Here is a 120,704-nt window from a genome sequence, read left to right on the forward strand (position 1 = left end):
AAATGTTCTCCAAAATAAAGATTTTAATCACCACTCAATGTCTTCGTTCTCAGCCTCGGTTATCCTTGTTTTTATGAAATTACTTTTTCCAATTATCAGCTTCCACCAATTTAAAATATTTTTCTTCTTAGCAGCATTTATATTTATTCTTCTTTTCAATATACCAATATCCAATCACCAAATATATTATATAATTTTAATTTTCAATTAATACTTCCTTCCATTATCCAATCACCATTTATACATAACATAATTTTTAATCTACAATAATATATCTTTATTCTGTTTCTTAATCTTCATTAAACTCACTATATTGAACATTTCACCAACTGATTGACTGTATTCTGTCTTGAACTATCTTGAAAATAGGACCGACTGACTTTATACTGATTTCATAACTGTAACTAACTTTCTTACTAACTGACTGGCCATTTTGAATCCAAATCACCGAGTATTTATACCTTTTCAATCTTCCAGAAACATCTGGCAAGAAATCCTATTCAATTTGTTCCATTTCCTACATATCTGAATTTTCTGGAATAATCTATTTCGCAAACAGGTTATCTTCGGTGATCTAGAGAATTCCTTACTTTTCATTTAGGCTTTTCAGATCAGAATATAAACTTAAATCAGTAACTATATATGTAAACTAAACATTTTAAACTAACATATTATTATAACCCCACTTTATATTCGTAATTATTATTTAAAATGTCCCTTTCAGAGTATGTATATCTGGTTGCCTATGCACATGGCTCACTTAACTATATTTACAATATTATAATTATTAAGAAAAAACTTTTTACACTTATTATATGCTAATTTCTTAAGAATACCCTCATATAAATAATTTTTTTAAAATTCTCTAGTATATAACTTATTAATTATTTTTAATCACTATTTTTCTTTCTCCTATATTCTATATCATTTCAATATATATATATATATATATATATATATATATATATATATATATATATATATATAAATTGATTTAATAAATTAAGCTTGGCCTTAGACACAATACTATTGAACGTATCTTTCCAAAATTTCAAACTGTAGATAGGTACACATTGACAAGTTGTGTACTTAACCAAATGTTAAACAGTTGGTTTTGAAGGTAACTCATCCGTATAAACTTTTGACATACAACATAAACTTCACATTCTCCGGTGCACTGATCCAAAAGGGTGTTAATACCACAATCCATTGTAAACTTTACAAAAGCATAATGATTCCGAATTAACATAGGCGTCGGTGTTGAGGGGAATTTTAACACAAATTAAAGTATCGTTTTTTGAAATATCATGAATTTGTTTTGATCTGTTATTTATCGCCAGCAGGCAATTTCAGAAGTCACGCAAATGACAAATATCGTCTACTATAACTGATAGGGAATGGTAAGGTCTAGTATGAAATAGGTGCAGGTTTTCTACTAACAACCATTTAGGTAGTTTCAACCAAGCCCTTCACATTTGCTGTAACATTAAATCATTTATCGTATTACTTAACCCTGTTTAACGTTAAAATATTAAGCACTTGGGATTAAATTGTTCTACTTTTACAAGTATTGGAAAACGGTTCACAATTATGAAACCGTTGGATAGCCTCGACGTTATAACCAATATAATGTTTTTTACGCCTTGAGGTTATAACCAATACGATGTTTTTTACCCCTTTGATTGAATATTCTTAATAATTGTAACATTTTTGTTTCTTGGTCCCGATAGAGATATGTATTCCATGTACACTTCCCGTCATATAAAACTGGTACACTTTTTTTTCCCAATGTAAACCTGTGTTCAGACTGGACACAATGGTCCGTGAATAAATTCGTTGTTGCCATCACAGATAACGGAATTGCACAAAATCTAATTATATAAAAAATAACGTTCAAAAATGTATAAATTTTTTAGATAGGTATTATTTTTATCAATAACAACAAAAAACCGTATCTAATAAATTTAATAACCAGAGATAGGGTTGAGCTAATATCCAAAATGTTTGAAGGAGCTTTAAACCTAGGGTATTGGCACAGGGAACATTGGAATGCATATACTGTAACTTTATACTTCAATTACCTACCGAACACGAATTGTGTTTTGTGTCAATAAGTTTAGTAACTGGCAAACTACCAAAATTAAATTATTATTTATTACAACAACAATAAATGTGAAAAACTAACATTATACTTTATCCTACGTATTATAAACTATAAAATATTCGGGACGAAAAAACGCTTTTCAAAACGTGACAGTTACAATCCAATATCTCACTGTAATGTTATATTATAATAATTTAAAGTTATGTCTAGATTGATTATCTATCATTATTTTTGAATTGAAATATTTTCATAAATTATAATAAAACACAAATCAATGTGTGGTTACTTAATTGAGATTATGGAAAATTACAATAGTAATAGGATAATTTTTTAGGATGCATGTTTAAATAAATGTGACTGACTGATAGAGAATGTTCGATAATGTTTTAGTTTTTAGTATACCCAAAACTGGCGGTCTTCACACAGCCCTACTTTTAGCTGGTTTCATATAATATTTTCGTTGAACTGGCAACAGTGCCCTAGCAGTTAGAATGACAAATGTGACAAGACCAACGTACACAACTTAAAAAACACGGTTTTTGGTTATAAGAGTTGTACCAGTTTTTTATGACGCGAACGGTACATTTATCAAGGGTCATTCACAATGTCATTTATCAGGTTATTTTCAAAAAGTTTATTGATATCTCTGTTACTGTGTTTAATATATATAAATTCCTGTTTTTTAAACGTACTTACTTTTTCTGTAGGAATCTATGGAAGTGGAACACCAAGATGCAAGTCCTCATCTTCTAACGTACTGCTCATCCGTATGTCGATCCGACACACTATAGAGTATTTTAGTCTAAGTATCAGATCCATTTCAAATTTAAACTACCACGTTAGCTTATTCTTTTCTGACCAGGATCTGAACCATCGAGTGCTAGATCATGTTACATTAAAAATGTCTCTTCTTTTCTAGCAATCATCATAGCTATTCAGACTTTTCAGACTGCTGCTCTGAAAAGTTTATTTGATGTACATCCGTGTCGCTCTCTCAGGTTGCGCAGCCATGACATTCTACGCCTCCCTATGCTTCTCTTTCCTTGGATCTTTCCCTGCATAATCAGTTGGAGCAAGGTGTATTTCTCTCCACGTGTAATATGTCCGAGATATTCCAACTTTCTTGTTTTAATTGTATTTAATGTCGATAATGTATAAAAAGTTGCCTAAATAAAAAGCCTATTACTAAATTTCACTAAGCAAATAATTTCTTTTGAGTTAGTCAAGGTCTCTATGGATCTCTAGGAGAAAACTCTAAGGTTTTCAACCGAAGTAATTAATTTTAATCGTCTTTATCTCAGATTTTTTTTTAAATTATATTATTGGATTAGTTGGAGAATTATATTAAGTTATGGAATAAATTATGTGATTAAGATAAGGAATATTAGATAAAGCCTTGGTTAGTTATAGCTGCTTTTTTTAGTCAGAAGCAATTAAGAAACGTGTCTCTTTTACAGAAATATTTAGGAGGTTATAGAGTAACTGGATATAGCCGTAAACTTTTAAAAATATATAAAGATGGATCTCCAGGTTAGCGACTTTTGTATTAAAGTTGGACTTTTTAATGACTAGGATTATTCCTATGTATCTAATTACTTTGTTTGAATGTGGGGTAAAAATTGTATCCTTTATTTAAGTAACTTTAAAGTGAAAAATGTTTTAGAAATATAAAGCTAAAAGATTATATGTAAATAAGTCTACCATTGGGAAGAAAGTATGTGAACGTCACTGAACACTGCACTACACATACACACTACCGTTGTGAAGAGGGCGCGTGTCAACCAGGCGTGACGACGACGCCAGATGTACACCTTGCAGTAAACACTGATCAGCATCCATATTACAATTAATTACTGTATTTTTGACTCTCTAACCTAGTGATTTATAACACCCTAACACAGTCCACCCGTTTTCGGGGCAGCGTAATTTATAGTGTTACTGGACTTAATCTTAGTGAAAGGTGTTTAATTTTGACAGATTGCGAAAATTATTAGCAACATCATATCGGTTCAACGAATTTTATTGTAAAAGTTTTTTGTGTCTTAAACTCATCGTTAGTCAGCTACTCGTAGCATGACTATCATAATCACAACATAAACCTAAATCGATAAAGTCCATAGAATATCAACAAGGAAAAGTTATGTTATATGTTTAAAGTATTAAACATTAAAGGTCGCGGCATATTATCGTGCACGTATAGTTTCCAGCAAGTAGCATTTCCAGTCCAGCAATCGGACTGCGCGTTCACATTTTCATACATAGAACGTTTCAGTTTGGTGCAGTAAAGATGTGTTCTGGTTTTTCCAAATATTTTCTTTTTTATATAAAAATTTATAAAATTTATATAAAATTTCTTCACCGCGTACGAGTTTAATTAATTTTTTTTTCGAAATTCATTTTAACTTGTACTATCAAACTGTAATTATCAAACCAAAGAATATTTAAAAAAAAAAAGGAGAGGTATAACTTCCATGCAAAAGTCCTAATTGTTTATCACTTCCGTGTTTAATTGTAACAAAGCAATGAAAACACATGCATAAATGACAAAATAGCCTCAAAAACTATTTTTTTTAATTACTCTGTCTCAAAATTAAACAAATACCTAAATACAACGAGGGGAAAACGACGGACTCCTAATTCACATTATCCGTACTAAAAGGTTTCGACTCGTTAAGTAGCGACTGCGTCCGTAAAATATTGTTTTCGAATATACTGAACCGAAACGTAAGGTGTCTGATAGGATACGTTCCTGACATTATGAATTGTTCATATTTAAAACCATATAAATTATATTTTTCGGTAACTAAACGCTACGGGCTGGAAACACAACGTGCATGATAATATCAAACTAAAGCTTATTTTCAATATTTGACAAACAACATTGATCCACGGTAAGAAGGTTACAATACATAATATATAGTTAGAATACCAAGGTAACAAAATAAATAATCTTCTCAATATCATCATCTTTGGCTTGACGTCCTGTGTATATCCTGATCTGCTCTAAGATTCTTCGTCATTTTGTTTGGTTTCTGTCGACCTGTTGCCATCTTCTGATTTTTAATATCTCAAGTCGGTCTCAACTCTATCTAAACACCGAATCGCGATTAACCTCTGCTTCGTCTTCCTACAGGTGTTCCTATGGTTAGCTTTTTAGCAATCGTGTTGTCTGGCATTTGCATTATGTGTCCAGCCCATCTAAGTCGCTGTGTTTTAATTGAGGTTACGACGTCTTATAGATTAAAGAGATGGTATAAGTCAAAGTTATATCTTTTAGGCCACTGGCCTTGGTCAAGTATAGCATCAAATATTTTGCGAAGTATTTTAAGCTTGAATATTCATCCTCTTTCACCCTTTTGCATCAGGGTTTATGCTTCTGTTTTATATATGAGGACCGACCTCAACAGTGTTTTGAATATAATAATTTTAGTTTTTCTTTTGACGTTTCTTGAGTGAAACTGTTTTTGGAGTCCATTGTATGGCCCATTTTGTAAGGTTTATTCGTTTTTTAATTTCTTTACTTGTTTTGTTTTTAGTAGTCACAGATATTTTACGTTGCAAAAGATAGGGAACCGTTTCAAGAAGTAATCGCCAACCTTCGCTAGAAGACGGTACAATAAGAAGTCGCCAAAGAGCCAATGTATGTGAATCTGTTAACACGTTCAAAGATATGAATTCCAAAGATCTTCTTCCATTCCTCATTTGGTATAGGATTCATAGCAACCATCATGTACTTGGTTTGGTCTTTGTTAATACCTACACCGACCTATTTGACCGCCGTTTTCAACGCTAGAAAATATTTCTCGCTTGTTAAGCCCTATTATGGCAATGTCACCAGCGTTCGATTTGTATCGATCCAATGTAAGTAGTACTAAACGGTCTCTAATCCATCTCTAATTCCTGTGTCTCGGACTGAGTTTTCCAAGTCACTATTAAATAGCCAGGCCCAAAAATCCAAGGCAAGCCTTCTTGTCTGAGTTCATCCTTTATCTTAAAAGTTATACAATTCTCTCTATATCTTAACAATTGCTTTTAAGTTAGATATTGTTAATCAGTTAAGTTTTTCTGCTATACCAAACTCCTGCATTAATTAGTATAATGCTGTTCTCTTGACACTATTGTACGCGGCCTTGAAATCGATGAATAGGTAATGGAATTCAATGTTAAATGCTAATGTTTTCTATTACTCTCTAAGCAGTTGTTAACATTAACAGGATTATACCTCTATCATTTTTTCACTGGAACTGGACCCATTTTGCCAGACAAGAAATAAAATTTATGCAATGTCTCTAACAGGGCGTCGTTGCCATTTTTGTAGATATTATTGCAAATTTGATCAGTTCCTGGTGATTTATAAGCTTTTTAATAGGTTGTGCAACCTCCTGTATAGTAAGTGTTTTTTCTTTTAGGTTTAATAAATTCCAATTATTTCGATCTGTTAGGGGGTTATCTGCTTTTTCAATATGATAGATATTAAATTGTGCGTCGAAAAATTTAACTCATCTATTCAAGACTGGGGCCATATCATTTAGGATATTTCTTCTTTATCCTTACAACTCCATATTATACTTCGCATAAATTGTTTTTTCATTTCCATTTGCATTTCGATTCGCATTTTCCTTAAATTGCATCTTTTTTCTTTTATGTAATCCTTCCTCTTCTCTTCTTAGAGTCCGGTATTCTTCCTTTGCTTTTCTTGTGCATCCTGCTTGATTTGTCCTTCAGAGCAAAGCTCTGTTTATGTTATGTGTTGCTTCTTGCACTCATTGTCAAACTATTCGTTACATTCATTTTGTCCACAATTCCATCATATTTTCATCCACCTCCAGGCTCTCCATTTCCTCATTTATTTGTCTCTTATTTAATGGTTTTAATGTGAAGATTATCCACGTTAATTTGGCTTTCTTTCAAATATTTATCCTTCTTTAGGTTTGATATTCCTTCTTCCTCTGATTTTTTCCAATACCAGAAAGTAATCACTATCTATGTTTAAACTTCGCTAGCTTTTCATAAGATCGAAAAAATGCCTTAAATCTCTTAGGATGTGATATTTCTGGTTAAGGGTTTGGTTGTTAGAGGATTTCCATGTTTTTTTTTTGTGTATAATTTTATGTGAAAATCTTGTTCCTCATGTTTTTGGTGCTGGCAAAATTTATCAGTCTCAACTCGTTTTCAGTTGACCCTATATGTAAGCTCTCACATTATATACCTAGTACCTAGTTAGATAAAAAAAATTTCTTTTACCAATTTTTGCATTAATATCTCAAGCAATTATTTTAAGGTCATGACGTGGGCATCGATTATATTCTTTATCTAGGGTATCGTAGAATTCATCTACATTTTTCGTCTTCTTCCTTTTATTCTGTAGGTGTGTATACTATATAACTACATATAATTATTATTAAAGAATTTTTCTGTAAGACTTAAATAACATATTTTGTTGTGTATTACTTTAAAGTTAAGGACTAATTTCTGTGCTCTTTCGTTGACTAGAAAACCACCGCCACAAAATTCGAGTTGGATGATACGTCTGCTATAATATATATTAAAGTCTCGTCTCTCGATAATTCCTGAATCAGTCCATGTCATCTATTAAGTCGCTATTAATATTTTTCTGCTGATTTTTCCCTTTATTGTGTCAAAGCAGTTATTGTGTCAGCAAGCATAGTTGGTATTTGTTACATGTCACAATGTGTTTAAGGGTATGAAGTTCTCTATTTTTATTAATTATTACAACTTCGTAATTCGTAATTTTCTTCGATACAACCAGAACTCAAAAGCTTTAATTTTCCAGATAATATCGTTCTTCTCTGGTGTCCTCGATTCCATGCCGTAGTACAGCAATAATAGTACTTAACATCTCATAAGTTGTATCTTTAATTCTAGACTTAGATCTTTACTACAGAATACTTGTTTCTGTTTCATAATTGTGCTCCGAGCTTTTTTAATTCTCGCCTTTATTTTTTAAAAGGAAGTTGTCAACATTTCTTTATGAGGGAAGGATATTTAAATAATTATATTTTGTCACTCTTTCAATCGGCTGTATTTTCTCAATTTGTTAATTTTAATGCCACAATTCTGAACATACAAGGCTTTATTCAAACTGCCATCCGAGTACCTATATGTTAAGTCTTATTGGAGTTGGTATTAACACAAACAAATGTCCGGTACTTATGTATATTTATTATCATGGCATCTACACTCCTAGGAAAGTGATTGCCACCCTTTTGGCTCTGTCGATTCGTTTGTTGCGGGGAATCAGTCCGCATTAACACTATGGTTTTACAACTGGTTGTGTGACCTGGCGTTTTCTTTAATATTTCTCTATTTTTTCCTGTTTTTGCTTATGGTTTTGTATTCTCTAACTCCCATCTTCGTAAGATCCGCAATTATCTGGTTCTCCGATCTTGTTTTCAGTCTTGCTCGTGATCTGCCTAATACTAATCTCCATTTGATGATTGTTTTGCTGATAACAGCTGATAACAGCTTCTAGATTTATCGTTTCTAGATATCACATCCATCTAAGTCTCTTTTTCTTGATAAATCTGACGATGTCTTCTCCTTTCAAAAGTTCTCTCACTTCGTAGTTCATCAGTTTTTTAAATTCATTATTACTTAAATTTAGCAGGCTTGCTATTCTCCGAATGATTTGTTTCTCTGCGATCCTCAATATTTCTTTATCTTTCTGTGTCAGGCAGATTACTTCAGCACCATAGGTGATTACTGATCTAATTGCTGCGCGGTAAATTTTCACTTTAGTATTCTGAGTAAGCTTCTCATCTTTGATGAAGTTGTTGTATTTCTTGTAAGTTTTGTTTCATTCCAGAATTCTTTTATTGGTTATTATGCTTCTATTATTTGTTCCATGAACTGAGACCCCAAGATATTTTAGTGTTCTATCTTTTCAAACTCACATTCACCAATATTTAAGCTTGTCACATTAACTGTATTTTTTTGAGCATATTAGGTATTTCGTTTTATTTTGATTTATTTATTTATTTATTGATAACCCCTTTTGCAAGCTTCCTTGCACAACTTCGCAAATTTTTTCTATAAACTGTTTAGGTTTCTGCTAATCAATCTTATGCCATCAGAGAACACCACAAGTTGCGGCGTCGATGTTACAATTGTATTTCCTATTTTATTATTCTTCCTCCATTTATTGTTCCTTCTTAGCGATGTTAAATAGTGACATTGATAGAGAGTCGCCCTGTCATACTCCAGTAGCTATTGAAGATTAGTAAATTCTAACAATACTGTCACTCCTTGATAAAAATGGAACTCTACAAGCGACCTAACGATTACTATAAAGATAAAAAATATGTTAGGTGAAACGTGGAGTTACAAAAATTTATTCTAAAATTAAGCCTTTTCTAAAATATACTTGTTTGAGCAATCAAGGTGTACAATTTACTTTTTATTATTTACTTTATACGGATCGTAGGGGTAAACGCCCCTTTATACATTAGAATTACCAAAACTTACAAGCTGAACTTCTGTCACAAAATCGCCCTCTACCGAATCAACCTGCCACTTCTGGAGACGACCACCGGCCACTGTACCCTGCACCACGAAACAAATTTATCAGATCCACCCTCTGACAGTCCGAAGTGTTCGCTAAGGGGTGTTCTACCCCGTCGCTTTCTTGTTTGGCATACTCTTTTTATCCATCCATTATCATTCTAATTATTTAAGCAGGGGTGCAGGGTGCTGCGCGGTATATCGAATAACCAAACTAACTAAGTGGCGAGCCCTCTCTATCAATCTCGAAAGTTTGCTACACGAAGAAATTAAATTTAGTTACAAGAATTTCAACAAAAAATACCGTTCCTTAGAACTACCAATCACAACAATCACAATAAATTTTGTGGCGGCGACAGTGTGGTAGACTACATTACTACATATACTATGTGGTGGGACATACAGTGCGTTAAGTTTTAACTTAGATATAGGTATGCACTATAAATGGCAACACTGCACGCTGCACTTTCCATGAACCTCCGTTTCCCCGTCGCAAATAATTTGTGATTACACAGTGGTTGTTTAAAGCAATAAGAACCTAGATTTTTAATTTACTTTCATAAACAACATGTCTCTTTATACGCCTGCAGAAAAGGTTTCAATAATAAAATGGTTTTATGGTGGTAATTCGGGACAACAGTGTGTAGATTTGTTTTCTGTGTTTTTTGAGGGGAGACCAATTCCTTGCGTACAGTCAGTTCATAATATTGGTAAAAATTTTGAGAGTTGTTATTGCCTCAAAAATTGCAGACAATGTCACGCTCAAGAAGTGTCACCAGAAAAAGGAAAGAGAATACCGGAATACACAAATTTGTGCAACAATCGAGGTAGATTCAACACGTTAAAGTAGAAGTGTTGCTAGAGAGTTAGATGTTAGCAATGTTACTGTAACGAAAGTATGGAAAAAGTATGGTTACAAGAATTTTAAATATTCGAAAACGCAGCAGCTTTATCCAGATGACTACTTTCGAAGATATGAGTTTTGTGAAACTCTAATAACGAAGGCTAATGATGAACTCAATTTTAATAAAACATTTTATTTACTGATGAATCTTCCGTTTCTTTAATAGGGAGACAAAGTCCTTCCATTACGAGCTATTGGGCGCGGGAAAATTAACACAGAAGTGTTGCTTACCGAACTCACCGTCCTCAAAAAGTTAACGTCAGGACTTGCGTTTTAGGAGACCACATGATAGGTCCATCTTTATTGAGGGCAACTTGAATAGTAAAGTATACCTCGATTTGATACAGAATAATGTTCTTCCCGCTATGCTCAATCTTTCTGAGGAGAAGGTTTGTTTCCATCAAGACGGCTGCTCAGTTCAGAACGCTCGACTAATTAGAAAGTACTTAAACAATACTTTCCCGAATAGAGTTATCAGTGGGACAGGCGATATTAAGTGGCCTGCGCGATCTCGAGATCTTACACCCATGGACTTCTTTTTTTGGGAACATTTAAAAAGCAACATCTACGATCATCCTGAGGCTAGAGCCCAAAATTTGGATGAATTAGAAAACCGAATAAGAGAAGTCTCCAAATATCCTCCAATTATGTTACAGCAGAAACTCTCAGATCTGTCCGCAGAAGTTTTTATGACAGATTGGGATACTGTTCAGCCGTAGAAGGTCAAATATTTAAATCTTTTTTGTAGGGCATAAAGAATAATTTCTTATTTTGTTAGGAATTATTTTTTATTTCCAATAAGAGTATATTTTTTGTTTTATCTTTTTAAAAAAATTCGCTATTATTTTTAATTCAACCACAAAAAATTATTCACGATATTAAAAACCGATACAAATGCACCGCCTTATAATGGTCAGAGTATTTTTATTGAGTTTATGTTATAAGAAATGAACCGGGTATACGTTAGCCAAACAAAAATTGACGGATGGAGATGCATATCCTTTGCGTTGTTATGTGTTACTAAATAGTTTTCGTTCTCTCTTTTTCTCTCTAGAAGTATAATGCTAAGGTGACAGAAGAAATCTGAGAATTACAATTACCTCGTACGAGGTAATGTTGCCGATTTTACCGCATAATTGTATCCCAAAATAAAAAATATTTTTCTGTGCTAAAATTGTTTAGTGAAAGATTGGCAAAATGACAGATAAGGAAATTCGAGTTTAAAGGGGTCGTGTCAATTTATACCCAGATTCAAGGAAGGAACTCTAATGTTATCTCGTGGAATGATAGGGCAAAGAACTGCTTTAGTTTCTTTGACAGGTTAAAGGTATGTTCATTTAGCACCGATTATAAGGGCTTGGAGAAAAGTGATTGTAGAGATAAACTTTTACTTGTTCATGATAATGCACCTTCACATACCAAAATTTCCGATAATTTGGTTAGAAATAAAAGGTGTGACTGTTAAAATTATAGAAATATACAAATAGGCTGAGCGCTGCAATACAGGCCTGCTCCCCCAGTGCGATAGAGAAAACTTATGCAAAGCAGTCCCTGTATCTCTTTGTAATTAGCCGGGTTTTACTACCATGTGACTTTCCCATCGGCCATTTAGGTCATGATCCATAAACCCGGTCGATTACAAGAAGATACAGGGACTACTTTGTGTCAAATATCACTACTGCAAACAATAGAAAAAATCCTGGAGAAGATCATCCATAGAAGACTGATGAAACATGCAGAAAGAAGAAGAATGATTTAGGAGGATCAATTTGGATTCAGAGGAGGAAGAAACTGTGAACTCCAACTAGCAAGAGTAATCAGCGACACGAAGATCAGAAACGACAGAAAACAGAAGACAGGTTTGGCCATCCTAGATATCAAGAACGCATATGGTCTGGAAGAAAGCCCTAATCTACATAAAGGACAGAGCTAGATTACCTCACTACTTAGTTGACATATGCGACACATATTTAACTAATAGAACTTTTTAAGTTTCAGCCGACCAAACGGTGTCCAGAATTCAAGAAATCCAAGAATGGACTCCACAGGTCAGCATACTCTCGCCCATTTTATATAACATTTTTGTTTCAGATGTACCAATAGATGCAAGAACAAGTACAGCCCTCTATGCAGATAATACGACAATCTACGCAACAGGAAATGACGACAAAAGAATTGTCCAAAACATAGAAAATCACCTAGGGAGAATTACAGAATCCACGGAATTATGGCAAATCAAGATCAACATCCAAAAGACGCAATGCATTATGTTTACCCAGGAGAAAAATCCACCAGTAGTGGAACTCACAATAAAAGGAAACAGGATTCAATCAGAAGACTCAGTCAAATACCTAGGAGTCCACCTTGACAGGAAACTCCATTTTACGAAGAATACACAAAAAATCAAGGTAAAACAAATATTGCAAAATACTAATACTTCCTTATATATAAGACTGAAAGAAACTAGAAAGAACAGAGACGTCATGCTATAGGACAATCGATGGATCAACATGGGAAGACATAAGAACAAATGCAACCATCAGAGAAAGGCTACAGTATACACCACTGAGGGAGGTGGTTGAGAATAGGACAACATACTTCTTCTACTAAGCCACAAGAAGGCTAAAGGCCAGCGACATCCTCGCCAAGAATCGGATACAGATCAAAGGCCATCTGATCAGGGTCTAGCCAGGTGGTTGCCAAAGACAACCAATCAGGAAAGTAGGTACGATGCCAAAAACAAGTAACTACACAAAAATATGCCAAAGAGTCCAAGATAGATAAATCCACGATCCGAAGAGAAAGCGATTCAATCAGTTAATGGTGCATAAGCGATACATCAAGAAAGAAGGCTAGCATACCTTGGATTTGAAATATCTTAAGTCTCAAATATATAATATTATTGGCAATAAACGTTTTTATTTTTAACACTGTATTTTATTTTTATCTTTTAACATCTTTATCAACGTCTGGCTATGTCTTGCAATTTTTAGAAGGCTCCAGATTAATCTGAATTGTGTTTCGAAACTATTTTACGGATTTAATATCAGATGTCGCTATTGCGTCCGTTTCAAAGCCATTTTATCGTTGCTTCCCAAAGACAGAAAAGATGAATTTTCACGTTGAGAACGCCTATGAATAACTGTTCTGATGAGCTTTATTAAAGCGAAATACGTATCAACAGATACATAGACGATTTGTACGTGAAATGAAATATTGACTGTCTTTTTAATTTTATGTTTTTATTTTTATTTTTTATATTATATCTTTGCGTCAGTTTTCTCTATCGTACTGGAGGAACGATCCTGTATTGCAACGCTTAGTCTATTTGTACGATATGTCCATGGTTACAATGTTCTCTCTTGTTCAACGGAACCAAGTCTCATATAGAACTTATGAGCTGTAATCAAAAGAACAATTAAAACTCGCCAACAAATTAGTCAATTTATGTAGAGTGGAAATTCATTACTCATTTGAAAGCATGCGTTCTACAATTCCTTTTTTTTATTAAATCTACAGCATCCTAGAGGAATCCATACTGATTGTTAATTGATAAAAAAAATTCTTATTTTTGTAGAAATCTCTTTTGTAGAAATTTGAGTTTTTTTTTATTTTCTGTGTTTTAAATAATTATTTTTAAAATACACTTGGTGCTTCCATATTAATTTTGGGCGTGTGTATTTAATATGATGAAATAAGAGCAAATTAATAAACCTTAATTGAAAGATAATTAATAAAAATATAAAATAGATACCTAACTCAATACTGTCAATGCGTAATAATTAATAACATACCTTAGCGTAATATAACTTTTTCTGAGTGTATATCTTTTTACCGCTTGCATCTACATGAAATTCTACAAGTCCCTGTAATGATTCTGGATGGCTCGTGATTAGGCCATTGTCTGATAAATTATTGGCCCATCATATTTTCCTCTTGAAAAACCTGTCGCAGATGTTTTGAAAAAGGGGCTCAATTGGTAAAAATGTGGCCAGATTGTTAGACTATCGATGACGGATGCTGTGCGGACCGTATGGCCGAATTACGTAGATCACAGTTGTTTTTTTCTTTTTTATGTTGGTGCTTGCTTTGAATTTGATGAACTGGTGCATTGTTAGAAGTAAAGGTTGGAGATAGGGGTCAAATATGTTTTTGACAGACCTTTTAGTGTTTGCGGAAAAATCAGCAGGTTTTTTGGAAATCGATAATATAAATAATGTTTTTATCTTTGACCATTAGTAAATGGTATAATTTCGGATTCATTTTTAATAATAGTTAGTAAAAATTGTCACTCTTAAAAAAGAATATTTATTGTGAAACACTGGCTTTTTATATACCTATACTTTGGTTTTATACCAAAAGTAAACTAAATATTTATGAACTAATCTGCAGGTGGATGTTTTCTAAATTTATAATAATAGGTACTCTTCCAGTTTAATTCTATCATCAACTGCTTTTTCTTGTTTTACTTATAAACTATACTTTGGTATTATATCAGGACAAAACTGGTCCATATTTGTATTTCTTTTTGTGACCATTTATGTTTATTCATATGGTGTCGATATACAAGAAAACAGTGGAACCCGTTTATTTTACCAGTATTGTGGTTTGAAGTAAACTTGTTTTCCAAAGTTGTTTCGTTCTACTCTTCCAGTTTAAACCGTACTGTTTTTCTAATAATTTTCTAACATCCACTGCTTTTTCTTGTTTTTCTTGTAAACTATACTTTGTGATACTGCACTTTGGTTGCATTGATGGTGTGTTGGCTAAATCGTGCAGAATATGATGCTGATAGAAAAGGTATTCAGGCATCAAATATCTGAAAACTTTTTCAGGCCATAATATTGAAAAGACCTTCTCCAATGTAATAAAAATTATACTGAAATGATGGCATCTCCTGGGGTAAAATACTCCGCAAGTAAAATGAGCATCCGTTTGGATCTCCGGGTGAGGATTATCTTAGAGAGATTAGGATAAGGTCCTCCGGATCTTGGAATCTAGAAAGTCTTACAAGTAAGAGTGTGGAGTTAGTAGATACGCTTAAAAGAAGAAGATTACAAATTGCTTGTATTCAAGAGACTATGTGGAAAGGACAAATGGCGAAAGAAGGATCAATATTTACTAGATTAAGATTAATAGTATTACAGGAATTAATATTAAACTCACCAGTCTTACAGCTTAAACCGTGTCGATTATCATTACGCCGAGTTTTCGATAACCTCTTCGATGTCTTCTTCAGTGGTTCCGAGGTCTCAGTCTCCCGAGCCCCCAGATACTACTACACTGATCACTATTCAAAGCATTACTGGTGCTGGCAATAAAGGACGGTTCATTGTATATTGTCGATGGTGATGTGGCTTAGGTGGAGGTTGAGGTAGGGGCCAGCGGGGATTTGATTGACGGGTGGAGCGGACGGTATTTTTTCTCTGAGAGGTCTCCAACTCTAAGGTAACCGTATGCCGCCATCTCTTTTATTGAGACAATTTGGCCTTTTTTTAATTTCTATGGCTTCTCGGATAATTCTTAGTTTATAGAAATGGATGAGGGGCTATGGATCTAGAGTTTTCAAAATCAATTTTGTGACCTGTATGAAGATGGTATTGACCTAGAGCTAAAATTGAGTCTGAATTGCGAACAGAAACGAATTTTCGTAAATGCTATTTTGAATTCTACGATTTGTTTGGCCTATATAGGATCGGGAACAGTCTGCACAAAAAATTTCATAAACTCCGTATTGTTCATTTGGTATGTTATCGTGGATTGATCGGACAAGAGAGAAAGAAGTTTTTGTTGTTTTAAACTAGAGAGCTCAGAGGGTCTACTTGCATCGTCGCAAAGACGTGTTGATCTGAAGACAAGCGTAATATTAACCGAATTAATTTGTGAAGGAATGTGATGAGAGTTGGCGTACAAGTAACAATTGGTATGGGTGGGTTTTCGATAAACAGAGTGATGAAAACCTTGGGATTGGTTTTTCTTTATGATAACGTCGAGATACGGTAGGGATGAATCAGTTTCCACCTCCATCGTGAACTGGTTACTAGGATGTATACCATTCAGATTGGTTTGAAGAGACACCATAGGATCCCTGCCATGGGGCCAAATGACAAATGTATCGTCAACATATCGTAGCCAACATATGGGTTTGAGCATTGATGTTACGTGACTAACATGATGATGACTAACCGAGGAAACTTTTTGTAACATATATAGGTTGACGCACCTTGAAAATAAATAGATATTGTTATCCATATAAACAAGTCAACAACAAAGAAATACTTGGGATTGACCAAAAAAAACCTACGTTTGGCAGTTGGTTTTTTAACTGGTCATTGTCAACTAAGCAAACACCTCCACACAGTGGGGCTAGCAGATAAACCTCTATGTAGGAAGTGTGAACGAGAAGACGAAACTGTAGAGCATATCCTATGTGAATGCCCAGAGTTATCGTTAATACGAGAGTACGCGTTCGGCGAGTTCTGGCCCATACCTGCCCACATAAGAGAGATGTCTCCTGGCGACTTGTCCACCTTCCTAGAAATGGCAGGATGGACAATAAGCTAAGGGTGACAGCTCCCTGGGAGGATGCACAATGGGTCAATTGTGGCCTAAGTGCTGTGAAACATAACTTGCCCTCCCTACTCTACAGATACAGATACAGATCCATATAAACAGAACTTCTTCTGTTGATATGGACAACAAGATCTTACTGTGCTTTACTGACTTATTTAATAATATGAAACTTACTTTATTCAGTAAATTTGGAGCAATTTCTTTTTTTTTTTAAGTATTCGTTTTATTTAAGGCTATTGATGAATCGTTCAATTGGACTATAGGATCACGCTCCCTCGTATGTTTGCATCTCTTATATCTACTAAATTCTCTTTTTTAGTCTAAGATTCATGTTGTTATTCTTAAGATCATAAATTTCATATATTTGTCAAATAAAGCTGTTTCCATGTTCCAGTTGAAATTATTTTCGTTTTTGACTTTTATAATAATTGTTACTTATAAAATTGCTACATTAAAATTTAAGATACGGATATAAAAATAGGTGTTTTTATTTCCAAAAAAGAGTTAATTATCAGCTAAACACGACAAGATATAAAAACGTCATCCATACAGTTGTAATTAATTCCTCTGTCTAAAAGAAGAAGAGCCAAGTAGCGTTTTAATAATTAACAATTGTCTTAAATACAGGTGCTACCAAATTGGATAATTAACCAGCGACTAATTCCAAAAGAAGTTCATCAAGTTTTTAACAGAACAAACAAAACGACACAGTGCTAAAACAACGTAAACGAGTCATTGTTGACCTTCGTCATCGACGGGTGTGACTGACAAACAATGCTCTGCAAACTTTTGGCATTCGCGGCTAATTTCATTATGTCGACGTTTAATTATGTGGCTTTTTCGACGGTTTTTGCTCACAGATTAAATTTTGTTTGATGTCATAATTTAATTTGCCGTCGGTTGGTTGTTTGCTAACTTGATGTGTAATATGATATACTGGGATATATACTAAATATGGACCTGAAATTAATTTGATGTGTACGAGAATAAATAAGATCTTTGCGGATTGTCATTACCTTAAAAATTAACTTAACTTAAAAATAATAATAAGGGATTTATGACTTTACACTCATTTTTAAAAACAAAATCTCAAAGTTATGTTTCTCTATAAATTTTATTCTAATTTGATAGGAATTGATCATAATATCCTTATTATTGAATATTAATGAATATCAAATTTTGAAAAAACTGAAAATTTTTATGAGGGTAACCCTTTCCGGTCGGATTTTTTTTTTAAAGTACAGTAGCTTGGTCTTGGTTTCTTTTTTGTTTCAGAATCTGACAGTTATTCGGAATATGACGATTCAGAAGAGGACAGAAACTATAGTCCAATAGAAGAAAGTAGTAGCGATAGTAATCATGATCTACAAAACATTGCAGATGTTCATTTAAACAAGTCATTAAAGAAAAAGGGCAAAAAACGTTTGAGATATAGCGATTTAGATAAGAGGCAAGTAAGAAAACGAAAAAGAAATGCAGGTGAGGAATACGTAGGCTATAAAAACAAGTTAGTAAAAGCAAGAAGTTTGCAAAATTATATACATACTTGCAGATTTCAGTGTCAAAAATTCACCGATGAAGAAAGACAGGAAATATTTAACCAATTCTGGGGTCTAGGAAATTGGAATCTGCTGAATGCATTCATTACGTCTTGTACAGAGATCGCTTTGCCCAAACGACGACGTACAGAAGCTGTTACTAATAAAGGAAAGAGCGTTACTATCAAACTAAAAAATATGAGAGTTTGCAAAATGTTTTTCTTAAAAACTTTGGATATCAGCAATGGACGTTATTCGAGAATTTTAAATGGGATATCTGACGTTGGAATCACCGCTGTTGATAAAAGAGGAAGAGCTCCATGTCCTAATAAACTATCACAGGATGTAACTGATAAGGTAAAACGGCATATTGATATGTTTCCAAAATATACCAGCCATTACACCAGACATTACAATCCCCGTAGACGGTACCTTTCTTCATTTTTGACCATAAGAAAAATGTATAAGTGTTACCTAGAGCATTGTCAAGAAAATAACGAAGCTCCTGTCAAGGAATGGTTCTACAGGAGAGTGTTTAATACCGAATTTAATCTAAGTTTTCATCATCCCTTGTCCGATACTTGTAATAATGTGTAACGATAAGACTACCAAAGAGAATTGAAATACTATTGTAAAAATAATACCTCAATCAACCATGGGAGCTTATCGTCTATACCTTGCCTAGCTCAGTATCTCAAGGGTGAGTTCGTCTTGTCTTAAACTAGGGATTGAACCTGAGTTCTCAGTTGATAGCAAATAAGACAAATTTTAACCAATCATATTTATTTAAATCAATAAAAAAAACAATAATTAACCCTGCCAAAGCTTAACAGTTATAAGTGTTACTTATTGCTTCGATGGGCGGCTTGTGTGTTCTAGCTGTTGGATCCTCCAATTAGAAGTTGTGGCTTCTGGAGAGCTGCAGTCACACGTGGCTGTATGTCCGGACCAATTATTGAACTCCAAATATGCCAATAAAACCAATAAACCAATTAAATTGTCCAGTAAACCAATAAGTTTTATATCTCCAATAAACTAAAAGGATAAGAAACAACATGCATTAGAAACACATCAAAAAGAAAGGTTTAACTTCCTTGCCATCTTACAAAATTACACTTAAACAAATAGCATATGGCAAGGATAAAATGAAATATGAATGTTACTACTTAGTTAAATTCTGTTAAAGAGTCCTAATGCATATATCAGAAAAAAAATGTGCTTTCGAAAGAAAGTAAGGTTACATTGGAAATGCGGTCAGAATTATAGAATAAATATCACAATGAAAGTACTTATCCCAAGAGAAGTTGTAGACCATAAAAATGAGTCTTATAATAATTTTTGCCTTCTTTTATAAATTTCAGAAAGAGGCAAAAAATAATCCCACTACAGAAAAGTTGTTTTGACAGAAAGTGGGAGACTGAATGAAGTTAGCACAGATGTCATAGAATGTTGGTATAGATATCATGAAACTAGCTTGTCAGTCAACACAGAACAGAATAGTCTGCCGAACAAAAGTGAGAGGGCAAATATTTATTCTATGGGACAGAAAGAGAGAAAATAAAGACAGAGGAAGAAGAGAAAAACAGGGGCGCCAACTATTTTTATAAACAAAAAAATAGTAAAAATTAAACTGAAGATAAAGAAATTAATAAAGAAATTAAAATGAAATAATTATTAAAATATAAATTAATAGAGATGTGACGTTTATAAGGTTACAAAGTGCGATAAGTTCGAAACATCAATAAAATCGTGAAAAAGTGAGTCAGATAAAAAGAAAATAATGTGCGAGAGAGAGCTTCATCACCGAAAAGCCGAATCGGGAATACAAGCCAAAAAAGAGGCAAAAATAGTGGCTGAAACTTCAAGGAATGAAGAAGTGGTATCAGTTTGTTTCGATCTACAAAAAACTTTACCTACACCAGCAATTACAACCAACAAAGTGTTTTATATGCGAGTATTATGGACATATAATTTTGGAGTCCATAATTTGGGCAAGAAATGTGCTTCAATGTATATGTGGGATGAATCGGTAGCATCCAGAGGCTCTATGGAAGTTTCTTCATGTCTTTGGAAATTTATTGCTGGTCTTAATCAAAATACACGACATCTTATTGCATTTAGTGATTCTTGTTCGGGACAAAATAAGAATAAAAATATTGTGAAATTTTTTATGTATGTGGTTAAAGAAACTCAGCTAGAAATAATAGACCACAAATTCCTTGAACCGGGACATACCTTCATGGAATGCGATGAAGATTTCGGAGTCATTGAAAAGTACAAAAAGCAAGTACCTTATATTTTTGTACCCAGTGAGTGGATGAATGCTGTGAGAAACAGTTCTAAGAAGTTTAAATGTGAAGAAATGAAGATGGAGCACTTCATTTCACTCGAAAACTTCAACGAGTACGTGCAGGAAAATATTAAAAAGGATGATGAGAATAATCAGATAAAATGGAGAGAAATAAAATGGATTCGGTTTGAGAAGAAAGACCCATTTACTATGAAATTCAAGTACACTCTCAATGAAGAGACTGAATTTATAACTGTTAACTGTATGAAGAAGATGCGTGGAAGACCACCTCAGAATATTAGTCTTAGCCAACTGAATAGTTCACCCATGAGTCTGAAGTATGAAAAATGGAAGAATTTACAAGACCTACTATGCTTTGTGCCACCAATTTACCATCAATTTTACAATCAGCTCAATCACACTGCGAAGAAGGGAAAACAAGGTCAGAAAAAGAAGCCAATGCAACCTGAAGAAAGAAAAGAGAAGGACAATGAAGATGACGATGAGGTAGACGACAATGATAAAATACTTTTGAGCGACTATGATGATGAGGAAGATATTTAGCTCAGTTGGTAGCACGTCTATATAATATCATTTCGTTATTATTTTTATGCATTTTTGGTTCCTGTATTTTTGTGCAATATACATTTTGTTTTCGTATCTAATGTAGCTTCTTAAATAAATGTTCAAAAAAATACGTGTATTTCTTTTATAAAAGATATTATTTATTTATTTACTCATGGTAATATTTACTTGTACCATTTTTACTCTAAACAACAAAAATGGTACATGTACATTTTGTAAAAAATGTTTCAAAAAAACTAAATGTATATGATTGTAAAAACTGCACATGAAAACATTAAGAACTTACTAATAATAATATCTTGATTAGATTTTAAAATTTTGTTTGGTCTTTTTGTGCCACTACTTAAACTTTAACTCTCATTTTCTCAAAACTATCTAAATGTCACTTGTACCACTTTTCCTCCCAGCCCCTCAATTGTAAAACATATAGATTATTACCTTAATTACAGTTTGTTCAACTTCCTGCAAACTATAGATTGCCTAATATACCTGCAATCATTTCCTCGGTTCAAATTAAATTTGCCATCTTTCAAAAGTCATAGGTTTTTGTTCTATGCAGATGGCAATACACGTATTTGATAAATCGTAGCACTTTAGTGGGATTATAAATTTAGCTTCGGGACTAGTTTGGGACGCAGTCTATTATAAATTTTTACCTCAACAACAACTATAATGTAATAATTCAGTAGCTGTTAATAAAACTATATTTTACTTAACGACTTCAAGATTTTACTTTATCATCGTCGATCGAGAAGAAGCGGACAAAGGGAATTAGAAACAATTACAACTTATAATTACATTCAAACTTGTCCATGATTCAAACTTGATCATTCGAGTCGATCTAAAAGCGTTAGACAAGGAAGATATACATAAAACGCTAGGGATCCACTGGTTACCGGTTGAAGATGTAATTAAATTTAAAATCAGTATAACCAAATGTAACAAAATAAGAAGGAGGCTGGTTTTATCAGAAATAGCAAAAATAGATGACCCATTAGAATGGATTGATCCAGTGATAATGCAATCCAAAATATTCATACAAATTTTGTAGACAAAAAGCAAGCCAGTTGGTTGAAAATGAGCACACAGAACCTCTGGCTAGTCATTCTGACATACGCTATAAATTTAGCTACAATGTGCGATGTTTCTCGATCTCAACATAAAATATATCAAACGAGTTTTATAAAGCTGTCACCAAAATGCGTTGCTCAGACCCGGAACATAACATTACTCACATCCAGTAATGGGTTGGAAACAGCAAAATTGGAACTTACTTTAAGTCTCGCTTCAGCTCCATTGTAGAGCTTATGCATAGGCCAATAATAAAACAGATCAACATTCTCAGACCTAATATAGACATTCGGGGAGATGAGTTGCCAAATATAGTACTTGAGGCAGAGCAGTTGGACCGAGACATATCCGAACACACGTGGAAAACCATTGCCAACCATCAGTGGATTCCTCATTCATATATATGACTATTATTGTTATGTTAATTGTTATTTGGTGGAAGGTAGTCAGATGTTTTCGGAATGGCAAGAGAGCAAAAAACAAAGGCATCAAGGTTCCTGAATCCCACTTCATCCAGCGCCTCGAAGACATACGATATCACAACCAAATTTACGTAGAACTTTTGGGACAGTCCCACCTAGATTAGTTTCAGATATTGAACGTAGATTTGAATTAGATAGTATAACTTCTTCTTTTTTTTTTCTGGTATGTAGGCTTTAAAGTCTGTTTCTTCTTCAATATTAGCCTCCTAAATTGTTGAAATTATTGCACCACCTTTTTCTTGATCTGCCAATACTTCTTCTTCGTCCATTTGGTGATTTATATCGTGCTATTCTTACTATTCTATTATCTGCCTTTCTACTAATGTGTTTATTTTTTTTCTGACTTTTCTCTGATATTCTTCGAAGTATTTTCATCTCTGTTGTTTCTAGTAGTCGTCTCGTTTTAGATGTGTCAGGTCTTGTCTACGCCGTGTATGTTAATATAGGTCTAATTGCTGATTTATAGATTTTTGTTTTTGTGTCTTGTCTTGGGTGTTTGTTTTTCCAGACTGTGTCGTTAAGAGATCCCACCGCTTTACTTTCTTTTATGCTTTATTCTGGTACTTCTTCCTCAACATCTCCGTAACTAGTTATATCTATTCTCAGATATCTAAACCTTGCTTCCTGCTTTATATTTTTCCCATCAATTTCGATTTTACATCGTAGTGGGTATTTAGATATGGTCATACATTTTTGGTTTTTTCTGCTGATATTATCATATTGTATTTCTTGGCTCTTGTATTGAATATGTGTGTTAATCTTTGCAGCTCGTCTTCTCTCTGGGCGATTAATGCGGCGTCGTCTGCATAACATAATATTTGGATTTCTTTGGTCTCCATTCTGTAACCATGAGCTTTAAGTACTGCTTGTATTATTTCGTCCATTATTATATTAAAGAGAAGTGGGTTTAACGAGTCACTCTATCTGACTCCGCTTTGTACTGGTATACACTGTGTTAGTTTTCCATTTATCTTTGCCTATATTCGATTATAGAAGTAAATATTTTGGATGGTTTGTATAATATTGATAGGTATGTTTCTTTTATACAGTATAGTATAACTGAATCATAAATTCTAAATATTCAAGTTATAGGTAGCACTACTTGGGTAAGATAATAATTTAAAAATCGAGTAAAATAATGTTATGATGGGCAATACACTTATTTGATGAATTGTAGCATTTTAGTGAGATTATAAATGAGGGGTATAGAAGCAAAACCCGCCAAGTCACATTTTTGTGAAATTTGCGTTTGATACGGGAATTTGTTTTTTATGTGTATATACATAAGTTCAAACATAATTTAGGTTCAAATTCCACCTTAAATCGGAGTAATTTAAACGAGAAAATAAGCTTAAGCTGCAAAACCCGCCTTGTCAAAAAAAATTTAGTTGCAAAGACCGCCAAGTCCGGCCTTGCTAATGGCGAAACGTTTGGACTGACACGTGACTTAGCCGTTCCCGCGAAATGGCATGTGGCAGCTTCTAACCATGTAATGTTTTTAGTGTTGTTTGGATATTATTCAAAGTAGGTTTACGTAAATTTTCTTTTGTTTTGTTGTAATGGATAATGATAATATTGGTATCTTTATAGAAAAAACGACTCCAGCATGTAGTCGGAAAACAATCGTACAGCGTGATAAATACAAAAAGGGTAGTCGCTATGAAAAATAGGTAAGCATAGAGAGCTAGATAATGTTTCAGTGCATCGAACTAATCAATTTTTTTTTTTAGATATTCGGCTAAAGGTTTGCCTGAAAAACCAAGATGTGTTCATAAAAATAAGTTCTTGAAGTGCAATTTATTAACTATGAGGGATCTGCAATTTGTTCATGAAAGATTTTATGAAATTCCATCAAAACTTAAACAAGATGCTTTCATATTAAAATGTTGTGAGGCTAAGACACCGCAGAGAAGAAGAAGACGAGCAGTGAGAGAAGTGGGCAGCACAATTTTTCAAAAACAGGTATCAATAAATTATAGATTACCAAAGCAAGGTGGCGAATGGATTAGTGTATGCAGAAGAGCCTTTATGCAAATTTTGGGCGTGAAAAAAGATAGAATTCAGGGTGTGGTAAGGAGGTTTGTTTTAAAGGGATTAACTCCATCAGAAAAACGAGGGGGCGACCGCGTTCTAGAAAAAAATGATCAAAAAAGTTAGCTATGAGTAATTTTATTGAGAGTTTTAGATGTCTGGAATCTCATTACTGCAGGAGTCAAATCAAGAAAAGAACTTATCTACCATGTAATCTTAATATAAGAACGCTCTTTAAACTTTACTTTAACTTAAACTTTAATCAGTGGATAGCTCTCTTATGGTTAAGGAACATTATTTTCGTTCATATTTTGCAACGCACTATAATATTGGTTTTGGAACAAGTATTAGAGACGCATGCTCTCTTTGCTTAAAATATAAGGAAGAGATAAGGAAAGAAAAAGATGAGGAGCAAAAAAAAGAACTTAATGTTTCACAGGAATTACATAAACTTAAAGCAAAAGCATTTTACAAAATTCTTAAAACTAACACCAGCGAGAGAGAAGTTTTCTCAATGAATTGTCAAAAAAACTTAGCTCTTCCGAAATTACCTGATCAGAGAGCTTACTTTTCTTTCAAATATAATCTTTACAATTTTTCAATTGTAAATGGTACATCTAATATGAGACTTTACTCTGACACAGTTTCAGCTTATCTATGGACCGATTTAGATTTGCCAAAAAACTCAAGTGTTATAGCTTCAGCGTTGTTTCATAGATTATCAAAACATAAATTTTCCAGAGATGATAAAGAAATTTTGATTTGTGCAGATGACTGTCCAGTTCAAAATAAAAATATTACAATGATAGGCATGCTTGCAAGTTTTTTCCATAAAAGGCGCCCAATAATATTCGCTCTATTGAACTAATATTCCCAGTTGTAGGACACAGTTTTATGCCAGCAGATATAGCTTTTGGTATTTCTAAAGGCAAAATTAAAAAAACAGAAATAATAACGAATCCAGAGAACTACATAGCTATAATAGAGCAAAACGCCACAATCTATAAATTGGTTGAAGACTGGGACGCGTTTGATTGGAAAACCTCAGTATCAGAAGTTATTAAACCACCAGGAGCTTGGCACTTTCAGTTTCAACAGGCAAACGCTTTAGGATTTTGAAGCAAAATGATAACACTATTGAAGTTCAGGGCGAAGTCAACTATAATACTTCCATCGGTGTTCCAAAGGGCATTTGTAAGAAAGAAAAACATATTCGTTCGATTAATCCTGACAAATTTGAAGCTGGCAGAGTAAGTGACAAAAAGAAGGCCCAGAGTGTTACCAAACTATTAGAAACGAATTATGGAACTGATTGGCAAGAAAATTCCGATTTGAAGTTTTATAGAGATGCCATACATTTTTTTCTAAATAATGACGAGAGTGATCCACAACTATTGACAAATGAGTTATGTGAAGAATCCTTTCCATAAGAAAATGGATGGAAAAAAACAACTGGGATGTAAAATTTGTTGTGTTAAAAAAAGTTCGTTTTTATGAGTTTACGTTATTTTCAATTTATAACAATAATTATATAAATATAAACAAATAAATATGTTTTAAGTAATAAGAATTTAATGTTTATAATAATTTATTAAGTGAAGTTTAAAAAAAACACGTTTTTCCGAAACTTCCAATCCAAAGTTGCTAAATTTTGTTGCAAATCCCGCCATGTCCATAAATAAAACCAATTTTATACCGAAACTGCAGCTCAAATATTTTTTATTTTGTATTTTTCTAATAAAACTTTATACTAGAATACAAGTAAATCAAACAGAAAACTAAAAATATCACAGGAGTCATCTGTAATAGTTTTTCACGTTTCCTGAAAATTTTGATAGATGTGACGTGGCGGATTTTGCTTCTATACCCCTCAAATATAGATTCGGGGCTAGTTTGGGACGCAGTCTTTAATAAGTTTTTTCCTCGGCGAATTAGAAACAATTCTAACTTATAATTACATTCAAACTTGTCCAACGTGGCAATTTGAAATATCCCTACGAGTCATCATACATCTTCACCCATTTTTCATTTTCACAATGATTTTATCATTCATAGTTATTACCTTATTTGTAGTACTATCATGATTATGATATTTATTACTGCCAGTTTGCTGCGCCGATCTTACTTGCATCCTCGTCCATACCGTTCCTTCGTTTCAGTCTTGGTATATCTCTACTCCTATTTCCTAATGGTGCCGCTAATATAGTTCGTCTGTATTGGTATAGCCTTTTGGTTTTTTTCCAGTTAATTTTAAAGTCCATATTTAGTTTTACCTTTAAGAACCATCTCATCCTTATGTAATGTGTGTGATCAAATCCAAATCGTCAGCCTAAGCTATAATCTGCGTTGATTTATTAAATCGTTTTCCTCTATTATGTAACTTGGCATCCCTCATAGTATTTTTTAGCGCTTTCGTGCAGAGAAGAAACGCCAACGCGCCTCTCTGCCGTAACCCAACATATTATTATGTTTCAAAGGCTTGTGACAGATCGCCTTGTATTTACACTCTGCAAATCACTTTACTTATATATTTATTGTTTCAATTCTTATTAATTTATCGGAAAAGTGAAGTTCATTCATGACATATAATTTATATTTTAGGACGCTAATTTGAAGAGATGAAACGTAACAATCAATATTAAATTCATTGGTTTGTTCTAAGGTTTGAGGTAGTAAAATATTCTGATCAATTGCTGATCCTCCTGGCAAAACCGCTTTGATATTCACAAAGGAGTTCTTTTACGTACGTACTTAAACGGCTGTACAGGATGTTATAGAATATTGTGTTCAGAAGAATTATACCTCTCTAATATTTAGATGTATATTAAGATGTATATTTTAGATGTATAAAAGAGAGTGTAATCCAAAAACGAAATTATATTATAACATCCTAAACATTCGCCTAAAGGTGGGTACACATATGCGAGCCGAACTGTTTGCGAACTGCTCGTGAGCTGTTCGCAAAGAGTTCGTTGAAAATATGTTTATGTTCAGGCTATCCAATACCCTAAGTATCTAATAATAAACCTAGAATTAATTTACTTCGGTATTCTAAACATTTCGATATTTTGTTTACATTATCTGTTATTAATTTCTCTCGTTACTTTTGAATAAGCCGCGCTCGTTCAGCAATTTTGTTTAAAGGTGGGTACACATATGCGAGCCGAACGGTATACGTACAGTACGCGTACAGATCCTTGAAACATATTCTACATCGTACTAATCGCATACTTATCTCGATCCATGGAAAGCGACAAACCAACAACGAACACACATGTGCGAAATGATTCATTTTATTTATAATTTGGGTACTGATTTATGTTCCTGTTTTTGCTTGTTTAACAAAAATAAAATTATGTACAGTAATCATCGACGTATAAATAAAGATTTTATCTTTATTTATACGTCCATGACAATAATCAGTTTACTGATTTCTCACGTCTCTCTAGGAAGGAACACGTCATTCACACAATGTCGATTTGATGACACAATAAAAATGTTCGCTGCGTCTGTGCCGTCTGCGCCGTCCAAACTGAAAGCCGAGCTTCCTTTGAAGTCGTGAAATAAACCGCAACAATTTGGTTCGCGACGAGTCACGATGAAACAGTACGCAAGCGGTTTTTTCTGCCGTACACATTAACGAATATAGCGTTCACAAACGGTTCGCGAACAGTTCTGCTCGCAAATGTGTACCCGCCTTAACCGAATGATCTCATCGCACACTTAGCAGAAACAATTTATAGTCTCGAACACCGTCCAAATTTAACTGCGAACATTCTTTGTGTTCGTCCCAAAAACCAACAGGCTGTGGTTCCTGACGAGCTACGAACTAACAGCTCGCAAGCGGTTCGTCCCGTCATACAAATTAACGAATATAGCGTTCACAAACGGTTCGCAAACAGTTCTGCTCGCATATGTGTACCCGCCTTAAGGTTAATAACACGTCAGTGTATTCAACATTTGAGTACATTTTGATTTTATTTTACAAATAACAAGGTTTCAAAACTCTAGTTATTGTTGATTCATCGTCATAACAATCAATAAATGTCAGACTTCCATGGCACACTTGGAGAAAATAGAGGTATACCTATTAGAACTTTATCATTACTACCAGCATCAATTATTACTTCATAATTTTCAAATCAAAATATTCCGAAAACGGTACACAGTATCGAGTTTTACCAGGAGTACCTTTTTCGTGTAAAATTAAATGATGTTTAAGTTTACTTGAAATTTTGATTAATGATTATACTCTTAAAAAAGTTATATTGACTAACACTTAGTACGATCCGTGTAACTAGCGCCCTTTATGAGAAGCAGATATAAAAACAAATTCATGGGATGTATCAGCTTCCAAAACATGTTCGTATAAAATTTCATTACAATATTGCCAGTAGTTTCGGCAAAATCGTAAAAAATGCGTAAATTTTTTTTTTCTTCAACGCCCTGTATCTTGAAAACAGATGGCGTTACAAATATTTTTTACTAAGCAAACCCCAATTATTTTTCAGTTTTTTACCTACCCTAGAGACGGGGTTACCTTTTTTTGAAACACTTTGTATAATACAGTGCAGCTTTTTACATATATTTTTCCTTTTTGGTGATTTTCTGCTCCCTTTTTGTTAAAGTGGGTTAGTAAAGTGTCGACCCAAGTAAAAAATGGTCAGTGGTGTTTGCCCAAGTTTTATTAGGAAGGATGTCCCGCTTACACTTACGATCCACTGTAAATGAGACCGCGTGATGTATTGCCCTAGAACGTCGTAAATTTGTCGCTGGCTACGTTGTTCACTTCTTGATGGCAGACTTTAGCTGGACCGTTGGCGTATAAAAGATCGACCAAAAACAGTGCGGTTGTGCTTTGTAATTCCGAGACGTATTGACCCTTCATTTGCTTAATGAAATAGTTTTATTAGTTTCAAATAAAAAATGTCAGATAAAGATAAAAGATAACTTAACCCATAACCGGTGAGGTGCAATGTTGGTTACATTGAGCGAGATATCGAGTCCCACAGACTCCTTTTTAAAAAATAAAAAAAAGATTTAGGCATTTGAAAAAATTTCACTGAAATAAGTTACAACTGCATGCAATTATTCGCTTATAGGTATATAAGTATTATATAAAAAAAAAGGTTGTTAAAATACCTTTAATTTACAATAGTACTGAAATTTCTCCTTATTATAACAAGCCTCCACAATTTCATCAATTAAAAAAAGTGTTTTTTTGCGAAGTTTGGAATATATTTCAGGTTTAAGGTAATACTGATCATTAATTTTTAAGCAAATAATAAATAAATTTATTCAGTAAATAAATTCTGACAACTGTGAACTACACTAATTTTAAACAACATTTATTTTTGATACGATTATTTTAGAGAACATTTTGTGCATGCATTTTCTTACCTGATAAACACATGTATAGGCTTTTTACAATCATAGCGTAAGCAAAATGTCTTCCTCTGAAGTTTAGATGGGCACAAATAACAATACAATTTCCGAATCTCTAATTTTTGTCGGGTGGAAATTTTATCTTATCGTCGAGTTTTTTTATATCTAAGCTAATTCTAGGGTTTTGAAGTCGTTTCCTCATAAAAGGTTCTGTCAGGCTTTTCACTAATGCATCCATGAATTTGACTCGGGATGTATTTTTATTATTTTTGAAACAATTAGACATGACACAACTCATGTCTAATATTTGATAAAAGATAGCCATTGGCCAACGTCGAGTTCTCCTTGATGAGCTATAAACGGTGCACTTCTCATCTAGTGCATCTAGAATTCTTATAGAATGATATTATTTCAGGTTTGTTGCGCTTAAAATCCGTAGTATGGCAGTGATGCATAGAGAAAATGAGGATTACAGCCTTGTTTTTCTTAGAAATATATGAAATTAACGTTTCATGTTTTGAAAATCCATATAATACAGAACCAACTTGTTTTCTTTTGTTTGCCTTAAATTCTGGAGGTATTTCCCTTTTCGATTTTCTCATTGTTTCGACATAGGTAAAGCCTCTGGACTGTAACTCTTTCACTAGCTGAAGAGAAGAAAACCAATTATCTGCATTAATGTTCCTATTACTCACAAATATAGATTTTGATAGACAAATTAATGATTGTGTGAGTTTGGTTAATTTTTTTTATTTAATTTAATTAGGTTTTACAATTCAATAGATTATCTATTACCAATTTGTGGGTTTTCACTTTGTCTGCTAAATCAATTTTATGCATATTAATAAACACAGACATGTAATATTGGCATAATTACTATAACTTTTTTGATCTATATCTTTATAAGACAGCACCCTAATATGGGCTTTTTATAATTTCAGCATTTAATTTACTTTGTACCGTTTGGTGGTAAAATTAAATTGATTGTGAGTAAGTCTAATTTTATTTCTTTTACCTATTTGAAATGGACTCACACAAGCAACACATTCATGACATGATTTAATTTAATTAATTTAAATTAATTTTTAAGTTAATTATCTAAATAACTGTATAACAGATTTTAAAAAAATTATAGCACATTCTAATAAAGATAAAGAATGGTGGACATGCGCTACGGAGACACTAGAAGTCATCCCAGAAGATTGGAAAGTAGGAATCATACTTCTTATGTACAAAGGGGGACACAAACGACTCTGCAAAAATTATATGGGCATAACAGTTTTAAATGTCGTCTACAAGATATTATCAGAAATTATATACAGCCGCCTGGAATCGTTTTCGGAGGAGATGATTGGTGAATACCAATGTGGCTTCAATACAAAGAGGTCAACTATAGACCAAATACATATGTTAAGAGGTATACATAAAAAATGTGTTGAATATAACAAACTTGTATATCGATTTCAAACAGGCGTTTGATGGAGTAGATCGACAAAAGATGTTAAAGCAACTATCTATGTTAGAGATACCCAATAAGTTGGTTAAACTTATACGAATGACTCTGGAGGGTTCTTAAGCTATGTTGAGAATAGATGGATATATAATGCAGCCCTTTGATATTGAAAATGGAGTTAGATAAGGTGATGCCCTATCAACAACACTTTTTAAGCTAATTTAAGAAGCTGTTGTTAGAAAACTGGATATAAACGGCTGTATTAATACAAAATCAATGCAAATATGCGCATAAGCGGATGATGTTGCCATAATAAGCCGCAACAAAAGGGTATTAAGCGAAAAAGTTATAGAACTTAAACGAGAAGCTGCTACGTTTGGTCTATATATAAATGAAAGTAAAACAAAATATATGGAGTGCACAAAATCGAATCAATTTGAGAATCTGAAGGTAGACAACCATACCTACAAATATGCCTCCACTTTTTCCTACCTAGGCTCAATTATAAATGACAACAACAACATCAGTCAAGAAATACAAGCACGGATTCTTAGCGGTAATAAGTGCTTTTATGCATACAAAGACTTAATGAAAAGTAAGTTACTAAATCGTGAGTCTAAGCTTAGAATCTACAAAACAGTAATTAGACCAGTGGTCACACATGGATGTGAAACGTGGACCCTCTCAACCACTGATGAAAACCAACTGAGAATATTTGAGCGCAAAATACTAAGGAAGATATTTGGACCAACCCAATGAAACGATGGTTTGTGGAGAATTAAAATGAACCACGAGCTGGATGAGCTAATACAGAGCGCAGATATTGTTAGATTTGTAAAGTCATAAAGACTAAACTGGCTTGGTCACCTAGAAAGAATGCTAGTTAATCGAGCTGTAAAAGTAATCCAGAGATGGAAGCCCCAAGAAAACAGAACAAGAGGAATGCCCCTTAAAAGATGGATAGACGACGTAGAGAGGGATCTTAAAACAATGAACATCAGGCAGTGGCGAAGGAAAATATCCGACAGGGCAGAATGGAAAAACATTGTTAAGCAGGCCAAGACTCACAAAGGTTATTTACTTACTAACTTCCTTATTCCTTAAGCCTTGTTTATCCTTACGGGTGTAAAGCATTCGAGGTTTTGCAGTAGAAGCCTCTCCAAATGCCGGCCATCGATTCTGCTTCTCTCCAACTGTTTTCTTACCTCCTCAGCATCTTTCCAATCTCGCTATTTCACGTCCTTGCTGGTCTGCTGTTCTTCCTTTTCTGACCACTACTGCTTTCCAAACTTTTTTACTTTTCTATTACCATCCATACGGACCATATGACTGAACAATGCAAGCTATCATTGTTTGACTTTGTCTAAGACCGATACATTACATTGTTTTCAAAACCGCTCTTAGGTACTGCATTCTAATAAAAGTCCAAGTTTCTGAGCCGCACTGTAGTACAGGCACGTTTACATTTGTTAAATACTTTTATTTTGGTGCTGATACTGATATCCTTTCTTCAAATAAACGGCTGGTTTAATGCGTAGTAAATTTAGTCGCAATCGTTATTCTCTTGTTGACTTCTGGTTCTATTTTCTTTTTCGTGTTTATAATCAAGCCCAGATTAAAATTATCAATTTGATTAGTCTATCTTTAATCTATTCTGACATTACTTTCTTCCACCTTTTTGGAAACTAGAATATTCTCAATTTTGTCTAGGTTGCTTTTCATGTATTTATTAAAACAAGCCAAATTTGCAAACTTTTTTGAAGGTAATTGCCACAGTAAGTAAATAATCATAGATTAATTTAAATATGAATATTTGTCTTAATTTTTTTACTCTAACTCCTAGATGTTTGACAATTCTTGGTGCTTCTTTTACTATTTTATTCATTATGTAACAAAAAAGGGAGGACTTAGTATCTCTCTTGTCTAATACCCATTTTGGTAACAAATTCTTCCTGTTTGTTGTTGTTCATTTTGATCTCTTTTCTTGTACACCTATCTATATCTACTTTTGAGAGCTAGGAGCAGCTTGTTATTAATCCCTCTCTCTCTCTCTGAAATAGGTTTCCATATTTCCTTTTGTGATATTAAGTCAAAGGCTTTTTTAAGATCTACAAGACTGTAGTATAATTTATCATTGTATATATAGGTATGTAGTGTTTTCTCTGCTAGCTGTCGCACTATGAATATTAAATCGGTTGTACATCTTCATGGTCTGAAGCAGCATTGATTATGATCTAATGTTTTTTCAACACTTCTTAATCATTTTCTAGAATTATTTCGAATTCCTTGTATACTATTCTTAGAAAATATTAGAATTTAAGGTTAGATTAAGAATAGATTATGCTTTTGATTAATGGGGGGGATGTTAGCAATGGTCAAGTCAAGCCTAAGTGTAAAATTAATGTTTTGAGATATCGACAACTAAAGAATTGAACTAAAAGTGAAACCAGTGTTATTTCATTCAGTTTCACAAATATTCCTAGAACCTTATACATTATATGAGTCGAAAGAGCAAAAAATTAACAAAAAAAATCTTTTCTTATACAAAAAAATGTCAGTTGGGCCACTATGTCAAATATTAAGCTTGTACGAAAAAGTATAAAACTTTAACTTGAGTCACCTATTCAGCTGTTCCGACCCAATATCATTATCAATTGCCTCCACTTTTGTCTTCAGGTTTGTGTAGAATTCATGATAGACCAGCGGAATGTAAGGAAGAAGACTCTGAAGGTTTTTATATTTTAGTTTCTTTATGGGTCTTCCAGCTCGATGGAGGATACCCAAGTAAAAGTCTTCTCTTTTATTCTGAAGGACGTCTGTTCTTTTTTTTTTTGAGAGACGTCAACACAATTAAATAATACACTCTTATTATTGGAATATTTAAAATCAATTTTGAAGGGCTCTTCTGCTTTGAATAATACCCACTGTATTTTAAGCCATTCTACTTTTATATCTTGCTCCCCTTTTTTGGGTTTGTAAGTAACTTCTCTAGTTTTTCAGTACACTTAAAATTTTCAGAAGTACTTTTAAATACTTGAAATTTATTATTTTTTTGTAAATGGAAATAACTTTTACCCAATCGTCTTGCAAAAAGATCACTTTAAAATATCGTTTTTGTTTTTCGATCACTACAAAATCTATCACATGGCAAATAGGAGTGAATGAAATCTAGAAACTTGTGATGTATGACTAAAACAGAAAGTATTGGAGACAGTCATGTAGGTACAAATAGATTCCAGTTTAATATTTCGATTCTGACCTTCGGATTGATCGCTGTACAAGATCAAAGCTGGTGTGTCAATATACGTTTTTACGTAGTGTAAAATGCAAGAACCAATTTCTTGTGGGTCACGTGAAGCTATGCCTTCATGCCATACACATATGTGTATCTGATCTGTCGTTAAATTGTGGACGCCAAAACAATACGTCCAGAGCTGTCTTTTGTAATATTGTAATAAGCCATTATCATATAAATACTAGGAGTAGTTGAAGTTTTTATCAAATCAAATGTATGTAATTACTTTTGGTATCTTTATCCTTGACTGCATCTTCCGTCACTTCACTTCGATCTGCTTCTGCCTTCCACAGGTGTAACTCATTTTCTGTTTTCATTCTGCTTTATTCTACACCTACACAGCTTTTTATTTTCATGTTATGGGTCACATCGTTTGCAAGTGTCAGTAAGGGGAAAAAGGAAGTAAAGATTAAAATCTTCATTAAATATTTTCAAGAAGGCGAATATGGATACGTTCACTTCTGGTTCTTCACTTTGCACATACAAATCAAAAAGTTTTGAGATATTTAAATCAGGTGACAGATACTCTCGATTAGGTTTTTGGTGGCGGCTATAGTGGAATTTGTCCTTGGCAAATTTGTTAAAGAAATTTTTTATATTTTGAATATCCGTTTCCCTTATCTTATTTTTAGGGGGTGCTTGTCCATTATCCAGTGATGCAGTGATTAATTCGCCTCCTCTTGATTTGTTTATTAAAGATCTGGTGAGCCTTCCATCTGAAACTTGTAGGGCTTTTTTGAAAAATGATTTGTAAACCGTTACCATAACACTTTATTATTTCGGTAATGTATAAATTCGTATCTTGGAAGATTTATTATGATTTTGAGCTGCTGTATGTTCTTCAAGAGATAACAACAAATGACACTTTCCCGAAGAGCTACAAACTAGATGAAAAAATTGTTTCTCAGACACAATTTTATACCACGAGACTTGAAATATGATTTTCCTGAAATTCTTTCCGACTATTTGTCTTACGTTTTTTACCCCTACTTGATTCAGGTTCCACAAGTACATCTTCTTTGAAGCTTTTCCTAGTTGTAGAAGACTCATCAGATGGTGTATGGAAGCCAGAACCAGAAACTGTTTCAAATTCGCTGGGTTCACGAGTACTATCTGTATCCGAAACCGGCATTTTCAAACTATAACAAAAATATTCTCTAATAATTAATTCAAGTAATCAATTGTCTTGAAGTTAAAGATTAACCTATCCTTTTTGCAACATCGTATAGAAAACGAACCTGCTTTCTTCATTTTAAGGTTATAATTTTGAGATTATAATCTTAAAAAATTTAAAATGCTTATTTAAATTTTGAGTCGAGATATTTATAATCACTGTTAATATAAAATAGAATAATTTACTTACCGTTGCACAAACTTGTATAAAAGGCTGATAGTGCTGTAAAACACGAATGAACGCTAGACTAGGGTGTTACAAACGGCGGGCGTAATTTCGGCCGGTAATCCCTTGGCCTACCTGCATAAATCAAGGGGTACCATTTATGACAGGGGTAATTTGGCCGAGGGGTTGATGTTTACGATGAGATTAAAATATTGGTAATTACGCTTCATAGTTTCTGTAAAATATTAATTGTGTATTTATTTGGAAATACCTAATCCTGTGTACCTGTCGGAAATACCTTTAATTTACTTATCTCTTTATTCTAATAACTATGTTGTACCTACTTAAGATTATTCCTTTAAATGTATAAAATTCACAAATAACAGGTATAAAATTATTATAGCTAGTCAGTATTATAACTTATCTTGAAGCTACTAGTCGATAGAAAGCATAAAATATATTATTTGTATACGATGGCATCTGTTTCAGTAATTAAGAGTTCACGCGGTTGTGACTTACTAGTTGTAGAAAAGTTTCAGTTTTGTAAACAGGACGTATTAAAAAGTGGTGAAGTACGTTGGAGGTGTATAAAGAAAAATTTAAGATGTTTAGCCAAACTGTACACTGTTGGTGCGGAATACACAGTTACTAGAAGTGAATTAATCCACAACCACGAGTCCGATGAAACTACGTTGGAGAGAAAAATAGTGACGACTTCATGCAAGCGCAAAGCTGAGGAAGACATATCGGAGAAACCTTCAAAAATTATTAAAAGCGTTCTTTCAAATCATTTGCCAGAGAATTTGTCATCGATAGATGTCAGTCTAATAAGAAGAAATTTGTACAACAGCCGCCGTAAGCTCTTACCAGCCCTGCCTAAGGTTATGGACCGAAAACCACAACAGGTGAAAATTTTTTGTTTATTAACAGCACAGCTGATAATATCATTGTTTTTTCTTGCCATACAAATATAATAAGTTTATGTAAAATGAAAGATTTTTACATGGATGGCACATTTTCTCATTGTACAAAATATTTTTATCAGTTATTTACCATCCATGGACTGGAAAATGGGCATTATGTTCCTCTTTTGTATTGTCTGTTGCCCAATAAGACCAGTGACACATATATGAGACTTTTTCTGTTGGTAAAATCTAAAATTTTTGAACTTTATAATATTGTTTTTGAACCGAAGGAGGTATTTGTGGATTTTGAAATCGCAATTCATAACGCATTAAAAGTTGTCTTTCCCAAAACCAAACTAAATGGTTGTAGATTCCACTTGCACCAGGCGTGGTATAGGAAAATACAATCATTAGGGTTAACCCAAATGTATAAAGATAAAAACTGCGAGGAAAGCAAATGGCTTACTCATACTTTTGGGCTAACTTATTTAGACCCCTCTGAAGTTGAAGATTGTTTCATATTTGATCTCATGTCATACAAACCGGACCATAAACTTATAGATAAATACGCAGACTATTTATTAGAAAACTACATAGCGCCAGAATCTCATTTTCCACCAAATATATGGGCATATGAAAACCCATCAATTAAAAGAACCACAAATGCCTGCGAATCATTCCATTCGCACTTTAATTCTAGTTTTTATTCAAGTCACCCTTCTATATTTATTTTTATAGAAAAATTAAAAGATTGTCAGATCGATGCATATTTAAAAATAAAAAATTTAAATATTCCAGCAAAAATTAAAGACAAACAAGTAAAAAACAAACTAAAATTTATCGAAAACATGGTAAATATGCTTCGATCTGACAATATTTCTAGAATTAATTTCGTTAAATCTGTATCACATCAAAACGTTTTTTAAAAATTTATAGTTTACTTAATTTATAGAAATAAGTTGATGTAATAATTTTATTGAAATAAAGAAATATTTTAATATAAAGCATTCTGTTATTTTATTTGATTTGCGGCCGAAAATACCTATGAGATAAGGAAGCAACTTAAAACCTCCGGCCGAATTTACCTACCGGCTTTTAGTACCTGCTCTTTTTCCGGCCGAAATTACGTCCGCCCGTTACAAACACACAAGACAAGAGTGAAAATGTCCAAAATATCATACTGTACACTGGCCCAACACTGTCACTTGGGCCACATTTCCATAACTAAATCATATACAATGTTTACGTAGACTAACTGTACAACTCGCGCCATCTCTTGGTATACAGTGAAATGTTAGTTGAGCCACTTTGAAATGAAATATATAATAAAATGTCACTTATTTTATTATCTTACTGACTAAATTAATAATTTTATGCAGAAGTGTTACTTCGGCTTCTGGCATGTATGTTTTCATTTCCGGTGCTTGCTGCTTTTTCTTTCTTTAACCTATCTTTAAAATCGCAAGAGTGGGCGCGCGGCGGCAATTTATACCGCAAGCAGAAAAACGTATAGACTAAATTCAAAAGATACATATTTTATCCTTAATATATAGTTTAAAATAATTTTTAACTTGAGATAAATCAAATCATTTATTTAAAAAAAAATTACAAAAGTAAAATATTATGTCACAATATTATAACAAAAAATCCTATTCCTAAAAAAGAATATTTTTCCTAATATTCCTCTTCCTCCACTTAGTTAAGTACCCAATTTTGGCAGGTGATAGTCTTAATGTTATGTCTCTTGCATACAAAATATTTACATAATATATTATTACATATATTATGGCAATGTAGAATAAATAATCAAACTCCTGGATTTCCATAGAATCCGGATTTTGAAACTCTTCGTCGCCGGACAGTTGTATTATATAACCACTATATCCCCGACATTTGACAAATTATGAACCAACTTTTGTAACTCTGTGGCTGTCAAATCTTTTGTAGAATTTTTATACCTAGAATTTTTTTCTTAAAATTAAAAATTTGCAACAACTATCTCTAGGATCTTAGACTACCTTCTATTACAAAAAAAAAACATTTTAAGTACTACACAGAAAATAATAAAAACATAAATAACACAAAGAAAACAAAGTTCAAAACTAATTTTACTTACACCGTCGGGCGCGCTGCCCGATGCCCACTTACATCCGACAAGCGGATGTAGGTAATAATACTTTACATAATCGTGAAATTAGTAAAAAGACGGCAAATAGGGTTACCCATAGCACCGGAGGGTTAATCTGCTTATGGACTCTTTGACTTCTTCTAATTGTATTTCATCTTTTGAACCTTCTTTAATATTTGCAGTATCTCGACATTGGTTTACTTTCGCTCTTCACTATTTTATACTACTTTTACACTACTGCATTTATCCATCCATCGATTTTGTTCTAACCTTTTAAGTAGTCCTAATATGACCAGTCTGTACCTAGGTAAGTCATATGGTGCAGATACGACTTCTTCCGAGAGAATTTCCAAGCTGCTTGGTTTTCTATCTTCTAGTCGATTGTTCTTAGCAAGTCGCAAGCCATTATCTCTTGCCGTACCGCTCGTCCATAGGTCAATCAAGAAGCAGTTTATTCTAGTCTAAAGAGCAGATTTATTTAGGATATTAAATTATTCCGTTAATCTTTTTACTTTTCTGTCCCGGTCCAGAGATCGATTCAGTGCCACTAAACCATTCGACATCGAAGCGAATGATAGTCAGTTACACTTGGCTATCTCATTTTTTAACTATTTACGATAATTCTATGTTATTATATTGGAACGTTTCATTTGATTGGTGGTTTTTCGTTATACCATATTTTATTAAATAAGTTGTGTAGAATTTTTACTAACTGATTTGTGTCAGTCCTTAATAAATCTATTCAAAAATTATCAATTCCAGCGGCTTTGAGATTGTTTAGTTTTTATAGTTTATCTGGCATTTTTTCTCTCGTAATTCCATCTGAACACAGTTCTATACTCGTTTATATGGGAGTGAAATTTGGTATGAATTAAAACTAATTAAAAGAAAAGTAATATTTATTTTTTAAATTCATTATTTTTTCGCCCATACAACAGTCAACTCAACCGGCTTTACTAAATGATTTGGCTCATTCTCTGGCTCACAAACGGTATACATACTTCTGACTTCGCGTACATAATCCTTCTTGTATTCCTCAAGTTCCTCGGCTGGAATGTGGGGTAAAGTAGTATTTACAGAAAGGTATAAACCTGCAAACAAATTTTATTTTTAAAGATCATGCTATAGAAAATCTAAAGAAAGTTGCTGAAGAAGCATTAATAAAATTTGTATACTTTATTAAGGTTTGCAATATAGAAGAAGAAGGTAATAATTTAAAAAAAATATTTAAAACTACAAATATCTAGAAAAGTAGATTTCTTATACCTTTGTCCACAAAACGAGTACTGCCGCTTGAATACTAAACTACTACATACATTAATATTAACATTATCAAGAGCTTTTATTATTGAATGTATCGTTCTGTATTCTTTCGAATAAAATGTAAATTTCGAAACCAAATCAAATCTTAACTGTCTTTTCCTTGTTATAATACAACTTGCTGCATTGCCAATTTCTTCTGTTTTTCATGTTCAAAATCTATAGATCTTTGTTGGTAATTTTGTACCAGCATTTTTAATGACTTTGTTAGAGATTTAATAAGGATTGGCTATTTTTTTCTCATCCTTTTTGATGAGTTTTAAAAATTCTTAATATTTTAGTGTTTTATTATATTCTCCTAATTATCCTTTTTACCTCACTTTACTCTTTTCTAGTTTCCTTTATATTTTCTTTATATTTAGACATAAAAATAGTCCAACACTACCCCTCTGCTAGATATTTTTAAATCATTTTCCTATTGACTTTTTTGTGTTCACAGCATTTGCCTGCCAGGTAGATTGTCACGATACCATAATAGCACTACAGCAGCTTATAAAAGAATATGGACACAGAAATCCCTCCCCAATGATTGGAATATTAAAATACTTTGCACCATACACAAATATGCTCTAACCACAGAGAGAAATAATGCTTCTGAATGCAGCATATACAATATTTTTCAAAGTACTTTGTCACTCTATGGTACCTTATGCAGAATGAATAGTAGGCAAATACCAGGCATAGATACTCATCACATATGTGATGAGTATCACATTATGTGATGTGTATCATCACATGCCGTTCGCCATGGTCAAAATTCGTAGTGAATTCAGTTTCTGGTACTCCAAATGGAGTAAAGTAATAAAACATAATGACGGTATTAGATTTTTGTTTCGATACAGGGCAGCGACAAGCCGCTTATACGTATTTCGACCTCTTTAGGTCTCCTCAGAACGGTATAGCCACTGCTCTGAACCAAAACACAAATTCCACAAGGAAAATAATTCCTGTAGCTGGCTGTATACCACGTATAATAAAAGAGGTTAGTCTTTGTATGTGGGTATATTTTATTTTATAAAAACCCTTAAAAGGGCAACATTACAAGCACGAACGTTTTCGGAACAACTGTTCCATCATCAGGTTAAAATACCTAAAATAACAAAAACACAAAAGCAAAACACAAATCTTTCCTGTCTTAGTCAATAGTTATCAAAATAACTATATACGGACGTAAATACAAAAATAAAACTGTACAAAACAATAATACGAGCAATCCTAACATATGGTTCAGAGACCTGGACTCTAACAAAAAGTAATGGACACATGTTAGGATGTTTCGAAAGAAAAGTACTAAGGCGAATCTAGGAAGCAGTGAATGAAAATGGAGTGTGGAGAAGACGATACAACTTTAAACTTTATAGAATATACCTGGAACCTGATATCGTAAAACATATTAAGATGGGACGTGTGCGGTGGATAGGGTATGTGATGCGGATGGAACAAATGACCCAGCTAGAAAAACGCTCCTTGATAGACCCATTGGTAAGAGAAGAAGAGGAAGACCCAGAACAAGGTTCCTTGATAACATCTATGAAGACATGAGAAATATGGGAATACGTGCTTGGAGGAGAAAGACGATGGATAGGGACAGGTATTTCTGGAGAGAAATTCTTCTGAAGGCTAGGACCCACGCAGGGTTGTATAGTTAGAATGATGATGATGATGAAAGTGCAAATAGAAACGAAGTAACAAAAAAAAAGACAGCTTCTAATGAAAAAGACTTTGAGGAACTAAATGCTATCCGATTTGGTTCAGACAGTTCAGACAGGAGTTAAGAGCCCAGCAATTTCCTAATGCAAGATGCACGTTTTGCCAGAGTTTTTCCTGATGATTCTAGAGTAGAAATGTAAATTAAGTTCCTTATGTGAAAACCATTGGCATGTAACTATTGCGCTAGTTCAGAGTTTAATACATGGATATGTAAATTTGTCAAGTAATATGAATTTATAAACATAAGAATCTCCAAGTTGTTTCTGTCTTTTTTTGATTCAAAATAACTAATGCATATAAATTACGCTTTTACTGTATTATAAATTATGGTTTTAAAAATTGTATTATTGTGTGCTGTATCAAAAATATTGTTACCTTTTAACTGTTCCTCGTTTTTAAAATTATATGACATTTTTTCTTCCATATATTCAATTTTCTTAAAACCTGCAGCTTTTAAATCTGCTACAAAATATTCTTTAGGTTCCGGTTTGTCGTAATAAGGATGCAACATCTTCGTTTGGTTATATTTTCCCTTCCCCCACTTAGGATGCTGGCTCAATTTTACAAAAACTTCGTCACAAGGAGTGTGTTTATAGAAAGTTTGGAATGTTTCACCACCATCTTTAAGCATTCTAAATGTATTAGTGAAAGTTTGTCTACAATTAAAAAATACAATCTTGCAAAATTTACCTTCTTTATTCCGAACTTTCTTTATTAAATTAAAATTAATAAAAACACAATTATTGTTTTACTTAAAGTTTATGCTGCTGTTGATTTAAATAAATATCTTATATTTTGCGCTTTTATTTGTTTTGTATTATATTTTAATATATAGTGGAAATCACATTTAGATGGCAGTGTACGGATATGGAATAAGAGCGTTGCCAATTCTACTGTCATTGAATGGCCGCCCCGAATAAGGTTGTAACCCACAAAATCATGTTTTGGCAGGAAACGTTTTTTTCGTTTGTAATCAAATTTAAAATCAATAATGTACTTTTTATTATTCTACGAGGAAAACAAAAAAAAAAAGATTTATGAGCGGATAATATAGCACAAACTTTTATATATAAAAAACTTAAGGCTATATACGGCGATCAAAAATCAGTTTATGGAACCAAGGTTGTAACATCACTGAAATTCATCAAAATGCGTTGGTTATCCTTTCAACATATTGTGTGGAAACGTAAGGAAATTAGACAAATAAGACTGCTTGTTAAGAAAAAGATATTTATTTTTCAAGGAACACCTATCCCTATATTTATTTATTTAAACCTACATTATTAACAAAGATAATAAAAAATTATTTTTAATTTTCCGTTGAAGTAAGCTTTAAATAAAATTCCATAATTATATTCTGGATTAGGAATATAAGTACACATATCTACTAACTTCTTTTTTTTTCTTTCTTTACTAGTAAAGGATTCTCATACAACACAGGAAGACTTTCAATGTCAATGGCAAATGGTGACAAAAAACGATTTTTTACTTCTCTTTCTTTTTTAGCCAAGAGATGGGAAGTCCAAGGTCGCAATACATTGTGGCTTTCTCGACCTAATAGACTTGTAGGATCATTACTGGTAATTTTGTACCATACCGCTTCAGTTATTTTTGTCTTGTTTTTCAGCAAAGTTGACTCAACTATAGTTAGGTCTTTAAAATGGGTGTTCTCAAGAAAACGCACAATAAATGGCTAAGAGGGTATTACATTGGCTGTAACTTCATTCCAATCTTTTTGATGAAACACTGTTACTGTTTTTTTCTTACGCTTAGTAAGTGCCAAATCCCTATCGCAGGTCAAGAAGTGTATGTGTCCGCTAATTAAAAACGTTTGCTCCACAGATGTAAAATATCTCATAGTGACCAGGTACAGGTATAATACAATACTACACCAAATATTATTTTGTTCTATACATCGGTCTGACCAAACAATTAATTTTTTTCTGTTTTTTTTTTATAGGCTTAAAGTTAGTGTTAATTTACTTCAGTAGGCAGGATGATTATACACTGGAGACCATATAGTTACGAACGAAAAAGAGGAAGGCCACAAATGAGATGGTCAGATGACTTAAAGAAACACGCAGGTCTGAAGTGGATACAAACTGCCAACAATAGAGAGACGTGGAAGAAGAAAGAGGAGGCCTATGTCCAAAATTGGACAGCAAGGGCTGTATAGATAGATAGAGAGGCAGGATGTTGCTTCAGCTGAACCTCTTTTTGCTACAATTTCATGCCACAGTCACATACAACCCTCGTTTGTACCCATATTGTGGATTGCTTGAATATAACATGAATATTGACGTTGGTAGAATATGTTAGAATGTTTTAACGTCGGGCAAAACAGTACTTGCTGTAGATCTGTACATAGAACAATAATATTGGGATTACTTTGAGCTAATTCTATATCCTCGTTTAAGGTAGCATATGCTTGTTCTGCTTTTGCGTGGTGTAGCTGGCTTTCGATTTGAAGTCTCTGTATTTAGGTCTCAGATTTGGCACATACAAGCTCAACATAAAACTTATTACATTGAGCGCATTTGTCCGATCTAGGTGTGCCAAATCTCACCAGTTGAATTCGGAATTAAATATGTATCGGTAGAAATTTTCACTGCAACGAAAATTGGGAAATTTTGCCTTAAGAAGTAGATACATTTTGTTTATGGATAGGTCTGTATGCAAAATAAGCTTTTGAGTGTTATTTCTGGAATAGTGGCTCACTTCTTTTAGAAAAGATTTAATGTGCTCTCTTACAGCTACTTTTACTTCATCGGAGATCGCATATGGTCAATTTTTATGTTTTACTCTTTGATCGGACAATGTTTGATTAAACTTAATTTTTTCTTGCAATTTCTCGATACTTCCGGGTGTAAGTTTTAACATAAAACATAGAGTTTTTTGACATACTTATATGTTGCCTGTTGCTTGCAACAGGCAACATATAAGTAAACGAACAGTTTTGTCGCGATTCACCTTTAGGAACATATCGTCTTATCACCTCTACTAAATCCATATATTGGCGTAACATTGTTTGTCTATCGCAGGTATCGCACTGTAGAATTGTTTAAAAAGCTATTGTTTTTGCTCCAAGTTAATTTCATCACACCCATACTTACAGCGACAAGTTCTAGCCTGCAACAAAAAAAAACGCGTTAAAGCAAAACACAGTTGCCAACAAAATTTCAGTTTACTTATTTTTGTATTAAAATTAATTAAAATTTAAGTTGCATTCAATTAGGATAAACACATTTTTATGCAAGCGTTTTAAAAATGTATAGTTTGACAAGCTCCAGTAGTGTTAAACATATTTAAAAAATGACCTATATTAACCTTGTTAATCTAATTTATGTATCTAAAACCATTTAGTTACTTAAACATTAGGAAATAAATACAATTTTCTGTACTTACGTTTACTGGAGGTACTTTTTCAGGAACAACAGTACCGTTTCTGGAAACATATTGCTTCCCACTGTCTCGTAGGGTTTTTCTTTTATTGTCCTTCTACTCACTAAGCCTAATTTTTCTTTTTCGAGATTTATTAAATTGTCTTTCTGTGTTTTCTGTGGCCACACTCACATTAACACATACTACATTTGCTATGTCTAATATTTCTAATGATGTTACACACTTATTTGCCACGGCTCGACTTGAATGCTCTCATAAACATGAAATGAGGTGATTTTCTGCGACCAATTGTGATGTTTTTTAAATTTTTTACTGTCCGTTTAATGTCTATATTTTGTTAGTTGTTTTTATGCAGGTTTTAATTTAAACCTGCTTAGAGAAAAAATATATGATGACTAGAAACGAATTGATTAAAAGTAGTGAATTGGTTTCAAAAACCGTCTCAACATTTTACTATAGAGAAAACAACGACAGTATAGAAGACTCGCTTCCATAATCTTTACCAAACTGAACAAATCTTCTTAAAAGAACATAAAAATATATTTCTGCTCTTTCTGTTTTTTTCTGCTTCAACTATTTCACGTTGAATTTAAGATAAACACTTAGATTTCAATTCAAAGCTGCGTCACATAATCCAAATTTGCATTTCGGCTCAACACATTATACTAACTTTATTAATTTGGACTGACTAAGTAGTTAATAAGAAGTTGCCTATGTATTTGGGATTATAAATTACTATTTGTGTCTTCAGATTATAATTAAATATATTGATATCAATCATAGACTACAAAATCATACAAAAAAAGACAAATATTATTGTACAAGATGTAAGAATATTGAGAGCTACCTATGGAAGCTATCATCACTTATTAAAAGCTAAGATCACATTTGGAGTAAATAAACTCAAAGAAGAAAAAGGAGGAAATGAAAGGGAAAACAAAATACAGAAGAGGTATAACCTAATCAGCTTAGAACAAAAAAGCGTAAGAGAATTATACACAAATAGATTAAATCAAAAGTTGGAAAATAAACAATTTAATAATAATGAAGAATATTACACTCACATAAAAGGTGTCTCCAGGAGGCAACCGTAGAAGCCATTGGATACCAAATCCAGAATCAAAGAAAACTTCCATATTGGTTTGACGAAGAAATAGAACAAGAAATAAAGAAGAAAAGACACAATTATCAAAAATTGTTAAATACAAAGAATATAACGGATAAAATAATCTAAAAGGAGTCTCAAGCTAAAGTACGAAAAATGATATGTCGGAAGAAAAATGAACTATGGCAACAAAAGTGTAACATGATAAATTCACATCTAGAAGAACGAAATAGCACAGAAAGTTGGAAAGTCTTAAAATCTGTACGGTAAGATAAGAAGAGAGACATAGTATCAACAATAACGATGGATGACTGGGACCAATATTTTGAGAAACTCCTAAGGGAAGATTAACCACAATTTAAAGAGCAATGAAACACACAATATAAATATTTTAACTTCTCCCATATGAATAACAACGAAAGAAGTGGAAGATGTATGTAGATCTCTAAAAAATAACAAAGCACCTGGTCCAGGTAACATCCCTGCAGAGTTAATTAAACACGGTACAAGCAAACTATATACAAGCTTAGCCAAACTGTTCAAAAACTGCATTAATGAAATGACAACCGCAGAGGAGTGGAAGACATCATTCATATCCACTATACACAAAAAAGGCAGAGGGGATGAATGTGACAATTACAGAGGCATTACCGTGACAAATTCGATCAGTAGAATATACGGAAAAGTAATTAAAAACAGAATAGAAAGCGAATATAAAGACTTGGAGGCTGATGAACAGGCAGGATTTAGGGCAGGTAGATCTACTGTTAACCATTTGTTTTGCATTACACAGATTATTGAAAAGAAAGTAGCAGTTAATCAGGAAGTACATTTATTGTATGTAGACCTACGAAAGCCTTATGATAGCGTACCACATTATAAATTATGGGAAGCGTTAGAGAAAACAAACATAAGCATGAATTTATTAAATGCCACGAAAGAACTGTACGCTAATGCTAACTCAAAGGTAAAGGTTGAAAATAATCTATCAAGTGGATTCCAAATGAATAAAGGCCTTAAACAAGGCTGCTGTCTCTCCCCGACATTATTTAAAATTTATCTAGAACAAGCTCTAAAACTGTGGAAGCGCAAATGTAGAAATATGGGAATGCCGATTTACAAAAATAGCATATACATTTTGTCATTTGCAGATGATCAACTAGTGATAGCACAAGATAATGAAGATATTGAGTATATGACTCGAAAATTAATCGAGGAGTATAAAAAATGGGGACTTGAAATCAATATCCAAAAAACCGAGTACATGTGTATCGGCGGGAAACAACAGGAAGGAAAAACATATTGGAAGATGGAGAAGTTATCAAACATTGCAACACATATAAATATTTAGGTATGATCATCACAAAAGAAGGCAACGTAGACGACACAATTGAGGAGAAGAACAACCAAGCAAGAAAAGCAATTTGACTTCTCAATAGCATCCTTTGGGATCAATTAATCTCTAATAATAACAAGCACAAGATATATAACACAATCATTAAACGTATAATTACCTACAGTAGTGAAGTATGGCAAATAAAGGAAAGATACAAGAGAAAACTTGAAGGAATGAAAACTGATTTCTGGAGACGTTCAGCTGGAAAATCTAGACTAGAAAGAGTAACGACCACCAGAATAAGATAAATTACGAAAGTAAAACATACAATAGTAGATGATATTGGTACCCAACAACTCAGATGGTACGGTCATGTACAGAAAATGTCTGAAGAACGTGTCCCAAAACAAGTCGTAATGTAGACCCCTCACGGTAGAAAAAAAAAGAGGAACACCCTGCCTTAGTTGGAGAGAAGGCATTAATAGAGAAATTAAAGACAGAGATATAGAAGAAGACTTATGGATAAACTGGGAGGAGTGGCAACTGGGTATCGAAGACGTAGGAGAACGTTTTAAACATATATATATATATATATATATATATATATATATATATATATATATATATATATATATATTAAATATATTTTGGATTAATTAAGTAACGGAACACAGGGAAATGTTAAAAAAAATTAGTCAGAAAACAATCTTAAATCGACGAAAAACAGCAAAATATAAAAAACAAAAATTATTTGTTTTTAATATTAATAACTATATACGAATATTAAATATCCAAATTATGTTAGAACTTACCTCGGATCTTTAATTAAATGAATGGTCATAAAACTGAATACATTATCAAATCGATTTTGAAACATTTCTGGTAAGTCTGGCGATGACGTATCTAAACAATAAAATTTACTTCGAGGAATTTTCGCATTTTTTCTGGCATGTTCCACCATAGGTTCTGAAATATCAACTGCTATAAATTCTTTATAATCATGCGGAAGTAGGGGCCTTAAACTGTATTCCGAATTTTCGCCACCAGCAAAGCCATATTCTAGGATTGATGGATTCTTTACGAAATTTACTAAATGTCTATATTTCTCTAGAAGTACCTTCGAAATTTTTGCATTATTGCACGACATTTTTGCAAATAATTCAGGAAATACCATGGCCATTTTGCAACTATTTATTATATTATCTTTTAGTTTGAAATTAGTTAACGATGTTAGTCTTCTATTATTTCTTCGCCTAAAAATAACAAATACAAAAATTTAGTTAGATTGATACATAAATTTTTAATTGTCAAACCGTGCGACAATATAACAATGCAACAAATAGATAATTGTCGATAAGTTTATTGTAATTGCATACACTGATTGTAGATTCAATAAAAATGTTGATTTAAACTTTGACTCTCAATTAACACAAGGTTTTTAACCCTGCGGTCGTTGTATATCTTTGTAAAAAGACAGCCTTTTCCCCATATCTGTGAGGTGGCCTAAGTTTTTTATTTCAAATTACGTGTCTTGATATCTAATTTTCATTGACATGAGAACTAAAAATTATGTTTATATTTATATTAAACTAGGTATATAAGTAATGGTCTTTCAAAAACTGAGATTCTTCATATTTGCAGATGAATTAACGAGTGATAAGAGTGCGAAAATTATTGCTAGAAACATCTGGTAAAGGGCATTAAAGAGACATATAAACTACGTGTTAAAAGATAAAATGGAATAGAAGATTAGGGAGAAGAAATAGGCTAGAAAGAGGTATGGCAGGTCTAAAATAGCGGAAGATAATAACAAATTTCAAAGTAGCAAAGAAGAAAGAAAAGTGCGTTGTAGCGCCATTACCCAGCATTCTGCGTCAATAGTTAAACATATATTTTCCGTAAGTTCTTTAATTTCTGTCAGTCTTGAGCTGCCTGTAGCTCAGATTCTTCTGACGTAGTCTGTCCATCGTGTAGGTGATCTACCTCTGCTTCTTCTATCAGCTCGTATTGTCCACACTGTAATTTTTTGGGTCCACTGCGCGTTATTCATTCTGACCACATGTCCCACCCAGTTTTACATCAGCCATGTTATACGCTCTAGGACATCTGTGACACCTGTCCTTCTTCTTATTTCTTTATTTTTAACTCTGTCTCTGAGAGTCAGTCCAAGCAGCAAGCGTTCCATTCATCTTTGAGATAGTGTGAGTTTCGTTGCTGTAGCCTGGGTTAAGGAAACTGTTTTGGCACCTTAAGTCATGACTAGAAGCAAACATTGATCGTACGTGTTCTTTTTTAAATAATTTAGCATGTTGCTCTTAACGATGTCTGATAGAGCTTATATAGTTTGATAAAGAAATCTGATGATTTTTTTTGATCATACAATATCTCTCTTTCCCAAAGTATACTGCTAACGACACTTTCGCCATTCTGTGGTCGCTACCTGCTGAAAACTGCTTCAGGACTGTAACATGTGGTTTAAATCGATCTCTTCTTAGTTCTTCCATTCGCCCTCTGCCACGCCTATCTCCGATGTTCTTTTTTATAGAATAAGTTAATAAAACAGATTTTTTTTTTCAGCAGGAATCTTAAAGTTTCTCCGCGCTCGTTCCTATTTTCCAAACCAAATTCTCCCAGTGATGTTTTCGCCTCATCTGCATGTTAAAGTTGTATTAAGAGTTGGAAGCACCCAAGAAAATGAAAGTCATTAAAGAACTTGGTTCACGAGCGGCATATTAAAAGTGCGGATAAAAAGTGTTAAGATTCGATGTAAGAATAAAGCAAAGATGGTACGAGTACTTAGAAAGTTGCTAACTGAAGAACACCAGAGTAGAGACAGAGGTGAGATGAGATTTTAGAGGCTTTAAATTGGATGAAGAATGGTAAGGCAGTAAGACTTGAAGGGCTACCTGTGGAGATTTGCCCTAGAAGAAAAAGAGGTTGGATGTGTTGTGGCAAATGATGAGTAGGATATATAAGGAGTAAATTGGAATAGAGCCTGATGTTACCACAGTATAAAGATAAAGAGAACATGCAGAACTGTAAGAAGTTTAGATTGATAAAGTTGATACCGTACATAAAGAAAATTTGAGAGAGAACTGTGGAGCGAAGGTTAACAAAAGAGACATCGATATAAGAAGATTGGCTTTTTACCAAAAAGGAAGACGACATATATATATATATATATATATATATATATATATATATATATATATATATATATATATATATATATATATATATATAACGAGTTTATTACAGCTGCCGCCGTTTCTCGCAACCTAGCTTCCAACGCTTGCGATCGTTCCAGTCATCTACTTGTAGACCCCTATCTTCCATTGCACCTTTTACTTCTTGTCTCCACGATCTTCTTGGTCTTCCCTTTTTCCTGCGGTTGGTGGGGATGCACTGTAATATTCTCTTTGGCCATCATTGATCATTCATCCTTTCTACATGGCCATACCATTTCAGCCTTTTGCATTCTATAGTTTCCAGGACGTCAATGTCTATGCCCATACGCTCTCTGATTTCAGTATTCCTTACTCTATCTCATCTAGTGAGTTGGCAACATCTTCTCCAATAATTCATTTCCATTGCTTTTATTTTGGATGCGTCATTTTTATTTATTACCCAAAGCTCTGAATCATATGTGGCAATGCTTTCTATGATACTTTTGTATATCCTAATTTTTGTGTTTCGGGTGATGTGGTTATTCCAAAGTATACTATTCAGTTGACGTATTTCTTTTGTATTCCGACCATTGTTTGTAATGTTTACACCGAGATATTTATAGCTAACAGTATTTTGAATTTGTTTGCTTCCTAGTTCTAAGTGCTTTCCTTCACCTCCCACTACTACGTACTCTGTTTTTGATGGATTAATTGATAAGCCCCACTTAGTATATTCTTCATCTATTTTTCGTAACATGTAGTGGATATCATCTTGATCTTCTGCAAGTATTACTTGGTCATCAGCAAAATGCAAGCTGTACAGCGTATGGTCTCCAATTTTAACACCCATAGGTTCACATTTTCTTTTCCAAATATCCAAAACCCCCTCTAAATAAATCTTAAAGAGTGTAGGTGCAATGCAGCAGCCTTGGCGAAGTCCTTTGGTCACTTTTATCTTTTTTGTCACTTTTTGTCCAATCTTTATTACACTCGTCATATCGTCGTACAACTCCCTTACAGCATTAATGTAAATCGGTGGAATATTCTTGTCTTCTAGCACCTGCCATAGCTTGGCTAATGGTAGTTCTTACAATCTTTTCTGTCGCCTTTATTTTTGTATAGATTGCTGATATATGCAGTTTTCCATTCTGGGGGTAGCTCTTCTCCTCTCAAGAATAAATTAAAAGTATAAGCCAATAGCTGAAATAGTTTGTCAGGGCCATATTTAATCAGTTCAATGGGTAATCCCCCCGGTCCTGGAGCCTTTCCATTTTTCATAGCGTTGGCGTGTTTTTTAATTTCTTCTGGTGGGATTTCAGTTTCTTCGCGGTAGAAAATATCATATTTTTGGTAGCCAATATCTTGGAATTCTGTTCGATCTTCTGTCAGCATTTGTTCATAATATTCGACCCATAATTCTGGGGCTATTAGAGTTAACCTACTGCATTCTTTTCTATCTGTTCTACTACCTTTAATTGTTTTCCAAGCTTCTTTACTTCTTCTTCTTCGCCAAGGTTGGCGATCATCAGGGCTATACGTATTTTCGAAACTGCTGACCGAAACAATTCGTTGCTGCTACAGCTATACCATTCCCGTAGATTCTTTAGCCAGGAGTTTCGTCTTCTTCCTATGGACCTTTTTCCTGCTATTTTCCCTTGCATAATTATTCGAAGCAGTTCATATCTTTCGCCTCTTGTAATGTGTCCCAAGTATTGCAGTTTTCGTTTTTGATCGTAAATATGACTTCCTTTTCTTTATTCATTCTTCTTTACTTCTTGCTGTACCCATAAAATTTTCTACGTTATCGCAGGCATTTTTGGCTTTATTTACCTCTTTTTTTACTTCTTTGTTTAAGCTGTTGTACTGTTGTCGATAGTAAGTGTCCTTTGTTGCTAGCCATTTGTTATACATATTGTTCTTCTTCCCCACAAGATCTTCTATTTCTTTATTCCACCATTCATTTCTATTTTTTATGCTATCCACTTCTCCAATAGCTTCCATTGCAACTTCGTGAAGAGCTTTCATAATTTCGTTGTACGTATTAATTGGTGAGGAGTAACAAACATCGTGCAATTTCAGATTCAACCTCATTCGATACAGAAACTGGGTAGACTCATTTTCAAAAGATTATATCTCTTTGTTGAAATGTCTTGCAGTATCATTGAACTTTCGTTTTCATTTTGTTGTTGGCTTCCTTTAAATGTAAATAGTAGTGACGCTTTAAGCAAATGGTGATCAGATCCACATTCTGCTCCTCGATGGACTCTAACGTTATTAACCTTTATTGTGGAGTTTTCTTTGCATATACAGTAATCGATTATTGATTTCAAATTCCTCGTTGGCTGAATCCACGTGAATTTATGAATATCCTTGTGCTGATAATATCCATTCATTATCTTTAAATTCATATGATCGCAGAAACTTATTAATCTCTCACCGTTTTTATTTATTTTTTCTTCTCCAAATGGACCGACCACTTTGCTATTTACTTTTCTTCCGGTTCTAGCATTTAAGTCATCTAGTAGAATTACTTCCTTCCTAGTTACAATACTCTCTACCAGGTCCGTCAATTCGTCGTAAAATTTATCCTTTACCTCGTCCTTTTCATCTTCAGAAGGTGCATATGCGCCCACTACCACTGTGTCACGTCCTTTTAGCTTCATCTCAACTTTTATTAGCCTTTCGTTTATTTGTTCCCAGTTCTTAATATTTCGTGACAGCCTTTTCTTTATCAATATACTTACACCTGCTGCTGCTCTTCTGTCTTTTTCTACTCCACTATAGAAATGAACAAAATCTTTAAACTCGTCTGTCCCGTTCCCTTTCTTTTTTGTTTCTGTAAGGACTGTTATATCTAATTGAAATCTCTTAATTTCTTTCAACACCTCATCAAGCTTAGTCCGAATACCTTGCACATTCCATGTTCCAAAACTCATTAACCATTTTTGTAAGCTGGGTCGTTTTCCATTAAGACCGTCCGACGTTTTCTTTCTAGGATTTTTTGCAATACAGTTTTTTTTCCGTGTGATGGGGAGCAGGCCCATCGCCACAACCTTCAATCCTGGTGGACCGGGAAGATTTCTGTAGGGGCCTTCTACCCTTAGCCAAGTGGCCCCAGTTTTTGGGCGCTGGAGACTCGCCCTCACCCTTCTCATTCTGAGATAGGATTTGCTGACTATGTGTTAGTTGTTCTATACTTTGAGACGTTTCTTGGTATTTGAGCTACCCACATATCGGCATCAGTGAGTACCCCAAGATCTAAAGTCAGCCGTTTCACCCTCCTCTATTCTCAACCGGGCTTAGGACCGGCTTTGGCGGAGTTTGGCGGAAGACGACATTTGGTATTTATAGATCTTGAGATGGTGTACGACACAGATCCTAGACAAGAGTTACGAAGATGTATGAAGGAGAAATTGGCTCCTGAGAAGTAAGTAAGGTTCGTGAAAGATATGTATGAGGGAGCGTACACAGTAAGGACTTGTACGGTTAGACCGAAAGTTTTACAGTAAAGGTTGGTTTACATCAAGGCTCTTTACTGAGTCCCTACCTGTTTAATCTTGTTATGGATGTAATGACTGAGAAGGTAATGAAGAAGGCTCCTTGATCAATACTCTTTGCGGACGATATCGTGTTGAATTATTGGAGAAGAAATTGGGGTTTACGAGGGAGGAATAAGTTAGCAGATCGAAAACGGAGTATATGTGGTTAAAAGATATACAAGAATTTGGTGAGACCTGTGCTGGTGTATAATAATGAAAATTGGCCTGTAAAAAAGGTTCACTAAAAGAAGATAAAACTGTAACGAGAAGCTGATACGTTTGGTCTACGTATAAATGAAAGCAAAACAAAATATATGGAGTGCACAAAATCAAATCAACATGAGAATCTGAAGTTAGACAACCATAACTACAAATATGCCTCCACTTTTCCCTACCTTGGCTCAATAATAAATGACAACAACATCAGTCAAGAAATACAAGCACGAATTCTTAGCGGTAATAAGTGCTTTTATGCATACAAAGACCTAATGTAAAGTAAGTTACTAAATCGTGAGTCTAAGCTTAGAATCTACCAAACAGTAATTGGACCAGTGGTCAAATATGGATGTGAAAAGTGGACCCTCTCAACCAATGATGAAAATCAATTGAGAATATTTGAGCGCAAAATACTAAGGAAGATATTTGGACCAACCCAATGCAGCGATGGTTTGTGGAGAATTAAAATGGACCATGAGCTGGATGAACTAATGCAGAGCGCAGATATTGTTAGATTTGTAAAGTCACAAAGACCAAACTAGCTTGGTTACCTAGAAAGAATGCCAGATAATCGAGCTGTAAAAGTAGTCCAGAGATGGAAGCCCCAAGAAAACAAAACAAGAGGAAGGCCCCGTAAAAGAAGGATAGACGACGTAGAGAGGGATCTCAAAACCATGAACATCGGGCACTGGCGAAGGAAAGTATTCGACAGGGCAGAATGGAAGAACATTGTTAAGCAGGTCAAGACTCACAAAGGGTTGTAGCGCCATTAGAAGAAGAAGAAAAGAATATGGAGGTAGCTGAAATGAAAATGTTAAGGTGGAAGTAAGGAATAAAATCAAAAAAGATGTTATTAATTAAGCCGGGGCGACTATAGTCTCCAAATCAGGCTAAAGAACAAAGACTGTAAGGCTTTGCTCACGTCAGATGTAGAAATGGGAACCATGTGGGACGAGAGATAGAAGTTGTAGGAAAGAAGAGTAGGGGAAAACCGAGAATAAGATGGAAGGACTGTATGGCAAAGGAACTAAGAGAGAAAGGTTTAATTAAAAAAAGACACGATAGAAGAGAATAAAACAGCGAGCCCTGAAAAGCTAAGGAAGAAAAAGAACGAAATTTGTTATAAGTTTAGTTTTAAGTTTATGATTAACTCTGTTCTTTCAGACAAATTTTAAGTGCATGTATCATACAATCTAGGGGCCGGGGGATGCGCTCTTCTTCTAATCGGCGTAAAGCTGAGCGGGAAAAGAACAAATCTCAGGGGACAAGTTTTGCACGGAGAGTCTTAGGACTTTGCACCTCCTTAAACTATCCCAAGACCGCTGGGTACCCCCAACAATGATTGGGGGTGTGTAATCAATCTTTGATTGCACCCTTCACGTGGTGGCCCTGTTGAAACTAAACTCAGCGGATCTAGACTAGATAGTCGATAAACAATCCCCACGCCAAGCCGTGAGACACCGTGGTGAAGGCTGTGAGGCACTGGGGTGACAGTGTCGCAAACGGTTCCTTTGGGGCAACAGGTCACACCCCTTAGTATTTAGACCTTACCCTCGCAAGCGGGGCTCTGCGAGGGGTTGACTGTCTTTCCCTAGCTACTCGTGGGATCAATATGGAATCTCAAAAACAAACAAAAACAAATACAAAAAAAACTCAGGGCCAAAGGGTTCCCGATGCCGAAGGGCCAGGGAACTCCAAAGCCAAAATCACAGTTCCTAAAGCCGAAGGGCAGGGAGCTTCTGGAGAAAATCCGAACGCCGAAAGGCCCGGAATTTCTAAAGAAATCTCCCAAGCTGATAGGCAAGGAAACAAAATGGCTGTCAGAGTAACAGCGTTGGAAGACGTTGATCTCATGACAGACGAAGAAATTAGGGCTGCAAAGCTATCTGGCGTTTCTAAAGCCAAAATCAGTAGGCTGGTGAAACAAGGCCAAGATTACGTTCAAGCCAAAAGGGCTGTAATAAAGGCCAATTTCATCAAGGCGACTGAAAGGGCAAAAGAGATGCCGTCAAAGCCAATAAAGGCCATGACAAAAGTAATACAAACCCAGAAGATCGATGGCCCAAAAAGGCTAAGGTCAGACGGAAGCACACCACCCGAAAGCCAACGCAAAGGGAAAAGGCCAAGAACCGAAGGTGTGACTTTCAGCGAAGCTGCCGCTTCTGTTAAGGTTGCAGTGGTACTAACAGGATTCCCGAAAGCCAAGATGGATATAGACAAGCTTAAGGCAGTCGAAATAGCCATCTTGGGTGCGTATGACAAAATTCCGGAAGCAGGACCACAGGTTCGCTTCCTGAAGAGTACATACAGGCCGGGTTTCCTGGAACTTAACTGTGCGGACGACATAAGTGCGCGGTGGCTGAGAGGTGATTCCAACCCTGAGGCCTTGGGAGAGTGCATCTCTCAGGGCTGTGGAGGGGGAAGACATACCCAAGCCGCACTCATGCACTGTCTTCGTACAGGACGAGCATGGGGAACGTCTTGAGTCCAAAAGGATCCTTAATAGACTAAGGATAAGTAACCATGGGCTCAGGACACATCTATGGACAGTCTGGGGTAGTAAACCTTTAGAGAAAGGGGTGTTATGGACCTTCTCGATGGATTCTGAATCTCGAGAACAACTCCAGAAATTAAAAATGTCACCCTTTTTCGGAGTAGGACGGTTAACGTTCCGACCCAAAGAAGGGAAGACAAAAACACGGAATGAAAAGCCAGTAGCAACTCGCTCCAGTGAAACAGGGGAGACCTCCCTACATATGGAGGTTCAGGACGAGGAACAACCTTCTTCGGGTGGAGATGACACACCTATAAGGACTAATGTCCAAGAGTGTGTCGGACCCACGGAAGAAGGAATGTCCACAGATCCAGAACCGGCCATCTCTTCGCAATGAAGAGAGAAATAAGGCTCCTGCAGGCCAATCTTCAACATGCAAAAGCCGCATCGGCAACGCTAGTTAGAAGATTGGAACAAGAAGGCATTGATGTGGCCCTCCTGCAGGAGCCTTGAAGGATAGGTGAGAAGATTTCTGGCCTATCAACCAAACAAGGTAAGGTTTTATACACACCCAAAGCTGTAAGGCCAAGGTCGTGTATAATTCACAGTAATAGAGTAGATTGTACATTAATCCCGGTGCTCTGCACTGATGATATTGTTACAGCTGTTCTAACTATAACCACGGAAGTAGGAGAGAAGAAACTGGTGGTGTGTTCAGCCTACTTTCCAGGTGATGGGGCTCTGTGTCCACCAAGCATTATAAGCGACATAGTTGCATATTGTCTAGGAAAAGGATTACAGCTCATTATAGGATGTGATGCCAACGCACATCACACCGTGTGGGGAAGCACAAACATTAATGCAAGGGGTGAGTATATTTTGAATTTCATCTTATCTGAAGGTTTGGTTATATCCAATATAGGAAACAAGCCAACTTTTGTCACTAAGGCACGCAAAGAAGTGTTAGATTTAACACTCTGCACGAGCAGGATAAGTGATATAATAACAAATTGGGTTGTGTCTGACGAACCCTCATGTTCGGATCACAGACATATACGATTTGACCTTGATATTTTTCCATCGGAAATTAAATACAGGAATCCTAGAGATACAAACTGGGTAGGATATAGGGAGTCCCTCAGTAAAAATCTCGAGGAATGTACGATTTCGTTTAAAAGCCCAGAGGTTATAGATTCGGCGGCAGAAACGATAAGCGAAGCTATTATGGCGGCTTACCAGGAAAATTGTCCAGAAAAAACAAGGAAAAGTACGGGCAGTAATACAGTCTGGTGGAACAACGGCTTAAGGAAGATGAGGTCGGAAGTCCGAAGCCTATTTAATAAAGCCAAAAGTAACCAAGATTGGGATGCCTACAGGTATAAGCTAACGCTATACAATAAAGAAATTCGGAAAGCCAAAAGGAATTCATGGAGAGAGTTTTGCGAGGAGATTACAAATATCCCGGCATGTTCTCGAATTCATAAAGTCCTGGCAAAGGATGGTGCTACAACCAAAGAAGTAGGTTTCCTAAAGAAAGCTAATGGCAAATTTACGGACACCAAAGAGGAAAGTCTTAGAGAACTAATGAACACGCACTTTCCGGGCTCAACAATTCTGGATGATGCAGATAGGCAAACCAACATAGACCAAAGGCTCACTAGACCAAGGTCTACAGATGGGAAAATAGCCACAGCAATCACAAGACCAAACAGAATTAGATGGGCTATAAATAAGTTTCGGCCATATAAGTCTCCAGGGACAGATGGCATATATCCAATACTGTTGCATATGGGATTAGAGGTATTGATACCACACCTATGCAAGCTCCTCAAAGCCACTTTAGCATGGGGGATCGTACCGGAAATATGGCAAAAGGTCAAAGTCATATACTTGCCTAAGGTAGGTAAAGTATCAGACCTAACACCAAAGTCATATAGACCGATAAGCCTATCTTCTTTTCTATTAAAAACGCTGGAAAGGCTTCTTGATAGGTACATCAGAGACGAAGTGCTAAAAGATAATCCTCTAAGCAATCGTCAATATGCATACCAACCTGGTAAATCTACGGACTCCGCGTTGGATGATCTAAATAGGCTTATCTCAAAGTCAATGGAAGACAAAGAGATAGCAATGGCCGCTTTTTTAGATATAGAAGGGGCATTTAATAATGTTACCACCAGCTCTTTGATAGGGGCTATGAGTAGACGAGGTGCACCTGCGGTAATATGCAGATGGATAAGGGCATCCCTGGAGAATAGGACAGTAATATCCACTCTGGGTAAAGCAACCATCAAAGCAAAAGTAGGTGGAGGCTGTCCACAAGGAGGAGTTCTGTCCCCTCTACTTTGGGCAACCCTGGTAGATGATCTCCTCAGAAATCTGTCCACAGAAGGCTTTTATTGTCTAGGATATGCTGACGATATAGCAATCGTTGTCAGGGGCAGGTTTGCTCAGGTAGTTTCTGAGAGAATGCAAGCAGCCCTAAATATAGTTGACGACTGGTGTAAACAAGAGAGACTGATAGTCAATGCTCAGAAAACACAAATTGTCAACTTCACCAAAAAAACAGCACTACAAGGCCTAAAACCACCGGTGCTGGGAAGAACAGAGATTTCATTTGCCAAAGAAACAAAATACCTTGGGGTATATTTTGATCATAGGCTTACATGGAATACTCACATTCTAAAAACCACACAGAAAGCTACTATGTCCTTGGGCAGATGTAGAAGAATGTGCGGTAAGAATTGGGGACTTAACCCCAAAATGACTCTATGGTTATATACAAGGGTTATTAGACCCATGATAACCTATGGCTCGGTGACGTGGTGGACAAAGACGCAGCAAGTGGGAGCAATAAGGCTGCTAGGTAATACACAAAGGCTAGCATGCCTGTGTATTACGGGGGCCTTAAAAACAACTCCCACTGCATCGCTGGAAGTCCTATTGAATCTACCACCACTTCATATCTTTATACAGGGCGAAGCCAGATCCGTGATGCACAGATTAATCCATAGTCAGCGACATATAAGCCAGATGCATGGTACTGACAACAGAAAGCTAATCGAGGAGCTAAAAGCCGATATTGTGATGGGGAAACCTATCGATGCAACAGTTACGAGATATAGCTTTAACAATAAGTTCACAATTAAGATACCAGGCAGGGAAGACTGGAATAAAGGTGTACCCATACAAGCTGCTGCTACCTGGTACACGGATGGCTCAAAAACATCGGAGGGTGTGGGAGCCGGCATAGTAGGGACAAATCAAGGGATAGATTTCCCGGTAAGTCTATCTAAGGATGTGACAGTTTTCCAGGCGGAAATAACTGCAATCCATCACTGCGTGGAAGAAATAGAAAGGCAGGAAAGAACGTTCTGTTCAGTTGCTATCTTCACAGATAGTCAGGCAGCGCTTAAGGCACTCAATTCCGTAGAGGTCAATTCTAAGCTAGTATGGGATTGCGTGTGTGCCCTAAATAAACTAGGAGACCGTAGCAAGGTTACGGTAGCCTGGGTACCGGGGCACGAGGGTCATAAGGGCAATGAAAAAGCAGATGAAATGGCCAAACAAGGCTCATCATTGCCATTCATTGGACCGGAACCCTTCTGCGGAGTTGCTAAATCAGTAACAAGAACGGCTACAAGGAAGTGGGTAGCTCGCAAATCGCTGGAATGGTGGAGGAATTCACCAGGACAAAGACAGGCGAAACAGTTCATTACAGAACATTCGCCAAAATTTACGGCAGACCTAATAAGCAAAGACAGGAAAACAGTCAAGGTCATAGTAGGTCTTCTAACAGGGCACTGTAAGCTGAATAGGCACTTGAAGCTGATGGGACTATCAGACGATGACCTGTGCAGATTCTGTCACCTCGAAGAAGAAACAGCAGAGTACATTTTATGTCAGTGTGACAGTCTGGCAAATGTGCGGTTCTTTGCATTAGGAGAAGAAAATCCACCGGCAAATAGCTACATGGAAGGTACAGTCTCGAAGCTACTAGACTTTATAAAAAGGGTCAGGCTAGAGAATGTTATCTAGGACTAGAGGACCACAATAGATCTGAAAAGGTCGCAGTGGAATAGGCCGAAGGGCTCTCTTAATCTAATCTAATCTAATCATACAATCTATATTTTCGATTAACTTATACAATTTACGGTCAACTACGGAGACGCTAACGTAGATTTATCTAAAGGCAGGAAGTGTTTACGTGTGATTACAAGATTGGCAGCTGCGTTTTAGGTGTTAACGGAGACTTCAGAAAAGTAGTCGTTGTGTTTAAATATGTTTAAAGGTTCATAGGTCCAACGTAAAGACTTTGTTTTGGGCATATTTAATCGTTACAATCCATAAAATCATTCGATATTTTTCTTATCTGCAGTAAAACTACAATATCGAACTAGAAGAAATAAAAAACTAAAAAGTTTGTTTAACGAACAAAGCTTAATCCGAAAAAAAACCCAGAGGTTTAGATGATGATGTATAATGATATCTAAGAAGGAACGGCAAATTGAAAGAAACAGTGTAAATGGTCAACCAATAGAAAGAGTAAAAAACACCTACCTTGACACGAAAGTCAATAAAAATTGGCACCATTCTTTAAAAATAAAATCTAGAGTAGAGATAGCAAGATCTGCATTTTAAAAATGGCTAAGCTATTTAAATGCCACGATTTATCAGTATCCATAAAAATCAGGTTACTATGATGTTATATCGTTTCTATCGAAGATATCCTATACCGACCACGTTACTAACCAGAACATTTTATTAAGAATCCAAAAAGGAAAATAATTGTTAATCACAATAAAAACAGACAAATGAATTGAATACCTCGGTCACATCATCAGGAACAGCGAAAGATATGGGTTGCTGCAATTAATTCTTCAAGAAAAAGTAGAAGAAAAACGATGACCGGGATGGCGAAGAATTTCCTGGCTGAAAAATCTACGTACGTGGTTCAACACAACAACCACAAATCGTTTTAGAGCCGCAATTTTCAAAATATAGATTGCCATGATTGTCGCCAACATCCGAAACGGATAGGCACTACAAAAAGAAGAAGGTTTAGGTGGACAGAATATGTGCATAAAGTCCGTGACCAAAAGTTCATCAAATGGATATGAAAGGAGAATCCAGTCAGCGAAAGATCTTTATATACAATTTTAAAACAGACTAAATTGCCATGGGAATACAAGAGTGTAGGAAAAATATAATGGATCGAAGTAGATGGAGGCAAATAGTAATGGCAGCAAAGATTCACGAAGTATTGCAAATATACGGAGAGAACGACAGAGCAAGAGGGAGGAAGGGAGAGACAGAGCAGGAGGGAGAGATTTAATTAAATTGCTAATCATTTGTCTTATTTTATAATCACATATTATTCTATTTATTTTTATTTTATTACATAGCGTAAATTAAATGAAAGTGAGGAGGATACATCGATAAAGTGAAACATAAAATCTCTCTCTTTAATGGCGCTACAGCTCAAATCGAGTATTGACCTCCTCCAAACTATCTCGTTAATTTTGCCGGTCTCGCGATGATTTTCTGTAGATTTTCATGTCTAGCAAATTTTGCGCGTCCGCTACTACTTCAATCTCCCACCTTTTTCGTAGCCTTCCTATTGGTACTGCGCCATGTATTTTACTATCTAGAGCTCTTTTAACGAATTCTGAGATCGGTGCCCCTTTGAACAGTTGATAGAGATATCCATACTTCGTTTTCGTTAATAGGTCTAAATATCTTCTTTTGTATTTTTCTTTTGAAAACTTCCAGCTTTCGTTTTGTGTCTTCTGTTAACACCCATATCTCGCATCCATAACATACTATTGGTCTGTTAGTAGTTTTGTAAACCATGATTTTTGATCCCCAGTGTATGTTTTTGGACCAGAACACAAAAGCGAGTGAAAAGTAAGCTTTGTTTCCCATTAATATTTTTCTTTGAATTCCTGGTTCGTTCTTTTATTCCATCCATGTTAAATGTAACTTCCAGATATGATAAAAATTTCTACAGTTTTAATATCGTCCTCTAATTGAACTGTTTGTCTGTCTCTCCTAGTTCTTGCCTGTGTTAGCTTTTTTGTCTTTTAAATATTTTTTTCTAGTCCAGTCTTTTTTACCTTTGCTTTTAATTTTTTGTATATTTCCGCCGCCTCTTATGTTCTGCGAGAAATAGTACTAATATTATCGGCATAGGCGGCAATTTGTATTAATTTATTTGTAACGAGATTATCTCTTCCCATATTTAGCTGTCTTATTACATATTCGAGAGTCAGTTTGAATAGTGTCGGTGCCAGCCCATCTCTTTGCTTTAACCCTTTGACTATTGAAAAGTTTTTATTGAGCTCGTTTTGTACTCTGACGGTTGTTGTTGACGAGTCCATTATTGCTTTTACTAGTCAGATGTATCTTTGGGGAATGTTGTTAAAGCTACCGTAGATTGGGGATACTTTGAACTCGGGGGTTATTTTGATCAAAACTTTAAAAATTAATTATATGCCTCAGGCGTGTGCGCTTAGCCACTGCCGATAACCGAATTTTGCCTAGTCGGCAGCAATGTTACTGTTATTTAGTATTTATGACCATTCGATACCGATACACACGCGTGTGCTAGAAGTACAAGCATTTTTTTGGAGTATTGAGTTTAACATCAATTTTGTTAAGTGAAAAACTTCGTACATATCACGATAAGTATATTGTTTATACAACGTATTCTTTCATGTAGTGATTAGAAGTACTTTGATCATGAATCACGCTGTGAGGTCTATCAAGGCTACTCCCACTATCTCTTTCTGCTCAAATCCCTCCTCTATGTATTCTGTTAGGTTCAGCACTTGGCCTGTGCATGATTTACCTGGTCTGAAGTTTGCTTGTTGTGGGATTAGTTTTGCATCTAATGTTTCCTGGATGCGGTTTAAAGTGACATAAAAAAAGATATCTACCAACTGGATTGCAACAGCGTAAGAATGATCTGAGTGAAAGTTTTGGATGAAGCTTATGCTCTGCTGTGAACAACTATCTACTAGTGTCGTTCTAAAGCTATTTTCTTTTGGCATTTTAAAGTAGATACTATTTTAATGAGAATAAGCCACAATTGAAGGATAAAATAAGTTTATTAACGTTTCATATTATATATATATATATATATATATATATATATATATATATATATATTATTTTCATATTTCATTTTTTATGTACTAATGATGATGGTGATGATTTTATTACAAAAATAATACTTACGATTGTGTAGTAATAGTCTTGTTTTGTGCAATCACTATCCTAATTTTTACATCACTATCAATGAAAAACTTTATTAAATGAACTAAATAATTGAGCTTCAGATAAGCAAAATAGATGCAAAATATGCATATTGTTTATTGACATTGTTATTTACTTGAAAATGTGTAGACTGATGTAAGTTTATGGTTATTCACTTACGCATGTTTTGTTTTTTTAAATTTAAAACGAATAAAGTTTTTATATTATATCTATATGTAAATAATTCGAATATATTAAAATAATTGAACTTGCTATATAAAAATATATTTACGTCAGATGAAATGGCTTATAAAAAATTATATCTAAAGTTTTTTTTCCTTCTTTGTGATGACTGCGGGAACTGAACCCATTTGCCAAACTACTTATTCCTACCTGAAAGTTATCATTATAAAGACTAATTTTAGTTAGCGTTATAATTATTAAAATTGAGCACTGTACTGTTAATAAATAAAATGTCTGTTTCTATGATGTTAAATTTTCGTCCTCAACGAATGGAAACGACCTGTTAAGGCTACATACAACAAATTCATGGTGTGAGCTCAATATTATACCCCAGTCTATATATGAAAAAATTATTGATTTCACGTGAAAATCTTAGATATAGATTAAAATACATAAGTAATTGACCAAGATGATTGCAAAAACCCCTTAATTTTTTAGGAATTTGTAAATGGAAAATGTTGTAAAAAGTTACTAAAGTGGGCTAAATCTCAGCTTGATCAACCAAATACTTTGTAAGTTATTGAATTTGTTTATCCCGGAGAGCGATTATTTAGATTCCCGGAGAGCGGTTTGAATCCATATTCTGGTACCTACACTATAATGACAACTCAGTAGCTGTGGAAAGGCGTAACCCTGGATACGATCCTCTGCATAAAGTTTGTCCGCTAGTGAAACATTTCAATGACAGGTTTCTATCAGTCCCTATGCCTTCTAGGTCGTGCGTAGATGAACAAATGTGCGCTACAAAGATCACTGGAAGTGACCTCCGACAATATATGCCCAACAAGCCACATAAGTGGTGCTTCAAATTTGTTTGCCTTTGTGACACTTCTTGATTTTCGTATTCATTCGAAGTTTACACTGGTGCCGGAGACAACATAAACTTGGACGACACTCCAGATCTTGGGGCTGCCTCGAATATGTTGGCTCCAAACAGCAACAATTGAAATAGAGCGAACAACATCCGAAGAAATACGAATCCAATGAGGAGTGGGACGAGGTTGCGTCAGATCACCGCTATTATTTGTTCTGTATTCGGAATCTATATTCAGAAAAGCATTAGACAAGGTTCAAGGTGAAATCAAGATTAACGGAACCAATATAGAGAACATCAGCTACGCTGATATTATCGTTCTAATAGCAAGCAATGGACAAGAACCACAAAATATAATAAATGCGGTAGTTCGTCATAGTGAAATGTTCAGGTTACATCTAAATGTTTCCGAAACTAAAATTCTAGTATTTTCAAAGGTACCAACAAACGTACATTTGTATGCCAAGGGACAAATAATAGAACATGTAATTTCCATAAAATATTTGGGAGCAAATATCAACAGCCAGTGCAACTCAAAAAAAGCAATCCTATCAAGAATCGAACAAGCCAGGAAAACACTCATGAACATTAAAACATTTTTTACCAGATCAGACCTTAGTCTAGAGCTTAGAATTCTAATGACCAGATGTTACGTTTTCTCTGTTTGGCTGTATGGCTGTGAAAGTTAAGCAATGTACTCTAAACAGAAAAAAATAGATGCCTTTGAAATATATATATAGACAGATGCTGAAAATTTCATGGATACAAAAAGTTACTAATGGTGAGGTACTTTGGAGCATTAGTAAACAAAAAGATTTACTCAGCATAATCAAAGAGAGAAAAATACAATACTTGGGTCATGTCTTGAGAGGAGAAAGATATAAATTTATCCAAATCATATTGGAAGGTAAAGTGCAGGGCAAAAGATCAGTTAGAAGACGCTAGAATTCGTGGCTGAAAGACGTGAGGAGATGGTTTGACCTTTGATGTATCCAAATTGCCATTTGGATCATCTCCAACTTTCGAAAGGAGACGGTGAAATAGGAAGAATAGATCGATGTATTCAGTTATAGTATGACTTATAACCCATATCATTACCTTATAACCCGTATTATTTAAATAACAAATTTAAAATAAAATGATTAGAGTAGGAACATACCCAGGAGCGAAACATTGACGACAATTTCCTGCAAACCTCGAGTAATGAAGTGCACCAGAAGAAGATAAAATATTTATTATAAAATTTAACGTATTCGAATTTACCTACTCTGTATTCCCGCTAATCCACTCATGGTAGATGCGGTAAATTTTTCAATAAAAAAAAGTTTTTACGTAGTAGCAAAGTTATATGTTTATTTTTACAGTTTTGATTAAAATTTATTAAAAATTAAGAATTCTGACTTATTTACAGTTTTGTAAGGAACAAATAAGTATATTAACGTTTATTAAAGAGTATGATGACGAGTATCTTTTATGGATTATTGATCATAGCAAAAAACTAAAAAATACCATTTAACTTACTGCATAAAAATGTCTTTCTTCTAGATGAATATACTACGTAAAATTTTGTTAAATACCTGACCGAGTCAAAGTCCTCAACAGGTATTTTGGCTATTTCTCTAAGATGGCTTAAAAATCTATATAAATTCAGTAAATTTCTTTTGACATCTTCTCGAATTCTCGCACAATGTGTTTAAAAGACCGTTGCTGATCTATAATTTTATATATTATTGATATTACACTTAAAATTTTTTTGTCGTATTCGATAGACTGCAACTGACTGTTGACGTTAACTACTTAAAATTTTACCTAACTAGTTAAGGGTTAAAAGCTATTAAAATAATTTAGAAAATCAGTTTAAACTCTGTAAAATTTAAAGATTATATAAGGAGTCTTATCAGAATAGCCAACTAGTAAGCACGTTAAATTCTAATTATTCGTTTATCTGTTTTTGCAAAGATTAAAAACGCGTTTTGTGAATGTGTTTTATTTTAATGATAAACATTGGTAAGGTACCTTTATTTCAACTAATATCGACAATTATATAAATAGGCCAGTATTTTCTGGCTCCAATTAATTAATATTTTGGCATACAAAATAATAATATCCACATCATGGCATCATCATCTACGTCAACTCAACCTAGTTCTCTAGGTTCTCTAGTTCTCTAGGTTGAGTTGACGTACCAGACTCTCTGTACCAGACCATCAACCTCTACAATCTAAAAGTTACTCTACCGTAACCAGACAACCAACTACTAGTGTTTTTTCGTCAAGAAATTTAGCAATCGTTTTTGATACAATAGACAACACTAAAATTGAAGATTACCTTCACAGTTTAAGCTTAATAATTCGATCACTCAATATTATTTTCTGTTCAAGGCTATCTAACAACAGAATATGCATTTACTTAGCAAATGAAAAATTGGTCGATGATTTTATTTCCAACCACGGAAACATCAACATTAATCAACAACTTTTACAAGCACGTCGACTAATCATCCCTAGCCAATGACTAGTACTTTCTAACGTATGTCCGTCCATTCCACACTTAATCTTAGAATCTGAACTGCAAGCACTTGGTGTCAAACTTTTGTTACCCCTATCGTTTCTAAGGATAGAGACTTTAAGTCCTGAATTCCAGCATATATTAAGCTGTAGGCGGCAAGTCTACATATCCCCTTTAACCAACCATACCTTACGCGATTCTTTTGTTATTACTCATGAGGAGACATCATATAGAATATACTTATCTTTACATAACCAGACTTGCCAAATATGCAAAAACACCAAGCACTTAGCAAAAGACTGTACAGCAAAGGTATCTGTATCAGACGACACAACTTCCATACCTCACAATATAGAAACAGGTCAGAACTGTATGGAAAATAGTAACAATCAGGTGACTTAAAAAGTAACTAGTGCCATCCAACAAAAGCAAACCCAACTGAACGAACAAACTGTGCAACATGAAACACCAAGTACAAAACTCCTAACTAATCAAATAGAAACAGATTCAGTACCACAAAAACGCATAGTTTCTGAGTGTTCTACACCGTCCCCAACTCCTTCATCAGAACACATCTTTAAATTACCCAAAAACAAAGAGAAGAAGACTAAATTAAACCAACAAAAGAAACCAAAAAAGACGCTAGAGGAAATGCTGAAACCAACAGAAGAATTATTTAGCGACCAAAATTCTAATTATCCCTTAAACTATGAACAACTAATAGATTTCTTCGAAAACTGCACGGGATCTTCGGACCCACTAAGTATTGCAAGAATATGTACCAATGAAATTTCTGAAGTCACAGATCTACTGATAAAAATATACTTCAAACTAAATGACAGAAAAATTTAAAGTAGATGCACCCGAATAAGAAATAAAATTCTTTGACAAAATGATCCAAACTTCCATATTGAGGCAGACAGCGATACCTCTATAGACACATACTAACATAATAATAACATTCAGCAGTTTAATTCAATGGAATCTAAATGGGTATTGCACCCATTTAGAAATGTTGCAAATACTGATCTCAAAATACAGACCAATGATTCTATGTTTACAAGAAACTAATTTTAAACACTGTACTTAAACTAAAAAACTTTCATTGTTTTTTTAAAAATCAACAAGATGCTAAAATAGTCAGCGGAGGAGTAGCAATATACATAAAGAACGATATTAATAGTATAAAAATACCATTAGAATCAAACTCGATTCAATTGCAGTCAGAATCAAAGACGTAACTACCTCTTCTGTATGCAACATATACATTCTCCCCAACCAAGAACCTAACCATAACGAAATATCGGAGCTCTTAGATTAAATACCTACTCCACGACTAATTGTCGGAGACTTCAACGCACATAACCCTTTATGAGTTTCAAAAAAATTAACGAGTAAAATAGAATCCCTTCTGGAAAAATACAACCTAAATCTACTTAATGATGAACAATTGGACAAGACACCCGTTTTGACATAAGAAAGGGTGGAGGTTCTGCTATTGACTTTTCTATATGCGAACCATCAAATTTATTCCACAGATTTCTATCATGCTGTATACGTAATGATTTTGTGTGGTGCTTTATGAAAGTTTCATATTAAAGTTTTATCATCGATTAACAACTGGAAAAAGTTGAAAAAAGTGTTACTTTCTTTATTTGAGAGAAAAGTTACTATGCTCAGGCTTAAATGTACAAAGATAGATATTACTTTATCAATTACTAAGACATTATTTATTATAGATCACTGACATTTTGCAACTTTAAAGTAAATTATGTGCACAAAGATTCTTTTTTTTTTAATCGGTTGTCCAGTTCGTATATCGTGCCACCTTAAATTCTTAATCATGTTTTGTGATTTGTTTTCCTCTTTCTATGTCTGCATGTGCAAACTTGAAGCAAAGGTTGGTGTTCTTTCCCGGGCTCTCGCTGCTTCACCGTTCCCTGCAATTTTAGGTTCTCTAGACCAGCGATCCGCAACCTTTTTGATATTGCGACCCCAAAATTAAAAAAAGAGTTATGAGCGACCCCAGAAAAAAATCACCAAATTAACAAGTGCAAAGGTTAGTTCAGGACGAAATTAAGGTAAACTTCAATTATCCCATGTTGTACTTAGCTGTTTTTATTTCGTAAATTATGTTGAAGAGTTTATTTATTTTTGAAAGTAGTATTAGAGCAAACTATGCATTTAACATAATATTTATAATGGCATTAAATGAGACAAGCAATTATTTTAACATTTTATTTTTTTTAAAAAATAGGTACATATACGTCAGTTTACAAACTAATGTGAACCTTATGCTTGCACGCAGTCAGTATATTAATTCTTGGTGATATAATATCAGAAAGGGACACCTTCAAATCAGGTTCTACGTTAAGTCTGGAGCGATATTTTGTTTTTATAGCAGTCAATGTGGAGAAATCTGTCTCGCACAGGTATGTAGATGCGAATGGCAGCAATTTCAGCAAAGATGTTTTGTGTAACAGTGGATATTCCTTTTCCATCATTATCCAGAACTTGGATAGATCCGTGGTTTTAAAAATAGATCGAAGGCTTTCATCGGACAATAAATCGATCAGCTGCTCTTTTTCTTTTAAGTTTATCTTCACAGTGTTAAGATCACAAGTGAATGGATTAATTATCCATTGGTCGCCGTGTGATGTATCTGGGAATCGTATTACCAAGTCTTGCTTAGGGCTTGTAAGATGCATGATGATTTTGGTTTTAGTTTCTTCTACGAGCTTTATATTGTTTTCTTCAGAAAATTTCTCCAAACATACAAACATCTCGTAGTTTTCAGCACTGATTTCGTCTATTTACAAACTTATTTTGATACAAAAAACTTTTATTTTGTTAGCCAAAATCAATACATTTGTACCCTTTCCTTGCAACGATTGATTTAAATCATTAAGTTTTTTAAAAATTCCGAAAAATAGCCAACTGTTGACAGCCAATTTTCATTTAAGAAATATTCCGCTAGCTTTGGTTCCCGTTCAAGTAGAAATATTCTGATTTAATCTTTGAGATCAAATACACGTTGGAGTATTTTTCCTTGCGATAACCACCTGACCTCCGTACGTATTTATAACAGTAGATCTTCGTATTCTGATCCCAATTCGCGTCACATTATTTTGAAAAGGCGACTGTTCAATGCGCGAGCTTTATTAAAATTTATTATTGTTACGACTTGTTCCAACACTTTATTTATATCTGGTTGCAAATGTTTTGCTGCGAGTGCTTCACGATGAATCATACAGTGAATAAAGCCTACGTGAGGTACAATCTCAGTTACTTTTGCTTTAAATCCTGGATCTAAACTTTATATCATGGATTTAAAAAAAGATATTAACTGCATTAAAAATTGCTTCACCGGTTGTTCTTCCTTTTAGTCCTTGACAAAATAACAAATCTTCGCATATGTCGTTTTCATATCGGTATCGGATAAATATTAGAAGTTGAGCTACATTAGCTACATCAGTGCTTTCATCCAGCTGAATATCATAATAGGGACTCCCTTTCACGCGATCTATAAGTTGTATTTTGATATCATCAGCAAGTAGATTGATACGACGATGAACAGTGTCACTTGATGGTGGAATTGTTTTCAGTACATTGGCATACTGTTCTCTTTGCATGATCGAAACCATTTTCATTGCAGCTGGCAAAATGAGCGTCTCGCCTATGTTGTGAGGTTTTTTAGTTTTGACAATCAAAAAGGCAAAGCAAAAGGTGTTTTGGTTAACTGTTGTGTATTTTTAAAAATTAACCTGATGTGACGTTAGTTTGGTGGCATGTCGTTTAAAATAAGATTCATCTTTATTTTTTAAATGTGGATACTTAGTTTCTAGGTGCCTTTTCAATTGGGCCGGCTTCATGCTCTCGTTTGCCAAAACTTCCGAACAAACAACGCACTGTGGACGTTGTTCAAAATTAAACACTGTACATTTAAAACCAAACTGGATGTACTTACGATTATTTAAAAATGCGTTGACGCTTCCCAGTTGTCTCCGATATAGCTGTTGCTTTTGTTTAGTTGAAGTTGAAGCGTCACTCTCTGTATCGATGTGTACGGTAGATGTGACTGTTGAATGTACAATGGCTCTACAATCATCGCTGTTATGACTAATGGTTATAGTAGTGGAACTAAATGTTGCTCTGCTGTCATCGATAGTAATAACACTACTAGTACTTGAAGTGGAGGCATTGTTTTCACGACTCATATTACTCGTAACAGTAGTTGTCATGGTAGAATCTGAGGCACTCACACACATCAGATGACACTCTTGTTAAGGACTATGTGTTTAATTCTTTTGTTTTGTGATGCGTTATCAGGACTTCCGCCACCTGCATCTTTAGATGTGCGATTTATTAGCCACTTATCCATTGTTAACTGCAATAATAAATACGTATTAAATTATGGTTTTGATATTCAACCCACGCGTCCAACATGGCCGCGCCGCGATGACGCCTCAGTTTATTTTCTAAGTAGGAGTGCACAGTTACTTACCGTGTGCGTGTTTATCCACGAGAACACTAATCTTCTAAAAAAACTTTCTAGTGAAGTAATCTTTGAAATCAATTTAGTCTGAACAGAAAAACTGACTGGAGTAGCTGGACTGAACGAAGAAAGAGAGATCGAGGTGGGGGCGCAGCCGCGGGAGCTGCGAGGTTGTGACGGGCGGGACTGGACAGGTATTTTCAATTCTCTCCGTTTTAAAGACATTGTGTAATTGTGTAAGTAAAAAAAGGTTATATTTTAAGCATAAACCTTAATAAAATTCGATCAGTACAGGACCTTGTTGACTTTTTTACTTTTTTGACGACCCCATAAAGATCTTTCGCGACCCCAGGGTTGCGGACCGCTGCTCTAGACCCAGGGTTACGTTTTCTTGCGGTCCAGGGTATTTGCAATATTCTTTGCCAAGAAAACATTTTAAACGCGTCTTCAGTGCGTTCATCAAACAAATTCCTTAAGCACTAGCATTCGGACCCATAAAAAAAGAAAAGAGCATTGTTTTTACAAGCATCCTGTTTGTATGTATGGTGATGCTGTGATTTTTTTGGCAAGTTTTGTTATTGTTCCCATGGCCACTGCTGATTTATGTTTGATCTATTGACTAAATCCTATAAAATTATTTATGAGGCTACCAACATATGCAAATTGGTTCATCGCTTTAATGTCATTGATTCTGACGACAATTTCTAGCTGGTTCTTATTTCTTTTATCTATGATTATATATAATTTTTTTTAATTTTTGTTATTTATTTTGAAGCCCTGCTTTAAAAACTAACTTTACTCATGGTGCTCCGTCATTTCTTTTATGGATTCGGCGAACAGCATTGCGTCATTTAATTTGTTGATTCTTCTGCCGCCAATAGATATGACCATTTTTCCTTCTGAGATTGCTTCGCGTAATGGCTTATCTATACATTAAACAGTATGAGGCATACCTTAAGTTGTTACCAACACTAAACGATTTTGACCTATATCCCCTAGATATTTCACACATTTTATCTTATATGGTACAGTGAAATGCTTTACTGTAATCCATAAACCACACATGTGTGCGTATATTGAAATTCCGTATTTTTTTGGAAATCTGTCTTAAACTTAAAATTTGTTCGCTAGTGCTCCATCCTAACATACATATCCTACCTGTTTATAGTTTATTTTTATGAACGAGAGAGTAATTAGCATAATTTTAACTGGTAGCTCCGACCACTCCATGGGCGTGCTCAAGATTAATTGAAAAATTACTTTGAATAATTGTAAAAAATAAATGAATTATTTCAGTGTTATAAAGTGTTATGTGTATGTAAACAAAAGTGACCTCTTTTATCACACACTATATTAGAACTGACTGGTCTACATTAAAAAGGGTTTTAAAAAATTCACATTTTTTTTAATTTTTAAAAATTACAAAAGAGAAAAAGAGTTTTTAAAACCGTCTAAGGTATGTTAAATAGATGAATAAAAATATTAATATAAAACTTACAGCTACTTGTTACAAATCCAAATCAGATTCAGAAGATGAACTTTCAGAACCAAGATTTATAATAACTGGCTCGATCATTTTATCAGTAATATTGTCCAGCTTCCACATTTTTTCCTCTTCTTTAATAGTGTGATTTACTGCCTTTTCCCAGTTTTCAGGTTTTACATTATTTACGACCTCCAAAAACAACTGTTTAACATCATGAATTTTAAAAGTGGTATTTTTTCTTGAAACTTCACTCTTTATCTGTGCCCATACCAGTTCAATCGGGTTTAATTCACAATGATATGGTGGGGATCTAAGTACTGTCATTCCACGATTTTTGGCAATTTCATCAATTTCGTATTTTTTTAATTTTTCTTTATGAAGGGCACACAACGAATAAAGTTCCTTTCTTATAGATCCGGGATGGTACGTAATATTTTTTGAACTCAGCCAATTCTGCAAGTCTTTTTCTAACCACTTGGTTGTGGGCAGTCCTTCTATAAGTCTGGAGTGATAACTTGCATTATCCATTACTATTACACAGTTCTTAGGAAGAAGATCTATCATTTGTTCGAACCATTCTTGAAAGACATCAGCGTTCATGTCATCATGGTAGTCACCGGTACGAGTTGATTCAAAAGTTAATAACTCACCTTCAACAAAACCGTCTGAACTGCCAATGTGTACTATTATCAGCCTGCGTCCCTTTTCTGATGGTGGGTTTAAAACAGTAGATAAGTTATTTACAAAAGCGTGCCTTTGACTTGTAAAAGTTTCATCCTGCCAAAATTTATTTGGTGTATGACCCTCGTTGATCCATGTTTCATCAAGATAAAATATTTTTCTTTTTTGGTTTCTCATTTCCTTTATGGTTCTTAGAAAATGTCTTCTACATATGACAATATCGCTTCTTTCTAATAAAATAGACTTTCTGGGATTCTTTTTCCAGCGGAAGCCTATTTCTTTTAAAAGTTTCCATAACGTACTTCGACTCATTTCTGGGTAATCCTTATCATCTCGAACTGAGACAAGAACTTTATCCAATGTTGGAAATTCTTGTCTAAAGAAGAATTCATGCACTTTCCGTCGAAGTCCTTCTTTAAAATGATATTCTATTTGAAATTTTGGTTTCCCTGGAGCATTACGTGGCATTTGAAAACTACCACATTTCTCTTCTTTAATAACTCTGTAAATCGTAGATTTCCCAACACCAAGTGTACTGCTAACTAACTCAACGGTCTCATCAACATAAACGTTTGTCTGTAAATGATTTAAAACAATTAAATATTAATGTTTTTTCATTAACTGTTAGAGGACCAATTTTTCGGCGTTTACACGGCACTTCCAAATTTTCCATAACACTAGTATACACAATAAACTGCACCTTGCAACTGAAGTACCTACTTTTAGTGAACTGTTAAGAATTTTGAATACGCCACTTGGACCTTCCTATATACAAAATGGAAAAACCCACTATCACATTTTCTGTGGAATAAGTTTAGAAGGTAATTATCTAGTCAATTACTATCGTAGATTCCTGGAATTAAAGAATTAAATGTTTGATTGTTGAAACCCTTACTTCGTGGAATGCACTCATTTCAGATAAAATAAAACGTTTTATTTTATCTAAAGAATTAAACTTTATTTTGCAAATAGGCAAAGAATTAAACTTTATTTTGCAAATGGATAAAATAAAACGTTTTATTTTATCTAAAGAATTAAACTTTATTTTGCAAATAGGTAGGTACTTATTAAACTTTTATTGGTTATATATAACCAATAAAATAAACATCTTACATTTCTTGCAAATTCATTAGTACCTGTTAACCTCCATCACTCCGACACTGGCAACCTTATTTAGGGATTAGTAACCCTCACAACTATTGTATTCTATTCTGCTCCAATCTTTATACCTGGTGGTCATACTCAATTTAAAATTGTTTTCCTATATACTTCTGTAAACTTGTTGACAAATATCTGTTTTTCATTGAGTCACCCGTATCAACAGTTTAGGGATTTGCATACATAATTTATTGTTTTATTACTCTCTCATACATAAAAATACACTATAGAATATGTCAACACAAAGACTGTGATTCAAATTTATATATTATTATAAATTAATAATTTTGTAAGCGTTATATTTATTAAAACGCTTGTTTATTTATTTCTATTCTTCTATTGTTACTCAAAAATCTATTAGTTTAAGTTAAAATAATTCAAATTAAAAATTTAAATACAGTGCAGTAAAATTATTATAAGTAAAATAGGTATATTCAAATTGATATAACTCCAAACTCCATATAAATATGAATTAAAATAATAAAACTTTCATATCTCGTTTAGCCAGTGGATGACATAAGCTAATGTCGTTGCATTTCATTAAGTCTTTATCAAAGCAGTCTTACTCAGAGTTTACGAGAGGAAGCTGCAATAGTTGTTTCAATAATTGGGTCACACCGCATGCATAGCTGTCATCTCACTCGATGTGTTCCCAGGATATCATTTTTGTTTGGATCTTTTGTCATCGAATGCGATAGTCTGTGGACTAGTACGCATTTCGATGCGCATCGCCCCGCCTCGAATTTTCCCATTGGCTCTTGACCTGGAAATCCCTATTTATCGCTCGATCAGCGCATATAAATATTGGCGATTTTCAGGTCAGCCAAGTCAGTCCCTCATGGGCTCTCCGAGAGCTTAGTGCTCTCGGGGCTCTGCTCCTGTTCTATTTTCCATACTCTGTGGCTGAGAGTTATTTTCAACTTTAACTTGGTGTTTTTATTTCGACAATCCTTTGTCATGTAAGAAAATATCTTGTCTTTCTCAAGACAAGCCATCGGAAGACCACAACCTAATGTACCATTTTCGACGAGGAATTTGTTGTGTAAGAAATATCTTGCCTTTTTCAAGGCAAGACACCGAAGATATAAATATTTTCCAAGTCCATAACCCGAAAATGGACTTAAGTAGAGGAGCTCTTGACAGTATATTCGAAGCCCTCTACAGAGCACCCGGAGACAACAGAAGGTGGTTAGACCCTTATTTGTTCCCCCGAGGTGACACTTTTAACTCCTTAACGCATTCTATTGAGTGTTTTGCATCTTTGTAAGTCAAGTTGTGCCGCTGGGAGTATTTCTGAAGTATTTGTGATATTTTTTGTTTGCTGTCCTTACAAACATATCTTGACAAAAGTGTTAACAAAGGAAGAGGATACAGAATGAGAAACAAACAAATTAAAAATACTCTGTTACGCAGACCATTGATAACCCAAGATGAAGATAGTCTCCCAATAATGTTCCACAGATTTAACATAAGAGCAAAAGAATTTAATATGACAATTCCATCTCAGAAAACTAAAACAATAGTAGACAGCAAAAAATCAGCCAGATGTAAAATAGAAATTGATGTCATCAGTATTGAAAAAGTAATGGAAATAAATACCTGGGCATTACACTGTCTAGCTATGGAGACCTGGACAAAGAAGTGAGAGATCAAGTACAAAAAGCAAATAGACTGGTAGGATGCCTTAATAATACTATAAGGCGAAACAGCCACATAACGCTGAGATAAAGTCAAGAATTTATAAAGCCAGTGTAAGACCAATAATGACATATGTCTTATAAACAAGACCCAACACAGCCACAACGCAAAGGCCACTGGAAACGGCAGAGATGAGAGTACTGAGAAGAATTACAGAAGACTGCGCAAAAGATGGAGTGACAACCTTCCATAGAGATATTAATCCACCAATAAACAAGCATAATAATTGCTTATAAAGAGGAAGAAGAAGAAGAAAAAGAGGCTACTAGTTTAATATGATTTGACGCATTACTGATCTGTTGTTTGTTAATGATATATTAAAAAGTACTGACGAAAGTATTCCTGCTTATGATACACGGTTTTTATTTGGGCACGGTCTTTAACCCCTTTTAACATTCATACTAGCCGTTTGGCTATTACAATGCTATTACATGATCTTTTTATTCTTAAGCCCGTCTGTCCCTCTGTAATAGAAGGCTTAAATTATGTCTTTGTATTATATAATTTTTTTTTATTCACATCCAAATTCAAAATTTAGAAAGATGTATCGTCGCTTGAATGCAGAAGTAGCCTATGTCCATTTTTGCCTAATTTGATATTTTAGGTCCATTTGAAAGTAAAAGCATCATTACATTGGATGCAGAAGTATTGTATGTCCATCTTTACAACTAACGCTCATATCGATCAAAACTTGAACTAGCCTATGTTCCGTACCGTTGTCAGTTTTCATGCAGAATCAGTCTATGTAAGAGCGCCGCAGCAAACCGATCGTATCTCCGTCGCTTAGCCGGACATAGACTAGTTCTGCATAAATTTACGTATATATATTGAGGACATAAACTTATTCGCGATTTAAGATAGCTCAATAAGAATTTAAATTATGTTTAATCAAAAATCATTGGAGCTGAACTCACGATATACAAAAATACTTCAGTTGCTTGAAGTGAAGAAGAACCAGTGTGCAGGTAAGACAAAAATTTATTGTTCATGTGATTTTCTTTTCCTATTTTTATTTTATTATGTCAAATAGTAGCTGTTTATTCAGTGGCACTGTTAATATCAACCAAATATTAGGGTAAAGTCACTCATTATTATATACTACCCTAGACAAATGTCATATTGGATTTGGCTATAATATTTTATTTAAATGGCCTTTTTGAATAAATTATTTTTTGATTAGATTATATGCATGAACCTGAGACTACGCCAAAAATTATCATTTTTTATCTAATAAAATTATATTACTGATAAAAATGAGAAATTATTTAAAAAATGCTATTTTATTTATTATTATTAATTACCCTATAGTGAGTAGGCCTAAAGTTTGTTTCTCAATAAAATGTTTTAGATAATAGTAACTATTATGGCAATAAACAAATTATTGTTGTTTCAGATAAAATGTTAACTTCAGAGTCCAACGATGACGTTTCCATTCCAAAATATGCCATTAAGTTAATGGATTTTGTAAATTTAGAACCATCGCCTGTTCTACAACAGTTTTGGGAAACTTCAACATACTTTAATTCCAATTCATTTAATCAGACACCGACAAAACCATGCCGAGAAATATTTTTTAACGAACCAAACCACACTGAAGAAGCTAATAGTTTCAGACCCAGTGAGCATCACAAAGCATCGCCAAAAAAACTGTTTAACCAATCTTGTGATTCCAAACCTAGCAGATCTGTCAAATTGGTTAACACGAATGTGTTGGAAAATTATTTGGACATGTCATCCTCTGAGTCTGATCTTTATGCTTCCGATAACGATGAAAATGATCCCGAATTTGTTTTGTTGGATCAGGAACCTGATCAAGAAGAAGTATCAATAAGAAAGTCTCGCAAAAGAAAAAGAAACCCGATTTCCTGGAGAAGAAATATAATAAAGACATCTCGAAATAGCGGAAAGGAATACAACTCTTGGAAAAATAAACTTCAACCATCCCGAAAAATGAAAGATCCATGTCATTGTAGAATGAAATGTATCGAAAAGATTTCTGAAGAAGAAAGGCAATCTATATTTGGTCGTTACTGGAATCTTGGAGACATCAACAGACAACGAGATTTCATTTCAAAATTAGTGCAAAGAAAAAATAAAGAAAGAACAAGAATTAGCCGAAAGAAGATAAATATTGCTGCAGAGAAAAATGAAGAATCGCCTTTTTCAAACCAACATAGTAGAAGAACATTCACGTTTGATTATTATTTCATAAAGGACAACATCAAAGTACCTGTGTGTAAGATTTTCTTTTTACATACTCTTTGTATAAGTGCCCAGGTTGTTAAAACTGTACTTAATAAAACTTGTTTCATTGGTACGATTTCCGAAGACAGAAGAGGAAAGGCTTGCAAAACTCCTTACTCAACGAATCTGTCAAAGAATCCGTTCGAGAACATATAAATTCCTTTCAGACAATTGAAAGTCACTATTGCAGAAAAAACACAACACGTTTGTATTTACCAGCATCTCTTAATATATCCAGAATGTATTCTTTATACAAGGAATACTGTTCCGATATGAACATTACTGAAGTAGCAACGAAAAGTATATACAGGGCTGTCTTTAATTCAGATTTTAATATGTCATTCTTTCAGCCAAAGAAAGACTTGTGCGATATTTGCCATAGATTCGAACAATCGTCTACTGAAGAGAAATTAGCAGCTGAAGAAATGTATCAACTGCACTTGAAAAACAAGAATTTAGCCAGATAATTTAAGGATGCAGAAAAAAAAAGAGCTGAGGAGAATCAACAGATTTGTTGCGCAGTTTTTGATTTACAACAAATATTTCAGGTACCAACAAAGTCGGAAGTTGGATTAGCGTATTATAAGCTAAAATTGTCAACTTATAACTTTACTATTTTCAATATGGGTAATAAAGAATGCAACTGTTATATGTGGTATGAAACCATAGGCAAGAGAGGCTCTTGTGAAATAGGTAGTTGCCTTTTGAATTTTATAAAGCGTAATATTGAACACGGTAGAAATGAGTTTTCATTTTTTTCTGACAATTGTGCCGGACAAAATAGAAATAAATACTTATTTTCATTATACAATTACATTTCTCAATTATATAAAGTAAAAATTTGTCATAGCTTTCTGGAACGAGGGCACACACAAAACGAGGGATACAGTATTCATAGTGTGATTGAAAGAGCATCACGTAATATTCCAGTCTATTCTCCTCATGAATGGTACACAATTGTCAGAACTGCAAAGAGAAACAACCCGTATAACGTCGTTGAATGAGACCAAGAAAATATATTTGATCTAAAAGAACTTCTAGCAAAAACATCTATTAATTGGGACAAGGATGAATGTAATGAGAAAGTTTACTGGAACAAATTACGAATTCTACAAACCCGGCCAGACTATCCAAATATGTGTTTTTTTAAATACAATTTTGAAGACATTGAATTTAAAAAAAATTAATCTGGCCAAAAAGGGTAGAAAGACACTTCAAATTAATATAGAAGATATTGAACTGAAGCCAAACTCTACGAGGCAAATTCCATTAACGAAAAAGAAATACGACCATTTGCAATTTCTTTGCCAGAAGAAAGTTATTTCATGTCAATATCATGATTTTTTTAAAAACCTACCTTATGATGGAAAACGAACAGGGGAAGATTCAGATATTGATGTTTAAATATTCATAATTGTTTAATTTTAGTTCCTAATTTTGAGTTAAATTTATTTGTTTTATTTTCTATTTTGTTCCATCTCTTTGATTTTTTAAGTAGTAATATTTTCTATCTTTTTTTAACACGGCCCAGTTGTTAATAATTTCAGAAACTTATTTGTTAAACCTGAAAGCCGACAATATACGATTTATAAGTAAGTACACTGTTTGTGTTAAAATTATTTATACCTATACCTACTACATGATTAGATTATTGATATTATGGATTGATCAGAACTAGCCTAAGTACTTCCATGTAAGTATATTCTATGTCCAAATTTGGACATAGACTACATCAGTTGAGACTTTACTAGTCTATGTCCAGCTTTTTTTTAGAACGTGGCTTTTATCGTTAAAGCAATGAACTGTAGGGAAAGTAGCTTTTTAAACATTGTTATACAATTTTCTGATAAAAGAATTTTATAATATTTTGAGAAAAAAACAAAAAAAATGCTCTCCTCTAAAATTAACATTTTGTGACTTAGGCTACTTCTGCATCCAAGCGACGGTATGCTTCTTTAAGGATACTGCACTAATATTTTTATTTTCATTTGCTTTTGGTCAGTATATGAACTTTCATGCACTTGACTGAAGAACTTTTCCAGATTTATCATTTTTAATATTACGGCTTTATAACTGTCTACCGGCTTCCGACAACAAAAGATCGTTAGTCGTCCTGGACTTTCCTAACATTGTTAAACCTTAATCGGTTTTTTTGAATTTTTGAAACGAAATAATATTTATCCTTAAATTTCTAATTTATGTCTTAATCTAATCTGTCTTTTTTTATTTTGAATTAACGTATCTCAACGTCTTTGGTCATTCACACTGGAGCAAAGATTTACCCTAGTACCTACAAAATTATGATACAGAGTTTAAAATAGTAAAAAATAACAATATTACTTATGGGAATTATATTTTGTTAAACGACTGCGTTAGGTTAGAATGACAGGGTTCCAACTAACAAAATCGCATATTTGGAGTTATTAGTGTAAAAAGGTTCCAACTGATCTTCCCTATCTTTTGATCTGACAACAGCGCTGGCTAATAACGCAATTCTGACTTATTACAATGCCGAGGTTCCATCTGTGAACATAAATAAAACAAAACTAGAATGACATGGTTTCAGGTGACACATGAAACCTTGTCACTGAACCAATAATTAAGATTTGCATGTATCGTTTGACAAAGTTCCAACTGCAACCACACTGCAACAGCTGTTTATGTTCACTGTCTAGTATTGAGGTTATGTTTGAATTGTTGTTTATAACAATGACGGAACTAAATGAGTTGGGACGACTTATTACTGAGGTATTAAGTGAGGATGCAGAATTAGAGCACTTTGGTGATTCTTACTCCCCATCATCAGAGAGTTTAAGTGACGAAAATGAAGAAATTACTGACAGGTAAGCTAACCTATATTTTTTATTGTTGAAACCTTTACTTCGTGGAATCTAGTCATTTTTATGAAATCAAACTACAAATAACGTTAAAAATTCCATAATTTATTATTTAAATCCACATGTTTCAAAACATTAATGTAAATTTAATTAAAATTAAAACTTTAATGTTTCAAAACATTAAAGTTTTATCGCTTTAGTTTAGTTTTTTTAATTAGCCTACTTTTCAAAAGTTCTATTGCACATAATCAATTTTTAAACTTCCATTTGGAGAGTAAATAGACTTATGGTATTTCAAATTATTCATTTGAGGTTTTTAAACTAGTATATAGTCATAGTCATACTATTTTAGCAGCTAATTCTAGTTGTATTTTGCAGGCGACCCAGAAATAAAGCCATGAAGCGTGTTCCTGCAGATATTTCAACAACTGCAACTAAATCAAAACCAGCGTTGATGCCCATTGATCTCCCATCAACTTCAACCGCTGGCGCTCACCAAACTACTTCAAATGATGAGGTCCATTTGCCTATAAATCCGGTTGGGGAAGAAGTTATTATTGATTAGGTAACAAACACTAAACCTCCTCGTGTTAAGAGAAGAAAAAGGGATGTTTCTTCTTGTAAAAGCCAGAAACGTTCTATCAGCCATCAAAAAGGGAATCTTATGTGAGTCGTAGAGGAGTTGTAGTTCCCGCTAAAGAAGTTAAAAGTTTGAAGGACTGTTTAAATGACTGTAAATTTAAATGTGGGGTATCTATTAGTAAAAATGAAAGACAAGCTTTGTTTAAGGCCTTTTATGGCATGGATCAAAATGGAAAACATCAATATATCTTGGGTACAACCACAAAACATCAGACAGAAAGACCTAAAGATAGGAACAGAGAATCATACAAAAAATTAACTTTTAGGTTCTTCTTTAATGTTGGTAACCAAAAGGTACAAGTCTGCAAAAAATTTTACTTAGGAACCCTAAGCATCTCACAAAATTATGTCTATACAGTTCATAAGAACAAAGATGAGGTCACCAATACACCCAAGCCGGATGGTAGGGGCAAAAGTGTCCAAAGTTCAAGACGCCTCAATGAATAAATAAAAGAAACTGTGAGAAATCACATAAAATCTTTTCCTAATGTTGAGTCTCATTACTGTAGGGCCACAACACAGAGAAAGTATCTGGATTCAAACCTCAATTTAGCTAAAATGTTCAAACTATACACAGAAAAGTGTAGGACACAGTGTAGGGTAAATCCACAGTTACTGTGTAGTCTTTAAGAAGTCTATTAGGCTCATGATTCTTTTTATCGAACTTATTTTGGCAATAGTTTAATATTATTATAATTGGAGTTGGGAAATGTGGTACTGCTTGGCTTGAAAGAAGCAAGAAGTCGTGTCGCCCAAACCACTAGTTAGCGGACTTCCTTCAGTATAGACCTCCACGTTGGTAGAGCTGGGAATCCATATTTGGTAGATAGGAAATACAAGCACTTTTTGGATCGCGTACTCTGATCCAGCAAATAGTGAAACTATTACTTTGAAACTCTTGAGTCGCACACCAGTTACTATAGTAGAGTTACTATCTCTTCAAGTTTTCGGACTCTCATAAACTGTGCACCGTGAATAAGTTATTATTTCCTACTCATCCAGCTAAATCCAATGCCATCGGACGAGATGGTCATCTGCGTCTGTGGTACCAACTTCGTCACGCAAGCCGATGACGACAATGTATGCGGCATATGTGAGCGCACGCTTAACTTGGGTGTGCGTCAACACATTCGCCGCGCTCGTCATGACGCGTACAAATTAGTACATTCTGTATCTTTTAAACTTATTTCTACAATAGTTTTGTATTAATATAATTAAAGTTTGAAAGTGTACGTAAAATACAAGAAATAAAAATAGAGCGTATATCTTTTTTACTAAAATTTATTCTTTTTTCGCCCAAACAACGCTCAACGTAACTTGTTTTACCAAATGATTTGGATGATTTTCTGGTTCACATACGGTGTATATGTTTCTGACTTCCCGTAAGTACTCCTGCTTATATTCCTCAAGCTCCTCAGCTGGAATATGAGATAAAGTAGTATTGACAGACGTGTAGAGACCTAAAAGCATATTTTAACATTAAAAAGGGCGTAAACCATTTTAGTTGATATAAAAAGTTGATATTAGTAGAAATATTCATAAAGTTTTTGAAGATTTGCAGTATTATAAAAAATTACTACTTTTGCAAATAATGTCTCATAATAGAAAATACAAGCATTGAAAATATGTAATAATATAAATATAAAACTTTGGATCGTACCTGTACAGTACAGTAGTCATGAGAAAACTATCTAAATTGCATTTTTAAATATATTTTTCTAAATGCTACCTTTTCAATACATATATGGAATTCTTGTTTAACTGTAAATACTATTTAAATTAATAAATTCTAATAAATAAAACATAAAATATACTGGCATTTTCCTTCGCCAGCAGGAGGTTTTCCAATACACAGGTCTCCGGGCATTATAGCTATATAAATATTTAATGATTTCTGGTTCTCCGCATTCGCATAAGGTGGACAGGTCACCAAAGTAGTTCCATCTTGCCATATTATCTTTGGCATTGCCCATTCCGTTTTGCTTCTATTTAAGCTCATCCATATCTTTCAGTCAAGTTTCCGCCAAATAGTAAGGCTTCTCGGGATGACTACATTGTCACAGAAAGCACAGCTTATCTTTCTACATATCTATCCTTGCTGTACTTGGCTGGGTGCCTAACAAAATCAAGCTATGTAGAAAACTGTTTCTTCATTCTTGTCATCTTCTTTGTGTCTGACGCCTGCATAGTGGATACGCCTTATTGGTTTTCTTCGAATTTTTTTCGATGTTGGCTGCAGTAGTACGTCTAATGCTTGAAAAGGCTATACCAATTACTATTTAAAATGGGAATAAGCCACAATTAAAGGTTAAAATACGTTTATTGACATTTCAATTTCCACTTCGGAAATCGTTCTCCGATTTCGGAGATGAGATGAGATGAGATGATTAAATCAGTTTTACACAAGGTATATAGCAAAAAAAAGTTAAAAAAGAATTGTAGTTGGCGTTTGTTGACCTTGGAAAAGCCTACCATCATATTCAGAGATTAAAGTTGTGAAAAGTCTTAAAAGATGTAAACATTGATGAGCCTATGTTACAGATTATTACAAAAAAGTATAGAGACTGTACTGTTGCGTTCTGCACATACGATGACCTCAATATAACAATTCATCAGAAAGGGAAGAGAAGATATTCTGTTCAATCCAGAACTCGCTGGTTTCCCCCTTTCGCTTTGGGTATGTAAATCCCCATAGAAATAATAAGCAAGACGATCGTATGAAATTCTATTTTAAAATAAACAAGTAAAATCAATAAACAAATTATATACATTTAATTACAACAAATCCTTTATAACTGCAAAAAAATACGCGTGATAAATGCTTTAAGAAAGTAAATAAATTAACGTAAAAAAACACAGCTATTTGGAACTAAATATAATAAGATGAATATCTATAGCCGCCTGGAATCGTTTTCGGAGGAGATTATTGGTGAATACCAATGTGGCTTCAGACCAAAGAGGTCAACTATTGACCAAATACATATGTTAAGAGGTATACATGAAAAATGTGTTGAATATAACATACCTATTTACAACTTGTATATCGATTTCAAACAGGCGTTTGATGGAGTAGATCGACAAAAGATGTTAAAGCAACTATCTATGTTAGGGATACCCAATAAGTTGGTTAAACTTATACGAATGACTCTGGAGGGTTCCAAAGCTATGGTGAAAATAGATGGAGATATGACGCAGGCCTTTGATATTGAAAATGGAGTTAGACAAGGGGATGCCTTATCAACAACACTTTTTAATCTAACTTTAGAAGCTGTTGTTAGAAAACTGGATATAAACGGCTGTATTAATACAAGATCTATGCAAATATGCGCATATGCGGATGATGTTGCCATAATAAGCCGCAACAAAAGTGTATTAAGCGAAAAAGTTATAGAACTGAAACGAGAAGCTGCTACGTTTGGTCTATATATAAATGAAAGCAAAACAAAATATATGGAGTGCACAAAATCGAATGAACATGAGAATCTGAAGGTAGACAACCATACCTACAAATATGCCTCCACTTTTCCCTACCTAGGCTCAATAATAAATGACAACAACAACATCAGTCAAGAAATACAAGCACGGATTCTTAGCGGTAATAAGTGCTTTTATGCATACAAAGACTTAATGAAAAGTAAGTTACTGAATCGTGAGTCTAAGCTGAGAATCTACAAAACAGTAATTAGACCAGTGGTCACATATGGATGTGAAACGTGGACCCTCTCAACCACTGATGAAAATCAACTGAGAATATTTGAGCGCAAAATACTAAGGAAGATATTTGGACCAACCCAATGCAGCGATGGTTCGTGGAGAATTAAAATGAATCACGAGCTGGATGAACTAATGCAGAGCGCAGATATTGTCAGATTTGTAAAGTCACAAAGACTAAACTGGCTTGGTCACCTAGAAAGAATGCCAGATAATCGAGCTGTAAAAATAGTCCAGAGATGGAAGCCCCAAGGAAACAGAACAAGAGGAAGGCACCGTAAAAGATGGATAGACGACGTAGAGAGGGATCTTAAAACCATGAACATCAGGCAGTGGCGAAGGAAAGTATCCGACAGGGCAGAGTGGAAGAACATTGTTAAGCAGGCCAAGACTCACAAAGGGTTGTAGCGCCATTAGAAGAAGAAGAAGAAGAAGATCTATATATCTCACAAACGGCTTGTCTCCAGATAAAATCATAACGGGAATATGCTAGAATATGATACGACAGGCATTACCAAAGTCAATGCAATAGAATACTTTTGTGTACATATAAAGGTAAACAAACCAAACAATATTATAAGTAATAAGCATAGTTACACAAATCAATTAATAGTAAAATAAAATATTCAATTAAACTATACAGTAAACACGCTAAAATAAATGTTTATACGTAAGATGTTATTTTAAAAGTTCAAATCACGACACAAATGAGAAATAGCTAGTTCAGCACACAAGATGAATTTCTTAACAATATGCATGTACCAGTAAACTCAAAAGTTCGAATAGCTATGATGATTGCCGACCTCCGTCGCGGAGATGGCACTTGAAGAAGAAGTAAACAGCACTCGATATGCAGCAATGTAATTTTGGCAACAAATAGTATGATTTGTACTTTATCCGACGTACTTTACTTTATAAAAACGACATCTTTATCGACGTATACGAACCACAAAAAGTTGATAATGAACCACCCTTATTGCATTTTACGACTCTGTCGATCGCAAGACCGATACCAAGTGACAGGTACTTTTAACGCAAAACGCATACATATCTGTATGGTTTGAGAGATAAAGCTCAACTCTGATTTTGTAGATGCGTCCCTTATCTCAAATACACATCTGTGTCATTTTACAGATGGCCCGTCTCGTAATATGTAGTTTTTAACACAGATGTATTTTTGAACGGGTTGTAAGCTGTAATTTTAAAATACGGGGAGAATCAAAACTACCACAAAATCTGTTAATGTTATATAAAAGCTTATGTATAGTTGCGAAACTGCAACATGTACAAATAAAGAAAAGATTGACACTGTTACAATCTATGAACACTCCACTTTCCATGGAGATTCAATGTCCACGTTTCCACTCCGTACAGAAGCACTGAGTACACGTAACATTTAAGGAGCCTTATTTTCTTTCCATGGTATGCTCATGGCTTTTGAACACAAAGCTTATAGTCAAGAATGCACTTTCCGATACGACATTTAATCTCTTGGGTATTGTCCCACGACTGATTAATTATTGTTCCCAAGTAGTTGTACTGTGAGACACGTTCAATTCTCATTTGGTTCATATACAGATTTGCTCCAGTTATGTTTTCCTTGCTGATGATCATTAGCTTGTTTTTGCCAGTATTTAAAACCGGTCCATATGTTCTACTTGTTTCCCTTATTTTATTCATTAAGTTTTGCAGCCTGTCTATGGTATTGGAAAACACTATTGTATCATCTGTATGCCGCAGGTAATTGAGCTTGACTCCATTTATTGAGATTCCTTCATCAATATCTTTTAGATACTCTTCAAAAGTGTGCTTCGAATACAGATTGAATATCAGTGGTGAAATTATGCACCCCACTCTCCTTAAGATTTTGACCTGATCTGTATATTCTCCATCTATTCGGAGTACTGCTGATTGATTCCAGTAAAGGTTAGCTATTATTTTTAGGTCTCTTCCGTCAATCCCTGTCCTCTTCAGCACTTCCATCATTTGTTTATGCCTGAATCTATCGAAAAGCTTCTTTTAGTCAATCAAGCATGCATCTTCAGACGTCTTCTTATCATGTGTCCAGGTTAACAACCAATCTTTTTTTGACTTTATGTGAGAAGTTTATGTTAAACCATTACGTTTTTCTGCTGCACAGTATTTTTTCTGTAGCCTCTTTGACTACCAGCATTTCACGCGTTTTTATTCCTCATCTTTTTTTGTTATTAGGTACTTTTCTGCAATATAAATCATAATCAGCTAATCTTTTGCTAAAATATTTAATCTAGAAAACGATATTATTAAATCGTTTTCGTTCATGGCCGCCAAAGCAGGTGGCACCTCTGAACGCTAACCACTGCAGTGAAACATTCGTTGAACTTTGAACTTTTGAAATTTGAACTTTTATCAGCCCAAGTGTCTGATGAGGCAGGGATATGCTGAAGTGATTCATAACACTTTATTGATACCGACTCGAGCACGGAATATTTAACGAATTTGTCCTCCTAGGCCATATATTTGGCCATTCAATTCATATATATTTATATATATATATATATATATATATATATATATATATATATACATATATATATATATATATATATATATATATATATATATATATATATATAAATATATATATATATATATATATATATATTATATATACGGAAATATATAAATATAAATACCTTTTAAACTTTCTTCACTTTCAAAATTATATGGCATATCTTCCTCCATATATTCAATATTCTGGAAACCGGCTGCTTTTAGATCTGCTGTAATATATTCTTTAGGTTCTGGTTTATCATAATAAGGATTCAACATCTTTTTTTGGTTATACTGTTCCCTTCCCCACTTAGGATGCTTGCTTAATTTTAGGAAAACTTCGTCGCAGGGAGTGTGTTTAAAAAATGTTTGGAAGGTTTCACCACCATCGTTGAGCATTCTAAATGTGTTTGTGAATGTCTGTCTAAAATTTAAAAATATAGATAAGTATAAATTTTAAAAATTTTTCTCTTTATTGGATAATTATTTTTAAATCTAATAAGACGTTTTTCTGTAAGATTTATATAAATATATATATATATATATATATATATATATATATATATATATATATATATATATATATATATATATATTTATATATATATATATATATATATATATATATATTTATATATATATATATATATATATATATATATATATATATATATAAACCAGAAGTATTTGCTGACAATGTAAGGAAGTAAACATTAAATATTGGGTTTGCAGCAATAAAAAATGAAACGTGTCCTCTTGTAAATTTTTATTTCAAGCTTTAGGACATTGGTTATGTCCTTCATCAGGGAGCTACAAATGTGATGAATAGTTTATTCGCGTTGGTATAATTAATTAAAAAATTCACTACTTACAAACTTAATGAGGTTGTGTCATCCAATGATGTCATGTAATGTTGACAAAATTTATCACAGGCTGTCATCTTTGTTCAATATAAAAAACCTATTTCTATGTTTAAAATATTAAAAAATTATTTTACATCCACAACACTTAATTATTCTAAACACATTCATGACATTATTATTGTTAATTTTACTCTATCGCCATTAGTTTTTGTCAAAACAATCCAGTGGTTTTTATTATTGGCTTTTCAAAAATCTTCGTGTCATAAATTTAAAAACATTAGTATTGAAAAGTGAAAATCCCACACCTCCAATATCAAGTAACTGGCAGTACAGCAAATTATAGGCCTATCATTAGGTGTATCCTCCAGTTCTCTTTCTCTATCAACTCCTTCTCTCCAACTTCTTCTAGACCTTCCTGGTCTCCGCCTACCTCTTGGTTGCCATTCAAGAATTTGTCTTGGTATTCTATTCTCCAGCATTCTCCTTACGTGTCCGTACCATCTAAGTGGTGTCGTTTTGATGTATATATATATATATATATATATATATATATATATATATATATATATATATATATATATATTTAGGGATTCTACAGTATTCAGTGCCTTCCCTCGCTCAACCGTATCCATCTCTATCTGTTGTTCCGTTCTCCGGTCGTTTAGGCCTCTTTTACTCATGGCGTCGTCTACTTCGGTCCTCCAGGACTTTCGGGGTCGTCCTCTCTTCCTCCTTCCTATGTGGCTCCATTCGATTATTCTCTTTATCCATCTGCTGTCGCTAGTTCCTCTTACATGTCCATACCACTTTAGACGTTTTTATTCCATATATGTTAGTATGTCTGTTTCTATTGATGTTCTTTGCTTTATTTCGTCATTACTTCTCCTATCAATTCTTGTTACTCTGCAGCATCTTCGCAGGCATTCCATCTCTGTTGCCACTATCTTACTGCTGTTTTTCTTTTTTATGATCCAATTTTCAGCCTCATATGTCATAATACTTCGCACTAATGTTTTATAAATCTGCGTTTTTGTCTTCATATTTAGGTATCTATTTCACTATACTGAATTAAGTTGTCGGATTGCTGTTCTTGTTTGTCCTAATCTTTGTGTAATTACTTTGTGTAATCTTTGTGTGTTGATGTCATCAACAGTATTATGTGTAACCCCCATGATTTCTCGGACTCTCTCGTTTGTTATTCTGTCGCGTCTGGAGATTCACGCCGAGCGGCGCCAGAAGTCCATTTCTGTTGCTCTAAGCATTTTCTCTGTTCTGTCTTTTAGGGGTCACATTTCGCATTCATATGTTGTGATACTTTTTATTATGGTGTTGTATGCTGTTCAGTAAGGCTATGCCTTTCCTTCCCTGTGTATTTTGTTCCTTAATGGCTGCATTTAATTTTCCGTCCTGAATGATCTTTACTCCTAGGTATTTGTAGTTGTCACATAGTTTGATCTCTTGATTTTCCTTTACGAGAAGGTTATGTTGATCTCCTCCGATGCTGTAAGATTTATGCTGATCATAACTTAAGTCAAAATAATACTTGCATGGATTAGTGTAATTATTTTGATTTGTTTTTTCTAAAATATTATTTTTTTTAACAATTAATAAAGCAGGAAAATGTATAATAAGATAAACAGATCAAATTTAAAGCAAAACAAAATACCAATTCCATTGTAAAACTGTCAACGGACTTTACAGTTTTCCTTCTGTTAGTTTGTTTTATTATACAAGCTACTTCCGAATGTAAAATTTCTGGTCCTCCGTGTATGATCTCTTTAGTAACATCTTCATGCAATAATTCCGTAATATTCTACCCATTTTTGATTTTTGGTTGGTATTAGTTACAAGTTGTCAATTTTCATAATTTGTACTGCTGATCTGTTGGTTTTTTCGTATTGCAGTTATTTAGTTCATTTTTCTATGTCCATTAAAACTACAGTCTTTCTCTCAGATAGGTACCTCTATTTCCTCACATTGTTGTTTCGCCCAGGTATTGAACCCTTCTTTTATTTTGTTTTTTAATTCCTTCTTTATTGTTGTATTGATATTCATGTCTTTATTTTTATATTCTGTTCTTATATCTATAAGGGATAATATCTTGTCTGTCATCCACATCTGTTTGGCTTTTTTAGTTTGTTTTAAATGTTATCATCTTGAATTATCATTGTTTACTTTGTAGATATTAAATTTTTTGTTGTTTTTGTGTGTTAATTTTTTTTTTAATATACATAATGCAAATTTTAGCTACTACTGGATTATGATCCGTTCAAATATCAGTTCCTTGAGAGACTGTATATTTTTGTCCATTTGATTTCTAACTATCTTATTATTTGCTCCAGAAGCAGGAGCTGTTCTGGTATACAAACTTTGTTTTGATAAACTGAACCATATGTTTTTTTCAAAAATATCTTAATTTTGACAAAATTCAACTAATCTGTCTCCTCTCTTATTTCTTTCTTCTATGCTGTATCTTCTCAAAATATGTTACTTCTGATTGTCTAATTTCTGCGTTAAAATTACCCGTAGTATATGTGATTTCTTTTGTTTTTATTCTGCGAAAAACAGAACTAAGATGTTAACAGAAATTTTCTGTTACAGTTTCCTCTTTATCAGTCTTCAAAGTATATACTTGAATCATGTTGATAAAGGTGCTTTTTGAACGTAATTTTTTCATCAGGGTCCGTTGTGGTATTGGTGTAAAACACAAAATTACCGTATTTGTATTACTTACTGTTTAGGACAATAAAACTGCACTTAAATTTGTTTTCTCGTAGCTACCCAAGTAGTACACCGTGCAATTTTTTTTTTCACTTTCGAGATTCTTACCAACGTACAGTCCAACCGCTAGATCTTGGCACAAGTATGACATTTACGAATTATTTTTATATTATATCTCGTTCCTACTCACAGAAATTAAATCGAAAAACTTAATTATTAATTATTTTGCTTAAAATTTAAAATAGATGGGAATAGATGGGAAAATATCCAATGAAGTTTTTACTAAATAGATAAGTGAACAATTAATTCACAGTTTAAAAGAACCAACATTAATTGTAATGTATCTACATCACAGTGCTCTTTTAGAAAAAAAAACCTTTTACTGTTTTAACTAGAATTAAAATTATCACCTGGTTGACAACAAAGAAGATCAAGATGGCGCAAAAATCACAAAACCTGGATTATTACAAATTGCAAAAATTAACAGAAAAGAGAAATGTATTATAAGTGATGAGCTATTAAGAGAACATATGCCATCAAGTGTTAAGACTACCTCCTTATTACAGCACATTAGAGTGATACTACTAGTTGTACTGTAGCAAAAAAAAATAAAATTAAAGAAAAAATGTTAATGGATATAGAAATAATATTGTGCCACTTTAAGCAACAAATGTAATGTAATACCAAAAGAGAAACACGCCAGACATATGAAGGAATAAATATAGAAAAAAAAAGTGGGAGAACAATTTAAAATGAGAAAACTAAGGATTATCTCCTAAAAAATAAAAAGATCTACTACCGAAGAAATACAGTTACACCAAACCTATAAAACAGGCAAAAAAGAATGGACTAAAGAACTAAAAAATGAGAAGGACAATGAAAAAGAAAAATAGGCAAATGACGAATAAAGAAAGAAAAATGATAACGAAATGAAAAGTAGAATCAGCAGTAGAAAGTGGTGAACGTACGAGAAGTGTAAGGAAAACAACAAACAGAAAGCAGACGGAGACAAAATAGAAGGGAAATATACGAAAACCAAACAGAAAAGTAGTATTTTCTAATAGAAATCAATTTTAAATAGCTTTAAAACTATCTTCTTTATTTTAAATTTCGATTTTTGATTAAATACTTAAATACTTAAAAACTTACCTGGGATTATTTATTAAATGAATTGTCATAATGCTAAATACATTATCAAATCGATTTTGGAACAATTTTGGTAAGTCTGGTGATGATGTATCAAAACAATAAAATTTGCTTCTTGGAATATTCGTGTTTTTTCGAGCCCGTTCCACCATAGGTTCTGAGATATCCACCGCTACAAACTCCTTATAATCATGAGGAAGTAGAGGCTGTAGAGTCTGCTTTGAATTCTCGCCACTAGCGAAGCCGAATTCTAGAATTGATGGATTATTTTTGAAATTTAATAAATGTTTGTATTTTTTTAGAAGAGACTTTGTAATGTTTACATTGTTGGTTGATAATTTTGCGTATAACTCAGGAAGTATCATCGCCATTTTTATATTGTTATTATAATAGCTTCTAGTTTGGAATTAGTTAGCAATGTTTGTGTGATAATAATTTATCCTTTTTGGTTACCTGAAAATTACAAATATATAATTTTTATTATAATATTTTGTTGTTACATACATAATTAATAAAAAAATCTAAACCACTAAAATAGGCTGCATATATCCCAATCCCCATTTTGACTAGTGCAAATAACATAAAATATTATTTAATAAAACGTTTTTGTTCATAGTCGTGAGTGGGCAGAGAGTATAATACAAGGCAGGTAGGTCTTTTAGAACACAACGATAAAAGCATACGGTTTCAGTATCAGAAAAATAGGGGAAATAGACTTATAAAATTCTGCATAGAAAATAACCTTTTAATAGCTGCTGGGCTGCCCCAATGACAAACACAGTATCAAACAATTTTTTCATAATTGAATTTTTCACATTTATGAGTATAACTTAATGTTATTTATTTGTGTATTTGTTGTATATTTTAGGTTTAAACTCCCCGTAAATCACTTGGTTTTGAAGATTTTCGAAAAGTAAAACACGTATCTACCGTTAATTTTCTAATTTTAAAATGAAAGAGCGTAAAAGACAGTATATGCCAGATACTGTATTTTTTATTATGTTTTTACAACACCTTCAATTAAAAATGCTCTTACAAACACAGTATATGACAGATACTAGGTTTTTCAGTTGAAGAAATCAACGCTAAAAAAGTTGTTTGGGTATACTTGTGTTGTGACAAAAGCTTTCTTAAAAAGCGTTAAAAAAGTCGGCGGACCCGTTTCATATTGTCAATGATAAACATTAATACCGGTGTTAACGACGGTGAAAATGAGCCAAGCTGTTCATGATTAAGTTTTTTTGGGATTAGGACATGATCAAGGTTAGGACTGAAGAATAAACCATTGATATTAAAGATATTCAGGAACTTACAGTTTTAACTTTACATTATGTACTTTCACCCTTAGTTTTATTGTCGTATATTTTGCTGTCAATTACACCTATTAATAGTTCTATGTCATATATCAGGTAACTATTAATAGGTGTAATTGACAGCAAAATATACGACAATATAACTAAGGGTGAAAGTACATAATGTAAAGTTAAAACTGTAAGTTCCTGAATATCTTATGAAGTTAGTTAAAATGAATACACTGCTGCAATTTCATCTACTTTTACTAGAATATATTAAAAAAACCTGCAACCTTTTGGTAACTCATAGCTAAATTGAAAATTACATTTTTTCGCCAATTACAAGCCACTAATTTATTTCAAAAACAAGATCCTATACCTACGTAATCAGAATCGATTTAAATCCAAATATTGGCACTTTTATAAAACAAACTAGGTACATTTTTTTTGTTTTAGAAAATTCAAAACTATTTACCACAAGAATTTAATGATGAATTTAAACGTGATGATGATGACAGCATTACTGATCCTGATTTTCTGCTCGCTGAAACTGAGCTTCCAAGGGAGAGTGTTACAGATCCTAACGTGACCAATGAAAATATCGAAACTAACAAAACGGTCAAGGACGATGGTAGTTCCATCATCCTTGACCGTTGATGGAACCGAGGCTGCAGAGAAGAGTTTTGCTGTACCTCTTTTTTCAGAACTTGACTTGGCCAATAAAAATTCTGATATTGACATCTTTTAAATCGAAACTCAAGAATCTGGCATGACTAATGAAAATATTAACGAGTTGGGCATTTAAACAGACGAATGAGCCATGCATCATGTAAACGCGGATACTGAAATAGTTTTGGCATATCCTAAAGAAGGGCATGAACCAGTAGTTAAAAATAAAAAAAAAGGAAATCTTAAGAAACATAGTTTAACAGAAAAAGATTAGTTTTTGCGAGATACAAAGAAACATCCAATGTTATATCCTTATGTACAGAAACGTACAGATACTCAATGTTCTCCGATGAAGATGGAAAAAAAATATGGAAAAATTATTGGCAGACTAACTGTAGCCAGCGACGAATATGGCTCTCGAAACATATTTGTATAAAACAGTTAACAGATGCGCAGTCACTGCAACAGAAAATATATACAAAAAAATCATGGCAGTTTTATTTGCCCAAAGCTAATGGAAACACTGTTAAAGTTTGTCGTAATTTTTTATTACGCACTTTTTGTTATACAAATGATTCAGTTATTACCCAATTGTGCAATTCAAGTGAACGCGCTCCTTTGGGTACAGCAGTGAAAGAAAATATGTAGAAGCAAGTTCCAAAAAAAGACATTAGATAGAGATATAATTAAACAACACATTAAAAGCTTTCATCCAATTGTAAGTCATTATGGACGACATAACGCACCAAACATAAGGTATTTTCCTGTAGACTTATCAATTGCTTTAATGTTTTCAAACGTTTTGGAAAAATATTCTGGCTATTGTTCGATAGAAATGTATAGGTCTACCAAAGGTCTGTTGTTGCAAAAGCTTCACCAGTACATGTAAAGTTTTTCTCAATGGACTTACATAAAGCCATTTTGCTTCCCATAATGTCAGTGATTAAGGAAACTTTTTTTGCCAGAAGATTAATATGTTAATTACTACTAATGTCTAAAAGCTGACAACTACCGAGAAATTGTTTAAGAACTTTCTGCTTACGAAGCTCTATGATGCAATTTGTCACTTTAAATGAATTCGCAAATAGATTCGCACTTTTTTTCCTTAATAAACTCTTGGTACCGTATCAGATGAGCATGGTGAAAAGTTTCACTAGGATAAATGTAAATATTTGTCATTTTTTGTTGGCCGATTTAGCAAGAAACTTCAATTGAAGCAATGAAAAGGAAGAAAACTACAAAATAACTCAGATTTTATCATTACAACGAGATAGATTTAGTGAAATTTTCATTTCTTATACGAAAAAAAAAATATATTTGTTTGCAAAACTTAATCATAGTATAAATATTATGTTTACATGTGATCAAGTCACAATTATTGCTTGTGATGAAAATCACATTTATAACTAATAAAGTTGTTAAATAAAATTAATTCACAAATTTTAAGAACTATTATCAAAGAGTTTGTTATTGGTTAAGTCATTTTAAAATTCACATGTTTGACCTCAATCTTGTAGGAATTCTCAAATTCCTATATGATGGAACCCGAAGCATCTGCACTAATGGAAAGGCATTTAAAAAACCTGCTGACAAAGGTCATGACTACCAATGGTCAACACACAAGAGAGATAAAAAAACTGCATCTATAAAATACCCTGTGAATACAACAATTTCTACGTGAGGGAAACCGCAAGACCAGTAGTGTCAGGATAAACGAATATGAAACATACATCAAGAACACAGACTTTGAGAAATCCCAAAAGACCACAGTAAAAAGGTGCATCAATAATCTTGAAAGAAACAGACATGAAAAAGAAAAAAAAATCAAAGAAACAGCCTTCATCTTACTCAACGAAGAAATATATGTAGCAAACCCATCAGTAGAGAGTAGTAGGCTTCGGTTGCCAACAATAAAAGAAGCTGTCAACAACAAGAAATTACCAACAATAGGGTACTAATAGGAGGTCGAAAAACATTATCCACAATCTTACCCAAAACACATGTTAAACACAATACATGTAAACAACAACTTCTTTTATAGTTGTTGTTACTTCAATAATATCGTTTTTAATTATGTAAATGAACGAATGAAATATTATATGAAAAGGTTATATATTCCCATGGTAAATTTAACGTTTAGATCACCAAAAATGATGTTATAATAAACAATAAGGAGAAATTTTTTTGCATACCAGTATAATATTGTGTCGAACGAACCTTGTTTCCCAAAATGTTTTAGATAATTTTCACAGCACTACAAATTACACAACTTCTTTGTTGAATACACGAATTGGTTAAGTCTCAATTTGATCATCACCGAATTATATATTTGATCATAATAGCCTTGAATATTTTGTGTTAATTTTTAATGGAATTTTAATTGGAACAATAATTGACGTGATATTATATTATTTTTATTATTGGTTTAGAAATCTCTAAACATCTAGATAAGCATATAGTAGACCACTTTACGTATAATTTGTTAATAACTGAACTAGATCATGTCAAAATAATCTCACTTATGTATAATTGGTTAAAAAGATGAAATCTCGCTTCAAGTCTAGAGAACGTTCCGGACTATATTTTAGAACTTAAATATATTATTTTATTATATCCTATATTGAAATCTGTTGTACATAAAGTATTATAGGCAATTTTGGCTTCGAAAACCACTATTTGCAAGGAACAAGACTGCTACTCAAAAATGAAGACATCAGCAATAAAATAAATCACATTAGTCAAGTCAGCTTAAATATTCATAAGTGAAGTTTGCAATAGGGATCCACAAAAGCTAACGATAAAATACAGGACAAGACTTGAGACAGTAAAAAATAACCACAAAACAAAAACATGTTAAGTAAAAAATGCCGAAGAAGAAATATGATCTATGTTCGCAAAAATTTCTTGGTATAGAGTGGTTGATAGTTTTATATATTTAATGGAATCATTAAAAAGAAAACTGTAAACAGAAAATTGGAAGACGTAGTCAGATAGACACAACAGCTATAACCAACTTCATCAAAATATAAAATACAATGAAAGATACTTGGATTTATCTTTTACAAATCCTTGTTTTCTTAACATTAAATTAGGCGTCCGGAACCTGGACCCTGAGAGCAATCAATGGGAGAAAAATTTAATCCTGTAAGATGTAGTGCTACAAAAGAATATTTTGAATTCATTGGACTGCCAAAAATACGAATATTTTTGGTAAGGTTAATAATCCATGGTGTCTCTGCAATTTTAGGACATACAAAAAAAGAGGTAGAGGCCCATCATGAATAAAATTGACTGACAAAGTAAAAAAAATAATAATAATTAGTGTGTCGAGATTAGTATTTTCATGGCTTGATTGACCATTCTTCTGTATTTGTGACGTCTTTTAAGATCATCTTTTAAATGTATCCTCTATATTTTACGTCCTCTTCATGTATCCCAGTTATCTTATTCGTTGGGTTCTTATTGCTGGGATCCCTATCATAACTCTCTCAGATCTTCATTTGTCCTTCTAATCATTTTTAAAATCTTATAAATATCATAGTATCATTAAAATATAACTTTATTTATTAATCCTAATTATTTGCACTATGTCGCTGGATGCACGTGCCAAGTGTGAAATTCAAATTAAAACCAGGCATTAGACAGTAACCCATAGTTAGAAAGAGCGATCTTAAAATCTGACCGGAGCGTTTCGATTCATAGTTTGGTATTTTCTGTTGTGGAATTTAGTTAAATCTTAAATACAATATTAGTACTTTAAAAAAGGATAGACCAAAAAGTTTTAACGTTGTTTTAAAGTTGAATAATATAAAAAAAATCGTGATTTTACAGGTGTGAAACACTACATTATTTGTTTTGTTTTTCATGTTTAGTGTTTTCAAAGAATGAAACTACTTCTTCAGAGTGGATGAAAATGGACGTTTGAGATTTATTTCACATATCAACAAGTCATTACATTTTGTCCCGTCTTATCGATTATGTAAAATTTTGTAGCGCATTCGAAATAGCATTGAGGGGACATGAGTCATCAGAAAGCTTAAATGCAGGAATATACAGGGTTCTCATGATTTTGTATCAGAAATTCATATGGCTATGAAACAACATATGTAGGGAAATATGCCTTTAAAAGTACGTTAAGAAAATGACGTATTAGATGCTATTGTAACAATCTGCCAGGAAAAGATTAAAAAACATGTTTCAGATACACAGTTTGTATCCATTCAGTGTGATGAAATTACTGGTGTTTCTGCCCATCAGCAACTTGTTATTATTTTAAGATATGAGCGAAATGGCCAAATTTACGTACGTTTTTGTAAATTTTTAGAACCTGTTTCAGGTAGCGCCAGTGACATAGCCACAGAAATTAGAAAATAGTTGTAACTGCATAATATTAACGTAAATCACCTAGTACGTCAAAGCTATGATGGAGCACGAGGATGGTTTTTTTTTTCTAATGAATACAGTGTGTAGCATTTTATTTTTACCCCGTATATCATAAATAGAAGTCGATATAGTTCCCGTATTTTAAAACTCTTTCGCTGCGGAAAGTGCTCACGTGCGTTCTGTGTAAAAATTGTTTCAATAGACAACTTAGATCGCAGCAGTTTCTGCACATAGTACTTTTCCACATATAGTAAATATTTCAAACTACTCACCCTATGGCACTCTTTTCTCGGGGATTCACAATGCTGTGAATCACAGTGCTGTGAATTTATACTGTGAATAGACAGTTGTCTATTGTAAGAGTTCCAAATATTCTTTTAATTGAGGAAATGTTGGAATTTATGCTTAATTCCGATTCTGAAATTGAAGGAGAATTACATTTTAGGGCAAAAACAAGAACGTAAGGATAAGAATATTTTACAGAATGATATAAATCCATCCACTATCCATCCACTAATGAAAATATATGGACAATATAGGGACCGTTTATTATCCAGGACAGCATTACCTACCAAAAAGATTTTCACGCTAAACCCTATTCATTTTACAAATTCCCAATCGTCAATAGAACCACGTGTAAGCCAAAAAGGGTCGTACTGATATACGACCTATGTATCATATGATTTTTGAAAATATTTAGTTTTGAAACTGATAGTGTAAGAATTTCTTGAAATTTAATCATTATATCACAATTAAACTAAACTCTAAAAAATAACACGACCGGTAAATAACTTAACAATAACTAATAACATAAATATAACACAATATATTAACTTAAAAATCAACACGATACAATTTGAATTTAAAATGCTCGCAAGTTGGGATCTGTAATATGAGAATCTGGCTGGCTTAAGGTAATAAATTATATTTAATAGCCTCTTGAAGAATGAGACGGCGAATATCAACACGTGCTCATATTTATTGATGGGAATTTGCTAAATGAATGTACTTTAGCAAGGAATTTTAGATACGACAGTGTATATTATTAGATATCGATGTTATTGGTGGTAAACATTCTGACCAAAAAGTAGTGAAACCTTTAGCTAAAATGTTAGTGGACAAAATTGCTAATTACTATTCTTCCTAATTAAAAGTCGTAAATGCAAAGTTAAAACCAGATGAGACAAAAAGTAAGTACCTATCTCAATAATATTATGATAGACAAATGGTTAAATAAGAAAGATGTGATATTCATTTCTACTAAATCTAAAAATCGACTAGTACAGGTAAAAAATAGGAGAGTTGTAGAGCAAGAAAAACTAGTGCCTACTGTTCAACGCAACAAATTTATGGGTGGAATAGATCTCCGAGATCAGCTAATGTCATACTATCTAGTGACACGAAAGTCATTACGATGGTATAAAAAGGACAATGCTCATAATCTTTTTAACAAATATTCTGGAACTAAACTCACACTCGAGCAATTTAGACTTGCAGTTTTGGAAAAACTGCAACAACAACACCCTCATTGCCAACAGCAGCACCCTTATTTACAACTAATGTAAGCCAAATTGGACATATACCTGTCAAGATTGGCTTAATCAATAAAAAAGGCAGTACTCTCAGAAAAAATTTCGTACATACACAAAGAAAGAGATTAAAACCATAAATTCTCATACCTGTATATCATGATATGATGAAGACCAAGATAAATTTTAATTTTACTTTTTTTAAATAGTTTTTTATTCAGATCTTTAATTTAAATACTTTTACCAGTTTTACCGTGTCATCGAGAAAAATTATTATTTAACATTATATAAAGATGTAAACAGGTATTATTTGAAATAGATATTAATTTGTAAGCAATTTGGTTTTACCAATGAACCTTAACGATATAAAGATTCAAAAGAACTACTTGAATTTATCAGCGCATGCGTTCTGGCTAAAACAGAACCTCACATTTAAACTTTCTAACAATCAAAAATTTAGTTATTGCCGACAATTCAAAGAATTACCTCCTTTTAAATGTAGTTACATTGGGTTTTTCGATTAACCTTGGGTAAACCTTTGCGTTTTAAGTTCAAAGCTACCATACATTTCCAACGTTAAAAAAACTTTTTTTTTGCACATAGTAACAAAAAATACCATTATGTTGTTACTAGCAAAGTTTTTTAATATTCTAACCCTACAAGTTACGGTAAGATCAATATTGTTTTTAATAGATAATATATGGTAGCTAATTATAATTGATTCTCTTTCAGCCCTGAAGAAGCCAAATTAATTCTCTTTGGCGAAAACGTTCGGCGAAACAATTAATATTCATTAGAGTCTTTCTTGCAGATTTTCCCAATATTGGAACTATTTAACTTATCTGCAAAGATTAAATTTCTTTTCTATATATATATATATATATATATATATATATATATATATATATATATATATATATATATATATATATATATATATATATATATATATATATATATATATATATATATATAGAAAATATATATATAAATAAATATATATATATATATATATATATTGATTAATATCATAATATATTGATTACACATACAGATTACATTTATGATTTATTGTATTATTATATTTTTTTTTGTGCTGATTTTTGTGAATTATTTTTATCCTGCTTTTATCATACTTTTCAACTCATTCTGTAGGTCTTGCGTGTTAATTTAAACACATTTGTTTTGATTTCTTTTGTTACCATACCTTTCGTTACTTACCTTTTTTATCGATATTTTTACTTGTTTCTTTAAAACCGTTCGATTCTTTAAATCTAGATCTCTTCGTGTTGATTTGGTAATTTATGTTTGCATTGTCTTCTTTTCGTTTCTTTTATCTTAAAAGTTTTAACAAAATGAACAAATCCAACTTTTCGCGCCATACACGACATTCTCTAGATTCAAGGTGGCCTATGAAACGCATTCAAGTATCAAAACCACACACCATTATTATTCGTAGCCAGGGTAGATTCTTATACATCTCACCACCTTGTTGTAATTGAATTCATTGTCTTCTTCCACTCACTCTTAATTATCATCGCTATCTCATTTCAATATTTTGATAAAATCTCCCTTACCTGTGGTTTCGTGTTCTGGTTCCCACCATTTATATAAATGTTCGTATTTTTGTGACTAAACGAATTCAAAAACTTTTCTCGTTGGTTAATTCACATAATTTTTGTGTACGCGGCCTGATTTCACCTCATTCGGAGCGACGAATGTACGGTTTGCGAATCACGGCCTCACATTTTTCTTTGTTTGTTAACCAACCGTCAAATTTATTTTGTTTCTTTAGACAACCACTTCTTCAAATACCAACATTTCAAATTTTGCTATACAACCACATTTAATGTCCTCGTCTATTTCTTTTCACATAGTTGATACATATCAAATATGTTTTCGCATCTTTCTTAGAATTCGTATCCTGCTAGATACAGCCTCCACAGCCAATTTTGTTTCAGTTATCTACCAAATCACGCATTTTAGTAATCCGATCCTATAGACATACTCATAGGTGTTGAATTGGTTGTTTGTTTCGTAAATTCTGGTCCAATTCTTGGCAAATCGAATCACCCTGTGGCCTTAGAAACCACTGTCAATTATGTTCTATGTATTCGATTCTGCGTTTCACCGTTTCACATAGAACTACCAACGTTTTGGGAAGTCGAAAATAGTGGACACCCATTAGTTTTGTCCCGCGACGTCCAAGCTCGTAAAGGATATTTCTAAGTAGTTGATTTTACGAAAGTTAACAGGCCGACGATGCAGCATGCATCGTCGTTTTTTATGCTACAGAATTGCTTCAGGAAACTCCCGAATCTCAAAGAGACATATGTTGCATTCATGGAAGATTGTATTACTTTTCAACATATGATACCAATTCCTTAATCCAATTTTAAATCGGCTATTTCTTATAACACTCACGCAGTTTTTAAAAAACAAATTTTTATTTCGCTTCTTTTCTCCAAAATTCATAATAGCTTCGACGCCAGTCTATATGACGTTCGAGGTGTGTCGCTAATCGACGCTTTTTATACTGGTCCTAAAAGGGCATCTGGTTCTTTACTTAATTTTCATTATTTTCGTTGTTTTATTTGCGATATAAAGCAAACGTATCGACAAATTAAAATAAATAAGGAATTTTGGAACTATAAAGGGGTTCTCTGGAGATCGGATTTTTCTAAACCTCTCCAAGAGTTTTTATTACGTACCGTTACTTACGGTATTTTTATTCTTCGTTTTATTTCGCTTAAAAAATACACAAGAGCGACTCTTTTATCTACTCACTTTCTGCAGTGATCGAATATTCAACTTCTAAAGCTCGATGGTTTTTCGCTAGGCAATGGGCCAGCAACCATCTCGACGGCCTTCGGTCACAGTCACGCTACAATTAATTCTCTTTTATCTACTCACCTTCTGCAGTGAGCGCTGTCTTAGCTTTTAAAGCTCGATGGTTTCTCGCTAGGCAATGGGCCAGGCAATGGGTTTCTCGCTAGGCCATCTCGATGGCCTTTCGTCAGAATCACGCTGCAAGTGATTTTCTTTTATCTACTTACTTTCTGCAGTGAGCACTCGCTTAGCTTTTAAAGCTCAATGGTTTTTTGTTAGGCACTGGGCCTAGCAACCATCTCGACGGCCTTTCGTCAGAATCACGCTACAAGTGATTCTCTTTTATCGACTCACCTTCTGCAGTGAGCGCTTGCTTAGCTTTTAAAGCTCGATGGTTGGTTTCTCGCTAGGCAATGGGCCAGCAACCATCTCGACGGCCTTTCGTCAGAATCAGATCAGAATCAGAACTAGATCGTTTGACATCTTAAACACTACCTGTTTGTTTAAACTTATGAAGAAGCTTCCTCAAATAAGCTCTCGATGTAGGGAAATCGGGAAACCTCTCACTAAAAAGACGTTCCACTGCATGGAAATTATTTTCACATTCACCAATTATTAACACAGCTGCTAGTTTGTCGGCTACAGTACGTATCATTCTGCCTTTGTAAAAATTTAAACGTCTCGTTTAACAATAATTAAACTAAATATTAGCTAAGAACAACTAACTAAAAACAACTTGACTAAACTTGAATTGACTAAACTAAGCAGAAACATAAACTAAAGATTTAGGTATAAACGCGTTTGCAAACTAAAAATAACTAGAGAATTGACAAAACTAAGCAGAAACAGAAGCTAAAAACTAAGCTATAAACGATTTTGCAAACTAAAAACAACTAGTGATTTGACAAACGTCAACTTTTTTGACAAATAACCAAAGGCGTACGTTAGAATTTTTTGTAATTAAATGCCAAACTAGAATTTTAGTATTTATTTAATTTATTCATCAAAATCATCTTAAATCCAAACAAAATTAGTATGATTGAATAGGTATGTTAAAATAATTGTAGTTTCGCATTTCATTAATAAATATTCTAACGTTTGCCTCTGGTTAATTGTCAAAAAAGTTGACGTTGACGTTAAAACAATTAGAGAATTGAAAAACGTCAGTTTTTTGACAGGTAGCCAGAGGCGAAGATTTTAATATTTATCAATTACATGCGAAACTACAATTTTAGTATTTACTTAATTCATTCATCAAAATGAGCTTAAACTTAAATAAAATTAAAATGGTTAAATAGGTACCTTCCATACCTTTCAAACGAGGTATCACTTTCCATAAGGTCTTATTAAAAAATATCTGTCACAGTGGCGCTGCAACGTCATCTGTCACTATTACGTAACTTGTTGTGACTATTTAAGAAGCCTACGTCTGTTTATTACCTTTCTTAAAATTTTACTATTATAAGTATAACCGTTCAAACGATACAAGGAGGTGAACGGACTTTTGACTAGCACTGTGGATAGTATTTATCCAGCAAAATGCCTAATATGAATGAAACAAATTAAGAAAAAAATGAAAAAATAAATAGTGAAAACGTATATTCTTATATAATAATGTAATCTTATATAAATGTTATTTTGTAAACAATTTTTTTATATATAAAAATGTATTTACTTACAGCTTTTATCTATAGGTATTGCTCGGTGTGAACACTATGATTATCACATAAACATAAATTTAATATTTTAAAAACAATGTCTTTATATAAACATTTTTATAAACCATATCAAAAATTCTCGGAATTCTTATCTTAAATGTCCTTTCCCAAGTTTTGTTCGTCAGTTTTTATATACCGTATTAATCTGATCCTTGATTGCGTTTCCTAATTTTAGTACTTAAATATTTGTTGGCATACAGTCAAATATGATCAAATACTTATTTATACAATTTGTGGAGTTCAGTATGTCGATTGGTTTATATTTCTTTACACTTTCAATAAATTTGTTTTCACTACAGCTGTTTCAGCAGAGTGTATTTCTCAAATAATGTATTTTTCGAGTGATTTTAGTTTGGAATGTGGTGGATGTGTGTATTCCTTGGTTGGATGTTCTTGAAGTCCTGTATGTAACATCCTGTTTAGGTGATTTTGTCGTCTCTTTAGAACGTGTTGTTTATTGTGGATGGCTACACTGATTTATTGCTGGTCTTGGTAGTATTTTGCGGTTTGTTGGTGTATTGCGGAGGAGGTCGTCTTCAAAGGTTTTTCAAATGAGAAAGACTTGAAGCGGTTCTTTTCGTAATTTTTTTTTTGTCTTATGAATTGTGACTGAGTTGAATGATTCGATAAAAGTTTGAGTGAATTTCACTATTTATAAATTCTGATTATTTGCGCACGCTGAGGGCAGCTGTGGCTGTATCCTCCATATCATCTCCTCATTCCTTGAGCACTTGTCAGGGTGTGGTGGCATTTTAAATATTGTTTGTTTGCTGTTTCAATTGGCTGAAATCCTGTACCATATAGACGGCTTGCTGTAGAGACTTAAATTGGTCTGCCCATTGTGTTGGAGATCTTCTGCTTGGTCTTCGGTCTTCTACCTTTCCTTTTACTACCAGAACATTCTTATAGACAGGTATAATTGTAAAAATAAGATCGAAAAATTAGAGAAAACCGATCCCCCTCTGTCCGTGAACATATTTTACTATGCGCCTAAACTGTATAGTCTTTAACTTACTAAGTTTAGGAGGGGAGAGCTGTTTGTCTTAAGTTGCTCATACAAAATTATAGCTGTATTCTATGTATATAGAATCTGTTTTTTTCTTGTTAAAATTCCTCTTGTGTTCTGCAATGCATTTGTTAAAGATTCTACCACATGTAAGTTTATATACATTACTATGTAAGTGCTTTTTCTTTTAGTTCTTGTTGTTTTTAATATATTATTTTACAAAAAAAATATATTGTAGTAAAAATACATCACTTTAGAAAAGCATTCTGCCGAAACGGCTGTAATGAAAACAAATTGTAAAAAATTTTGTAGAAGTGTAGAAAATAAAAAATTTGTGTTGTTTTATTCTTAGATAAAATAAACATCATCCATCAAGTAGCAGTCGAATCCATTACTGATTTGTATATATTACGGGTATAGTGACAACACAGTCAGTTACATTATTAGAGTCTTGCCGAATTCCCATCATCCTTCCTCTCTCTATCCAAAGCGTCTTTCCGTAGATTTTGTCCATTTGTCGCTCTTTTGATGTTATCACTCCTTGATATATGTGCTATGTCGTTTTCTTCTTCCCGGTGGTCTACAATGAATTATTTTTACAGACCATCCCCCATTAGACATTTTTATTTCCAAACCATTTTAAGAACCGTTTTTCTATTCCATACACTGTTTCTTCTCTTAATCTAATTTTTACTTTCTGCACACTTCTTCTTTTCATTCTTGTCCGTCTTATATAATCCATTTATGATCCAGAGATGCTAGGATATAAATCAAAATGTATACATCTGTGCAATCGATTTTGAAAATGCTTTTGACAAGGCCCGACATAAAAACTGCTAAAAATAATAAAAACAGCAGGATTGGATGATAAAGATTTACGAATAATTATAAATCTATACTGGCGTAAAGTGACAAGAATAAAACTTGAACAAGAACTTTCGAATAAAATAAATATAAAAGAAGGAGTGAAACAAGTTTACTATATACTATTGTCTCTACTCTTTTATTTGTGTTCAGAAATAATATTTGAGGAAGTCCTAACGGAGACAGCAGAAGGTATTACTGTAAATGGCGTAAACCTAAACTCTGTTGGACATGCTGCACATACCATGTGCTGGATCATTGCGGAGAAGACTTTCAAAATCTAATCAGAGTCTCTCTACTCTGTCCGTACTGGACAGAGTAGAGAGACTCGTTTATTTCGGCAGTTATATCAATGTCAGCTGAGATCCAACAGTAGAAATTAAAAGTCACATTGAACAAGCCCGAGCCACTTTTATAAAAATGAGGAACGTACTTTGTACCCACTATCTTAGTATTGATCTTCGCGTTTAAATGATATATTACTATATTTTTTCAGTGCTACTGTATGGAGTGGAAGCCTGAGGCGATGCTTAAATGCTTGGAAGGCTTTGAGATGTAGTTAAACAGACGACTACTACGATTAAGCTAGATCGACAGAGTTAGAAATGAGGAGGTCCTTAGACGCCTAAAGCAAACAACACAACTGGTCAATATAATAAAAAAGAGGTGCAAGCTAGAATACTTCGGTCACAATATGAGACAAACTAAATTTTTCTATCTAATCGTTCAGGGAAAGATCCATGGTAAACCTAGTCCTGGTAGAAGAAGAACATCTTGTCTCAAAATGGTAGCCAACATGATATCCAACAATCGATAACTGTCATGGAACTAGAAGAAAAAGAAAAATGCCTTTGCCGTCTGCAACGCAGCACTGCAACCATTTAAACTGCTCCAGGATCATTTTTTCTGCGCCTTGAGCTGTACTGATGATTGCTGCTAGCTGCCCTTTATCACGGAGGGATAAGAAATAGGTAACTAGATTTTGGAAAGATAAAATAATGCGACGTAATTTATTTTAGTAAGTAAATGAGAGCAAAGCGTGGCTCACGTGGGTATGGTCGCTTCCCTGAACCACAGTATAAAAGAGGTTCGGTATGGAACCTCTTTATACTGTGCCTGAACTAGACCTATTATCTACCAGAGTCGTAGAAGAAAAGTGACTACCCCTACCGGCCTACCCGTTACCAGCTACCGGTCTTTAGATCTCGAAAATTAAAATTGCATCTAGCTTATTTATTAAAGTGAAAAAATAATTTAAAGCCTTTTTCAAATTTTAAGTCTATTTATTTTCCGAGATAGGTAAAACATGTTTTCTTCTACATGAAACACCTTATTATACAATATATTTATCGTTAAAAACCTTTAATTGTCTTAATTATGTAAATTGTGTAAACATATTTACATTTGTCCTTTTAGTTAAACAGCGTGATAATTTTTGTCTATTTGATTGTAATTGACAGCTCATTATAAATGCAAATCTTTACAACTCTTTACAAGAAGTAAAATTGGTCAAAGTGAAGTTAATCAAAAACTTATTCTTTCCTGTTGAAATCTAATTATAGACATGATTTTTCAAAGATTCAACCATGTCGCATAGAAATTATAGTTAGAGTGCCCGCTGGCAAATTTTTTAGAGATTTATACTCTCTTGAAACTTCTTGTACGGCTTCCTTAGACCAAGTCTGCCACAGTTTTCCTCTGTGACTTTTTTTGGTTCGGGGGCGTTTTCCCGCTATATTTTCTGAAACATGACCGTTTCACGACATGTGCAAAAATAATACATACTCTTGCTATATTTATTCAATGGCTTGATTTCAGTGAATAATAAAAGGAATAATATTCCATGACGCCATAGATGAGACGGTAAGGATGTCCACCCCCCCCCCCCCACCCAAACATGACCGAAAAACGGTCAGTGCAAAAATGATAAATAACTTCTTGATTTGTTACTCTTTCTGTCCATGGTATTTTCCACATTCTCCTGTAATACCACATCTCGAATGCCTCAATGTTTTTGATGTTTATCTTTTTCAGTGTCCTGACTTTCATGCCGTACAGCAGAACGGAGAAAACATAGCCCCTTAACATTCTCGTTCTTAAGTTTATATTTATGTTCCGGCTGCATAGGAACTTTTTCATTTTGACAAACGATTGTCTCGCTATCTCTATTCGCCCCTTGATTGCTCTTGTCTGGTCATTAGTATCAATGAAGCAAACCCCTAAATATTCGTAGGACGTAACTCTTTCAACTGGCTGATTATTTATGGTTAATTTCGCATTGGTGTATAGCTTCTTTGTTACAATCATGAATTAAGTCTTTTTGATGTTCAGTTTTAGACCATACTTTTTGGTATGGGTGTTTATGTTTTCCATCAAAAACTGTAAATTTGCTAGGTTTTCTGTTACTATTAGCGTGTCATCAGCGTATCGTATATTGTTAATTAACTCTCCGTTAATGTTCATACCAATGTTTTGCTCTAGGAGCGCTTCCTGCCATATTGTTTCGCTATATATATTGAATAACAGAAGAGAAAGCACACAACGCTGACGCACACCTCGACGAATCTTAATTTCTTCGGTTAACTCATTATCAACTTTGATTTTTGCTGTTTGTCTCCAGTACAACCTGGATATAATGTTAATGTCGCGACTGTCGATGTTTTTGCTTCTTATAATTTCATACAGCTTTTGGTGTCTGACTTTATCGAAGGCCTTCTCAAAATCTATGAAACCTACGTAGAGGTCTTGCGTTACATCCAAACATCTTTGCATTAACACACTCAGACCAAACAAAGCTTCCTGTGTTCCCAGTCCACCTCTGAATCCAGACTGTGTGGCGCTTATATCCTCTTCTAATTTATTAAATATTATTTTGTGAATTATTTAAAAAAATACTTTTAGTGTGTGGCTCATCAATGCTATAGTTCTGTGGTCTGAACACTCTTTGGCGTTATTCGTCTTCGGGATTGTGACAAAAGTAGAGGAGAGCCATTTCTTTGGTATGATGCCTGTTCTATAAATTGTGTTAAAGAGGTTCACCATTATTTCAAGTGCGTCGTCGTCTATTAGTTTCAACAATTCTACAGGAATTTCATCTGGTCCTGCAGCTTTACCCCCTTTTGTGTTTCTTATAGCATATTCTACCTCGCTTTTTAGGATTTCATTCCCTGTTGTGTGGTCTGGAGGTTCTGCCACTGCTATTTCTGGTCTTTCGTCTGCAAAAAGTTCTTCAATGTATTCTGTCCATCTTGCCAGTTTTTCATTTAAATCTGTAATTATCACCTTTTTTGTCCTTTACTATGGATGCTTGTTTCACTTTTTTACCTGTTATTTTCTTCATCTTTTTATGCATGTTAAAGCTATCGTACTTCTATCATATTCTTCTATTTCCTTGCAGTTGTCCAGAACCCAGTTCTCTTTGGCTTCTCTAATTTTTCCATTAATTTCACGGTTCACTTCTTTGTATTTTGTCTTGTTGGTTTTATTTCTTCGCCTTTCCTCCATGAGATGCAAAATTTCGTTTGTCATCCATTTTCTTTTTCTTAATTTTCCTTGAAGCTAAGGAGCCTTCACCAGCTGTCATAAGGGCCTTTTCTATCTCCATTCATTTATTCTCTACATTGTCTGTGTTCCCATTTTTTGCAGCGATGTTTCTAAGATTATTGTTTACCTGCTCTCTTGTTCTTTCCAGTAAAGTTGCGTTTTTCAATTGCTTAACATCTACCTTTTGTTTAACTGCACTTTTCTGTAGTTTCTTGAACCTTTTATTTAGTACAGCCACCACCGGATTGTGATCCGATTCTATATCAGTGCCTAGATAGGTTTTTGGTAGACGTGATGAAGTTTTTAAACCGGCTTCTGATTAGTATATAATCGATTTGATTCCTGACGATGTTGTCTGCATTATCCCTTCGTGATGTCCACGTATACAATCTACGGTTTGGTAATCTGATCTACTAGTAATCATAGTGTTTATTACTACAAATTCTTTTTCTTGGCAAAATTGTATGAGACGTTCACCTCGGTCATTTCGTTGTCCAAGTCCAAATTCACCAGTGCATCCATCAGTTTTCACCTCGCCAACTTTAGCGTTGAAGTCGCCCATGATTACGGTGATCTCTTCTTTTTTAGTCTATTCCAGAATGTATTCAAGTTGTTTGTAGAATTCTTCTATTTCCTCATCCTCTTTCTCTGCTGTCGGTGCATAGACTTGAATAATGTTAAGTTTTCCTTTATTCGACTTTAGTTGGATTGCTATGATTCGTTCTGAATATGGGGTAAAACTTAGTATCAATTTGTTGACTCCCCTTTCTACTACTATTCCGACGCCATAACGGTGTTGTGTATCATCAGTTCCCGAATAGTAGAACGTGCCGTTTCTAGTTGGATATTTGCCGCAACCTTTCCACTGTACGTCGCTGATACCAAGTATTTTCACACGTAGTCTTTCCATTTCTGTTGTACAAGCTTCTTGCATTCCAAGTAGCTATTCTTATAACTTTATTTTTAAGTTTCACGACTTCGTTAGCCACTGACCCTCCCCCCCCCCCCCCCACCCCGTAGAACCGATTGGGGAACTCTTTTTACTCTGGAATATATATTTCGTTTTGAACATTGCGCCACTGATGGTTTTTTAAAAGGGAATCCATTTGGATATTTAATGCAGTGGTTTCCCGTTGCCTTCTGCATCCTGATGCCATTGACCACTGTCTTGGTTCCTCCGCCTTTGAGACCGATTTCTCAGTCTCAGGACAACAGAGTGCCCTGACAGAGGAAACTAACGGTTCTATTATTGTCTGACACCAAGAGCAAGTCGTTTTTCCAGTCTGACACGTCAAACGTACCCTTCCCACGCCATCTCTAAAATGATTAATAACATTTTTTTTCGAACATATTTCTCTTTTAAATTAAATGTTGAATACATTTCATAACTTCAAAACTCGACACTCAAAACGGGGCATATAGTGTAAAATTTCAAAAAAAAAACATTTTTTTAAATATAATTTTTTAGTAGCACTTGGGCCTAGTGTATGCGTATATTTTTCAGATTAATTCTTTAATAAATAGGTAATTTTTTAATCATATATTTAGTACAGTAATCATTGTTTAATTATAAATTAGAATATGTATACGTGTGAGTAAGAATACTGGTTTTGGTGTGCGTGCCATTCTTTTTCGGATATCACCATATGGGCGGTAAGGACTTGTCAAAGTATGGCCACTTATACACTCCCACGGTGCCTTACAGAGGGTCTTCGGCCAGTCTATTCGAAGTACCCTGCATATTTTCCATCTTAGTTAATAATTAGTATCTCCAAAATATTATTAAATATATATTATAATTCTTTATTAGGTACAATTTGTGTCAATTGGGAATACAACTTATGTTATGTCCTCTGCTGTTGATATTGAGTCAATCAGTGACGAAGAAATTGACAACATTATTTTTACGGAGGAAGCAAGATTGTTTGCATTAAAGTATAGAAGTCAGATTTTAAAAATAAAACCAAAGCCGTTGCCTGATTATATTGACTCTGATTTTTTAAATCAAGGAGAGTGTGATATTCCAGAATGGTTGGACATTTTTTTGGAAGTACGCATTAGGTGGCCCACGAATGAAATATAGAACAAGCGATGAGATTAATCGTGTATCTGCAGCTTTTGCAGAAGATTCCATTTTCAGTATACATAATGGGAGAATTAGCCCTAAGAAATACATCTTATTATTAAATGTGGAAATAAAGCCTACAATCCATTTAAGACGACAAAAGGACTTCTACAAGGCTGTGCTACGTCCCCTACTCTGTTTAAAATATTCTTGGAAAAGACACTCAAACCATGGAGGAGAAAGTGCGAAGGAATGGGCATACCAGTAAGAGACGAATACCTATACACCTTAAGTTTTGCCGACGATCAAGTAGTCATCGCACAAGATGAAAAAGATCTCAGCTTTATGCTCAGAAAACTAGAAGAAGAATATAAAAACAACGAAATGGAAATAAACTTAGAGAAAACCGAATACCTAACAACAGAAAACAAGGATATGAGAAACCTAGAGATAGACGAGGGAAGACAAATAAATGGAACAGATAAATTCAAGTATTTAGGAACCATAATATCGAACCAGGGAACAACAGAAGAAGATATAAACAACAGACTGAGACAAACAAGAAACTGTATAAGACAACTAAACTCAGTGTTGTAGGATAAGAACATTACGATAAAGACAAAAAAGAGAATACATAACACCCTGACAAGAAGTATCCTGACATATGGGTCCGAAAACTGGACAATAAACAAGAGAAATAGAGGTAGAATAAGAGCAGTAGAAATGGAGTTCCTGAGGAGAAGCTGTAGACTTACAAAAAGAGACAGAATTGAAAACGCAGAGATTAAGCGGAGAATGGGAGTGCAATCAGACATAATCGACTATATAGAGGAGAAGAGACTATCCTGGTACGGCCACGTCAGAAGAGCGGACAGAGGACGCTGGATAAACAAAATCACAGAATGGAGCCCGATTGGAAGAAGAAAGAGAGGAAGACCCCGAAGGTCATTCAGAGATGAAATCGACGAGGCTATGGAGAAAAGAACCCTGCGAGATGGAGACTGGAATGACAGGGAAAATTGGAGAAAACGGTTGAGTGAAGGAAGACAGTGAAAACTGTGGAAATCCTTAGTAGTAGTAGAAATACATCTTATTCGGAGTGGCCATGAAAAGCCTGACAGGCGGCAGGCTGGCAGTCGATATTTTAAATCGGCTTGATTATTCTATTAATTATACAAAAGCTTTAGAAGTATCAAAATGCTTTCCTGCAACTTCTGGAGATTTCTACTTCAGAAGTGACTATTATTCATGGTTTTTTCATGAAATTAAAAATTATGTGTGCAAATTGTATTCTGTAAAATCAACTGACGTCAATTTAGCGAGAGTTGAGCTTTTTGACAAAGCATTTTCATACTCAGAATCAACTGAAATTTTGTTCAAGCGGCAGTTCAAAGGAATAAATGCATCGAGTATGCCTCCAAGAAAGCTGAACTTCTCCAGCAAATAAAAAGGACCATGTTCATTTCTATCATTTCTAGTATTTGGTACAATGCACATTTAAGGCAACCAACAAAATACATACCCGAGGATTGTGGGTGGACATTGATTGATGATGAATATATCCATTATTGGTTCGATGGTCCCCAAAGCCCTTCGTTTAAGGATATAACATCTACCGATAAAGGTAAATTAACATTATGTAATATAAATGTTTGAAATATTTAATTCAGTTCCTTAAAAATAAATACAATTGGTAAATTTCAGATTCTTAAAATGAAATCACAGAGCCAGAAAATGAGGAATCTGACTATGTCAGTGAAGACTCTGACGATGATGAAGAAAGTGAAGAAGAATGACTATATTTTTTTTTTTACTATTTTTTTATGCTTTTGCAATTTTTTAACTATTTTTTTATTTTCGTAATTTTTTACTATTTCTGACAATTATTATTGTATTTTTATAGAGAATATTATTTCCTTTTATTATTCACTGAAATCAAGCCATTCAATAAATATGGCAAGAGTAGGTATTATTTTTGAACATGTCATGAAACGGTCATGTTTCGGAAAATATAGGGGGACAACGCCCCCGCATCAAAAAAAGTCACAGAGGAAAACTGTGGCAGACGGTCTAAGGAAGCCGTACAAGAAGTTTCAATCGAGTATAAATCTCTAAAAAATTTGCCGGCGGGCACTCTAACTATTACAATATAAACTCACGCTTATAAAAATAATATATCTACTTAATACAGATAAGAGAATTAAGGTCAGTGTCAGAGCATTAAAAAACGACAGATTTTGAAGGAGAAAGATCATATTTATGTTGAATAAAATTAATATTGTTGATGTTGATTCAAATATATAACATTTAGGCAATGTAAATGTATTAAGAATTTAGTAATTACTACATTTATGTTTACTCTGATAAATACTCTGATAAAAGTAAAATTATTATAACGTTAAAATAAAATGATCATTTTTAAACCACATTATATTTTTATAGTAAGCGTTTATGTACAGCTGGTTCCTAAAAAACCGGTCCATTAGCTTAGCTCGGGTATATTTTGACAGATTCATAGTCGGAAACCTACAACACAAAAATTCCTACCTCACAGTATTAATAGCTCAAATATACTTATTATAGGAGCCTTCTTACATTTAAAAAAGAAGAATAATTATTCTAAATAGTGGAAGTGTATACTAAACCCATAAAATTTTCCCTGTATATGTAAAATATAATATTTGAGTTGTTACAATTTAACATATTTTAGTAAATATTTGTATTATTGGCGTTGTTTATTTTAGTTAATATTCGATGGCGTCACGACAAAAAGGCATAAGCACCAAAATTTATAAATTTATGTTTTGGTATCAAAATAAAATACATTTTACGTCCTATCGACTATGAAAATGACGCAGCTGTAAAAAATTCCAACTCGACTAAAACAAGCTTTGAATTTTCTAACCGCCAAACGAGTTTCTTAAAAGATGAGACACCGAAATCAGTAAGCGAGAAGATCCGTAGTGGAAGGTGGTGCTTACGTCTTGGGTCTGAAAACGTGGTTATATCAATAAGGTAAACAATAATTTGAAATATTATTAATATTTAATGTTTTGTTAAGCGTTTAGTTAGATTATTTATCTTGAGAAATCATAATATACCATAAGAATGTACAATTTTACCGACTGTCGGTTAGGCCTTTTCAGAAAAAATTTTTTCGTTTATCTAACCGCCATTTGGCCATTTAAAATACACTATGACTTAGATTTGCCATAGAAAAGTTACTACTTAACCGACTTAAATAAGGTTTGAACCTAAATAAAATATATATTGACTTTGTTGTATAGTTTTCTTTTTTTTAATTTTAAAGTTATATTTTGGTAGTAATATTATTTTAAAAAACTAACATTTGAATGGCGCTTACTTCTTTTTTTTACTGGTTTTTAGAATGGTATCTCGGGGGCATAAAATAATGAATCTTGCATTGCAATCCATTTGGGAAGATCAGAAAAGCAATGTGCAGGAATCCAGCGGAAATAATAAAAACCATGGTTCATTTTCCACTGAAAATGAGGTCCTCAATGAAGCGCTAAAGCATGATATTCTTTTAGAGCCTGTACTAAAAGACCATGAACAAGAACTCCAAATGCCTAGTTCTGTTCTAGATGATGATGCCATTGTGGATTTCAGTTTTCCTCAAGTCTAAATTTGAATATTGACAGCCGTTTATTTTCGAATATTGATGAAACTGCCGAAGAAGAGACTGATTTATTAACCTGTGATAAAAAGCTTGTACCTTACTCAGATAGTGATGATACTGATGATAGTAGTAATAATGCAGCAATAGTATTTAGTTCATTAGTTAATGATAAGATAGGTTGTAATGATTTTATACAACAAAATGATTCTTTAAACTCCGAATCAGATTCATCATCCTTGACAGTATTTTTTAAAAATGGGACTGAAATTGACAGCATTAGTTCTAGCTCACTACGTTCTAGCTCATCAACTGGTTTAATTTTCTGTTATATCGGTTCTTCGTTTCTATTAGTTTGTTTTGTTATTGATAAATGTTATTTTCTGTTATCAAATTTTGATTTGCATTTTATTTCTATTAGTTTTATAATACAACTTACTTAGTTATCAATGTAGAAAAAAATGGTACGTTTTAATAGTTTTTGTTGTTTTTTACTTAATATAACGTGATAATTATATTAACTTTTATTTTTGTATTTTTTTACACCAATATAACTCTAAGAAACTCATAAATATATTATTGTGTATTGTTCAATTTATATTATTTTTACTTAATTGTTATGCTTTAAAATGAAAAGATTTATTCTCCATTTTTGTTATAATTCCGTAAAATTAAAAGGCGTACAAGTTCCTAAGCAACATTTTTTGATCAAAATACTTTTTTCGAAATATGGTAACCGCCTTTCAAAAAGGCTTAAACACCACAGAACCTAACATTAAAGGCGTAAGCACCAAAATGTTAAATATCTCATGTTTATAATAACTGTTTTATAAATAACATATGGTAAGTCAGAATGCCTCAGTTCGATAATAATAAAATGCCAAAAAATGTAAAAAAAGAAATATTAAGCGATATTAAACGTTTTTTGTGTCTCCTGGAAAAAACTGTCAATGGCGCTTATGCCTTTCTGTCGTGAAACCGTCGAATATAGTTTTATTGTTCTACTATTTTTGTTTAATTCTTTGTTAGTTCTATTTAGTTAATTAGTTAGTTTTATTTTGAATTTTATTATTAGGGATAGTCAAAGTTTTCAATTTGTTCCATCAGCTAATGCGTTGGTAAGTTTTTCTTAAATAAATATGATAAATGTTCTTTAAAGTTAATATTTTTATATGAGTAAGGATGCTGTTAAATTATAAGGTAATTAAACTGCACAAAGGTTTATTCAATATACCTACCATTTTTTTTTTAATTATTTGTTAATTTGGCGTAAGTTGATCATTAAAATATATAAAATTTTTGATATAAAAATGATTGCACGTCATTCAAGATTTACGACGTCAGAACCCCACAGCGTTGCCAAAACATCAAAATAGTTAGTAAGTGAGGAATTTTTAAAGTGTCAACCTGTCAAACTATTATATTAACAGTAAATACAGTTAGTTTTAAGACTACTGCAAGACACTAGAATACATAATACTCTAATAATAGAGTTTGAGATAATATTCTAAATATTAAACTTACCTCTTTTAGAGCATTAATAGTAAAAACGTCCCAAGATTATTTCTTGTTCAAAATAGTCTATCTTATAATGAAAGCTTATTAGCTTTCTACAGACTATTTAGTTGTTTTAGCATAGCACAATCACAATACACAACAACACATTATGTATTTATAAATACAATTTATTAATATATAATATATTATGATCAAATTGTTTAAGAAATCAAAACATAAACAAAATTCTTACTCTAAAAAAGAGGCAACACTTTAAACAATTTTGCCACACGCTGAACTGTCATTTAAATTTAAAGTATTCCTGTATCAGTGGCGTACAATTATCTAATTTATTTAATTAAAATTATTATTTGGTTGAATATTAGACTTAAACAGTTATTTTATAAAATTTATATTATTAATAATAACAAATGTTTTTGGTTATTTAATAAATATATTTCTCAAATTCCCAATATAATGATGATTACTTTTTTTCTTATTATTAAACCATGTTGACGCCTATGAAAGATCGAGCAGTTCCATATGGGTTTCGTATTATTAGCTGTATTAGGGCCGGTTTCACCAACAACAAATAAATCGCTAAATAGTTATTGGTCGAATAAAATTTATTAGTCGGTTATATTTTATTGCGTTTCAATAACTATTTGTGTGCGACAGTTAGTTATTCGTCGAATAAGTTCTACTGCAATGATTTTTCCACTAACTGTACTCGTGAGCGCACG

General features: G+C 33.7%; 4 protein-coding genes across 7 annotated transcripts; all 4 read right to left on the reverse strand.

Annotated features, from left to right (window-relative positions):
- Positions 1 to 40,497: 40,497 nt before the first annotated feature.
- LOC140446934 (juvenile hormone acid O-methyltransferase-like) lies at positions 40,498 to 68,073 on the reverse strand. Its single transcript, XM_072539529.1, has 4 exons — positions 67,729 to 68,073; positions 49,290 to 49,730; positions 43,010 to 43,290; positions 40,498 to 40,695 (listed from the first exon to the last, which is right to left on the reverse strand). Exons 1-4 carry the CDS (start codon positions 67,731 to 67,733, stop codon positions 40,520 to 40,522), a joined length of 903 nt encoding a protein of 300 aa, XP_072395630.1. The 5' UTR covers positions 67,734 to 68,073; the 3' UTR covers positions 40,498 to 40,519.
- A 2,915-nt stretch (positions 68,074 to 70,988) lies between these two features.
- On the reverse strand, positions 70,989 to 71,498 carry LOC140446606 (protein FAM200A-like). The gene has a single exon (XM_072539179.1). It carries the CDS (start codon positions 71,496 to 71,498, stop codon positions 70,989 to 70,991), a length of 510 nt encoding a protein of 169 aa, XP_072395280.1.
- A 546-nt stretch (positions 71,499 to 72,044) lies between these two features.
- On the reverse strand, positions 72,045 to 72,359 carry LOC140446607 (zinc finger BED domain-containing protein 5-like). The gene has a single exon (XM_072539180.1). The coding sequence runs from the start codon at positions 72,357 to 72,359 to the stop codon at positions 72,045 to 72,047; it is 315 nt and encodes a 104-aa protein (XP_072395281.1).
- An 11,039-nt stretch (positions 72,360 to 83,398) lies between these two features.
- LOC140445730 (uncharacterized) lies at positions 83,399 to 107,465 on the reverse strand. 4 transcript variants are annotated; one of them, XM_072538023.1, is made up of 4 exons: positions 107,311 to 107,465; positions 94,933 to 95,382; positions 90,343 to 90,623; positions 83,399 to 85,416 (listed from the first exon to the last, which is right to left on the reverse strand). In XM_072538023.1, the coding sequence occupies exons 2-4, from the start codon at positions 95,298 to 95,300 to the stop codon at positions 85,238 to 85,240; spliced, it is 828 nt and encodes a 275-aa protein (XP_072394124.1). In that variant the 5' UTR covers positions 95,301 to 95,382; positions 107,311 to 107,465; the 3' UTR covers positions 83,399 to 85,237. The 4 variants fall into 4 exon arrangements, with proteins under 4 accessions (XP_072394124.1, XP_072394126.1, XP_072394123.1 ...); XM_072538025.1 differs by lacking the exon at positions 107,311 to 107,465 and adding an exon at positions 101,546 to 101,655; XM_072538022.1 differs by lacking the exon at positions 107,311 to 107,465 and adding an exon at positions 99,108 to 99,222.
- Positions 107,466 to 120,704: the final 13,239 nt, after the last annotated feature.

The sequence above is a fragment of the Diabrotica undecimpunctata genome, chromosome 7 (assembly GCF_040954645.1).
Source record: "Diabrotica undecimpunctata isolate CICGRU chromosome 7, icDiaUnde3, whole genome shotgun sequence".
NCBI classification, from domain to species: domain Eukaryota; kingdom Metazoa; phylum Arthropoda; class Insecta; order Coleoptera; family Chrysomelidae; genus Diabrotica; species Diabrotica undecimpunctata.

Excerpts from the sequence above, each read along its gene's own strand:
- LOC140446934 (XM_072539529.1), bottom strand. Across the intron at positions 43,291-49,289 it reads CATTTAATTAAAGATCCGAG|ACAAACTTTCACTAATACAT; the intron begins GTAAGTTCTAAC and ends TTTTAATTGTAG. Across the intron at positions 40,696-43,009 it reads AAACGAGGAACAGTTAAAAG|GTTTATACCTTTCTGTAAAT; the intron begins GTAACAATATTT and ends ATTTGTTTGCAG.
- LOC140446607 (XM_072539180.1), bottom strand. The coding sequence starts at position 72,359 with ATGGTTTCGATCATGCAAAGAGAACAGTATGCCAATGTACTGAAAACA.
- LOC140445730 (XM_072538023.1), bottom strand. The coding sequence starts at position 95,300 with ATGGCGATGATACTTCCTGAGTTATACGCAAAATTATCAACCAACAAT. Across the intron at positions 90,624-94,932 it reads CATTTAATAAATAATCCCAG|ACAGACATTCACAAACACAT; the intron begins GTAAGTTTTTAA and ends TTTAAATTTTAG. Across the intron at positions 85,417-90,342 it reads AAGTGAAGAAAGTTTAAAAG|GTCTCTACACGTCTGTCAAT; the intron begins GTATTTATATTT and ends ATATGCTTTTAG.
- LOC140446606 (XM_072539179.1), bottom strand. The coding sequence starts at position 71,498 with ATGTTTGTATGTTTGGAGAAATTTTCTGAAGAAAACAATATAAAGCTC.